This window comes from Pantherophis guttatus, chromosome 4 (genome assembly GCF_059756535.1).
Source record: "Pantherophis guttatus breed Tessera chromosome 4, ASM5975653v1, whole genome shotgun sequence".
NCBI lineage: Eukaryota > Metazoa > Chordata > Lepidosauria > Squamata > Colubridae > Pantherophis > Pantherophis guttatus.
Window position 1 is genome coordinate 37,378,672 of NC_142066.1, and position 144,179 is coordinate 37,522,850.

The 144,179-nt window shown below is 35.6% G+C and overlaps 13 protein-coding genes and 2 pseudogenes across 13 annotated transcripts; 3 read left to right on the forward strand and 12 right to left on the reverse strand.

Annotated features, from left to right (window-relative positions):
• Positions 1–3,731: 3,731 nt before the first annotated feature.
• LOC117669021 (olfactory receptor 14A16-like) lies at positions 3,732–9,920 on the reverse strand (annotated as a pseudogene).
• A 6,826-nt stretch (positions 9,921–16,746) lies between these two features.
• Positions 16,747–17,818, reverse strand: LOC117668889 (olfactory receptor 14A16-like). Its single transcript, XM_034422943.1, has one exon. The coding sequence runs from the start codon at positions 17,816–17,818 to the stop codon at positions 16,901–16,903; it is 918 nt and encodes a 305-aa protein (XP_034278834.1). The 3' UTR covers positions 16,747–16,900.
• A 7,020-nt stretch (positions 17,819–24,838) lies between these two features.
• On the reverse strand, positions 24,839–27,595 carry LOC117668757 (olfactory receptor 14A16-like). Its single transcript, XM_034422819.2, has 2 exons — positions 26,679–27,595; positions 24,839–24,905 (listed from the first exon to the last, which is right to left on the reverse strand). The coding sequence occupies exons 1-2, from the start codon at positions 27,593–27,595 to the stop codon at positions 24,839–24,841; spliced, it is 984 nt and encodes a 327-aa protein (XP_034278710.2).
• A 10,694-nt stretch (positions 27,596–38,289) lies between these two features.
• On the forward strand, positions 38,290–39,207 carry LOC117668890 (olfactory receptor 14A16-like). Its single transcript, XM_034422944.2, has one exon. The coding sequence runs from the start codon at positions 38,290–38,292 to the stop codon at positions 39,205–39,207; it is 918 nt and encodes a 305-aa protein (XP_034278835.1).
• Positions 39,208–53,190: 13,983 nt separating this feature from the next.
• LOC117668891 (olfactory receptor 14A16-like) lies at positions 53,191–54,108 on the forward strand. The gene has a single exon (XM_034422945.1). The coding sequence runs from the start codon at positions 53,191–53,193 to the stop codon at positions 54,106–54,108; it is 918 nt and encodes a 305-aa protein (XP_034278836.1).
• A 5,356-nt stretch (positions 54,109–59,464) lies between these two features.
• LOC117668892 (olfactory receptor 14A16-like) lies at positions 59,465–60,447 on the reverse strand. Its single transcript, XM_034422946.3, has one exon. The coding sequence runs from the start codon at positions 60,433–60,435 to the stop codon at positions 59,491–59,493; it is 945 nt and encodes a 314-aa protein (XP_034278837.3). The 5' UTR covers positions 60,436–60,447; the 3' UTR covers positions 59,465–59,490.
• Positions 60,448–66,692: 6,245 nt separating this feature from the next.
• On the reverse strand, positions 66,693–67,531 carry LOC117668963 (olfactory receptor 14A16-like; annotated as a pseudogene).
• Positions 67,532–70,313: 2,782 nt separating this feature from the next.
• On the reverse strand, positions 70,314–72,180 carry LOC117668893 (olfactory receptor 6M1-like). Its single transcript, XM_034422947.2, has one exon. It carries the CDS (start codon positions 72,178–72,180, stop codon positions 71,185–71,187), a length of 996 nt encoding a protein of 331 aa, XP_034278838.2. The 3' UTR covers positions 70,314–71,184.
• A 5,518-nt stretch (positions 72,181–77,698) lies between these two features.
• On the reverse strand, positions 77,699–78,625 carry LOC117668758 (olfactory receptor 4D1-like). The gene has a single exon (XM_034422820.1). It carries the CDS (start codon positions 78,623–78,625, stop codon positions 77,699–77,701), a length of 927 nt encoding a protein of 308 aa, XP_034278711.1.
• Positions 78,626–85,497: 6,872 nt separating this feature from the next.
• On the reverse strand, positions 85,498–86,448 carry LOC117668759 (olfactory receptor 4D1-like). Its single transcript, XM_034422821.1, has one exon. The coding sequence runs from the start codon at positions 86,446–86,448 to the stop codon at positions 85,498–85,500; it is 951 nt and encodes a 316-aa protein (XP_034278712.1).
• Positions 86,449–98,318: 11,870 nt separating this feature from the next.
• Positions 98,319–99,830, reverse strand: LOC117668760 (olfactory receptor 6M1-like). Its single transcript, XM_034422822.3, has one exon. The coding sequence runs from the start codon at positions 99,291–99,293 to the stop codon at positions 98,319–98,321; it is 975 nt and encodes a 324-aa protein (XP_034278713.2). The 5' UTR covers positions 99,294–99,830.
• A 9,209-nt stretch (positions 99,831–109,039) lies between these two features.
• Positions 109,040–110,014, reverse strand: LOC117668761 (olfactory receptor 2G3-like). The gene has a single exon (XM_034422823.1). It carries the CDS (start codon positions 109,979–109,981, stop codon positions 109,040–109,042), a length of 942 nt encoding a protein of 313 aa, XP_034278714.1. The 5' UTR covers positions 109,982–110,014.
• Positions 110,015–120,638: 10,624 nt separating this feature from the next.
• Positions 120,639–121,592, reverse strand: LOC117668762 (olfactory receptor 6M1-like). The gene has a single exon (XM_034422824.2). It carries the CDS (start codon positions 121,590–121,592, stop codon positions 120,639–120,641), a length of 954 nt encoding a protein of 317 aa, XP_034278715.2.
• An 11,631-nt stretch (positions 121,593–133,223) lies between these two features.
• Positions 133,224–134,195, forward strand: LOC117668763 (olfactory receptor 6M1-like). Its single transcript, XM_034422826.2, has one exon. The coding sequence runs from the start codon at positions 133,224–133,226 to the stop codon at positions 134,193–134,195; it is 972 nt and encodes a 323-aa protein (XP_034278717.1).
• Positions 134,196–141,533: 7,338 nt separating this feature from the next.
• LOC117668764 (olfactory receptor 11L1-like) lies at positions 141,534–142,484 on the reverse strand. Its single transcript, XM_034422827.2, has one exon. The coding sequence runs from the start codon at positions 142,470–142,472 to the stop codon at positions 141,534–141,536; it is 939 nt and encodes a 312-aa protein (XP_034278718.1). The 5' UTR covers positions 142,473–142,484.
• Between the last annotated feature and the right edge of the window lie 1,695 nt (positions 142,485–144,179).

Below are 144,179 nucleotides of genomic sequence, written 5' to 3' on the forward strand. Positions count from 1 at the left end.
CAGAAGTTAAAGCCATTGAGCTTCTCAGTTGGAAAGCTGACATTCCAGGTTTGAAACCTGAGTGCTACATCATACGGTGAGCTCCCATTACTCGCCACAGCTCCTACCCATACATACACTTCAGTGGGAAGGTAACAGCATTCTATATGCCTTGGCATATGTCATGCTGGCTACATGACCACAGAGGTGTCTTCGGACAATGCTGGCTCCCTCAGCCAAGAAACAGAGATGAGCATCATCCCCTAAAGTCAGAAACCGTTACCTTATTTATATTTCTTATTTCTTAACTGCCCATATCCCTCAGATTTACCTGAACTTGAATCCAGAAAAGCTATTCGGCAATGTTTTAACAGATGGAATGGATGAACTTTCAACTCTGTTATTCTATGTTTTATGTTCAAACAAAGAGAGCTCCACTTACCTCTGAATTTTTTGAGAAGAAAGCTTTGCCAGTCTTTTTAAATATAAATGCTCTATTGTAGAATGTTTTGCTTTGTTGAGAGAAATTATGTCATCTGTTTTCTGTTCCATTTTAAGGAATCTCTCTGATGGGAATCTCAATTCCCAATGTAATAAAGAAAGTTTAACTTCTTTATACCTTCTGACCTGCCATTATGTAGTACATTTTAATGTCTCAATTAGCCCTCTCTTCTTCTGTCTCTTTTTTTAAAATACTGATCTTGTCCTGAATTTGAGAGACTGACTAAAGGAGCTTCCTGCGAACTCTCCTATCAGCAGGAAGACTTCAGTTGATAGTTTCCACCCCACTTCCATTGTGAGTCTATTAAAAATAATATAAATATGAACTTATGAAAAGCTTTATGTTATTTCTTGCATACAAAATCCATAGCTATACAGGTACACAAATACACAGAAATACAAATACAATAAAACTTAAAACATGTTTCTTAAATCCATTGGGTACAAATCATTCAGCCTTCATTATCTCTGAAATAACAATTTTTCTTCTCTCTTATCTAAGAGCTAGGAAGGCTCCCTAAAAGGTCAGAATGATTGAAAAGAAAAGCACATATTGTCAGTCCTGCAAAAAAAGTCAGCCCAGAAAAAAGATAGTACAAGGATTATTGCAATTTTGTGTTACTATTGTACATTATATTAAAAGAATTTTGAAAGTTTAACAGGATTCCCTTATTTAAATTTTATTAAACCAGTATAACTTGAGATCAATACCACCTATGAAATAGGATTACAATCCTGGTCAAATTATTAATATGTTGCTCAATACATGGGTACATGTTTATGGAATGAATGTTATTTTCATTTGATATTTATATAAATGTCAAAATCAGACTTTGCAAGTAGAAAGCAAACTGTCTTTTAGGATTGAATAACCTTGTCACTGAGAGCTTGTCCCTGAATTAAGAGCCATTTTTTTATAGTAGTGAAAATGTTATGCTAGAAATTAGGAAACTATGGATTCTAGACCTCCTTAGGTATGAAAGCCACCTGGGGGACAATGGGTAATCCCATGCAGAACTTAGTTTACGTACCCTGACAGAATTTATGATTTCCTGACCATTTTTCAGAGAATATAAATGATAACACAAAAACCTTTCTTTCACTCATGGTTAGTGTTTGGCTGAAGCCATTTATTATCAATCAACTGTGTTTACTCTTTTTCAATCATAATGACAACAGAAACTACCCAAATGACCCTGATCAAAAGTTTACATACCCTGGTGATTGTGGCCTGATAACATGCACACAGGCTGACACAAAGGGGTGTGAATGGCTATTAAAGGTAATCATTCTCACCTGTGATTTGTTTGCATGTAATTAGTGTGTGTGTATAAAAGGTCAATGAGTTTCTGGCCTCCTGACAGACCCTTGAATCCTTCATCCAGTACTGCATGACGTTTCTGGATTCTGAGTCATAGGGAAAACAAAAGAATTATCAAAGGATCTGCGGGAAAAGGTAGTTGAACTGTATAAAACAGGAAAGGGATATAAAAAGATATCCAAGGAATTGAGAATGCCAATCAGTAGTGTTCAAACTCTAATCAAGAAGTCGAAAATGAGGGGTTCTGTTGAAACCAAACCATGGTCATGTAGACCAACTAAACTTTCAGCCACAACTACCAGAAAAATTGTTCGGGATGCAAAGAAAAACCCACAAATAACTTCAGGTGAAATACAGGACTCTCTGAAAACATGTGGTGTGGCTGTTGCAAGATGCACAATAAGGAGGCACTGGAAGAAAGATGGGCTGCATGGTCGAGTCTCCAGAAGAAAACCACTACTACGCAAATGCCACAAAGTATCCCACTTGCAATACCCCAAACAGCACAGAGACAAGCCTCAAACCTTCTGGCACAAAGTCATTTAGAGTGATGAGACCAAAATTGAGCTTTTTGGCCACAACCATAAACACTACATTTGGAGAGGAGTCAACAAGGCCTATTATGAAAAATACACCATTCCTACTGTGAAACATGGAGGTGGCTCGCTGATGTTTTGGGGATGTGTGAGCTACAAAGGCATAGGAAATTTAGTCAGAATTGATGGTATGATGAATGCAGTATGTTATCAAAAGATACTGGAGGACAATTTGCATTCATCAGCCCGGAAGCTGTGCATGGGACATACTTGGATATTCCAACATGACAATGATTTTAAACACAAGGCCAAGTCGACCTGTCATTGGCTACAGCACAATAAAGTGAAGGTTCTGGAGTGGTCGTCTCAGTCTCCTGACCTCAATATCATTGAGCCATTTTGGGGAGATCTCAAATGTGCAGTTCATGCAAGACAGCCCAAGAATTTACCTGGAGGCTTTTTGCCAGGAAGAATGGGCAGCTTTACCATCTGAGACATCCACACATACCACAAAAAACTTCAACTCATTGATGTTAAAGGGGGCAATACACAGTATTAAGAACTGGTGTATGTAAATTTGTGATCAGGGTCATTTGGGTACTTTCTTTTGTCATTATGATTGAAAAAGAGTAAACACAGCTGATTGATAATAAATGGCTTCAGCCAAACACTAACCATGAGTGAAAGAAAAGTTTTTGTGTTATCATTCATATTCTCTGAAAAATGACCAAGAAATCATAAATTCTGCCAGGGTATGTAAGCTTATGAGCACAACTGTATCCTGTTGCAAACCAGTAGTAAAGGGAAGTAGAACCCACCCCTGAATAGCCAGCAACCTAAATCATTTCCTCTTTTTTTAAAAAAATAAATAAATATTTTGGTCGCTTTAAAAGAAAAAATAAAAAAGCGATAAAATCCTATCCTCTCAGAAAAGGAATAATAAAAATCAAACAAAAAAGCAGATTAGCTTTTAGTACAACATTTAATCTTGGTGACCTAGAAAAAATATTGATCAGTCTTTGCATTAGGTCAATACAGAATCAATTCAGAAGTAGAGAACAAACATACTATCACTGAAAATTCATGATGGAACATAGTTATTAACACCAGTGTAATATTTCAAGCCAGAATGATAAAGTCTTTTCATTGAAACAGAATCTATTTCAAAATATGATAGTTACAATGCATCCAAAATTTTTCATTTCTTGATAAAGTCTACATTTTTATTATTGAATCCAGTATGAATCCCACATTTAAGCCCAATGCATCTTCCCAAAAGTACATTGAACAAATGTTTTATAATTGGGACAATTCTATATAATACATTTAATTGATTCTTCTCTCATTTTGATGGTGATTACAATTTCTAAGTATCTGGAAGACCCAAGATTGTTCTAATGTAAAGGTATTGTATTGCAACATTCTCTCCTATTCAAATAATGCTTATAAACAAAGACTAAAGACCTATCTGGATAAAACTTGTACTTCTATGTTTTTAGCATTCTCCAAACAGCCTTTTGGATGTCCTTATTCCTGAAGCTATAAATGAGGGGGTTGAGGACTGGGGGCAAAACTGTGTAGAGAACAGCAGAGAGCAAATCCAAAGTCTGGGAGGAAAGACTTTGGGGCCGCATATATGCAAAAAGAGTAGAGATTAAAAATAAAGAAAAGACAGTCAGGTGGGGAGTACATGTGGAGAAAGCTTTAGATCTGCCTTGAACTGAAGGGATTTTTACCACAGCCAAGAAAATGTAGCCATAGGAGATAAAGATGAGTCCACTACAAAATGAATCTACAATGATTGCTACAACCAAAATTAGAATTTGATTAATTCTTGTATCAGTACAAGAAATCTTTTGTAAATGAGGAACGTCACAGAAAAATTGTTCAATTCTATTGGATTTGCAGAAATTTAACCTGAATGTAAGAATGGTGTGTAACAGAGCATGGATCAAATTGCTTATCCAGGAAGCAGCTGACATTTGTAAACAGGCATCCCAGTTCATCATTAGTGTATATTGCAGAGGATGGCAAATGGCCACGTAACGGTCATAAGCCATGACAGTCAGCAAAGAAAGCTCAGAACCTCCAAAGGTGAAAACTGAGAAGACCTGAGCAGCACATCCAACATAGGAGATCTGCCTGTTATTTGTCAAAGAAGCAGCCATGGCCTTAGGAATCATAGTTGAGATGAAGCAAACATCAGAGAATGACAAATTGACCAAAAAGAAATACATGGGAGCATGAAGGTGGTGATTCAGGATCACAACAACAAGTAGAAGGACATTTCCCATTAAGGATAATAAGTAAATGATGAGAAAGATTACAAAATACAAAATCTGCATATCATGTTCTTCAGAAAATCCCATCAGAAGGAATTCTGTTATAATGGATTCATTGGCCATTTAGTTTCTCTGACTTCTTCTGGATAGAAAGAATATCATAGGAAATTAGTAGAGAAACTGAAGGTACAGAAATACTCATATTGTAGTAATAATGATATATGCATACTAATAAATTCTAATTTTCTTAATGTTTGGTATCAGGGTCACTCATTCTTCAAAAGTAAAATAGCCCATTATATATCTAAAAATATTTAGTTTTTTTTCTCTGCATCATATATGACAAAGTATATCAATTTCCTGTTTGTTAGAGTGGATTACGTTGAACAAAAAGAGGCACTTAGGGAAAGAGACTATAATAATACTAAAAAAGAAAGAAGGAAACAAAGAAAAAAACTGAAACAATGAAAAGATTGATATATTATAGCTGGTTTGTTAAAAGGATTTTTTGTTCCTAGGGACAATACTATGTATATAGCAAAAATGTATATATATTACTCTTTCTTTCTCTACTTTCCCCAGGACAATGAATAATATTGATTTGTATGTTAATTTTTAAAAAGCTGCTAACAAGATAGAAAATGAATATATAAGTTTTACCATTCAACATTTTTCTGAATGTATTTTCAATTTCATTTATATAATTAAGGAATTCAATATTTATTTAAGTAACTATTATTCAACAGGAAACATTTACAGTTTCATACAGGGTGGGGGAGGTGAAATATTGCACATTTCTACTGAAAGTTATATTTTCTTAAGTTAAACTGTGCCTCCTTCTCTCTCTCTCTCTCTCTCTCTCTCTCTCTCTCTCTCTCTCTCTCTCTCTCTCTCTCTCTCTCTCACACACACACACACACACACACACACACACACACACACCAATTTTATTGGATAGTATGATATAGTCCTCCTGGATTTCATGCATATGTCTGATATCTGAATTCAGTGAAGCCAACCGTGATGTAAATAGGCATACAATTGCAGAATAAAGAATTTAATGACTTACTAGAGCAATATAACAAGTGCCACATTAAATAAATATTGATACAATAATCTGTTCATTGTTATGTGATCATTTTTAAACAAAAGTTTTGTAAAAAGTGAAAAATGGAACTACCTTAGAATACTTACAAATAGTTTCTTTCATGATATTATAAGTGGTGATAAAGCTGATATATTTTTCTTAATAAATCTATATTTATTTCAATTTATTCTTGGCAGTCCTTGAGACCAAACAAATACATTTCAGATCATGTATATTTTTAACAGGGATAAATAACTTCTTTATTTGAATCATTTTGAATCATATCTCAGGTTGTAAAGCTGATTGTTAGATCTGTGAAAAGTAGAAAGATTACTGTATCACCCTAGACAAAAATTGTGGCCAGTCCAAAAATAGATTTTTATGGCATTATACATTATAGTCTTCCTAAAAGCAACATTTCCTAGCTAAAAAATCTGCACATGAAAATTGTTCTCTTAAGTGTTCTACTTACCACTGTTTTTTACTGTCTTGAAATATGATTGAAAAGTGATAATGCAAATACATCTGTGTTTTGCTAACATTTTATAGATTCTAACTCTGCTTTAAAGAATTTTAAAAAGTACTATTATGTCACCTTTGTTTTGTCCTTATGAAATCACTCCCTGGGGAATGCTCATAATTGTCATGCTGAAGTGAATGTATATATTACATAACAAAAAAAGAATTGATTTCATTTGCTATCTATCTATTCTCCCTCATCGTACTTTAAGAAAAAAGCTGAATTAAATGAGCATCTTGTCTGGCCTCCTTCTGAAAGACCCAATGATTGATATTTTCTCCTGGCCTCAAATTAAAATTCTGCAATGAAAGCAAAATATTTCTGTATGCAAGAATAATTAAGCTTGTAGTCCATGTTTCTTCCTTCTGTTCCTGAGTAAACAGACCCCCCCCCAGAGAATTGATGGAATGCAGTTGTTTTATAAGCTTTGAAATATATCTTCGTGAAATACTATATCTCTGTGAAGTATACCACAAACATCATGTGGTAAAGTAAAATGGCTTTGTTTCTTCTTTGGAGGTCTATCTTGGAAGTTCTCGTAAACACTTCCAGTTACTAGAATAGGAAGATGAGGTTTTTGAAAAGACCCACAGTGTACTGGTCCCCTACTCAACTTCACAAAAAAATCTACATCAATTCACCTAGCCATAGGGATTCCTAATTAGAATCCACATTCCCATAGGAAGCTCTAACATATTTTAAACGTGTATAATTTGCCACATCATCTATGGAAGGGGAGACTAAGTAATATAATGGTTTGGTATAGCAGAAATGCCATGAAAAAGGCTTCAATGTTTAAGCCTAATGCTTGAAAATAAAATAGAAATATCTTACTAAGAGGCTAAAACTGCAAACTCGGGGCTATGTACCAGAGAATAGGAATTTGATGCTTTGATGGCCCAGTTATTGAAGGCTTGCTGTTTAAACAAATCAAAAACTAAAAATGCTAGCTTGGTATGGATGTGGGTTGGGTCAGGGGTAAAATGCTCCCGGTTCGGACCAGCTCGGGCAAGTAGGTAACGATGGCGGCGGGCAGTTCGGAGAACCGGTAGCAAAAATCCCTTCCCCCCACCAGCCTCCACCTTTGCTCTTCAGACTGAATCCTGAGCCACTGGTTGCAACGCCTGCCTTGCTTCGCTTGCTGTAATCCCTGCAATCCATTGCATCAGCAAGCAACTGAATCTTCCTGCCTGCAATCAAGCTCATCGGTGAGCAGCTCTATCTGTCTGCCTGCCTGCCTGTAAGTTTTTTTTCCCTTTTGGGAGCTTTAAAGAAAATAGTTAATTGGGGGTTTTTTTATTTGTTCTTTTTTTAGACCTACCCATTTAAAGTTTAGGAAGTTTTAAATTTAGCTGCTTTTACATAAAAATAAAATAAAATAAAATAATATTTGTGCAGCTTTCTGAGATTTTGTATGTTTCTGTAGTGTTTTACTCTAACTACACAAACACACAAAATCTCACAAAGCTGTATGTGGAATTTTGTGTGTGTAAAGTGTGAAAGTTGGTTTTTTGGCCTTTTTGTGGCTGTGTGAGGTTCACGCTTGTTGCAGGGGCCATTTTGGGTCTAGCACAGCTGCTTTTACATTATGGGTGAGCCAGTTGTGTTGTGTTGTGTTTTGTAGACTAAAAAAGGGCAATGAAGTGATGTCGACTTGGCCACGCCCACCCAGTAACCTGACCACCAAGCCATGCCTACTAATTAAGCCACGCCCACAGAACCGGTAGTGAACATTTTTAGATTTCACTCCTGGTTTGGGTCCTCCTGTCCATTTTCTATAAGAAAGACCACTATATAAGCTTAGTCTTGCCACTCTCTCAATGAATAGGATGTTGTATTCTGTCCCCACTGCAATTCAATAAAATTGGCTCAAGCTTATGATTGCCACTTATCAATTGGATTATGGGGTTTCATTGGGATCCCATTGGGGTCTCATCTGAGATAGAGGGAAAAAGTAGCAAAAATACATGAAAGAACAATTTTAAACATTTGTAATTTTGTAATATTCTAAAAAGAAAATCTTAACTTTAAAGTTAACAGAGCCTGTTCCATGTTTTCCCAAAGAAAGAAAAATATGAGGAGTTGAACAATAACAGCAGAGCAAGTCTGCTGCTGTCATGTCCATGACTGAAGGCTTCCTGAAAGACTATTGTGATGTAACATAGGATTCTAGATCTGACAGATTGATGAATGGATCATTCAGGTATTTTACGTATGTGTGTATGTATGTATGTGTGTATGTATGTATGTATGTATGTGTGTATGTATGTATGTGTGTATGTATGTATGTATGTATGTATGTATGTATATGTGTATATATATATATATATATATATATATATATATATATATATATATATATATATGCATATATATATGCATATTCTTTCTAGCCAGGTTTTACCTACGTAAACTAGGTTGTTCTGCAGCCCTGGTTCTGTGACGACGCCTTAAAAGGCAGAAATAGCTATCTGAGTCTCCCAGAGAGCAACACAGAGTTGCAGTTTGTCAACAGAAAAAAAGCCCAGAAGTTTGTGAATGAGATTTCACAGAACCAGGGCTGCAGAACAACCTAGTTTACGTAGGTAAAACCTGGCTAGAAAGAATATGCACATAAAAGCTTACGAAAAAGAAAAAGACACATTGTACCTTTACAGAGGGAATATCTGAGAAGTGGGTGTGGCTCACTGACGACGCCTTAAAAGGCAGAAATAGCTATCTGAGTCTCCCAGAGAGCAACACAGAGTTGCAGTTTGTCAACGGAAAAAAAGCCCAGAAGCTTGTGAATGAGATTTCACAGAACCAGGGCTGCAGAACAACCTTGTTTACGTAGGTAAAACCTGGCTAGAAAGAATATGCACATAAAAGCCTACGAAAAAGAAAAAGACACATTGTACCTTTACAGGGGGAATATCTGAGAAGTGGGTGTGGCTCACTGACGACGCCTTAAAAGGCAGAAATAGCTATCTGAGTCTCCCAGAGAGCAACACAGAGTTGCAGTTTGTCAACGGAAAAAAAGCCCAGAAGCTTGTGAATGAGATTTCACAGAACCAGGGCTGCAGAACAACCTTGTTTACGTAGGTAAAACCTGGCTAGAAAGAATATGCACATAAAAGCCTACGAAAAAGAAAAAGACACATTGTACCTTTACAGGGGGAATATCTGAGAAGTGGGTGTGGCTCACTGACGACGCCTTAAAAGGCAGAAATAGCTATCTGAGTCTCCCAGAGAGCAACACAGAGTTGCAGTTTGTCAACGGAAAAAAAGCCCAGAAGCTTGTGAATGAGATTTCACAGAACCAGGGCTGCAGAACAACCTAGTTTACGTAGGTAAAACCTGGCTAGAAAGAATATGCACATAAAAGCCTACGGAAAATATATATATATATATATATATATATATATATATATATATATATATATATATATATATATATATATATTCTATTGAAGCTACTGTATATATGGGTGTATTTGACAGCAGCCATTTTCAAGGACATTATCCTTGATACAGTTGGTGATAGTTATAATGCATCCAGAGTTCTTCATTTCTTGATAAATTCTATATTTTCAATGTGGAATTCAGTACGAATCCAACACCTTTAAGCCTACTTCCTCTTTCAAAACTATATTAAACAAGACATTACAGAAATAGGATAATTCTGTGCCATATATTTAACTGTTCCTTCCAGCATTTAAATAATTATCATTTCAAGCATTTGAAAGACCCATTTAAAAATAATTACTATAATGTGAAGATTTTGCATTACAAAGTTGTATACTATATTAATAACGGTTATAAATAAAGGGGAAAAACCCTGGATAGATATATATTTTAATTTATTTTTAGCAAATCCATATTTATCTCAGTTTATTTGTCTTAGGCATAAGAAATGGCAACACTTGTGAATAAATACATTTCAGTTCAGATATGTTGCTGTCTTGAAATATGATTAAAAAGTGGCAATGCAAATACACCTGCACTTTTCTACCATTCATAGATTCTAACTTTCTGCTATGAAGAACTAAGAGAAATAACAGTTATATTGCCCTTGTTTTCTATTATGCTTCAAGTCACTGCCTGGGGAATGATCATAATGATCATGCTGAACTGAATACCTAAATTACAAAACAATAAAATAATTGATTTTATCTGTATCATTATGTTCTCATCATACACACCAGGGGCAGGTTCCAAATCCTGTCGCTACAATTTGCTCGTGCGTTTGGGTGGGCGGAGCCTCCCGCCACTACCGGTTCACCTGATCCAGTATGAACTGGTAGCAACCCACAACTGATACACACCATACATTATGCATCATACATGTTCTTCCTGCATCAGTTTAGGAAGTTTAGACTGCCCCAGGAACTGTTGATACAATTCTACAGAGGAATTACTGAGTGTGTCATGTGAACTTTGATAAGTGTCTGGTTTGGTACAGCAACTAAACAGAACAGGTTTCATCACAGGAGGCTTTCAAGAAGAGGTTGGACTTCCAGAAATGGTGTAGGGTCTCCTGTTTGGGTGGGGAGTTGGACTAGATGACCTACAAGGTCCTTCCAACTCTGATAATCTAAACTTTCTTCCAGGTACAGAGTCCAACAGATAGTTAGAACTGTAGAGAAAACAATTGAAACCAGCCTTTTTTTCCATTGAAGACCTATATATTTATTGGGTCAGAAAGGGGGCTGAGAAAATATCTACAGACTCCTTATATCCTGGAAGTAAACTGTTTCAAATCCACACCTCAATGCCACTATAGGGCATTGCGTGCCAAACAATTAGACATAGGGACAGTTTTTTCCTCTCATGCCATCATTCTGCTGAACACCAATCTTCATTGTATTGTTTTTGTCTAAGTATATTTACCAATGTTGTATGGTTATATTATTATTATTATTATCTTTCTCATCCTCTATACTATCACCTATTATTGGTATCACATTAGGATTATTATTACTTAGAGATTATTACTAGGATTTTATCAGTCAGAAAAAAATACCAAATATTTAGTTTTTTAAAAAAAGTGAAAACTTCTGGATGGGGGTGGGCAACCTGATGCTATCCAGAAAGCTTGGACTATGTTTCCCTTTGCTTTTAGGGAAGGCAAATAGGAATTGCCTTTTTAAGTACTTAGAGCCTGACTACCTAAGTGAAGGCATTTCAATAGATGTTGAAATCTGTAGGAGAAACCCAGAATTTGCACTATTTTTTGAGACTGATGCAGAGGGAGGATCTTCCTGCATATTTCCCAAAGTTTAGAAGTCACTTATTAAGCATTTGCATTTGGCTACCACTCTGCCTTTATAAAATAAATTTAAAAATTCACTTCTTTTTAGTTTGGTCTTTAGGGGCCAATAGTTGGATTGTTTGGATTTTAATTTGCTAATCATCTTTTTCTTTATTGTAACTATTCCACTAGTTTCTTTGGGGCAGGAACAATACTTATTTGCTTATTTTTTTAATTATAAAACTAATTTAAATTATAAAATGCCCTGGCTGTTCAACAGTTGTTCTAAAGGATCATTCAAATTACAGGAATTGGTAGGCAAGCAAGTTCAGCACATGGGAGACATACTAGTTTCCCCATGTGATTTCCATCAATTAAATGGTCTCTAGAAGCTACAACCTACATTTCCCATTAGAACAAAAATGTATCTGAATCCTACAGAAATTGACTTTGTTTGTTTAACTTATATGCCATCCATCTCCCCTAGAGGTAACTTTAGGTGGCTTATAATCAATAAAAACATAAAACTTTAACATATTTAAACAATAAATATTAATCCTTAAATTATTTCAAAAATGTAAATCCTACTAAATAAGAGGTACAACAATGGATGTATTGAACTCTCCAAAATAATCAATTTATTTAGCCATAAATGTTCCCTATGAAGAGTCTTTCAAACTTTTTCTCTCTTTGATACCACAACAGACACAAACATTTCAAAACAATTTCAAGACATAGGTTTTGATGCAGTGTGTGGGAAACATTTTCACTTTGTTCCCAAATGCCAAACTGTAAAGTAAACCAACGAGTTGCTCTCTTCACCATTTATATAGCACCTTGTTTGTGAAGTCATATGAAATCACAACTGTATTAATAAAATTTACAAATAATGAAAAGCTTCATATAAAAAAGAAATTCAACTATTGATATCTCAGATCCTCCCCTCCCATGTTTTATCAGAACCGAGGTCTTCTTAGTATTCTCCATTCATTCTACAATTTATCTGCCTTTCAGTTAGGGATTGGTAACCAGAGTTTTACAAACATCCACCAAGCTGTCTGCCACCTGATTTAGATGCCAAAAATAATACTAAAAGTGAAAATGTAATATAAGCTTGGTGAGCTTCAAAGAAGAATGCCAGTTTTTGTCACCCTTATTTCCATGAATACTTCTATGGCCTACAGGAGGAGAATACAGGGTGGGTGATGACATCACAATACTTTATGTAGACGTGAAATTCCTGCTGCCCTCCTCTTTCCCACTAAGAAGGCAAAGGACCAATGGTATAAGAGAAGACATTCTGAGCAAATAAGAATAGACCTGGACCACTGCTGTTATTAAACTTAATTTTAAATGTCTAGGAGATAAACTGTGACCCACTATGTCATCTTTTCAGAGCTGTTTCCCTACCAGAATCCTCAACATCTTCAACAAGGATGAAGCTCCCAATGTTATGCCTTCACTTGAAAACCTGGGCATATACTCAGAGATAGCATTTGCTGAGTGATAATATATAACACAGTCAAATGACAGAACAGGAAATGATTCATGACAGTTTGTATTATGTCATAATCTAGTATCTAGCTGTGGATAGATGCTAGGTGTGCATCTTCATATACCCCAGAACAACTGTGTAGTTTTGTATATGGTTGTAAGCTAAACAGTGTTTTCATAAGTCTCAGACAAAATCTTTTGATTAAAAGAGGATAAAAAAAATGGGAGGTGAAAGTTTCAGTGAAGACTTTAAATCTTTCAATGAGAACTGAGCATATAGAAAGACCTTAAACTGTTAAATGAATTGGGAGGGGGGGAGGGAAAAGAGAAAAGAAAAGAAAAGAAACCAATGGAAGAGAATGGAAGCGATGTTTAATTGGTTTCCTATCCCTTTTATGAATAACCAGGTTGGAGAACAGTGGGAGGGATGATGTTGAATTGAGAGGCAGTTCAGTGACCTATTTGATCCCTCCAAACATATCAGAGATGTCACAGGATGATTTGTATCATAGAAAAACTGGTTATGTTCATACATGTTGGGGAAAAGACCAAGTTTCACACCACATGCTAAGTGTAGTTAGGGACTTTTGGGGAGGGGAGGGGACTGTGTTGCTACACATCTGATACTGACTTTATCTGATTTTGGTGCTTATTCAAGAATTGGCTATTTGCATTTGAGGCTTAGTGGATCCAATCTCTCCTACTACCTTCCTGTCCATGCTCCTATGATTAGATTTTGTCTTGTATCTACAAGTAGTACTTGACCTATGATCAAAATTGAGACCAGAATTTCCATTGCTGAGCAAGGCAACTGTTAAGTAAGTGGCATCCAATTTTACAACCTTACCTAGCTCTATACTTCCTTATCCATAACAAGTGTCAGGTTTGAAGGTACACTGTAGTATATGACCATTTTTACAAGGATGGGAAAGTTCTTCCTTAATTTCAGCTCCTGGGTTGGTGGATTCTGGTTGAAGAACTTGCTGTCTCAAGAATTCTGGGAGTTGAAATCCACAATCTTAAATATGGTAAGGTTGATCAACATTGTTCAATGCAAATTTGTTCTATTCAATCAATCTCTGGTTTTTGATTGAGGCACTTTGCTCCTACCTCCAAAATACAGATAGAGCCAGGAAATGGAAGTTCCTTCACAATATTTGAATTTGGGAGTCTGATTAATATTAATTTCAGGAGATCTGTGTCTGAGCTAATTTTTTACAGAATACATATTTGAAGGATGAAATTGGTTATAAAATGAGATTATGGCCAATATTTTGAAAGATGATTGGGCAACTTCATGGAGTATTGGTCTATCAATAGCCATTAACCTTGCTGGCCATTCATCACCTCTAAAATCATAGAGACTATTGTCTTAATTCCAGTTTCCAACTACATTTTTCCTACAGTACTATAAATGTCAAATGTGTTTAGTTTTCAATACAATTCATCTTGACTTTGATAGCAACTCAAACCAGCAAGAATTGCAAGAGAAGGGAGAAAGACCTCTCTCTGTTTTTCTATTTGTATTGATGGTTTTAATTTTAGGCAGGTTTTTGACATAATTTCCAGGCTTAGAAGGGGCTGTGTAGAGCTGATTTTCAAATATTAACATCTTAGAATTACAGAATAATAGGGCTGGAAGGGACTTTGGAGGTCTTCTATTCCACCTCCTGCCTCCTGCTTCCTAATCATCTTTGTTGTTTTTTTCTGCACTTTTTCTAGAGTCTCAACACCATTTTTTTTTTGTATTCTGATAACCAAAAACTGGATACAGTATTCCAAATGTATTCTTACCAAAACAGTGTAAAGCGGGGTGTGTCCAATTAAACTTGGCCAATAAAGAATTCTATTCTATTCTATTCTATTCTATTCTATTCTATTCTATTCTATTCTATTCTATTCTATTCTATTCTATTCTAATTCTAATTCTAATTCTAATTCTAATTCTAATTCTAATTCTACTCTACTCTACTCTGCTCTATTTTATAAATACTTCATATGACCTGAATACTGTCCCTCAGTTGATGCATCTTAAGTCTAATAATAAGAGTTATAAGCTGAATAAACAGTGGTTAGCTGCTGCAAGAAGATTGCACAAACTGACTACAAACAACAGCATGACGAAGTAACAACAAAATTTCATTGGAAGAGCAAGGAATGCCATTTGTCTGCAAGGCAACTTTATTCAGAACAGCTTACATCCTGCAACAATACCTATAATGCCATAAAACATCCACATCTGCCTATGTCAGGTCCTTCGGAAAAATTCAATAGCTGGATGAAAATGCAAATTCCTGTCTGAACATTTAGATGATTGTGTTACAAACAAAAGTAATAGTTCATTTTTAATGGCAAAGTTAGCAAGGTCTTATATTCCAAACATGGACTGTCAAAAGTAATGAATAGAAATATTGAAAATGGCACTCTAAATTAGTATAATTCAACTAGGATCTTGACTTTTATATTCAATGACTAATTTAATAAATCAATAGGAACAAAAAGAAAAAGAAGGCTCAATATATTTTACTGAAATGCTAATTAAAAAGATGTGAGTAGGTGACCAATTGATTTAGTAAACAAATAGTTCTGATTAAAGGTCAAGGTCAAGGTTCCTCTCGCACCTATGTGCTAGTCGTTCCTGACTCTAGGGGGCGGTGCTCATCTCAGTTTCAAAGCCGAAGAGCCAGCACTGTCCAAAGACATCTCCATGGTCATGTGGCCGGCATGACTAATGCCAAAGGCAGACGGAATGCTGTTACCTTCCCACCAAAGGTGGTCCCTATTTTTCTACTTGCATTTTTTATGTGCTTTTGAACTGCTAGGTTGGCAGAAGCTGGGACAAGTAACAAGACCACACCCTGTTACCCGGCACTAGGGATTTGAACTGCCAAATTGCCAACCTTTCGATCAGCAAGCTCAGCATCTCAACCACTGAGCCACCACATCCCTCTTAGTCCTTATTAGTGTAGCATATATTTGAAAATACCAATCATTTTGATAGGATTTCTTTCAGAACCAAAAGAATCACTAAGAAAAATTCTCCAGGTTCTAAAATATGCTTCTTTTAAAAAGCAGTGTATCAGTGAAGTCTACAGAATGCTTTAGTTTAGAAATAAATTAAAATGTAGGGCTTACTGAACTCTAAATAAGGGCTTTGGTTAGAAATAAACTAAGCATCCTTCAAAAACCTTGGCAGTCAAAGAACCTGAATATAGATTATCTTTCTTTTGAGGTTTAAAAGCTAATGGGAAATCAGCATATAAACATGAAAAGCTACTAGAAAATTTAACTTCAACTGCCACAACCTAAAGCATTTCCTTTTTTTAAAAAAAAATGTTTAATTTGCTTTAATACCATTAAAAATTATAAAAATCCCACTCTTCAAAACAGAATAAAAATAAACAAATATAACATAGCTTTTAATATAACATTTAATCTTGATGACATAAACAATTTTGATCAGTCTTTGCATTATGTCAATAGAGAATCAATTCAGAAGCAGAGAAGGAACACATATCATCAGTGCAATCTTGAAAAGTCAAGATTGAACAAAATTATTAACCCCAGTGAAACTTTTCCAGATAACAATGATATTGTCTTTTCATTGGAACAGAATACTTTATTTCAAAGTATGATAGTTACAATAAATCCAAAGTTCTTTGTTTTTTGATAGATTCTACATTTTCAGTATAAAATTCAGTACAAATCTAGCACATTTAAGCCCACTTTCTTTTTCCAAAACTATATTAAACAAAATGGGATAATTCTATGCCATACCTTTAGTATTTTAGCATCTTCAGCATTTAGATAGTAATTAACATTCAAGTGTTTCAAAGACCCATTTTAAAATGATCACTTTAATGTGGAGATTTTGCATTGCAAAATTGTATGCTATATGAATCATGCTTATAAATAAAGATAAGAGACCTATCTACAGAAAACTTGTACTTCTATATTTTTAGCATTTTCCACACAGCCTTTTGAATATCCTTGTTCCTGAAGCTATAAATGAAGGGATTGAGGAGTGGGGGCAAAACTGTATAAAAAACAGCAGAAAGCAAGTCCAAAGTATGGGAGGAAAGACTTTGGGGCCTCATATATGCAAACAAAGCAGAGATCAAAAACAAAGAAAAGACAGTTAGGTGAGGAGTACATGTGGAGAAAGCTTTGTATCTGCCTTGAACTGAAGGGATTTTCATCACTGCGGAGAAAATGTAGCCATATGAAATAAAAATGAGTCCACTACAAACTGAAGCTATAATAATCGCTAAAACCAATATCAGAATTTGATTAATAATGGTATCAGTACAAGAAATCTTTTGTAAATTAGGAACATCACAGAAGAATTGCTCAATTCTATTGAATTTGCAGAAATTTAACCTGAATGTAAGAATGGTGTGTAGCGAAGCATAGATCAAATTGCCTATCCAAGAAGCAGCTGCCATTTGTAAACAGGCACCCCAGTTCATCATTAGTGTATATTGCAGAGGGTGGCAGATGGCCACGTAACGGTCGTAAGCCATGACAGTCAACAAGGAAAGCTCAGAACTTCCAAAGGTGAAAACTGAGAAGACCTGAGCAGCACATCCAACATAGGAGATCTGCCTGTTATTTGTCAAAGAAGCAGCCATGGCTTTAGGGGTCATAGTTGAGATAAAGCAAACATCAGAGAATGACAAATTGACCAAAAAGAAATACATGGGAGCATGAAGGTGGTGATTCAGGATCACAACAACACCAAGAAGTAAATTTCCAACTAAGGCTAATAAGTAAATGACAAGAAATATTACAAAATACAAAATCTGCATGTCATGATCATCAGAAAATCCCATCAGAATGAATTCTGTCACAGTGGATTGGTTAGCCATTTAATTTATCTGACTCCTTCCAGGTAGAAAGAAAGTATAATAGCAAATTAGTAGAGAAAACAAATTGGTTACAGAATTATTCATACTATATGTAATAATGCACACTATTAAATTATAATTTGTAATATTTGTAAGAGGATATTACTCATTTTTCAAATGCAAAATAGCATCTCATATTTCTAAAACACACACGCACACACACACACACACACATTCTCATATATGACAAAGTTTATCAATCCCTATCTGTTGGAGTGGATTCCATTGACAAGAAGAGGAATTCTATAGAAAGAGACCATAGTGATAATGAGAAAGTGGGAGAGAGGAGAGAAGAAAGAGAGAGAGAGAGAGAGAGAGAGAGAGAGAGAGAGAGAGAGAGAGAGAGAGAGAGAGAGAGAGAGAAAAGAAAAGAAAAGAAAAGAAAAGAAAAGAAAAGAAAAGAAAAGAAAAGAAAAGTTAAGTTTCTTTTTGGTTCTGAGTAAAGTATTAAATATACATATGAAAATGTACATATATTACTCTTTATGTCTCTATTTTCCCCAGGAATATTAATACTGTGGGTTTTTATTTTGATTTTTAAAAGTTACAAATAAAATAGAAAATGAATACATATGTTTTATCACACAATATTTTTCTGTAAGCATTTTCAGTTTCATCAAAATAATTATGGAATTCAATATTTATTTAAGAAACATAATTCAACAGGAACCATTACAACTACATATGTGGTGGTGAGGTAAGATTATAATATTAAACATTTCTGTTGAAAGATATTTCTTCTTAAATTACATATACAATTGCCATCCTATGCGGGTTTCTTTCTCCCCCTCACACACAAAACTATATACCCACATACCCACATACCCACACACACACACACACACACACACACACACAGAGTAACAGTCATAATTTTATTGGATATTACTGTACTGTCCTCCTGGATTTTATGTATATGTCTGTTAACATACAGTTCCTGAATTCTTTGAAACTAATAGTGTTGAAAGTTTATTCTGCAACTTTCATTGCTATTGGTTTCAAAGAATTCAGGAACTGTATGTTAAGAGATATATACATAAAATCCAGGAGGACAGTACAGTAATATTCAATAAAATTATGACTGTTACTCTGTGTGTGTGTGTGTGTGTGTGTGTGTTTGTGTGTTTGTTAATGATAATAAATCCATATAAGATATGGCAAATTAAATAAATATTTATACTATATTCAGTTCATTCTTAAGTTTTTATTGTTATTTTTTTTTTAAAAAAATAAAGTTTTGTAATAAATAAAAACTTTGGAATACTTACAAAAAATTTCTTGTGACATTATGAGTGATGATATAGCTAATATGTTTTTCTTGATAAATCCATATTTATCTCAATTTATTCTTCTTAGCATCGAGAACCAACACATCCATGTCAGATCATATATATTTTTAACTAGGATGAAGAACTTCTCCCCTTGGACCATATCCTAGGCTTTAAAGTTAAAGATCTGTGAAAAGTAGCAGGATTATAATACCCTAAATAAAAATTGTGTTCAGTTCAAAAGGGGATTTTTTGTGGCATAATACATTAAGGTCTTCCTATAAGCTTCATAGCTAAAATTCTGTGCACATAGGAATTGTCTTTAGAATTCCCCTTAAGTGTTCTACTTACCCCTATATTTCTTGCTGTCTTGAAATATAATTTAAAGGTGACTATGTAAATACATGTGTGTTTTTCTACTATTTTATACATTCTAATTCTCTGCTATGAAAAATTGAAGGAGAGAAGAATTATATCACTCTTGTTTTCTATTGTGCTTCAAGGTCACTCCCTGGGAAATGTTTAAATTACAAAACAAAAAAAGAATTACTTAACCTTTGTGAAATACTACAAGTTTCTGAAGTGTAATACATACATCATACTCAGGGGTGAAATCTACTTATCTTCCCTACCGGATTTTGGACCCTCTGTGCATGCTCAAAGTCTTCTGCACATGCACGGAGAGTAAAAAAAGGTAATGACGTCTGGGCAGCTGGGTGGAGCCTCGTGCTGCTACCGCTACCAGTTCACCAAACCATATGCCACCACTGCTACAGTTCGCCCAAAACTGGTGTGAACCAGTAGCATTTCACCCCGATCATACTTCACTGATACCAAAATAAAATGGCTTTGTTGTTTCCTTTTGAGATCTGTCTTGGCAGTTCTCGTAAACACTTCCAGTTACTGGAATAGGTACATGAGGTTTTGAAAATACCCAAGTGCACTGCTCCCCTTCTCAACCATGTAAAGATACCTACCTCAATTCACCCAGCCATAGGGATTCCTGATTAGAATCCATCTTCCCATAGGAAATTCTAACATATTTTAAAACTATGAGAGGGGAGAACAAGTAATAAATCAGTTTGGTCTGGCAGAAATGGCATAAGAAAGGATTCAATGCTTAGGCTAATGCTTGAAATAAAATACAAATAGCTTGCTTGCTAAGCTTGCTAAGAGCTGCAGTAGTGCAATGGTTAGAGTGCAGTACTGCAAGCTATGTCTGCTGATCACCGGCTGCCAGCATTTTGCAGATTGAATCTCACCAGGCTCAAGGTTGACTCAGCTTTGCATCCTTCCAAAATCAGCAAAATGAGGACCCAGATTATTGGGGGCAATATGGTGACTCTCTAAACTGTTTAGAGAGGGCTGTGAAGCATTGTGAAGTGGTATATACCATATTTTTTGGAGTATAAGATGCACTTTCCCCCCCTAAAAGTGGCCGAAAATTTGGGTGCATCTTATACTCCGAATGTAGTCCTGTCCACCCACTGGCACCCACCCTTCGGCCTCTGTGCATCCTCTTCCTGCCTGCAGAGATTGCCACCAACAATGGCTTCTGTTTTTGGGCTCCACACGTCAAGTTTTCAGGCTCCAAACAATTGCCAAAGCACATCACCGCTGATCACCACCTGAAAATGCGATGCATTTGGAGGCTTAAAATGTGACCCATTGTGCCCAAAATGGCTACCCGGAACAGCTGCTGTCTTCTCTTACCCCTTCCAAGCTTCACTGGAGCTCCCTCCGATGATCAGCTGTGCTTTCAAAGCTTTTTTTCAGCCCTAACGAGGCAGTAGTCAGTGAAGCGATCTTCCGTGCTTCACCTGCTTTTCTCATTGCTTCTCTCTCCAATGATCAGCTGTGCTTTAGAAGCTGTTTTTTATCTCTAACCTGGCATGTGCGAGCGTAGTGAGTGGGTGGGTGTGCTCAAAACCAGCAAACTAATGTGCTGAAACTTACCAGACTAAGGACGCTAGCCAGATGAATACCTGGTAGGCAGATTTTTTTCCCAATTTTCCTCCCCAAAAACTAAGATGCGTTTTATACTCTGGTGCATCTTATACTCTAAAAAATATGGTAAGTCTAAGTCAGGGGCGAAATGTAAAATTTGTTACTACCTGTTCTGTGGGTGTGGCTTGGTGAGGGGGTTAATGTGACTGGGTGGGTGTGGCCAACTTTTTTTTTTTTAACTTTTCAAAGCATTTTTTCTAATGCTTTGAAAAGCCTCTGCCAATCAGGCAACTCAGCTGGGATTGTCAGAGAGGCATTTTAAAAATACCTCTCTGCCGATCAGGCAACTCAGCTGGGATCGTCAGAGAGGCATTTTTAAAAATAGCTATTGCTATTGCTATTGCTATTGCTATTAAGGAGATGAAACTGGAAACTCATGTTCTATGTACCAGAGAATAGGAACTTGATGCTTTAATGAACCAGTTACTGAAGGCTTGTTGTCTGAACAAATCAAAAACTAAAAATGATAGCTTGGTATAGATATGGGTTTGGATCCTCCTGTCCGTTTTCTTTAAGAAAGACCACTATATAAGCTTAGTCTTGCCACTCTCTAATTGGATAGGATGTTATATTCTATTCCTTCTGCAGTTCGATAAACTTGGCTCAAGGAGATCATATGGCTTCCACTTGTCAATTGGATTATGAGGAATTTTTCCATTGAAGTCTCATCTGGGATAGAGTAAGACCAGGAAGAATATTAACTTAATTCAAGAATTGTGTGGTCCCTACTCATCAATATGGTTGTAAAAGATTTTTCCACCTTCCATTTCCCTTTTGTTTGACCATATAATTACGTTTTTTTTCACTTTATTCTCCGGTTCATACAATTTCATTAAATCTAAATAAGATTACAAAGCTTAATGTGTTTCCTACATTTCAATCAAGTTAAAACAATGTTATCTAGGATAAATATACCTAAGGAACATGATTCAAATCCTGACCAAAGAATTAATGTGTTGCTGAATAGAAATGCCTCATAAATATGAATTCCTATATGGATATGTGTTTATAGAATATTATTTACCTAGGATTTATATACAAATATCAAGATCAAACATCACAAGTGAAAGGCAAAGCATCCTTCAAGATCAAATGGGCTTCTTACTGAAAGCTTATCTCTGGAGAGGAAGACAGTTTATTGCTGTCTTGCTCTAAGTGACTCTGAGTGCTATGCCTCCCTTAGGCATGAAGAAAAACATATTTTAAAAAAATAGCAAAAATGGATAGAAACAAGTTTTAAAAAATTATAATTTTGTAATATTTTAAAATGAAAATCTGTGCTTTAAAGTTGACCCAGTATATTCCAATTTTTTTTTTTACTAAAGAAAAAAATATGATGAGTTAAACAGTAACAGTAGAACAAGGCCACTGCTGTCATGTCCATGACTGAAAGCTTTCTGAATGACTATTGTGTCTGTGATGTGACATAGGATCCTAGACTTGACAGATTAATGAATGGATCCAGCAGGTATTTTTATGGGTATATAAATATTTAAGGTTTGTTTTGGCAAGGGCTTTTGACTACAGCAAAGAATAGCATAATTTTATTGCAGCTTCTGGGTGTCTGTTTGACAGCATGTCACTACCAAGGATACTAACCCTGGAAGGCTACAATTGGTTTGCACTGAGAAATATTATTCCTTGTTCTATTGCCCAGCCCAGCCTGACTCTTCCTCTTCATCCCTTTGCCACTTCATCCCTTTGCCACTGATGTAGACAATTCCATTCTCCAGAAGTTCCAAGGAAATGGAAAGGGCCCCTCAGAGACCCTTACTGAGGATATGAGTGGTAAACTAATAGTTCATTTGATAGTAACATCTTTTATTCTAAATCTATGCTATCCAAAAGACACAAATGTGTTTCTCCGAAAACACAACCCAATAATAAGCCCAACCCTATTTTTGGGGGGTGGACTCTACCTTGAAAATAAGCATGGGGGGATGGGTGTGGCCAGCATGAGTGGTGGTGTGGGTGTGGGTGGGTGTGTGCAACTGTCTGGCTGCAGCAGCAGCCCTTTAAAACATGTAAGAATAGTTAAGATTGTAGATTCTGCTTCTGTCCATAAGTATACAGGAAAAGACAGAGAATGATGAAACACAGTTGTTTTTCAAGCTTTGAAACATCCTTGTGAAATACATCATAGTTGCTTGATGAAGTATACTTCATTCTTCATGCCTTCTCCAGTATTGTGAAGTAAGTAAAATGTTTTTCTTGCTTCCCCTTGATATTTTCCTTGGCAGTTCTCATAAATAGTTATAGTACTTGGAACAGGTAGATGAGGATTTTGAAAGTGCACTGCTCATCTTTTCAATCTGATGAAAAGTACTATACCAATTCTACCCATACGGATTCCTGATTCAACTCCATTTTTCCATAGGGACCTCAGCTATTTCTACTACATTTTAAAGCTGAACAATTTACCAGATCAATTATTGAATGAGGACATAATTTATAAAACAATTTTGTCTAATTAAAAATGGCTGAAGAGAACCATCAGTGGTCAGTCTAATGACTGAAAATAAAAAACAAATAGCTTACGAAGGGGCTAAAACTGCAAAATCTGGCTTGTGTGTAGAACAAATGAAACCTGTCCACTGAGAACCATGAGAGATACTCAAGTAAGTTCAGTGAAGACTTCCTGATTGAACAAATTAAACTTAAAACTGCTAGGTTGTTAGGGTGAGGATTTGGAATCTATTGTTCATTTTCCTGTAGACAAGACCTTACATAAGCTTTGTCTTGACACTCTCTATATTCCCTATGTAATTCACTTGACTAAAGCAGATCATGTGGTCTCCATTTGTCAACTGGGTCATAGGGAATTTTCCCCTTTCCATTGGGATTGAATAGAATATTGGATTAAGGCCAGAAAAAATATTAAATTTTATTTAAGGATCTTGTGTGGTCATGGGAGTTTTTATTCTTCTATTTGTCTGACCATTTGGTCTTACATTGTTTTCCTCTGCACTCTCTAATTCATACAAATCCATCTAATTTCAATTTTAATACTTACTTGTACCTGCTATTGTGCAGCTTGGCTAGTATATTTTAGATACAGTCTATTATAGATCCATACAGTTGCTTATTTAAAACAACTTTAGAAATGGATCTGTATTTATTTGATATTTAATTTTAAATAATCAGTAAATAGTTGCTCCTTTGGATATAGATGAGATTAAAAAGAAATTTATTAGAAATAATAGCTAAGTGCAGGACTTCATTGATATTTGATAGAATGATATAAAATCTATGTTGAATTTTTCCTCCCCAATCTCTAAAAACTATATAATGAAAATTTTGACAGTTATATCTTACCTTCTTCATTCAATGAAATCTATATCACAATTATATCAAAATCTGGTAGAGGTCATTTGTTTTGCATTCATTGATCAATATAGATATTAAAATTTTAATTGACTTTTTTTAGCCAAGAGACTTTAGCAAATAAATTTTAGCAGTAAAATGCAGAACATGGATCTGATTCAATTTGACTAGTATAGTATTGTTTAATTTGAATAAAGATATTAAAGACAAAACCACAATTCTATTGTTTGAGATGGAAAAGTTTTATTCATGAGTCAGTTAGATAAAACTCTGCCAACCAAATTTCCTAAAAAATATTTGCATGTTTCAGAAAATAAGGTCCTGTAATATATTGGACTATTAATAAAAATAACTGTATAGTTACTCAATTGCCTTGTTTTGCCTATATATGAAACAAGGAATCATATATCACATATAAATTTAAAGATTTGTAAACCTTTTTGATTTTCAATAGGTCTGTAAAAAATATGGACTAAAACATGATCTATTCCCCATACAAGTCATAAAATGAGATAAAGAGAAAACTATTTAAATTAATGATTAAAAATGTTATACATGTACATTTGAAGAAAATGAATTGAATAATAAATGCTATATTAATGTAAACATTGTAACGATTAAGATAATACCTAGTCCATTGTTTGTGTTGCCAATCGCTTGTATATAGTGTAAAAAATTTCATCCTTCACATTTATATATCCTCCTTTATATATTGGACTATGATAATGGAGTAAAATGCATGTGAGAAAAAGCACTCATGGTTTTACAATATTCTGCTAACAGAATATTATATTTATCATGCTAAAGACAATCCAATCAAGTTAGGAAATTATTTTTGATTGTTGTTGTTAATATCCACATGGCTGCTTGAATGTGATTGTTCCAAAGACTTTACGTCAAGAGTGAAACTTTTGGCAGCTACTTGCCTCTTCATTTTTATCAACTTGCCATTAGAGTGTGGGGGGGAGGTGTTGCTTTAGAACAGGTTAGTTGGAGAAACGAAACCTGTACGATTCCACTGAAGACCATGAGAGGCTGAAACATTTTCAAGGTCATCATAAGAGGTGTGGATTGAAATAGATGGTTCCCATAACAAAGTGAATTTGTTTATATGGACTATGTGAGAAGCTGGGAATTTGGCTGTGGAAATTATTGTTTAATTCTATGAACGGATGTTTGGGAATTTCAGTTTTGTTTTGACATTACCATGCAGTGATAATAAACAGTAAGATTTTTGGAAACGTAATGAATCTGAAGTTTTATTTGGATTCTTGAGCTGGATGTTGACACTATAAATGATGAGATTCAGAAAGGGAGGCAAAAATGAATATGAAATGGCAGAAAGTAAGTCTACAGTGAGAAAAGAAAAGAGATTTGGGCCTAATGTATGAAAATAAACTTGTAGAGAAACAACTGTCAAGTGTGGACTGCAAATTGAGAAGACTTTGTATTTGGCTCAACTGATGGAATCCAATACAAAATGAAGTCATTTTGTTAGAATTTTTTAATTTTTTTTTGAATTTTTAATACTTCTGCATAAATAGGAACTAAAACATGATCCATTATCCAAACAAATCATAAAGTTGGGCTCTTTTTATTTATTTTTTACTATAACCATATTATTTCATAATTAAAGTACTGAGATCTAGTCAAGTTGATCAATTACCTTGTTCTGCCTCTATATGAAGTAAGGAACCACATTATGTATCACATAACTTGAAAATAAATACAGTGATGGTTTAAGGTTTGTGGACCTTTTTGAATTGTTAATACTTATAAATAGGAACAACTAAAACATGATTCATTCTCCATACAAGTAATAAAAGTAGACAAAGAGAAAACCAAGTAAATGAATTATTTAAAAAAATGTTATACTTGTTCATTTATTTACTGAGGAAAATGATGCAAATAATAAATAATATATTAGTGTAAGAATGATAATTAGGAGCAAAACACCCAGTCTAGTGTTTGTGTTGCCAGTTACTTGTGCAGAGTTATGTCCTACATAATTTTCACCTCCTCTCCATTACATCCAAATACTTTGCAATATAGGGAGGTTGACCTATATGTTAGAGTATAATAGAGGAAGAGACATCCAAGGGAGATCTCTCATCCTTTCACAAGGACATGTTATATTTGTTAGACTGAAGACAATCAAATTAGGTTAGGATTTATTATTTGTTTGTTTGTTTGCTTGCTTGCTTGTTTTTGATGTTAATTTCCACAGAGCTGCTTGAATGTTCTTGTTCCGGAGGCTGTAAATGATAGGATTCATAACAGGAGGCATAATTGTATATGAAACAGCAGAAAGCAAGTCTATAATGGGAAAAGAAAGAGATTTTGGCCTCATGTATGAAAACAAACATGTAGAGATGAATAAAGAAAAAACTGTCAAGTGTGGAATACAAGTCGAGAATGCTTTGCATCTGCCTTCAACAGATTGAATTTTCAGCACAGCAGAAATAATATAGACATAAGAAGCAAAAACCAATCCTGAACAAAATGAAGACACAATGAATCCAATTATCCAGATCACAATTTGGTTCACTTTTGTATCTGTGCAAGAAATCTTTTGTAACTGAGGAATGTCACAAAAAAATTGCCCAATTGTGTTTGGTCCACAGAAGCTTAATTGGAAAGTGATGACCGTTTGTACAGATGCATATAGCAGGGAGCTGACCCAGGACGTAACTGCTATTTGATTGCTTGCATCCCAGTTCAGGATGAGGCTATATTGTAGAGGATGACAAATAGCTATGTAACGGTCATAAGCCATGATGGTTAGCAAGGAAACTTCAGAACATGTAGAACTAACAATTAAAAAAACTTGAGCAACACAGCCAGGAACAGTAATTATTTTGTCATCTGTCAATGAAACTGCCATGGATTTGGGGACTGTGGTCGTGATTAAACAAATATCAGTTAGGGACAGGTTAGCCAAAAAGAAATACATAGGTGTGTGCAGGTGGTGATTCAGGAACACAACAAAAATTATAAGTAAATTCCCAGTTAAGGCTAAAAAGTAAATAAATAGAAACATGACAAAATGTAGACGTTGTACATCACAGTCATCAGAAAATCCCATCAGAATGAATTCCAGCACAGTGGATTGGTTGGCCATTCCAGTTCTTTCAATCATTCTGTAAAAAAACCAGATTTTGATTGGAGACTATTAAACAAAACAAATTTATTTATTTATTTATTTATTTAATTAATTAATTAATTAATTAATTAATTAATTAATTAATATACTGCCCTTCTCCCAGAAGGACTCAGGGCGGTGTACAGCCAAAATAAAATACACAGATATAAAATTTAAAAAACAATTTAAGAAATATTAAATAGTTTGGCCCATATCGAATTAAAATAAAACTACCCATTTTGGATATTTTAAAATTAAGAGTTAATGATTAAAAAATTTAAAAATTAGGCCAGCCCGGCTTGTTGGAATAAAAGCGTCTTGAGGGCCTGGTGGAAGGTGCGTAGGTTGGGAATCCTCCGCATCTCGGGGGGCAGTTCGTTCCAGAGGGCAGGAGCCCCCACAGAGAAGGCTCTCCCCCTGGAGGTCGCGAGCCGACATTGCTTGGCCGACGGCACCCGGAGAAGCCCCTCTCTGTGGGAGTGAATTGGCCAGTGAGAGGCTATTGGTAGCAAGAGGTGGTCTTGTAAATACCCAGGTCCTAAGCCATGGAGTGCTCTGAAGGTGGTAACCAATACCTTGAATCGCACCCAGAGGACCATCGGAAGCCAGTGCAGCTCGCGCAGGAGAGGTGTTACATGGGAGCACCATGATGCTCCCATAATCACCTGCGCGGCCACATTCTGGACCAGTTGGAGCCTCCGGGTGCTCTTCAAGGAGAGCCCCATGTAGAGAGCATTACAGTAGTCCAGGTGGGAAGTGACGAGGGCATGAGTGACCATGCGTAGGGAGTCCCAATCCAGAAAGAGACGCAACTGGTGGATCAGGCGAACCTGATATAAAGCCCCCCTGGCCACGGCCGTCACATGTTCTTCTAAGGACAGCCATGCATCCAGGAGGACACCTAAGTTCTGAGCCCTCTCCGTGGGGGCCAATGACTCGCCCCCAATAGTCAGAGATGGCACGAACTGACTATATTGGGACGCTGGAAGCCACAGTCACTCGGTCTTGGATGGGTTGAACTTGAGCCTGTTTCTCCCCATCCAGATCTGCATAGCCTCCAGACACCGGGACATCATGTCAAGGGTATCATTGGGGTGGTCTGGGGTGGATGATAATTACTCTTATCAATTTACTGACAGAGCATAGTTAAAATTCATTGTCAAAATGGTTTTTCCCAAAAGTTAAATGGACACAATTAGTGCATTTGGGCAGTAACATGCGTACTCATTCCCTGTATTATTATTATTATTATTATTATTATTATTATTATTATTATTATTATTATTATTATTGTTGTTGTTGTTGTTATTGTTATTGTTATTGTTATTGTTGTTATTATTATTATTATTATTATTATTATTATTATTATTATTATTATTATATAATGCAAGATTCACTGGCGCATAAATTTGCAGAAACCCACAGTTTCTGTCTAAGAATTCTGAAGAAAATAAAATGCACTCCGCAATGCCAGGATGTTAATGAAAGAAAATAATGGGCTGAAGGTAAGTAAGGGAACAGGAATCTATATACAAGATTTAAAATAATACATTATTGAAATTACCTTAAAATATTTTTAAAATCATTTTTATGTCAGTTTGCCTATATAAAAAGTGAAGTGTGTGTGTGTGTATCAGAAAATGCAGGTTAAATAACATTAATCAGAATATCCCAAAATTCTGTCGTGGTGACAGAATTGGTTGCCTATTATGTATCTTTGAATCATTGTGTACAAAAGATAATATAGATTCTAAAAAATGGTTATGCAAGAAACATATACAGAGAGGGTTTATAGCTATAATTCGTTGCTAATATCTATTTAGTACTTAACTGTAATTAAATACTTATCTGGATTCAAAACAGAATAGTGCATGTTTATTCACTAACATATATGTTATTTTTTATATAATTAGGTAGATATAAAGAGATAATTCTGAAAATCTCTGCTCCACTTAGGATTCCAAGAAAATCCAAAGTTTACTAGAGTGAACTGATCTTTCAAATACTATTTTATAGTAGTTCATTAAATCCAATAAATAATTCAGAGCCTGCCTTATTCTTTTATTTTATTTTTTGGTAGTAGAAATTAATATCTGTTTCTATGTATTATAATTTAATATTAGGGAGATTTTATTTGATTTAATAGTTACAGAATTGCTTGGTGATGTATTTTGCACAGAGATATAGGGTTACAGATAGTCATAGCTTTAGATACATATATAAGATCTAAAACTTTGTCCAACTTATCAGGCTCATTGTGTTCAGTGTAATAGCTGCTAGACACATGGGCATAGTATTACAGATCAATTAGCTCAAATTGGATCAAATTTACTATATTACTAGGTAATATTAATCTAGTAAATTTAGTATATTTAGTAAATTTAGTGAATTTAGTATGTTTAGTAAATTTAGTGAATGTACTAAAAATTTACTAAATATAGTAAAACTATATAGTAAATATAGTAAAAATATAGTAAAATATAGTAAAACTACGTAATATTTCTAATATATTTATTCAAGAAAAAAGAAAAACCAGCAGATTGATTATATATTGTATCACTACAAACAAAATATAAATTCCTACCAAGAGGTTGCATCAAGCACTTTCATTAAGTATTATATGATTTAAAATGAAAATATAATTTATTTATTTTTATCACAAATTTTTGAGTCTGTCATCTGCACCTTTATAACTGTCTGGTTTGGTTCTGCAACCCAACAAGACAGACACAGACTTCAGAGGATAATTAGAACTGCAGAAAAACCAATTACTATCAACCTGCCTTCCATTGAGGACCTGTATACTGCACGAGTCAAAAAGAGGGCTGTGAAAATATTTACAGACCACTCATATCCTGGACATAAACTGTTTCAACTACTCTCAAAATGACTCTATAGAGCACTGCACACCAGAACAACTAGACAGAAGAACAGTTTTTTCCCGAACACCATCACTCCGCTAAACAAATAATTACCTCAACACTGTCAAACTATTTACTAAGTCTGCACTACTATTAATCTTCTCATCATTCCCATCACCCATCTCCTTCCATTTATGACTGTTTGACTGTAACTTTGTTGCTTGTATCCTTGTGGTTTATATTGATATTGATTGTTTCCTGACTGCTTATTTGTACCTATGACTATCATTAAGTGTTGTACCTTATGATTCTTCATGAACATATCTTTTCTTTTATGTACATTGAGAGTATATGCACCAAGACAAATTCCTTGTGTGTCCAACAAACACTTGGCCAATAAAAAATTCTATTCTATCGTAATTTGTAACTGATCAAGAAATGCTCTATTTCATATAAAATGATGTAAACCAATATAATCTATGTACAAATTATAAATATCCAACATTAAACAATATTTTCATAAATGACTTCCTAAGCACTTTAATAAAGAGATTCTCTTACCTTGAAGTTTATTTGCTGAAAAGATGACTCTTCCAATCTATTTAAATATAGAAGTTCTGTAAATGTTTTTATTGTGCAGAAAGAAATTTTGTCATCTTGCTTACTGTTCATTCCTTTGGGATCACCACAATTCCCATATCAATATACAAAGTTTATTGAGAGACTTGTAATTAACTTATTATATTTAGACTATGGTGGCTCTGTGTAGTATTTTTATTTTTAATTCAGAACACATCCTGAGTTTGAAAAGCTGATGAGATTACTTAAAGGAGAATCTTTAATTTTTATAAGATCACTTGAAGAAACTTACTGTAAACACTACAAGAGGATTTGGCAATGTTCCCGAATTTCTTTTATGGTTATTACAAATAACATAAATTTCTGGTTATGAACAAACAGAATTGTTTTATTTTATTAGTCACATACAGCACACACAGAGAAAAAACAAATATTCATTTATGCACATATGCATATACACAATACAGGTGCACATTCAGTGTAGCTTAGGAACACATTTTCAAGAATTTCTTAAACAACAGTTGCTCCTAAATTCATTAGTAGTGAATCTCTCTGTCCAGCAGTTTATCTCTTAGACAGCAATTCTAAGAGATTCCCACTCCTCCAATGGCTAGAAAAGCTTCTTAAAAGAGAAGAATGGTAGAAAAGGTGATATGTATTGTCATCTCTTCAAAGCCGGTCAGGCCAGGAACATGAAACTGCAAAAATTAATACAACTTTATGTTGTTGTATCTATAATTATGAATTTTGAAACAAAATTTTGAAAACCTAACACACGTTTCAACTGGGATTATGCATTATTATTTATAATCAGTGATGCTTATTATACACTCCTCTTGGGAGCTTAATCACCACCTGGAATAGAAGAGATTTTAGAGAGGATTGTGTCTAAGTGACATATTTTGATCCTTTGGATCTCATAATATATGAAGGAACTAGGGGAGATAAAGTGGATCATGCAATATCTAAAGTGCCACTGGTGGAAGACTAAGAATGAACTAAATTGAACAAAGATAAGATTTCCCATTAAAGCCAATCATGTGCCAATTCATGTAGCAAAAGGGAGATACTTCACACAAATTGCATCTGAAGATAATAATTCAGCCATCTTCTTCAGGTTGAACCAATTCCTTCTAGAAAAGAAGAACTTGGGGATCTACTTTTACGGGCAGACAAAGGCAATTTGCTGATTTTCTGGCAGCTAAAGTCATTTGAATGTATTCCGATTTGGATGTTGGGGAGGAGGGATACTTGCCCAGTTTCCAGGGAATGGTTTGACTCAGTTGCTCCTGAGGAAATGGACAGAATTAAAGACTTTCTGGAAGTTGACATGTATTTTATTGGTATGGTGGTAATTATGTATTTCTAGAGACGGGAATGGTGCCCTTCTTTTTTTTTTTTATTGAAAAAGTATTTCAAATACAATTTTTCCCCTTTCCCCCCCAACCCCCTCCCCCTCCCCTCCCCCCATGGCTTCTGCAAGATGAAATCCAAATTAATGTCACATTATATAATACTTTACCATCCTTTTACACCACCCCCTATGTGCTAAACATTTATTTCTAACATTATTATTATGTCCCCGATATACTATACATTTCAAAACAGCATTCAGCTATAAAACTATATAATAGATCCTAATTTGGCATTTATTCCATAATCTACCCATTTCCTCCACCCCCATACGTATATCTCTTAATTCAAATCTTTTAAGTATATTAATATCTAAACATAACATCCCTTTTCCTAAACTAAGCAATCAGTAACGTTACCTATCACCTTGTACCATATCAATTTTGTTTCACCCACTTTCCTACAGGTCTACCATACATAATATATTTAATATCTTTATTCTTCTGCCCATATCACTAAGAGATATTTCCATATATAAATAAAACCCTCAAGTGACTTTAAATTTGTATTCCATATAGTATCTTCTGTAATGTCTTTCAACTAGATTGTTAATTCCATCGACCATGTTAGGGTAACATCAAGTCCTGCTTCTAACAGCATATTCAGTATCTTCAATTACCATCTGCCCCCATCATTAATAAGTATTTCTGTATATATAAAAAAAACCCCGAGTGACTTTATATTTATATTCCATATGGTATCTTCTGTAATGTCTTTTGTCTAGATTATTAATTCCAACAACCACGTTAGGGTAACAGCCAGATCATCTGCATGCCCCAATTTCATAGTTCTCTTGCCTTATAGCTCAACATATACATAATCCATTTTTCAGAGAGTCCAAAATAGAAAGTTCCAATCTGCTCAATCTCAAGCCATCTTCCACATCCCAAAAACACCAGCACTGCAGAGATCTGTTATTCTTCTCAAAATAGTATAAGTCTATAATTTGCCTCAGCTATATTTTCATGTATCAGCCTTCTATGAATCCCGCTTATTATATTTACTCATCTCTTAAATAACTGGCATTAATCTGTTGGCTAAAAAAGAATTGTAATTTAATTTTTTTTACTTTTGTAGAACCTGCTTCTTCTTTTCTTAACTTGTTGTGGTTTAGATCTCCACCCTGGTTGCGTTTCTAGGACTTGTATATCAGCTGATTGAATTACATGCTGGTCTTTAACTTGATGAGTCATCAAATCGAGATCCAAAGCCGCCTCTCTTGTATTTATAGGTGATCCAGCTATAGCCTCTGAAGGAGAATCCAAAAGCGGCTCATCCAAAAAGCCCTCTATAACTTGTCGTTTTTCCATTACCTCCATCTCCATCTGCTTGGCCTGAGTTTCAATCTCTTGTTCATTTTGCTTTTCTTTATCCCCCTCCTGTATTCCTGACACTGATGACATACGTGGAGATGTTGGGTCCATTTTAAAAACCTTGTAGTAAAATTCTTCCGCTTTTTCAACAGTGTTTAATTGATATCTTTCTCCTTGATATCTCAATATTATATCAACTGGAGCATCCCACCTAAATGGGATGTTTTGTTTCTTTAGCTCAGTCACCAAAAATCCAAAGTCCTTTCTATCTTTTAACATCTTGGACGGCAGCTCTTTATATATCCAGATCTTCATTCCATTCATTTCTAGAGTGGAGTTAAAAGACTTTTGCACAATATCATTTCTTATTCCTTTATCAGTAAAATAAATCACCACATCTCTAAGCAATTGTCTTTGCTTTGCCACCCAAGAATTTACTCTGTAGACCTTATCAATCTTACAGAATATTTCTTCAGAGCTGACCTTTAAAATCACAGCCAGAACTTCAGCAGACATCTTTCTCAAGTCCTCTCTGTTATTTTCCTGTATTCCTCTCATTCTGATCGCAAATTCCATGTATCTGAATTGCATCATTGTAACTTCATTTTCAATCCTTTGCTTTATATTATCTACATTATAAATATTGTGATCAGCTTCCTTCATTTTAGACTCTGCTTCTGAGCTATTTTCTTGAATCATTGTCAAATCATTTTCAATTCTTTGTATTTTATTATCCAGATTATGAATCTTATAATCAGCTTCCTTCATTTTAGACTCTATTGATGTCTTTATCCATCTTTATAATTACTTCTGAAAAACTTTTCAAAGCTGTTACAATATAGCGCTTCAGGTTATCATACTTTTGTTGAACCAACTCTTTAATTTCCTGTCTAAATTTTTTAAGATTCTGGTTCATAATCTCATCATGTCTTGCCAACTCCTCCACAACAAATTCCTTTAAATCTTTAAAACCATTCTTCTGCATCTGCAAGCTCAAAAATTGCTCTTGTGATTTATAATTGGGGGACCCCCCACAGCTTGGTTGTCTGGCTTTGTCAGTTTTAACGCCATCCTGCCATGCAAACAGACTCTTTTTAAAGAAAAAATCTTCTCTCCACACAATATCAATATCAAGTCTCTAAGAAGGAAGAAGCATGAAACAGAAATTTTTCTCTTCTCTTGTAGCCAGCGCTACTGCTTCAAATATTTTGTAACATATTAAGCCATTCAAACGGAAAGACTTTCACTTTCAGCTTTCTTCTCAAGCCTCAGCCAGCCGCCATTTTAAACCTTTTTTTTCCCTTTTCACTCTCTCTTCATTCTTAAAATCAATCATAGGGTTGTTACAAATACTTGTGATTTAAAGTCCCAAATCCAGATTTCATCCTGCTTATTCAAGCAATCTGTTAGTTTTCGCTGATTAGGTTGGTCACATCGTCTAGCTCTGCAAAGCGCAGAGTTCTCCCGAAGCCCAGAGCAGCGGTGAGCTGGATAGGGAACCTCATCCTGCTTCCTCCCCAAGAGTAAAAAAAAAAAAAAACTCTGGGGACTTTGCAGAGGGCTCTACCTGCTCTCGCCGGCTCTCCTCACATTTCTTTAAGGAAATGGAGTTTTTCGAGCCGCCTCCTAGCTGTAAAACAGCTCTTTATGGGCGGCAGGGGTGGCGGCCCCAAAAGACCATCTGGCGACGACGGAAGCCGAACCGTGGAATGGTGCCCTCCTTAAGAAACCATTACTATATCAGTTTTCTTCCCATCTCCAATCTCAAGAACTCCAAAGGATCCTGGAAAAACAAATTATCTGGACCCTTTACAATCAGGATTCAAATGGATATGAGATAGAAATGGCATTGGTTGTGTGTTTTTTTCTCTCTACTTGACCTCTCAGTGATTTTAGATGTCATTGGCAATAATATTCTGGAGTGACTTTGGGGAGTGGGAGTTGGGTATCATGTTGTCCTCATTTGCCTCCTTTCTTTGAGGATATTTTTCAGTCAGTGTTTATTGGTCTGATCCTCGGCCTCTGCTTTGGGAGGTCCTCAAGGGTTGATACTTTGTCCACTTCTATTTAACATGTACATGAAACTGCAGGATGAGATTGTCTGTCACTGTGGGATGAAATATCAACAATATCCTGATGATACTCAGTGTAAGTCTCTGCCTAAGGTAAATTAAGCCATGTTGTGACTGTGCTTTCTTCGTGCCTGGAGACTATTGAGGTCTGGATGAGGAGCAACAGGTTAAAATTGATGGTGGGGTTTTATGTCAAGGGCTCCTTGGTTCTTGGAGTATTAGTGTTGTTTTAATGTGAATAGTATTGTACTACCCAGACCAACCCAGGGCACAATCTGGGGTTCTCTTGGACTTGTTTGAGGAGCAAGTGCAGTCTTTCTTCCCAAATACATCTACTTGGTCCACCAAAGTGGGAATGAAAGGCATTTTTCAACTCCAATGACCTAGGAAAAGAGGCTTATCTTTGGTGATTCCCACCCTTTGAATATCATTCCCCTAGATATAAAATTGACTTCCACCTTGTTGCTTTTTTGCAATGCCTTGAAGACATAGTTTTCACTGACATAGTGAATTTTGGGACCCCCATTTGGAGCCAGTTAAGTGGCTTGTCTGATTCTGTTGTTACTCCCACAAGGTGGGGTGGGGTTAAACAGTGGATTTTCTATGTTGTGCATCACCCAGAATCGCTGTGTGTGCATTGGGTGGCTGTATAAATCTGTTCAATAAATAAACCAGTGGGTGCTGTTTGGATCATTATATAGCTACATAGAAAAGACATAAATTAATAAATAAGACACATGCTCCTTAATTAGAGATGTCTCATGCATAGTGCATTATGGACCACTATGTGACTACATGGAATAAATATTATTTAAGTTAAAGATTTAATAAATAAATAAATTAGTACTAACTGAAACACAGGATACTAATCCAGATTAAAGGATTGATATGTTCCTTAATTAGGGATGTCGCATGCATACTACATTATGGACCACTGTGTGAATACATGGAATAAATATTATTTAAGTTAGAGGTATATATAAGAAACAAGACTAAACATGGCAAGTGTCAAGCAACCATCCTTTAAGGTGGAATATCTTGTTACTAGTAGCTTGTCTCTAAATACAGAAATAAATGTCACTACATTTATTTTTACAGTAAATAGAGCAGGTATATGCAACACAAGGAATAAAACTCAGCTACCTCTACACATTTACTATCAGAAAATAACTTAGAAGGTCAAATGAATAAGTCATATTGCACAGCTTCATTGGTAATGAACACTCACAAACAATTACTACATATTTTGATATAATATCTATTTATCCAAATGCAAAACAATAATAAAAGAAATTGGGTATAAGATAACTGCACCTTTTCTTGTTTTGTAATTTAGGCTTTCAAATCAACATGAAAATTGGACTTAGCCTCCAGGGAATTATATAGAAACACAATAGAAAACAATGAGTGGCATACAGTAACTGCTGTTCTTTTTCATTCTTTGTAGCACATAAGAAGGAGCAACATATAGTAGGTTGTCTTCCAGGCAAAAATTAAGACCACAAAAACAGTGGTAAGTAAAGACTAAGAACTCAGGATTTCAGTTAGGAAATAATTGAGAAATACTACACATAGGAAGAACATAATGCATAGTGTGACAGAAATAAGTCTTTCCTCTGTATCATTGATTTTTATATTGTATAACACTATTTTTTTCAAAATATGGTTATTAGCCTTAAGGTCTGAAATATGGCAAAAGTAAGCTAATGCTTTAGCCTGTTTGAAATATATGACTTGACTTGTACTTGTTTTAAAATATTCACACAGGCAAAATAACTGAATATTACACCAATCGTATATCATGTAAGCAGGAAACATGTTTCATAAATCATGTTTCATATTTACCAGTAAGCTGGTAAATAACAAAATATTAGACATAAAACTATGTTAATACATTTAATAAGAATTTTTTTCGTCTTATAAATGTTAAAGTCAAGTCCTTTCTATGAAGAGTTTTCTGGGTGATAATTAGTATCTTTAACTGTATTTGCTAAACAGTGCAGCTCATGGAACTATGGAGTCATGTGAACATAATTGGCTTCATCATTGACTGCACCACAGTGTTTGGTGTATAAGTCTTCTTACAAATTATTTCTAAAGAATCAAATATACAATATATGCCAGATTTCTATAGCCTTATTTACTTTATTCAGTACTATATCGTCATTTGTTTAAAGGTCTTTTAGGTAGCAGAATCACAAAATGGGTTTGTTATAAATTGGCATCTATATTGCAGAAGGAAAATAATATCATTTTTGTTTTAGATTTTGAAATGTATGAACTCCCTTTTACATTTTGAAAACAGGTAAAATATTTTATTTTAAACATGATAATTATAACATATTGGTTTTCATATGTTACTATTGCAGTGAATAATTCCATACCTATATTTATTTCCTAGACTATTTTCCTATGATACTCTCTTTCTGTCCAGAAGAAGTCAGAGAAAATAAATGGCCAACCAATCCATTGTGACAGAATTCCTTCTGATGGGATTTTCTGATGATCGTGATTTGCAAATTATGTATTTTGTGATGTTCCTTGTCATTTACTTACTAGCTTTAATTGGGAATTTACTTCTTGGTGTTGCTGTGATCTTTAACCACCATCTTCATGCTCCCATGTATTTCTTTTTGGTTAATTTGTCATTCTCTGATGTTTGCTTTATCTCAACTACAATTCCTAAAGCCATGGTCGCTTCTTTGACAAATAACAAGCGGATCTCCTATGCTGGATGTGCTGCTCAGGTCTTCTCAGTTTTCACCTTTGCAGGTTCTGAACTTGCCTTGCTGACTGTTATGGCTTATGACCGTTATGTGGCCATCTGCCACCCTTTGCAATATATGATAATGATGAATTGGGGTGCCTGTTTACAAATGGCAACTGCTTCCTGGATAAGCACTTTGATCCATGCGTTGCTGCACACCATTCTTACTTTCAGGTTAAATTTCTGCAAATTCAATAGAATTGAGCAATTTTTCTGTGATGTTCCTAACCTATTAATGATTTCTTGTACTGATAAAACAATTAACCAAATTCTGATTCTTGTTATAGGAATTACTGTAGACTCATTATGTAGTGGGTTCATTTTTATTTCCTATGGCTACATCTTTTCTGCTGTTCTGAAAATTCCTTCAGTTCAAGGCAGATATAAAGCTTTCTCCACATGTACTCCCCACCTGACTGTCTTTTGTTTATTTTTGATATCTGCTGTTTTTGCTTATATGCGTCCCCAAAGTCTTTCCTCCCGTACTTTGGACTTGCTCTCTGCTGTTCTCTACACAGTTTTGCCCCCACTCCTCAACCCCCTCATTTATAGCTTCAGGAACAAGGACATCCAAAAGGCTGTGTGGAAAATGCTTAAAAAATAAAATTAGAAGTTGTATTTTCTTCAGACACTTGGTTGCAGGAATTTGGTTTAAATTTGCCACGTTAGACATAAATAAAAGAAAAAAAATATTGACATTTTTCCATCTATAAAATCTGTGAAGGATTTTGGCTTTTTCACTTTACGGGGTCTGTTCTTCATGTTATTTTTTAACCACCAACCTCTTGGAATTTATACAGAATGGAACAGTGTATACCCGTTATCTACTGGAATGGAAGAGGAGGTAGAAAAGATGTTAGGAAGCCAGTTTTATGTATACTACTCTACACACATGAAAGTTACCCATCATAAAACAATAAAACAACTTTGCTGTCAGCTCCAAATAGATTTTGATCCTGAATCCAGTTTTTGCATTTCTGAAGAGGAAGGATAATCATGGGCAAAATAAATGTAACAAAAAGATCTGAAAATGACTTTTATGGACTTTTTTATAATCTGTGTCATTTAGAAAAAAAATATTTCTAGTGATAAGAACCTGCAGTTAATTCTGTGTTTGCATGATCCCAGGTGGAAAAGCAGCAGACTCTTCTTTTGATCAATTCATCTTGCATCCATGTCTAAATGTAGCCAAAATTATTGAATCAAAATTGGAAAAAGGTTATGATTTATTCCAGTTATAATATTTTTTCCCAGTTTGTTGAATTTAAGGGTGATACAACGATTTTTATCAGACTGAGCTTTTTATTATTAATCTTCTCATCATTCCTATCACCCATCAGGAGACCACTAATGACTGTATGAGTGTAACTTTGTTGCTTGTATCCTTACAATTTATATTGACTGTTTCCTAATATGATTTGATTGCTTATTTGTACCCTATGGCTATCATTAAGTGTTGTACCTTGTGATTCTTGATGAATGTATCTTTTCTTTTATGTACACTGAGAGCATATGCATCAAGAGAAATTCCTTGTGTGTCCAATCATGCTTGGCCAATAAAATTCTATTCTATTCTGTTCTGTTCTGTTCCGTTCCCTTCCCTTCCCTTCCCTTCCCTTCCCTTCCCTTCCCTTCCATTCCATTCCATTCCATTCCATCCCATGCTTACTGAGTTCAATAACAACACTCTTGGGACTTCCGGTTGGCATCGTGGCGACCCAGACGGTGGAATAGCGGGGCTCTTAGGAGCCCCGCAAAAACCCCATCTGATATGCCGCCGCTGGCAGGTCTATGGACTTTCCCTGTCCTGGAGGGACAGGGGGAAAGAGAGGGACCCCTTGGTCTGCCGAGAGGAATGATTTTATTGTTTTAAATGTGGTTTTATATTCTGTAAGCTGTCTGGAGTCGCCGTGGGTGAATAGGTGGCAAAAATAAATAAATAAATAAATAAATAAATAAATAAATAAATAAATAAATAAATAAATAAACAAATAAAATGTTTGAGTCCAAGAATGGTTTCTTGAGGTAGTGGTAGAACAATCCCTAATTGAGTCAAGAATTCATTATTTAAAATTCATCAAATTATGCTAACAATTGAGTATAAGCAATTGAACTAACAAGCAAGATAATTTTAGTATTATTATCATTTGAGAAAAAATATGTAGAGCTTCGAACTGAAAATGAATAGATCCAAGTACAAACCAATATTCAATCAAGAAATGCAATTTTCTATATTCCTCAACATCTAGCAAATTGAAAAGATTTCTTTGTCTTGCTAAAAATGGCAGGGATATTGAAATATATTGTATTGAGCTATTTATGGTGCAGACAATATAAATAGACATATATCAGTAAAGATAAATTCCAATATAATCAGCACAATAGATATAGTCTCTAGTTCAGTACTTTCTAGAATATGAACAGATTGAGCAAATAATTAGGCTGTATGATATTCAAACTTATATAAGGGACAAATAAAGATAAAGTGCATCACTTTAGAATACTAAAAGAATTAGGCAACAACTTTAATACTATGGCTAGTAAACTTGTAAAGCACAAGCGCTTAGAGAAAAAAAGGATAGAAACTGGTCGCCTCTTAGAAATTGTTCCTGAGCACCAATGTCTATGGAATTTTTCAATCATCCAGGTCATGGTTATCCCAAAAGTGCTTTTTGAAGAAGCAACTGGACTTCCTTTGTATTTCCTTGAAGACATTTTACTTCTTATCCTAAAAGCCATTTCAGTTCTGAACTGAAGAAGCTGCTTGGATGAGAAGTGAAATGTCTTTAAGAAAAAACAAAGAAAGCCCAGTTGCTACTTGAAAAAGCAATTTCGCAACTTCTGAACACCAGCACATGTACACAGTAATGTTCCTTATAAAAGCCTGGAATATTACTGAAAATATTATTGGGGACATGAGAAGAAGATACAGTGGGATATATGAAATAATTCTAAATACGTCACAAGAAACACAAGCATTTTTATAACTAGATGTTATAACTTATTTATTTATTTATTTATTTGTTAAATTTATTTGTTGCCCACCTCATTCTGGGTGGCTCATAGCACTAAAATGGGAATAAAATGATAAAAAGTAAGCATAGTAAAGCAATGAAGTGATAAAAATAAACAATGAAATTACAATAGTACAAATAAATAGAAGGTTGGGAGGAGCAGAAAGTACAAGAGGGAGTTGATCAGTTAATTAGACCAGTAGCCACTTCTGATATGGCCTCTCCCCCACACCTGGATCCTCAGGTCAACCAGCACAGCCGGGTCCTCAGGCCCTTGAAAAGGATAGAAGGATAGGAGTAGACCTCACCCTGGGGTGGGGGATTCCACCAGTTCCTTGATTGATTCAATTTATAGCAGGTCTCTTTTGCCAACAAATCATATTTGTAAAATATAGCTTATGTAATCATAAATTCCTACCAAGAGGTTGCATCAAGCACTTTCATTAAGTATTATATGATTTAGAATGAAAATATAACTAATTTATTTTTATTACAAATTTGTAACTGAGCCAGAAATGCTTGATTTCACATAAAAGGATGTAAGCAAATGTAATCTCTGTACAAATTATAAATATCCAACAGCTAGAAAAGCTTCTTAAAATTGAAGAATGGTAGAAAAGGTAATACATATTGTCATTTCTTCAAAGCTGGTCAGGCCAGGAACATGAAACTGCAAAAATTACTACAACTTCATGTTGTTGTGTCTATAATTATGAATTTTGAAACAGAATTTTGAAAACCTAACACAACCTAATACTGTATGTCTAAACTGAGATTATGCATTATTATTTATAATAAGTAATGCTTTTCTACACACTCCTCTTGAGAGCTTAATCACCACTTGGAATAGAAGAGGTTTTAGAGAGGATTGTGTCTAAGTGGCCTCTTTTGATCCATGAATCTCTTTGGATCTCATGATATATGAACGTGTTTTAAATTTCATTTTCCGGGCCAATTATTTAATTGTATTTTAATGTTTTTTTAGCATTTGTATTATATGTATTTTATTTGGCTGCTCACCGCCCTGAGTCCTTCGGGAGAAGGGCGGTATACAAATTTAATAATAAATAAATAAAAAAAATAAAATGAAGGAACTAGAGGAGATAAAGTGGATCAAGCAATATCTAAAGTGCCACTGATGGAAGACTAAGAATGAACTAAATTGAACAAAGATAAGATTTCCTATTAAAGCCTATCATGTGGCAATTCATGTGGCAAAAGGGAAATACTTCACATAAATTGCATCTGAAGATAATCATCCAGCCACCTTCTTCAGGTTGACCCTATTCCTTCTAGAAAAGAAGAACTTGGGGATCTACTTTTAGGGGCAGACAAAGGTGATTTGCTGATTTTCTGGCACCTAAAGTCACTTGAATGTATTCCGATTTGGATGTTGGGGTGGGGGGATACTTGCCCAGTTTCCAGAGAATGGTTTGACTTAGTTGCTGTTGAGGAAATGGACAGGATTTCTGGAAGTTGACATGTATTTTATTGGTATGGTGGTAATTATGTATTTCTAGAGATGGGAATAGTGCCCTTCTTAAGAAACATTACTATATCAGTTTTCTTCCCATCTCCAATCTCAAGAATTCCAAAGGATCCTGGAAAAACAAATTATCTAGACCCTTTACAATCAGATTTGTTGCGTCCAGACACCACGCACATGACGAGGACGGAGCAGCAGATTGGCTCAATTGACATCTGCCAGCTGGCGAGAAATGGGCGCATCCTGATTGGCCCAGCCGCTGACAGCTCTACATATTTAAGAGCTGTCAGTGCCTCAGAAGCCGCCCGCTCTCCGATGTCCTCAGCACCGAGCGGGTCTGATGTTAACTGTTGTTGTTAATGAAACATTATACTTACCTTGCCTCACCTCCGTTCTCATACCTTATTCTCAGAACAGAACAAATTGGTGACAAGGATGGGATTTTTGTGAAGAGGCAGGTTGAGTGGCAGCCATTAAAAGGGCTGAGGTATTGAGCTGGTCACAACTATGAGAAGTTGACATAATCTGACAGACAGATGAGGGATCACCAAACATGGCTACCCTCTTGACATTCGCACCCTTTAATCAAGCAACAGAAACCTGGGACTCATTCTTAGATCATTTCCACTGTTTCCTGACTGCCAATGACTATAAAGATTTGCCAGGGGACAGGAAATTAGCTGTGTTCTTAAGTGTCTGCAGAATGATATGTCTGAGACAGCCTGGGCACTCTTGACACCTCAGACGGTCCACAACGTGCCATGGAAAACTTTGTTAGCCACTTTGAAGGGGCACTACACGCCCTTACCATCTAGAGTTTCCAGACACTATGTGTTCAGGCAACGAATCCAGGCTGAGGGGGAAACTATCAATACATGGCAGCATTAAGAGCCGCTGCCTTGTATTATGACTTTAGGGACTACTTAGAAGATTTCCTCCTGGACCAGCTAATTTGTGGGATCAAGAATATCTGATTGCAGCGTAGATTATTAGCTAGAATGGATATTATGCTGCAAACTGCAATAGATGAGGCTAGAGCCTCTGAATTATCTTCGAAATCAGCCACTGAGATAAGAAAGAACCTTAGCAGCAGCCCGTCTGGTAACCGGGAAGTATCCTCGGTGCACCAGGATGAGGTCGACCCAGATCAGTTGTCAGAAGATGAGGAGGAGTGAGTTGCCTCCAAACATCTCAAAAGAAAAGCTGCAGAAAAGCACAGAAAAGAAAAAGATACAAGCCTCGTGCATAGGTTGTGGAGGGAATCATCTCCGTTCTGCATGCAGGTTTAAGAACGCAGACTGCAGGAGATGTGAGAGAAAAGGCCACTTCGCACGGGTCCGTAAGGCAAGCCAGCCGGCTCATAATAATTTAGTTAGACCCAATCTAGAATACCACCCCCGAAACAGACAGAATAGAATAGAGGAAGAATGTTTCACTATTTACAGGGGGTTTGGTCACCCTGAAACAATCATAGGTCAGGCCAATGTGAACTTGAGGGGAAAAAAAATTCCTCACAGTTCTCATTGAAGGTCAACCCTGTAAAATGGAATTGGACATGGGCTCCTTCATGTCTCTTGTTTCGTGGAGCACTATTAAACGATTAGTATCCTCCATGTCAAAGAGGTGTTTATCCTCTTGTCGTTTTCGCCTGCATGATTACCAGGGTAATCACATTCCAGTTGTGGGCTCTGGAAATTTCAAATCAAATACCATGATAATTTGATCTGCGGCCACCTCAAACTAATTATTGTTGATGGCGCACTACCCAGTTTACTGGGATTGGACTGGTTTGACGCCTTGAGATTAAATGTGACAGGAATTCACACTACTAAGTCTGTAGGATTCCCTGGCTTCTTCCACAAATTCTCAGATGTTTTTAGTGAAGGGCTAGTGAAGGGCTAGGCAAATACATTGGCACACCGATTTCTTTTAATTTGGATCCTACAGTCACTCCTGTGCAGACTATTGTCACCCATCTGTTGCCGCTGATTGCAGTTTGGGGTCTGCATAGTCCCTCATGGAAAGACTTCTGCATGATTTGCCATGTGCCCTATTTCGATGACATACTTGTCTCTGCCAATGACGAATCTGAACTGACCAGCCACCTCCGTACAGTTCTCCACCGTTTCCATCAAACTGGACTCAAATTCAAGCCTTCCAAGTGCAAATTAGGAGTCCCATAGGTAGAGTTCCTTGGCTACCTCATTGACGCTGCTGGCCTTCACCCTGCTCCGGCTAAGGTACAAGCTATACAAAATGCCCCTACACCAACTAACAAATCCAACCTGCAGGCCTTCCTAGAACTCTTGAACTTTTACAATTTATTCCTGCACCACAAGGCAATGGTTGCTGAGCCTCTTCACTGTCTCCTTGACAAACAGGCCGCTTGGAAGTGGGGACGTCGGGAAGCTGCCGCTTTTCAGGCAGTCAAAGACCTGCTCATCTCAGACTCTGTTTTGGTGCAGTACGATAACAATGTCCCCTTAACTCTGACTTGTGATTCGTCTTCATATGGGGTAGAGGCTGTTCTAAGCCATTGGCTGCCTAATGGAACCGAAGCCCCTATCGCCTATTTCTCAAGGACCCTGTCTGCCACTGAATGGAATTACGGCCACATAGATAAAGAAGCACTGGTCATAGTGGCCAGCGTTAAACGTTTCAATGATTACTTATATGGCCATTTTTTTCACATCTTTACAGATCACAAGCCACTTTTAGGAATCTCAGCCGGCGATCGCCAGACCCCATCAATCCTATCCCCGAGGATGACCAGATGGCTTGTGTTCCTGAATGCCTACAACTACCAGCTAGCTTATCACCTGGGTAAAGATTTGGGGAATGCCGATGCACTAAGCAGATGTCCCCTGCCTGCTCAGGTAGACCACTCTGCCCCGTTTCCATCGATCGTCCAGATAGATGACCAGCTAAGCCCAGTGTCGGCTTTAAATGTTGCCAGATACACTGCTAGAGATACAACCCTGCACCAGGTGCTGGACTGGGTGAGGAGGGGATGGACCCTGCGGCAAGTGACTGCTGAATTCCAACCATACAAACTCAGGCAGCAGGAACTTTCCAGTCTGAAAGGCTGTCTTTTGTGGGGTTCCAGAGTGATAATCCCTACAGCTCTGAGGCACCAGGTACTGGACACCTTGCATACTGGCCATCCAGGCATTGCCTGAATGAAGGCCTTGGCCTGAAGTTACTAATGGTGGCCCAAGTTAGATGAAGCCATCACCATATGGGTCTCAGAGTGCCAACAGTGCCAGCTTAATAGTGCAGCTCCCCCCCTGAGCACCAGTGAGAGAGTGGGAGGAGCCAAGGGTTCCTGGTCACGATTACATGTAGATTTTGCGGGGCCATTCCAAGGACATACTTTCACAGTCACTGTAGACGCCTACTCTAAGTGGGTTGAGGTGACATCAATGGTCTCAACCACGGCTGACACTGTAGTTCAGGCCCTGCAGCAGCTATTTGCAACCCACAATTTGCCTGATATGGTGGTAATGGACAATGGCCCTCAGCTAATGTCAGCCACCTTCCAAACATATTTGGCAAGGCATGGAATTAGGCATGTCACGGTGGCTCCTTACCATCTGGCCAGTAATGACCTTGTTGAACACGCAGTGAGGTCAGTCAAGGAAGTCCTCACCAAACTAGGGCCAGGGGACTGGCGAGCTAAACTAGTCACCTATTTGTTAACCCAACATGCAAACCCATGCCTAACGATGAACAGAAGCCCAGCCAAACTGTTAATGGGATGTCGGCTGTGGACAGACCTGGACTGTCTGCACCCTGACTACTGTCCTGAGAAGCCCCCTGATTCCAGTGCCTGGGCCTGCATTTTTACAGAAGGAGACTGGGTGTATGCACAAAATTACAGGGGGGAGGGGATTGTCGTTGGCTGCCAGGCCAAGTAATTGCAATAACAGGGCCTCACTCTTACAAGGTCCTGCTGGAGGATGGTTGCACATGGTGTAAGCATGTGGACCAACTCCGACGCTGTCAATTGCCTCCATTAGACACAGGCACCAGCGAGGCTCAACTCGGCCCCGTCACTTCCGAGGCTACTATACACCCATCAACTCCTAGCCCTCAAACCGGGATGCAGCAGGCAGTAGACTTACCAGTCGTTCCTGGGCCCACACCATCAGATGAACCTCTTGTCAGAGTTGCAGAACAGTCGTAAGGAGTTGCAGAGGTTCCGAATATAGGTCCACCTACCCCGACTGAAACTATTGGTCTGCGCAGATATGGGAGGAGCCGGAGACACCCACCTTACATCGCTGACTACGCATGCACCATCCAAGGAGGAAGGGGTGTTGCTCCAGACATCGCACATGTGACGAGGATGGAGCAGCAGATTGGCTCGATCAACGTCTGCCAGCCAGGGGGAAATGGGCACGTCCTGATTGGCCCAGCCACTGACAGCTCTGCATATTTAAGAGCTGTCAGTGCCTCAGAAGCTGTCCACTCTCCGAGGTCCTCAGCACTGAGCGGGTCTGTTGTTAATAAATGTTGTTATTAATAAAACATTATACTTACCTCGCCTTGCCTCCGTTCTCATATCTTGTTCTCAGAACAGAATAGGATTCAAATGGATATGAGATAGAAATGGCATTGGTTGTGTGTTTTTTTCTCTCTACTTGACCTCTCAGTGATTTTAGATGCCATTGGCAATAATATTCTGGAGTGACTTTGGGGAGTGGGAGTTGGGTATCATGTTGTCCTCATTTGCCTCCTTTCTTTGAGGATATTTTTCAGTCAGTGTTTATTGGTCTGATCCTCGGCCTCTGCTTTGGGAGGTCCTCAAGGGTTGATACTTTGTCCACTTCTATTTAACATGTACATGAAACTGCAGGATGAGATTGTCTGTCACTGTGGGGTGAAATATCAACAATATCCTGATGATACTCAGTGTAAGTCTCTGCCTAAGGTAAATTAAGCCATGTTGTGACTGTGCTTTCTTCATGCCTGGAGACTATTGAGGTCTGGATGAGGAGCAACAGGTTAAAATTGATGGTGGGTTTTATGTCAAGGGCTCCTTGGTTCTTGGAGTATTAGTGTTGTTTTAATGTGAATAGTATTGTACTACCCAGACCAACCCAGGGCATAATCTGGGGGTTCTCTTGGACTTGCTTGACTGAATATGTAGCAGTCATATTCAGAAGGGCTTTTACACAAATGTTATGTGCCAATAAGCCTTTCACAATCACCCTCATCCTGATCACCTCTCATTTGGACTAATGTGCTCTACCCTTGAACAGCATCCAGAAGCAGCCCACTTGGTTTTGTGCAAGTCCATTTTTGCATCTCATTTGCAGGAGTGGTTACTGGTTACTGATTTGCTTCTGGGTGCAATTCAGGTGCTGGTTATTACCTTAAAAACCTACTTGGATTGAGATCAGGTTATTTGACAGACTGTTTCTTCCCAAATACATATACTTGGTCCACCAAAGTGGGAAGGAAAGGCATTTGTCAACTCCAATGACCTAGGAAAAGAGGCTTCTCTTTGGTGATTCCCACCCTTTGAACATCATTCCCCTAGATGTAAAATTGATTCCCATCTTGTTGCTTTTTTGCAAGGCCTTGAAGACATAGTTTTGTCAATGGACTTGGGGACCCCTATTTGGAGCCAATTAAGTGGCTTGTCTGATTCTGTTGTTACTGCCACAGGGTGGGGTGGGGTTAAACAGTGGATTTTCTATGTTGTGCATCACCCAGAATCGCTGTGTGTCCATTGGGTGGCTGTATAAATATGTTCAATAAATAAACCAGTGGGTTCTAATTGGATTGTTATATAGCTACATAGAATATATATTATTTAAATTAGAGATTTAATAAATAAATAAAGTAGTACTATCTAAGGCACAGGATCCTAATCCAGATTAAAGGATTGATATGTTCCTTAATTAGGGATGTCTCATGCATACTGCATTATGGAATAAATATTATTTAAGTTAGAGCTATATACAAGAAACAAGACCAAACACGGCAAGTTTCAAGCAACCATCCTTTAAGGTGGAATATCTTGTTACTAGTAGCTTGTCTCTAAATATAGAAATCAATATCACTACATTTATTTTTACAGTAAATAGAGCAGGTATATGGAACACACAAGGAATAAAACTCAGCTACCTCTACACATTTACTATCAGAAAATAATTTAGAAGGTCAAATGAGTAAGTCATATTGCACAGCTTCATTGGTAATGAACACTCACAAACAATTCCTAGATATTTTTATGTAATATCTATTTCTCCAAAGCAAAACAATAATAAAAGAAATGGGTATATACACCTTTTCTTGTTTTGTAATTTAGACTTTCAAATTAACGTGAAAATTGGACTATCAAAAAAGATAGGGATCAATTTGGTATAGAGATGAAGTACAACAATTTGGATAAAATTATGTTGGGGACTGAAAAGAAAATGCTAGCGAGATTTTACAACTTCTTTTTAGGCGAGGACAGAGCAGAAGGAATAGCTAGGAATCAACTAAGCATTTGGGAAAAAAATATTGGCTATAGACTAAATTTCAACGACTGGGAGGAGGCTTGGAATAGAAATTATAATCTCACTAAATCAGCAATTTACAGGGAGAACCACTATAAAATATTTCATAGATGGTATCTAGCCCCAGCTAGACTAGCAAAAATATTTCCCAGTGCCTCAGCAATATGTTGGAAGTGTGGAAAGGAGGTTGGCACCTTCTTTCATATGTGGTGGTCCTGCCCAGAGACAAAAAAGTTTTGGATAAAAATATGAATCTGGCTACGAGAAATACTGGAAGAAGATATAAAACTTTCCCCTGAAATCTTTTTATTAGGAATGATGGGAGATGGACTCTCTAAGGACAAGATACAATTAATTATACATGTTATAACAGCGGCCAGATTAACCTTTGCAAAATATTGGAAGGACAAACAAACCCCTCCAGAGATGACAATAATAAATAAAATCCTAGAATGCGCAGAAATGGCAAAATTAACAAGTGTTCTTAAAGACGATGAGAACTCAAAATTTAAGGCAGTATGGGAAAGGTGGTACAAATGGTGGAATAATAGAACGAGACTATAAGGATATGTCTATTTCAAATAATGGTAGATTTGAAGATACTTGATATGTACATAATGTAAATATGTAACCGCACGACACCTCAGATGTTAATGGAGATTTGATGTTTTCTTTTTTAATTTTTTTTTTAAATCAATAAAGTATTAAAAAAAAAATTGGACTTAGTCTCCAAGGAATTATATAGAAACACAATAGAAAACAAAAGGTGACATAACTGCTGTTCTTTTTCATTCCTCATAGCACACGAGAAGAGGCAACATATAGTAGGTTGACTTCCAGGAAAAATTAAGACCACAAAAACAGTGGTAAGGAAAGACAATCATGACTAAGTACTCCATATTTCAGTTAGGAAATAATTGAGAAATGCTACATATAGGAAGAACGTAATGCATAGTGCAATAGAAATAAGTCTTTGCTCTGTATCACTGATTTTTATACTGTATAACACTGTTTTTTCTCACAATGAGCCACGGTGGCGCAATAATTAGAGTGCAGTATTGCAGGCTATTTCTGCTGACTGCCACCTCTCTGGAATCTGGCAGTTCAAATCTCACCAGGCTCAAGGTTGACTCAGTCTTCCATACTTCTGAGGTGGGTAAAATGACGAAGCCAAATTTTTGGGGGCAATATGCTGACTCTGTAAACCCCTTAGAGAGGCCTGTAAAGCACTGTAAAGCAGTATATAAGTCTAAGTGCTATTGCTATTGCTATTTTGTCAAAATCTGTTTATTAGCCTTAAGGTCTGAAATATGGCAAAAGTAAGTTAATGCTCCAACCTGTTGAAAATATATGACTTGACACGTATGTACTTTTTTCAAATATTCACATAAGCAAAATAATTGAATTTTACACCAATTGTATATCATGTAAGCAGGAATCAAGTTTCATAAATCAGATTATCAGAAGAAATATGTCAGGTATGTCAATGCTTAATGATCTCACAATAACAGAGAAGAACCTTATAAACATTCAAAGGTATTATTTATTTATTTATTTACAACTTAGCAGAAAAGAAATCTAATTTTGCTTTCCTCAGATAATAAATAATGATTTGATTATATTGTTTAATATTTATTTAATTTAACACAGATCTAACACAGGTTAAATTGCAATTACTTGCCCATTTACATAGCTGTGGGTTTCATTGAACTCAAGGAACATAGTCTACACAACCATGTATATGAAAGATGAGATTGTACTGGAGTGCTTTATAAAATGTTGGCATTTGCATATTAATGTCAAGCATTGGGTGATAATTTTATATCCAGTTTAAATCAAAAGAAGTTATTGTTGAACAGGAATGTATAAGATTGTCCTGTTTCTCTGTTTCTCTGCCTCTAACTCTGCCTGTCCTTACCCCCATTTCCAAGGTTTTCTAGACCAACACCCTGCTCAGGCATGAAAACCTATACCATTTCAGACAAATGATTGTCCAATCTCTTCTTTAAAAACTTGGAGTGTTGGAGCATTCACAACTTTTGGAGGCAAGTTGTTCCATTGTTTAGTTCTTCTAAATGTTAGGAAATTTCTCCTTAGTTCGAGGTTGCTTCTCTTTTTGATTTCCAATCATTACTTCTTGACCTGCCTTCAGGTGCTTTGGAGAATAGATTGATACCCTATTCTTTATGACAACCCTTAGATATCGGAATGCTACTATCATATCATCCCTAGTTCTTCTTTTCATTAATCTAGATATATCCAATTCCAGCAACTCTCCTTTATATATTTTATTCTCCAGGTTCCTAATAATCTTTGTTGCTCTTCTCTGCATTTTTCTAGAGTCTCAATATCTTTTTTATATTATGGTGACCAAAAGTATTCCAAGTGTGGTCTTACCAAGACATTATAAAGTAGTATGAACACTTAATGTGATCTTGATTCTATCCATCTGTTAATGCAGCATAAAATGGTGTTGCTTTTTTGGCAGCTGCAGCACACTGCTGGCTCATATTTAAGTGATTGTCCACTAAGACTCCAACTCTCTCACACAGTTACTGCTATTGAACCAGGTATCAACTGTATTATACCTATGCATTTTGTTTTTCTTGCCTAAATGTAGAGCCTTACTTTTTTACCATCAAATTTCATTTTATTAGATAGGACCCAATGTTGAAGTCTGTCAAGACCTTTCTGTCTCTTAAGCCTAAGTGTTGGGTATTTCTGCCAGCTTGGTGTCATCTGCAAATTTGATGAGTTCCCCATCTATCCCCTCATCTAAATCATTGATAAAAATATTGAAGAGTACTAGGTCTAAGATGGAACCTTCACTGACTCTCCAAGATAACATTTCCTGCTTACATTCCATTCTTGGAACTATCCATATGTTGGATATCATATTGTTTTATGACAAATATAATAATCTTAATTGATTTCTTTATCTGATAACTTGTGAACACCAAAATATAAATAAATATTTTGATAAATAACAAAATATTAGACATAAAGCTATGCTAGTACATTTAGTAAGAAAAAAGGTTCATGTTATAAATGTTAAAGTCAAGTGCTTTCTATGAAGAGTTTTCTGGGTGAAAATTAGCATCTTTAGCTGTATCTGCTAATCAGTGCAGCTCATGGAACTATGGAGTCATGTGAACATTATTGGATCCCTTCATCATCAAGTCCACCTCAATGTTTGGGGTATAAGTCTTCCTATAAATTACCTATAAAGAATCAAATATACAGTTTTATTTAGCCTTGTTTACTTTATTCAGTACTATATCATCATTTTTTAAAAATGTCCTTGAGGTAGCAGAATCTACACAAAATGGGTTGTTATAAATTGGCATGTATAACACAGACGGAAAATAATATCATATTTGTTTTAGATTTTGAAATGTATGAACTCCCTTTTACATTTTGAAAACAGGTAAAATATTTTATTTTAAACATGATAATTATAACATATTGGTTTTCATATGTTACTATTGCAGTGAATAATTCCATACCTATATTTATTTCCTAGACTATTTTCCTATGATACTCTCTTTCTGTCCAGAAGAAGTCAGAGAAAATAAATGGCCAACCAATCCATTGTGACAGAATTCCTTTTGATGGGATTTTCTGATGATCATGATTTGCAAATTATGTATTTTGTGATGTTCCTTGTCATTTACTTACTAGCTTTAATTGGGAATTTACTTCTTGGTGTTGCTGTGATCTTGAACCACCATCTTCACACTCCTATGTATTTCTTTTTGGTCAATTTGTCATTCTCTGATGTTTGCTTTATCTCAACTACAATTCCTAAAGCCATGGTCGCTTCTTTGACAAATAACAAGCGGATCTCCTATGCTGGATGTGCTGCTCAGGTCTTCTCAGTTTTCACCTTTGCAGGTTCTGAACTTGCCTTGCTGACTGTTATGGCTTATGACCGTTATGTGGCCATCTGCCACCCTTTGCAATATATGCTTGTGATGAACTGGGGTGCCTGTTTACAAATGGCAATTGCTTCCTGGATAAGCACTTTGATCCATGCTTTGCTACACACCATTCTCAGTTTCAGGTTAAATTTCTGCAAATTCAATAGAATTGAGCAATTTTTCTGTGATGTTCCTAACCTATTAATGATTTCTTGTACTGATAAAACAATTAACCAAATTCTGATTTTGGTTGTAGCGATCATTGTAGACTCATTATGTAGTGGGTTCATTTTTATTTCCTATGGCTATATCTTCTCTGCTGTTCTGAAAATTCCTTCAGTTCAAGGCAGATATAAAGCTTTCTCCACATGTACTCCCCATCTGACTGTCTTTTGTTTATTTTTGATATCTGCTGTTTTTGCTTATATGCGTCCCCAAAGTCTTTCCTCCCGTACTTTGGACTTGCTCTCTGCTGTTCTCTACACAGTTTTGCCCCCACTCCTCAAGCCCCTCATTTATAGCTTCAGGAACAAGGACATCCAAAAGGCTGTGTGGAAAATGCTTAAAAAATAAATCAGAACTTGTATTTTCTTCAGACACTTTTGGTTGCAGGAATTTGGTATAAATTTCCCACATTAGAAGTAAATAAAAGAAAGAAAATATTGACATGTTTCCATCTATAAAATCTGTGAAGGATTTTGGCTTTTTCACTTTACGGGGTCTGTTTTTCATGTTATTTTTTAACCACCAATCTCTTGGAATTTATACAAAATGGAACACTGTATACCAGTTGTCTATTGAAATGGAAGAGGAGGTAGAAAAGATGTTAGGAAGCCAGTTTCACATATACTACCCTACACACATGAAACTAACCCAGCATAAAACAATAAAACAACTGTTGCTGTCAGCTCCAACTATCTTTTTATCCTGAATCAAGTTTTTGCATTTCTAAAGAGGAGGGAAAATCAGGATGTAATAAAAACTACTGAAAACTACCTTTATGGACATTTTTTATATTCTGTGTCATTTAGAAAAAAAATATTTCTAGTGGTAAGAACCTGCAGTTAATTGTGTGACCCCAGGTGGAAAAGCAGCAGACACTCCTTTTGATCAAGTCATCTTGCATCCATGTCTAAATGAAGCCAAAATTATTGAATCAGAATGTGAGAAAGGTTATGATTTATTCCAGTTATAATAATATTTCCCCAGTTCCTTGAATTTGAGGATGATACAACGATTCTTGCCTGGATTCTGGATTTTAAGAACAATCTCATATGGTATATTCTTCTATAAGTCTGAAACAACATAGTGTGTTTTTTTCACATAGGATGGGTTTACTTATTGTTCAAAATTAAGAAAAAATATGCAATTTTAAATAATGGTCTTGGAAATTATCTGGCCTATGTAAATATCAGTTTAAACAACATGGCTTCTTTATTCTGTGATAGATTCTTGTTACTAGGAGGAGTTAAAGCAGTTAAAGAATTGGGCCATTTTCTTTAGATTGCAAGTGACAGAAATCCCAATCCAACTTTATATTAACACAACTGAGAATTCATTTTTATGCTAATTGGGTCCAATAACAACACTCTTTCTCATCTCCCCCCCTCCAATTGTAAGTATCTAATTTTTCAGAAGTGTCTCATGTGGTTATTAAAAGTTGTATATTATTAACTCATTTTCAATTTGCAATCTGTTGCATATGAAACTAATGTATTTATCACACAGTAGACTTCATGAAGATAGATCACAATTTGAACATGATTTTTAAAGTGGTGGTGAAGATCTTTTTAAAAAAGAAATTTGAGGTTTTGCTAAAGATATTTATATTGTCTGTGAAAAGGAAACTAGTAAATAGGAAGTACACAAACAACCAAGTAAATATCAAAATTAATTGGCTTGGCAATGTTTGTAACAGTCTCTTTTTCAACCTCATTCTTACCCTCACTAGTTTACAAAGAAAAGTAATTCCTTGATAATAAAAATATAACAGCGAACTAAATTTACTTTAAGAAACATAGTGTATGCTGATGGAGTTTCAAATGTTTTGAAGAACTGAGAACTATATATGATATGCACAATGCATATATTTTATTAGAAACAAAAGGAGTACTCTATAATAAGGCACTGTTGTTATTGTTGTTGTTATTGTTGTTGCTGTTGTTGCTGCTGCCGTCATTGCAGCATGTCACCCCTTGGCAGCAATGAATGTAATAAAGACTGTATTTATAAAACATTTGTAAAACTTTCTAAAACTTTTTAATCAAAAAAGAAAGAAAGAAAACCTCTAAAACTGTATTTCAACACTTTTCAAATTATCCTTTCTGATTTGCTCTCACTTCTGTCTCTCACAAAAAAATAAAAATAATATTTAGATATCTTGCATATATCTAACTAATCAGTTACAAGGGTAATTAATTTCCATCTTATTTACTTATGTTAAATGGATATAAATTCTTCTTGGAATTTATTTTATAAACATACATTTAAAAAAACTAATATTGTATCAATATTGGAATGTGGAATCAATACTAGTAATTTTTTCCTTTGTTATCAAGCAATTAAGATAAGAAAGTTAACTTACTGATAACCATAATATTGTTATTATTTGCAACACTAGCAGTAAAAATGGGGAAACTGAATACTTAGATGTGGTTAAATTATGAAATGGCACTGAAATCACAACTTAAGGAAAGTTATACATATGTTGGTATTTTAGAAGCAAACAGTATCTGTATGTCCATGTGAGAAAGATAATGTTTCAAAATTGAATGTGGGTTGTGGTAATATAATTAAAGTCATTAATACTTAAGTTATTCATATAGTATTATTCAATATATATGAATATATTGCCTGAATACATATAAAACTAGATGCTTTACAATGCAGGACACATTTATGGCAATACATCATCCACTATACCCCCAAAATAACACAAGCTGTTTGTATTTACCAAGGAAAATGATGGTTGTGATTTGTTGCAACTGATGCAGGCAAGAATGAAAAACCAGATGTTTAACTGATTTCCTAACAACAAGCAAAAAAAGAGGGTAACAAAAGTTTGCAATAAAAAAAACATTGTGAACATTATAGAATCAAAGAGGCATACAAAACTGATCACCTACAATGGCAGATAGAAAATAGGAATTGTTGATACCTGAAAGAAATTGAAGGCAGGATAAAAAGAGCAAAACTAGGTCCAATTGCACCATCAATAATGAAAGGAAAGGCTGAATTTGCAGGACAAGAATAAGCACTAGCAACAAATTCTATAAAAAATTAAAAACTGGGAACAACCTCCTACATACCTTACATAGAGAAAAATGAGGTTATTGATTACCTAATCAAGGCCTGTAGTAAACCTCTTGCCTTATTATGAAAGCAGTCAAGCAAACATATATGTATTTTTTCCATCAATTCTATTCCTATACCACAATTTTTTATATTTAATCTTAAATTTTAGCTGTCAAGGCTGTGGAAGTATATTACTTTCCTCTCCTTTTTCCTTGAAAAAATTGATATGCTTGAATATGTATCATCTTTAATATAATGGGGAAAGCTGGTAGAGGTTGAAATATTGTCATCTCTGTTTTCTATTATACTTCTGGGAATCAGCCCTTGGAGAAGATTTCAGATTGCATAATGATGTCCAAATAAGTGGAATGATTACCTATGTTTTTACAAAACCTTCCTATCTTGAAGGTCTTGACTGAGTCTTCATTTCAGCCTCAGAGAAGTATTCTGCTTAGTCAGCACAACTCAAAATAATAAGATGATCTGAGACAAAAACAAAATTCTTAGAGCAAAACATTTCATTTCACTTTTATAAATCATGATAACAGTTTTCTTTCTGAATTTGTAATCATTATTTTTCCTTTTGCTTTTTATGGGAATAGAAATGATTTTAGTTAAGCTAAACTTCATTGGTTTGTGTTTAAGTTAGTTTCTTTATAGGAAACCAAGAATATGAGAAGCAAGCACTTGTCCAAAACAATGACTCTTTCCAGGAACTTGATTTGTTTACTGAAAAATGTTAGTATTTTGCTCATAATACAAGACCTTGCCCAAATAGTAGACCACAGAAATATTTATTAAAGGATCTGTTGATTTATATCTATCTTTGGATCTCTTTGCTTACTAAAAGCAGTAACCATCAGAGTACTTAAAACCAATTTTAGATTGCTTTCTAAAAGTGTAGGTTAAGCAAGCCATGGTTCCATGGTAGACTGGTGCTGGAAAATATGTCTATAATGATGTTGAATTAATCCAGACAAGCACAAGTAAGAACCCATACAAAGAATTCCATGATAGTGATAAGGACAGTAAAACATTCATTTTTCCCCATCTTTATTGTGTCAGGTGGCAGTCACCTGAAAGTCCTATTTAGTAGGACTTTGGAAGACACACAACTAACTGGAGAGTTTCTATCTAGCAGTTAAATTCACTTGGATCCACTTAGAGATAGATTTTGACTTGAATCAATGCTTGGGCAAGGCCTTGCATTATCTGGAATGAATTTAATTTTATGACTGCCTAATTCCCCAATCAACTGCCCCTGATCTAATTTCTAGCGGTTTTTGGAGCCAGTTTGTGTAACTGTACTACAATCTTTGCACAAGAACTGGAGGTCATCCATGACTTTGTGTACCTCAGCTCAACTATCTCTGACACTCTCTCTTTAGATACTAAGATGAATAAACATATTGGTAAAGAGGCCACCACATTTTCCAGACTTACAAAGAGAGTATGGCTTAATAAGAAGCTGACGGAACATACAAAGTTCCAGGTCTATAGAGCTTGCATCCTGAGCACACTCTTGTACTGCAGTGAGTCTTGGACCCTTTAGCATGGCAGGAGAGAAAGTTGAATACCTTTCATATGCGCTGTCTCCAATGTATTCTTGGCATCACCTGGCAGGACAAAGTTCCAAATAGTGCAGTCTTGGAACATGCTGGAATTTCTAGCATGTATACACTATTGAAACAGCGACATCTACACTGGCTTAGGCATGTCGTGAGAATGGCTGATGGTCAGATTCCAAAAGATCTCCTGCTGTTTTAGGACCTCTTTCCAGAGCACGATACCATTGTCTTTTGAGACTGAGGATGCCAATGATGATGGTCTAACAACACAATACACTTTAGCAATCTCCTCCTCCTCGTCCTCTTTGGAAGCATGGTTGTAGATAAAGTGCTAGACTGGAGCAGGACAGGTTTAAGTACCTAGTACCTATCCTCTCACAAACAACTAATTCATTAGTAAATTTTCTCAATTTATTGCAGTTCTGAATTTTGATTTTCTTAGAAAAAACAAGGTGTTTGGGTAACAAAGTGAAATATTTTGAAATAAAAATGAGTGTATAAATAAAAATAGTAATATTTACAAATAACATCTACATAATGGATATATCTTTAATAATCCATAGACCATGCACAGATTGTTCAAGTCAACAGCTAGACAACCAGAAAGTTTATTCAAAGTTTGTCATTCATGACCAAATATATTTGACTATCCACTTATTAAACAAAAGTGAGTACAGAGAACTGAAAACAGTAAGTTACATACAAATATCCATAACAATTGGGAATGTGAATGTCAATTATATGATCAGAAGCAAATTTTCCAAAGGGAGAAAAAAAAACAACTCCTGAAAATATAATCACTACCTGAATTGCTCTGTGTGAAGAGCTCAAAGAACATTCTGAAATATTAGTGAGAAGGGGCATTGGTCCTACCTGATACACCCCTTCTTGTTGAGTGGAGACAGCAGCCAGACAGCAGCTTTTTGCTCAGTTGCTCATTCTGACCAATGAGCACAACCCACATCTGGCTGCTGTCTCCACCTTTAATGGAGAAAGAAAGAACTTGCAATTGAAGAATGAAAATCATTGAAAACCTTTCACAAGACATTTGCATTGGTAGCTATGACTGCAAGATGTATTTTAAATAAGTACATTAATTTTCTTTTTTAAAAAGTGAAAACACTTTCACTGCTGTTTTTAACATGGCTTCTTTCATGTTCTTATTCCTGAAGCTATAAATGATAGGATTAAGTAATGGTGGCAAAACTGTGTAAAAAACAGCAGAAAGCAATTCTACATTATGAGAAGAATGGCTTTTTGGGGTCATGTAAGAAAATAAAGCAGTGCTGAGAAACAAAAAGAAGACAATCAGATGGGGAGTACAGGTAGAGAAGGCTTTGTGTCTGCCTTGTATTGATTGAATCTTTAGCACAGCTGAGAAGATGTAACCATAAGAAATAAAAATAATACCACAACACACTAAACTAACAATGATTGCTGTCACAAAAATCAGTGTTTGACTAGGTCTTGTATCAGTGCAAGAAATCTTCTGTAATTGAGGGATATCACAGAACAATTGTTCAATCCTACGTGATCTGCAGTATTCCCACTGAAATACAATTACAGTTTCTAGCAAAGCATGGATCATACAGGTGATCCAGGAAGAAGCTGCCATTTGCATACAAGCATCCCAATTCAGGATAAGGTTATATTGCAGAGGATGGCAAATGGCCACATAACGATCATAAGCCATGATGGTAAGCAAAGCAATTTCAGAACCTGCAAAAGTGAAAATTGAGAAAACTTGGGTGGCACATCCAGTAAAGGTGATCGCTCTGTTATCTGTCAAAAAAGTGAGCATAGATTTTGGAATGGTGGTTGAGATGAAGCAAATGTCTGAAAAGGACAGGTTGACTAAAAAGAAGTACATTGGCGTATGAAGGGAGCAGTTCAGGGCCACAGTAATAACTAGGAGGACATTCCCCATTATGGCTATTAAGTACATGAAGAGAAATATCACAAAATACATAATTTGTACATCATAGTTATCAGAAAATCCCATCAGAAGAAATTCTATCAGAGTGGATCCATTGCTCATTTCATGTTTTTCATTTATTTGAGACATTCTGAGAAAAAGAGAGAAATGTAGTTAGTAGATAATATCAAATCATTTAAATTACTAAATTTCAGTATTCTCCCTATGAAAGAAATATGGGAATTTAAAATAACAGATTGCCTTTGCAATGGTAGAAATAAATTATTATATATTTCAGATTGCATTCTAGAGTTATTTTCATGAAAGCGAAATAGAGATATCTAATGCACAGCAGAGGAAAAAAAGGAAGGGTTTTTTGATTCGCCAATGGAAAAGTCAAACTATTACTTTGGAGCATCGGGGTATGAAAACAGAAGAGCGAAATAATATAAGTTTCAAAATAATAATGATCTTTAATGGAATGGCAAATGGTTTGAAAAATTAAGAGCTATGGTGTAGCATACTATATTTATTTTGATTTTTTTTAAGTTCTCTATTAATTATTATTGTTATTACCCTTATTGCTTTTGTAAGTTCTCCTCCCTCTATTCAAAGTGAATAGTAACTAAAACTGAGGATGTACAGAATAGATTGAACAAAAAGAAAACATCTCTTTCAGTCTCTTTCAGTCTTTTCTGTTTTTTTCACTTGTCCACATTTTTGTTTCTCACTAACAGTACAAAAAATCATACCATGCATATATTAATGCATAATTTGAATGTATCTGCCTAAAAAAAAAAAGAAAGTAATTATGTTTTGTGCTTATTTCAAATGAGTGGCTATACTTTTAAATGAATGGGGTAATTTCTTCCTATAGCTTATTTCGTAAACCCATATTTTTTAAAAAATACAACTGATAATTCCAGGAAGAATTTAGTGCATATTCATTTGTAATATTGGAAATAATTAATTTAGTAATTAATAAAGTGTCCTTAACCTAATTATAATTGAATGAAATTGAATCATGGGATGGCTATAAGATCAAAGCACTGAAAATGGACAAAAGTTTTTAGAGTTTGGGTATTTTAGAAACAAACAATATTTGAATAAGCATGTGAAAGAGAAAGAAGCAGTAAATAAGTAACATGCATTAGATTTAAAAAAAATAAAATCATAGGCAGTGGTTTATATAATGAAAGCCAACAATACTTGCACTATTCTAATACATTGCATGGCAGATATTGTTGACTGGAAAAAGTTGGAAGTAGATGCTTTACAATGTAAGATCCAAAACTTACGACAATAGATCATGAACTACACTCCAAAAGCAATAAAGATTGTTTGTATTTACCAAGTAAAATTGGTGGATGTGGTTTGTTGCAACTGAAGCAGGCTGCGGAAGATGAAATCAGAGGTCTAAATGATTCCACAAAAGCAAACAAAGAGACAAGGCTAACAAATATCTGAAAGGAAAATATTTTGAGTGTTACAGAATCAAAGGTGGCATATAAAACTGAATGGTTACAATGGCTAATTAAGCATTACACAGACAGATGAACCTCTACACAATTACTACCAAGAAACAAATTAAAGGTAAGAAGAATAAGAAAATGACTTGGCAGTGGCTTCAGATTAGATATACGAAGTAGGAAACAGAACATGTTAAGGCTTAACATTTACATCACAAGGACATTTACCAACAAATGTTACAAAAATGTTAAACAAAAAAACACCCTGAAAACAACCCCAAGTGAAGATTATGCAGAGAAAGATAATTCTAGCAAATGAAGAAAAACAAATGTTATTTTAAAATGTAAATATAGACGCTAACATTAAAGAAACTTACAAAGTATCAATATTTAAAAAGGGAAAGAAGAGATTATGGAATAAAGAAACATTTTTTTCATAACTCTTGGAACTATCGAGATTTATAACTACTAAATTACAAAAACAGTTGGCAAGTTTAGAATTATTTTATCTCACCACGTTTCCTTGGAAATACATGTATATTATGACAGAATTTGGAAAATTCTTGGGCTTTTGAATGAAGTTTGAATTGACTCTAAAACACTAACATTTGTTGGGGATTCTTCAGAAGAAAAATAACAATAACAACCTGACATAAATGTATTTTCTGTATTCATTCTTTTCCTGTACTACAGCCTTTTATATTAACTAAAACTGTAGGTGCCCATAACCTTACATTTTATATGTTGGTGCTATGGAAGGGTGTTATCTCTATTTTTTTCCCCTTGAAATATTGGTAATGCCAGTATATTTGATCATGTATCATCTTTAATATAAGAAATCTATGCTATGGGGAGCTAGTAGAAGTAGAAATAATCATGTTTTCCACTATACCTCTGAGAGTCCATCCTTTGAAAAGATTCCAGATTGCATGATGATGACTGGATTGTAAATTACCAGACAACAACACTGTTTTCCATATTTTCTGCAAATTAAATGTTTTCAATCTAATTTCAAAGCCCTGTTGTAAATTTTGGCCCATCCGTTAAGTAAATAATTTTCTCAGAGCTGAACAGGTTATGGTATACCATAAATGCAGTCTTTGATTTCTATAGTACACAAAGACTACATTTATGGTATACCATAACCATTGAAGTTTTAGTTCAACTCTGAGAAAATTATTTACTTAAAAGATGGGCCAAAATAGCCAAATGGAAGCTATGATTGCATGTCACATTATCACATAATATCACCTTGTTTTTCTGAAGAATGGATCAGTTTCTAAAATACAAGTAGGAAAAATATATTTAAGATAACAAAGAATTCACAATTAACTTCAGGGATGGAAACTAATTAAACTTTTCATAACATTACTTATATTCACCGCCAATCAGAAAAGGTATTTATAAAGATGGGAAGCCTATTTAATATATTTGTTATTAAATTGAAAGGTCCCAGTTGAAGAACTATCAAACACTTGGTTTGATCAATTCACCAGATACCCATGTCTAAATGGAACTTTATCATTTCAAATTAGAATTTTAGATGGATAGATTATTTTTTCCAGTTATGATATTTTCTTGAACTTGAAGAGCAAGCTGCTGAAATAATGTGTACAACAACAGTTGCCTTTATCTGAAGAATTATTCACATACTCTTTTTCTGACCATGCAGTAACGTGCCTTTGAAAGAGCTTTTTCTTCTTTTCTTTTAGTCCAAATAGAACTTTCTGGTTCTTATTATAAATTTCAACTCATTTATACGACTCATATTACTAAGGATCCTTGAGGTTAAGCCATATTCTAGAATATGGAATATTCTTTCCATATTCTAGAAAGTGGATATTCTCCACTTTCTTTTCCAACCTTTCTTTTCCACTTGATCTTTTGACAGAACACCCTTTAGGCTTATCCAGGCGTTAGTCTGCAGGCACTTACATTCAGAAACTGTGGCTTACCTACTAGGAGGCTGGAGTATTTCTTCCTTCAATCTAATTACAGTCCCTAAAATTGCTTTCCCTTGCTTACATTAGTTAGCCTGGAAGTTTAAAATTTAAGTCTAAATTTTAAGGGAGTAAGGAAGTTCCTTGCTTCTCAACCTTTCTGGATTTCTTCACTTGATGCCAGAGGCTTCTAAAATGAAAAGGAAAATACAAACCCTTCCTTCCTTCCTTCCTCCCTCCCTCCCTCCCTTCCTTCATTTTAAGATTTATAGACCAACATCCTCACAAGTAAGGAGTTCCTTTTTTGTGTGGTTCATCCCTACTCTATCATTTCTGTAGCCCATCTTCCCACATATGAGAGGGGATTCTGGAAGATTATTTGCATTTATTTTGGTTTGAATATCTGAAATTTTTGCAGATTGATGCTTACTTTCTTCTATGTAACCACTAATTTCTTAGTTAAAAAAAAAGATTATAGTTAATTATCAAAAACATGCCAAGGCTCCATGACTCATCTTTAGCATTTCAGAAATAGTAATAATAAAAAATGGAAGTAGTAGGCAACACAAAATCAAAGAAGCTGGAAAGAGTATAGGTTGGAGCTGGGAAAGCCAGGTGATACTCTCATTCATTGCTGGGAAGGATGAGGCAGGAACTCTGCATATTTTTAGAAAACTTGTTTAAATATCCATATAGAATTAGATGATCTTGTTCAGTATGTATGTGGCTAAAAACCATTATTCCATACCTGAAATAAATGTAAATAGGTTATGATAAAGTTTTGTTTTGAAAATTGTAGAATGTTCATTTAATTGTAGAATAATCATTTGTCTCCTCTTCTTAAGGCTAAAAAACTGAACTTCCTTCAATCTTTTGTTGTAGGACTTAAGTCTCTGATCATTGCTGGTGCTTCTTTTAATTTAATTTAATTTAATTTAAGTTATTTGAATCCTACTTAAAGTCTGTTAGCAGAACTGGACGTCACAATGAAGACTTTGGTTAACAATTGCAAAACTATATAAATGTATTACTTATCAAGATTTAGCAATGCTAAATTTGCCCCCTGCCCAATCTTTTCATAAAGGTCTGAAGACCTGACTTTGCCAGTTGGCCTGAAGACCCAATACATCACTGGAGGTGACAGCTGTACTATCTAGTTGACTTTACCTCAGGGGTGAAATCCAGCAGGTTCTGACAGGTTCTGGAGAACTGGTAGCAGAAATTTTGAGTAGTTCAGAGAACTGGCAAATACCCTGTCTGGGTGGCCCCAGAGTGGGGTGGAAATGGAGATTTTGCAATATCCTTCTCCCAGGAGTGGAGAGGGAATGGGGATTTTGCAGTATCCTTCCCCTGGTGTGGAATGGGAATGGAGATTTTGCAGTATCCTTCCCCTGCCACGCCCACCAAGCCATGTCCACCAAGCCATACCATGCCCACCAAGCCACGCCCACAGAACCAGTAGTAAAAAAAATTGGATTTCACCACTGCCTCACCTTCCCCTGCACATCTGTTTCCCTTCCTCTCGTCCTTTTAATTTCATATTATTGTACTTCCACTGTTCGTATTTTATTATTTTATTCATTTGCTATTGTTATTTTTACATTTTTAATAATTTTTCCTGTTTTATTGTTGTAAGATGCCTACAGTGTCCCCACAGGCAAATCGGTAGCAAATAAATTTAACAAATAAATAAAACTTTTATTGATGCATCTTAAAATTACATTTCCTTTTTGATATTGATATTTATTAATGCAGGTTATTTCATGGCTGGAAGGCAAAAAAAAAAAAGAACATCATAATCCAGCTTCTCTAATTGTAGGCAGGCGTTTCTAGAGTATATGGATAGCAAAATTTAGAGAAAGTGCACAGCATTTTCAAGATTGACAGCAGTACTAGATTTGGTGGCATATTCACACTTGGTAGGTTTGGTGGGAGAGGAGATCAGGTTCCAAAAATTGACAAAAAAAAAAAAAAACCTCCTTCAAGAATTTTCCAAACAGACACTAGAAGCCAACAATGTTTTGAAGACACATCCATCAATAAACTTCCATTTAGAAATATGAAATTGAGAGACAGAACACAAGGTAAAAAGTCAGTCTTTCTTTTCCAGTTTTGGATAGGGGTGAGGGTGAAAGCCAAACACAGGAATTTGAATGCACATTTCTCCCAGTACAGAGACATGGAAGAAGAAGAAAAAATAGCTGCAAATCAGTTTGGACTGCTTCACAACTGATAGTACTGGCGGCACTGTAAGTGTATTGGGAACGTCCTTTTTGGATGTAGTGTGCTCTCTGTGGCTGATACAGCTCTTAAAGATGCTTCAAAATTTCTTCAAAAAGCTACAGCAATGTGCAACAACCATAACTTGGATAACTGAAAATCTCCATAGACATCCTTCCTGTAATGACATATAGATTTAACCTGTCCTATATGTTAAAATGCAGAATTTGGATGCCTTGATTCATTTCAGGTGCCTGACATATAGAAGCTGACTATTATCTTGTGAATTTTCACCTTTAAGTAATACAAGACTAGGTCATGACAGTTAATTTATTTATACACTTCAAGTGTGTATCTTACAGAAAGGGAAAACACTGCAATTTATTGAGTTTTTATTATTCTGTAAATTGTTCTAAGAAGAACAAAATTAAATGTCTATCATCTAACTATTGGTTTTCCATATACAGTTAGTTTTAAAAATAAAAATCAAAGCTTTGCTTTGCTTTGCTTTGCTTTGCTTTGCTTTGCTTTGCTTTGCTTTGCTTTGCTTTGCTTTGCTTTGCTTTGCTTTGCTTTGCTTTGGAAACCCTACATTTATGTGGAAAACATTATGTTTGTATTATTTCCATCAATCATTTCAGTTGTTTTCTCTACCAATTTCATAAACGTCTCTAGAAAAGCTTTTGAGATGATTATCCAAACTTTACCATTTTAATATTTTTATCAGGCATTTTTTTTATATCTTTGTTTCTCAGGGTGGAAAAACTGTATATAAAATGGCAACTATCATATCCATAGGAAAAGAGGACCAGGCTTTTGGTCTCAAGTAAGAGAATGAAGTAGTGCTAACAAAGAATGAAAAAACAGTAAAGTATGGAATGCAAGTGGGAAAGACCTTGTACCTGGCCTGAGTAGGCTGAATCTTGAACACTGCAGAAAAAATGTAAGTGTAGGAAATAAAAAGCAAAAGCAAAATGAACCCACAAAGACAACAACCAAAAGGAGCCATTGGTTTGCTGTTGTATCAGTGCAGGGCGACACCAATAACTCTGGAATATTGCAGAAAAAAATTTCAAGCATATTTGAGGAACAAAAATGTAGGCCCCATGTATTTGCAGTATGTACTATGCCATTGATTGTACTGCAAATCCAAGAAGTAGCTGCTATCTGAAAACAGGCATTCCAGTTCATGATGAGCCTGTATTGCAATGGGTAGCAAATTGCTACATAGCAGTCATATGCCATGACTGTGAGACTAAACAGTTCAGTACCTGTAAATGTGAGAATCCAGAAAGCTAGGGTGATACATTCAGAAAAAGAAATCTGTCTCTTGTTTAAGAAAGAATAAAAAATGGATTTGGGAACAATGGTAGAAATATAACTGAAATCCAGAAAGGATAAATTGACCAGAAAGAAATATATAGGGCTATGAAACTTTGGGTGCTGGGCAACAGTTACAATGAGGAGAATGTTCCCTGTTATGGTTACAAGGTAAATGAGAAGGAACACTATGAAATGTAAAATTTGTCATTCTCGGACATCAGAAAATCCATGAAGTAAGAATTCTGTTATAGCTGTTTGATTGATCATTTTCTTTCTTAATCAAAAATTCTGAAAGGAAAAAAAAATATTAGGAAAATAATGTTTTCCTAATGTTTTAATTCTTAATTCCTTTGTTTTAGTTCTTTTTTCCTCCCAATTTATAATCAGTTTTGTAACTCTTAAACCTAAATATAAAGACTAATAGCTAATAAATTTAATAATAAATTTAAATTTAATAGTTAATAAATTTGACAGGAATTCAAAAATGGAGTAGTTCAATCATCCTTACAATCTTTAATTCAACCTGAATTATTTTTATGAGATTACACTGTTTATGAAATTATTTTTATTTGAATAAAATCAAATATTATATTTTTTATAATAAAAGAATAATTAATACTTGTTATTTAATATAATGCGATTGAGCCTATCTGGAATTTCTATAAGGTAGAATCTAGCGTTTAATCAAAAACATATGTCTAAAGATAACCGTAACCCCATTTTTTTTCAAAATAGATTATTTTATCATTGTTTTATTCTGTTATCAAACAAATAAAATACAATTAAAATACATTGATTTTACTGATTCAAAGATCCAGGCCCCTTATCATATTTGTTGCTATGCACTTTCCAGGGTCACAACTTTTTTTCTTCTTTTTTGTATTATGTTCTTATAAGTGCAGTTAAAGTGTAGTATCATCTTGCCCCTATCCTCTTTTATGCAGTTTAGGAATGTATTGGCCTTTTTGGCAGCTGCAGAACACTGCTGGCTCATACTTCTGTGATTGACCACTAGAACTCCTAGATCCTTTTCACAGTTATTGCTGTTGACCCACGTACCATCTATTCTATATCTGTGAATTTAGTTCTCCACCCCCCCCCACCAACTGTAAGACTTTACTTTTCTCACAACTGAATTTCATTTTATTGAATAGGGCCAAGTGTTCAAAACTGTCAAAATTCTTTTGGATCTTGAACCTATCTTCTAAAATGTTGGCTATAACCACCAGCATGTGTCATCTGCAAATTTGATGAATTCCCCTTTTATATCTTTATAAAGATCATTGAAGAGTTCTGGGCCTAAGACAAAACTTTGTGCCACCCTACTGCATGCTTCTCTCCACAAACTGAATGTGGCTGGTCAGCCAATTACAAATCCCTTCGGTGGTGATGCTGACTACTCCACATTTTTTCTATCTTACCAAGATGTAGGCTGTGGTCTTTTTTGTCAAATATACTTCTGATGTACTTTTTTGATTTGACAAATATATTTGCATTCTATAACAGGCCATTATTTTCAAACTGGTATGGCAAAAATAGAGAAAATGAAGTTAACTATTAATATAGTTATCACACAATTTTCAATTGTAAATGTAAATAATTAAAAGTAAAATCTTAAATCCTTAAATGTAATTCTATATTACTAAGTTTTGTTCAAATAAAAAAAACCCAAATAATTAGATTTTAGAATAATTAGAATTTGAAACACTTTAATTTTGATCCCATAATATGAAAATATTTTCTTTCTCTATAAAACCTATATATTAGTATACAGTTAAATTTTCAATGCTTGTCCAAGTATCATACAAGTGTATTTTCCCATCTCTGTTCTTTTCAAAAAAATCGTCTGGATGTGTTAAGGAAAAAAACAAAATAAAATCTTTCTTCCTTTAATAAACTACTCACCCACATTATGTACAAAAAGTTTATTTGCAGCATTAGCCATTAATACTTTTAATACATTGTACGCGCATGTGCAAAGTTTCTACGCATGCGCAGAACTTAAAATTGTCTCAAAAAAGCAATGTCATGATGTCCACGCAGATGGGTGGAACCTTCCGCAGCTGCCGCTATCAGTTCGCCCTAGCCAGATAGAACCGGCTGAATTTCACCCCTGGGTAGTTCTTGAGAAGATCTGACTGTTTTCCACAAATAAGAAAGAAAGTCCAGTTGCCTCCTGAAAAAGCACCTTTGGGACCACCATGACTTGGATGACTGAGAATATCTACAGACTTTTAACTCTACAATCTGTGATGATCACCCTTTGAATGGTGTGGGAGTAGGAATAAATTTCCAGAGAAAAAATTGCAGGAACTACAGGAACCAGCACTACTCAGGTGACCCTGAGGACACAGATAAATCTCCAAGTACTTCAATAACCCTCTAAAAGGATGTTGATTACCAGCTGTCTGCAAGGAATATAAATCCTTCCATTCCCCACTATCCTATCAGAGCTGAAAAAGCTTCTTGGATGAGAAGCGAAATGTCTTCAAAAGGAAAAAACAAGAAAGTCCAGTTGCCTCCTGAAAAGGCACCTTTGGGACCTCGCAATCCTGCTAACTATTGATCATGTTGCCAATACTCAATCAAAATATCTCAACAACTAACAGAATAATGTTACTTTATATTATTAACAAGTCTAGAAAATGAATCAATTAACTCAACAGGTGGGCAGAATTTGTCAAAATTGGTCCTAAAATGTTATCCATTACAAGTATGGAAAATAATTCATTTATCTGTAGTGTGAAGAGATCACCCTTGACTTTAAAATATCTTTCTTTGTCTTTTTTCCATTCCTAACAAACAATTATGTTTCTTTGGTCATCATGAAATTCATAGAACCATAATTCTGTACTTCAATATATATATATATATATATATATATATATATATATATATATATATATATATATATATATATATATATTTCAATTCAATTTGTATGCAATAGCAGGTCATCCAGATTTCTTTTTAAAATAAATTTTACAAAGGTCACCTGAAGAAGAATATTATACATCAATAAACAATTATGTACGATAGGCTCGTTGTATTTTATTTTATTTTATTTTTTGCAAAAAAATGGTCTTCCAGTGTTCTCAGGGTATGAAAATGGTCTGACAGTAGGAAATGGATGAAGTCTTCAGCTATTTTATCATATTGTTAAATATGAACTATGTACTGCAATGTTGCTATAAATGTTACCATATTTGTATTTGTGTCACATAGAAAGATAAGAATTTTATAATTTCTGATACTGCAATAGACATTTTGTCATTTTGATGAAAAATTTAGTTTCTCCAAAAATCTGGGTATAAATATGTAAATGTATAAATCAAATACTATGTGTACACTTGTAAATGGCCTAAATTTGTATAATTTACTTGAAATATAATTTTTGGATCACATAAAAATGGATAAATATGTAATTATATGGTATAGTCATTGAAAATAATGGGCTTAATGAAGACTAACTCATATGAAATAATCGTACCATTTGATTGAGGATTAACAGAAAAAAAGTATTTTTTTTCCTATTCATAATTTTTAAAGTTTTTTATATCTACTCCAAGAATGATGTTACTTTCTTCCCATACACAAAGATTAATTGAGTTGGGAATATTGAACATCCTTCCCTTGCCATTCCTTTTTTGGACCCCACCCCCTTCGATGTCAGAACTTTGAGTCATCACAACTTGTAGGATGCTATTGGTAGAGTGGAAAGGATTTTCAGTGTCATGTAATTCCCTCCAATCATCATTGATGGAGGTAAATATGAAAGTTAACTTGCTCCTGGACAGTGAATAGTTGCACAGGAATAGGCACTTCTGAATTAAATGGAGTCAGCTTCTAGATAACCTTTACAGAATTGTAACCTTAAATGCATGAGGACATTGAAACCAACTCTCTTTGGGCATATCCTTTCATTTGGTTTCTACTCTCATGCAATGTAAAGACGCATTCCCCCTTTTTAGAACTTTGATGTTAAGCAGTGGGGATATTTTCTTGCTGGTAAAGTGTGTCAAGGCTTCCTTAACTTGCTTGTTTCTCAAGCTATAAATGAAAGGATTCAATAGGGGGGTTATTACTGTATTCAGAATGCTGGCCACTTTGTTGAGGTCTAATGAGTGGCTGTTTTGTGGCTGAACATAAATGAAAATAGAACTTCCATAGAAAAGAATCACTACAATTAGGTGTGATGCACATGTTGAAAATGCTTTCTGGCGGCCTTTGGCTGAGGGGATGTGAATTACTGTTGCAATAATAAAAATATAGGAGATCCCTGTTACCAGCAATGATCCTAAAAGGAGCAAGGCTGAATTTACAAAATTAATAATCTCAATAGTTCTTGTATCAGAGCAAGCCAACTTTAGAAGAGGATCAACATCACAAAAGAAATGGTTGATGGTGTTAGGACCACAGAATTTCAACTGGCCTAACAAGGTAGTTGGTGTGATCACGACAAAATAACCCCACATCCAAGAAGCAGCTAAGAGTTTGATGCAAAATGATGTGTTCATGATAGCGGTATACCTCAGTGGATTGCAAATGGCAATGTAACGATCAAATGACATGACTGCTAAGAGGAAGAACTCTGAGGAACCTGCTGAAAAGTAGAAGTAAGCTTGCAAAATGCAATTTTGAGAGGAAATTGATTTTCTTTGATTCATGAAGTTGACTAGCATTTTAGGAATAACTGTGGTGGTGTAAAGAGTCTCTAAAAAAGATAAATTGGCAATAAAGATGTACATTGGGCTATGGAGGCTGTGATCACACCATACCAATGTAATAATAACAAGGTTGCCCAGCAAAGCAATAGTATATGTAATGCAAAAAGAAGCGAAGATCAGAGGTTCCAGTCTCTTAGTTGCAGGGAATCCAAGTAGAATGAATTCTGTCACAGTTGTCTGGTTCTTCATTATATTGTCAGCTGATGGAATCAACTATGAATGGCTCCTTCAGTTGTGAAACTTCTAGATAACATCAAGAAGACATATTCATTATGAGCAAAAGAATCATAGATGTATATTATAAAAAAACAAGGACTAAATTTCTAAGGAAACTATTTACAAACATCTACCTTAGACTTCCTTAAGTATATATTTTCCCATGTATTATGTCTTATTATACCATTTAACAATAAATAGAAGTCACATTTCTGTTCACATTTCTGTTTCCACAAAACCTAATCCATCCAGAATTATAGGAACTTTATTTTATATTAATTATACATACATATACATAATATTTCAAAGCCTGCATATTTTAAATATCATGTAGATTAAATTGTGTTGACACCTAGGTAAGTGAATCTTTGCTAATTATCATAACTATTGAATATTGTGGGATCAAAAAGAAAATGCGAAAAAAATCATATTTCATTTATTATAGATACCATCCATTCAAAAACAAGCCACACTCCCTTTTTTGTTTCTGGTCCTTGTGACTACTTTGATTATCCTGTGATTAAAGATGTCCTACAAGAAAAAAAGGAAGTTGCATCAGCTGAAATTCTATTTTCAATGCAAATATTAAAGAACAGAAAATTTGATGTTTCTTACATCCCACTATGTTATGTAAGATGTGTTTCAGAAAAAAAAATGGTCCTATTACTGCATTTATAGAAAAGAACATTTTTATATGCATTTGATAAGAAATCAATTGATCTATTTTGCTGAATAACTATGGAATGTTTATTAAATATAAATATTCATATTGATTTGACAAATATAAATAAAGCCAGTTAATTGTAATATTTAAGACACCAAGTTAGAACCTAAGACACTGTCAATTTTAGACCCTTAAGCACAAAGTCAGCTGAGTGACCTTGGTCCAGTCAATCTCTTTCAGCCCTTGGAAGAAAGCAATGACAAGCCACTTCTGAAATCTTGCCAGAAAAACTGGAATGATTTTTGTTCCAAAACCCAGGAAGTTGCCAAAGGTCAACTACGACTTGAACACAGAATAAGCAAAAAGCAAGCAAGCAAACAAACAAATAAATAAATAAAATCTATCTTATAAATTGGTTGACAAAAATCTTTATATAAGGTAACATGTGCAGGAAAGCATGAATATTAGTAATAAAAGTTTTCTACAGCAACCTGCTTTAGGAAAAACAAGTCTACGATCCAAAATTATATAAAAATTGTGTATAAAAATGTGTACAAGTCCTTTATCTATGTTCTTAAAATGACAACTGATGTGGACACCAGACAGAACAAATTTAAGATAGGGGTGTGCATGGGGAGAAACTAAAGAAAAGTAAGTGTGTTAATTTCATTTTCCTCTATATTTCACTTTGCTATGCATAAATTATATACAGTTATATTGCATTCAAATGCAATACAGAAAAACTTAACATAAATTATTGTATGGATTTTTACACATATATTTGTCATATATGCATATGCGTTCCATATTGATCTTATATTCAAATTCAGATCTAACATCTTTGATTAAACTGACATCTAAAGTATTGAGTCTTTTGTGAGAAATTTAATGGCTGTTGTCACTAAATAAACTTATCCATTGATTAAACAATGTTTTTGTTTATTGTTTAAACAATAATAGTTGGTCAATAAATCCAATTTTCTTTCTTACATAATTTACTGAACTATGAAATAACCAATCATTGACTGGATTAATTTAATATATTAGTCTAAAAAGTGGTTTGCTGATCTGTGGCACAATAATTTTTTATGAAAAAGTTTAAATTGCAATAAACTGAGACACAAAATGATTTTTTCTAAAAATCTATCCATCACACAGTTTCTCCTTCTTTTCTTACACATGCCTGCACCCACATAGACATATATTTATTGTTCTTTGCTCAATTGACTATTTTTTACAGTAGTGCAAATCTTACATAGCAGCATTGTTTTTCGGTAATAAAACTTAAATACAATATAAATAACATTTGATTATTACTTAGCGCTCAGAAGTAGAACATTTTCAATGTTTCACAAGGAAGATATGATGTATTACGTTTTAATGACAATTTGTAGAGGAATTAATATTTTTGAAATTGTGCTGTTAGATTTCTTATTTGTAAAATTTGAAGTTCAATATTTACCTGTGAGTTGATGAAATTAAATCTTCAGTCATAATTTATTTCTATAATCAATAGTAAAAATGCTAAAACATATCTAAATACCAAAGCAAGAATAACCAAAAACTTAAAGAAGATCAATTAGATATCAATAGATCAAACAGATAATGTAAAGAAAGGGGGGGGGAAATAATTTTTTAAAAAGCAAAAAAAAAAAAAAATCCCCTTTCATCAAGTGATTGAAATAATATTTCACAAAAGTCTCATTTTTTAAAAAAAAAGTTAGTTGAAATAATAAATAACTTACAATATTATTGATGCTAATATGATAATTTCCCATTCTTCATCTTTGTTGTCTCCCTTTATGAGGATTGCAGGAACTGGGAGATACAAACATCCTTTTATTGGTTCAAATAACTTATCATAGTATGTTGTAAGTTACTACTTTTCAAACTTCTTTCATTGTACTTCCCTGTGTACAGGGAACACTATGAACAGAACATTTTGTTTTGTTCTATGTACAGAACATAGAAATATTTATCTCTCCATGTGTATATTTCTGTATAAGAGAGAATTTGGAATATCTTGAAAAGTTTTGAATTATTGATTGAAACAATTACAAAACTGCTATCCTAATGTGGCTATATTTGTGTGTTTTTTAATGATAGACATTGAACTCATATCTACTAGTTAAAAATATATGGAAAAAGTTCTTAACTGAATGATTCCCCCAAGAATAAATTAGATCACCTCTGCAATTATTCATACCAAGTTGAATCAAGATCACCACATACACAGTAACAAAGAAAATATGGCATTGTTGACTTTAAGAGTTGAGAATTGAGTTTTTGCCCAGTGTAACTTTTTCCCCAAGATATAATAATAATACATTTAGAATTACCATCCAATAAAATCCCAACCTTCTGACATGTTCTGATGCTGCTACTCTGTATTTTATTTCACACCAGATTATCTGGGGTTATACATACTATGAGGCCACAGCTCATAGTGATTGTTGTTGCATGTGAAACATTGTTTTTACATGCATCATAGTTACTTAAAATCTGAAGAAAAGGATAAAAACCACTAAAACTGCAGCAAATTGTGGCAAGAGTCACTAGTTAAATTCTGTTTTAAATTCTTTAATTTATGTGATTTATGACAAACAAAAAACAAAAAAGCAATGTATTACTGAAGAATAATACATTCCGGGGATGAATGAATATAGACTAAAGTTTGTTCTTAAACAACCAACTTTGTGGACAAATTTATTGGGTGCATGTAAAATTAATCTTGCTTGGACAAGGAATTTTGGACTGATCTTCATAAAATAGTGACAAAATGATTTATTTCATTATATCTTGCCTCCTTCTGTTGATATCTCTCTCTCCCTCCCTCCCTCTCTCTCTCTCCTCCCTCCCCCTTCCCTCCTCCCTTCTCTCCTCTCTCTCTTCGGTTGATCTCTCTTGCCTTTGCTGTAAATTCTAAAAAGAATGTTGCCACATAGGCAAAGCAAATCTGGTCACATTTGAAAAGCATCTTCTCTCTTCTCCATTAGTTTGTGAAAAAAATTGTGGAGTAGTTTAAAATTGTAGCACAATGTAGAACCCATTATCAATAGTTTGTTTCAGGAAATACGGAAAACTACATGAGCTATTGTTAATATTATTATTCCTATTTTATTTAGTTATATAGTCTGGAATTTACTGTAAACTTCAATTTTCTGTTCTAATATTCAGGGCAACTTACAATATTGAAATAAAATAATTAAAACCAGTAAAGGCAGTGGTGGGATTCAGCCAGTTTGCACCACTTTGGAAGAACTGGTTGTTAACTTTCTGAGCAGTTTAGTGAACTGGTTGTTGGAAGAAATCATTAGGGCAGAGAACCAGTTGTTAAACTATTTGAATTCCACCACTGAGTAAAGGAAATAATTAACCATTGCCAAAAGAGATGTATGTCTACAATCTTCATAAATATTGGGAGAATGGGAGCCAAACAAGCCTTTTTAGGGAATACATTCCACAGCCTAGGATCCAACAGGAGATCATATTAGGTTATTTATCTAAAAGTATCTTCAGGAGGGTCTCTCACACTGGTTCATAGATGGAAAGGAGGTTCCACAGATAATAGGACTTTAGGCTTTAAGAATCAACCTTAGCATCTACATTTTTAACAACTGATATTTTACCAGCTGGTATTCTAGTACCATGCAGCTCTTTAAGTAAAGACATCCTCTAATCTGTGTATTTTGAACCAGCCAGTCGCCTAGCCACTACTTTTTATTCAAATAACAACTTCAAAGCACTATCCAAAGGTTACAACTCCTTGAGTCATAACACAATAATCTAATTAGTTGTAGCCAGCTTGGAAAGGGTCACTGTTGGCATACTTTTTATAATTGCACAAATACGCTATTCACTACAGACTCCATATTTAAATCCAGTTGCCCTCAACACATTTACATCCTGATCTTTCTGAAGGAGTATGGCCCTATTCAGGACATACTTCATCTGGTCCCAGAATCTAGTCATTCTTTATCAACAACAGCTCTGGCATATCAAAATAACATTACAGCAGGGTGTAATAAATTTGAAAACTGGAAATAATGACTATGCCAGTATCTCAAGATTTAAGCTATCATGTTTTCAGAAAAAAATAAATAAGAAAAAGTATAAAAATAGCATCTTGTATCTGTTAGGACATTTTTGTCTGAGTATTGATAATGGAGAGGGTTCTCTGGTACCCTTCTTAAATTGGAATGGAGTTTCTCTTTTACCCATCAGGCTATCTTTAGAAAAAAAATATGTAGGACTTTCTTAACAATTATAATTTATTAGTTTGCTATCAACAGAAATTGTTTTCCCCCACTGAACTTGTAAGATTCTTCTAGGGGGTAAAGTAGGGATGGAGAAGAATCTAGATATCAAATTTAAGTTGGAGAAGGGATAAAGATTACATGATAAATGAAGACCCAGAGGGTAGGGCAAAATCATACAATTTTTAAATGCCAATAACTAACTTTATTTCAATCTTGCACTATATTTTCTAATGTAAAATTTCAGGAGACTCAGAATGGATTCACAATTCTTATGCAATCCTAATAGTAGGTGATAGTAAACTCATAGGGATAAATTTGGACTGGGAAAATGAACTAGATTTGACTTACTACATTCTTTCCAGTGTCCCAACATCATTTTATATTGTGATGATGAAAATCGAATGCAGTATTCCAATTGTCCAATTCAAGCATTTGTCCAGGAATATAGCAAAATGAGTCAGCATGTTTTCACCTTCTCCTTCTTATATATTACTAATTTAAAGAGATTAGCCACAGAGTGTGGGATTGAACTTTAAATTGTCCTGCACGCTCAATGTGGTGCTTCTATCTATTTAAACAGATATAATTTTTTAATGAGCTTCTTAATGGTGATTTTAATCTCCTTATTCCGAAGGGTGAAGATCATGGAATTCAGCATTGGGGTCAAAAGAGTGTAGAGGACTGAAACAATCTTGTCTGCTGGAAATACCTTGAAAGGGCGATCATAAATAAACATCCCTGGAACAAAATTCAAACTCATAACTATGATCTGGGAAGCACAGGTGGAAAGGGCCTTGTGTTTGCCTTCTATTATATGCCTCCTAATCTTTACTAAGATGGCCGTATACGACATAAGCAAAATGAAGAAAACTAATGTGAGGAGAAGTCCACTATTACAGACCATTAGAAGCTCAGTTGTGTATGTATCAGCACATGCCAGCTTGATGAGTTGAGGAATGTCACAGTAGAAATTGTCCAAAATGTTGGATTTGCAGAAAGGGAGCTGAAGGAGAATTCCAACCTGGACAATGGAGTGAGCAAAGCCACCTAACCATGCTCCTGCTACCAATCCTATGCAAATTTCTTTCTTCATGATAATTAAATATTGCAGAGGCTTGTAAATAGCAATATATCTGTCAACAGCCATTGCAATTAGTAAGAAAATCACTGTGCCCCCTGTTAAGTGAAAGAAGAAAATCTGTATAATGCACCAATTGTAGGAGATGGTGTGAGTGTGAGAGAAGAGATCCCACAACATTTTGGGTGATGTGACAGAAGATTCACTGATATCAACAACAGCCAAGTTAGCAAGCAGGAAGTACATGGGTGTATGCAGAACAGGTGTGAAGAACACGGTGATTATAATGGTGAAATTTCCAAGCCAAGTTGTAATATAGATGAAAACAAAAAGCAGAAAGAGAAGCGACTGCACCCTAGGATTCTGGGAGAAGCCTAGGAGAATAAACTCCACTACAGCTGTTTCGTTGTTCTCCATTTAAAATCTTCTTAATGAGTTTAAGTATTTTGCCCCTGAAATAGTTAAGAAACATTGTGAATTATGTCAATTTTCCCTGAAACAATTCACCAACAATGTCCATTACAATACATATTATATGTTAAAAATATTTTCTTCTCATATCAAGTCAAATACTATCAAATTTTCTTTGCTATGCATATTTCAAGGGTGTAGAAATCATACTTTGTAACTAAAACAAATCTTTTTTCCAGAGAAAAAACAAACAAGACATATTATTTTAGCTTATAAAAGCTAATAATCTACCTTTAATGTAATTTATATTATTCATTTATTTGGCTTCATTTTTGGCTTTCTTTTCGTAAAATAAATCATGACATGGTATCATATGTCATGTATTGTTATTCATCTGAGGTGATATTTACCTGCTTCTAAGAACATCTAAGGACCAGATTGTTTTTACTATGTCTTTATACATAAAACAATAGAACTCAAAGAGGATGTAATTTACTTTTTCACATGACTGTATATTTATGTTTTTTTCCAAAAATAAAAAAAAATCTAATTATTTATAGGATTTACAGGCCATTCCAATGTAATTGTTTATGCTTGCTATACCACATTCCAAATCTATAAATTCATTGAAAAACAAATATTGAGAAATATGTTAGCAATATTAAAGTCTAATCAGCAATTAAATACATGTTAAATAAAAAATAATAAATGACATATGCCTTATACTACATAACCAGAATTCAATCTTGAACTTAATAAAATTCTTGGAAGTCATTTCATACTTACAGGTGATGATTAAAGTAGTTATAATTTCAACATGATGTTCATTTTATTTTGTATTTCAAGTTTTATTTAAAAAAACCACACACACATGCAACTTCATCCTGAAACTACTATATTCATCTAACAAGAGAAGATACAATTTCATTTTGGGGACAACTATTGACAGGAAGAATGAAGCAAAAGCCTTTTCACCAAATTTCATTCAGCATTTTTTACCTTCTCAAATAGGTAAAAAGTAAATATTGAAAACAAAAAAAAAAAAAAAAAAAACCAAAAAAACATCATCTCAACCCCTCCACAATTCTTATTGTTCTAACTTTAATAATCAGATCTATTACTAAAGTTCTGAATGTGCAATTCTGGGATTTACTAATACTTTTTTTTCTTTTAGTGATACTTTTTCTCAAACCTTGGAAATGTTAATAGACAAAATGTACAATCTTTGGTATCAGGATTAGTTGTATCATAACATTTTTAAAAAAGTGGCAAAGGACTCATATCCAAAGGGACTCTGGAATCATCCTCAGATTAATTTAATTTAATTAATTCAATTTATATGTCACCCCTCTCCAAAGACTCAGGGAGGCTCACAATAAATTTTTAAAAATCATTATAAAAAACATATAAAAATTAAAAACATTAAAAACTCATTCACACCATTCATGGCCGGATCTCGCCAGATCACAAGAGCAAGATAAATGGCCCCAGGCCTGCTGGAAAAGCCAGGTCTTCACCTGCATATTCCTACATCTACCAATCTTCATGAGGTTATGTGTAAAGTATGAACATGTTAACTCCAGGGTCTCAAAACACAAGAGAGGTTATTAAAATGCTGTGGAAGTAGACAAATAGAAATACACTTGTTATTCTTATATGAACCCATTAGAGTAATTAGTCTATAGGTAGTCCTTGATCTATGACCATATTTGGGCCCAAAGTGTCTCTCACTAAGTGAGGCAGTTGTTAATTTCACAACCTTTTTTGCTTGGGTGTTAAGTGAATCACAATAGTCATTAAGAGTAACTTATGCATTTGTTAAGCAAAATCAGTTTCCTCCACTTACTGTACTTGTCCAAAGCCACTAATGGGGGTTGCAAATGGTGATCACATGACCACCATACTACAATTGTAATAAATATATGCAGGTTGCCAAGTGCCAAAATTTTGATTACATGACCGTAGGGATGCTGAAACAGTTATAACTATGAGGAGCCATTACATGTGAAACTCGAAAAATTAGAATATCGTGCAAAAGTTCATTTATTTCAGTAATGCAACTTTAAAAGGTGAAACTAATATATGAGATAGACTTATTACATGCAAAGCGAGATAGTTCAAGCCTTGATTTGTCATAATTTTGATGATTATGGCTTACAGCTCATGAAAACCCCAAATTCACAATCTCAGAAAATTAGAATATTACATGAAATCAATAAAACAAGGATTGTACATAGAAGAATATCAGACCTCTGAAAAGTATAAGCTTGCATATGTACTCAGTACTTGTTTGGGCCCCTTTTGCATCAATTACTGCCTCAATACGGCGTGGCATGGATGCTATAAGCCTGTGGCACTGCTGAGGTGTTATGGAAGACCAGGATGCTTCAATAGCGGTCTCTCATCTTTCTCTTGGCAATGCCCCATAGATTCTCTATGGGGTTCAGGTCAGGCGAGTTTGCTGGCCAATCAAGCACAGTAATTCCATGGTCATTGAACCAGGTTTTGGTACTTTTGGCAATGTGGGCAGGTGCCAAGTCCTGCTGGAAAATGAAGTCAGCATCCCCATAAAGCTCATCTGCGGAAGGAAGCATGAAGTGCTCCAAAATCTCCTGGTTGATGGCTGTGTTGACCCTGGATTTAATGAAGCACAGTGGACCAACACCAGCAGATGACATGGCTCCCCAAATCAACACAGACTGTGGAAACTTCACACTGGACTTCAAGCATCTTGCAGTGTGTGCCTCTCCATTCTTCCTCCAGACTCTGGATCCTTGGTTTCCAAATGAAATGCAAAAGTTGCTCTCATCAGAAAAGAGAACTTTGGACCACTGAGTAACAGACCAGTTCTTTTTTTCTTTAGCCCAGGTAAGAGGCTTCTGACATTGTTTGTTGTTCAGGAGTGGCTTGACAAGAGGAATACGACATTTGAAGCCCATGTCCAGGATCCGTCTGTGTGTGGTGGTTCTTGATGCACTGACTCCAGCCTCTGTCCACTCCTTGTGAAAGTCCCCAACACTTTTGAATGGCCTTTTCCTGACAATCCTCTCCAGGCTGTGGTCATCCCTGCTGCTTGTGCACCTTTTACTTCCACACTTTTCCCTTCCACATAACTTTCTATTAATATGCTTTAATACAGCACTTTGGGAACATCCAACTTCTTTTGCAATTACCTTTTGAGGCTTTCCCTCCTTATGGAGGGTGTCAATGATGGTTTTCTGCACAACTGTCAGGTCAGCAGTCTTTCCCATGATTGTGATTCCTACTGAACCAGACTGAGAGACCATTTAAAGGTTCAGGAACCCTTTGCAGGTGTTATGGCTTAATTAGCTGATTAGAGTGGGACACTTTGAGCCTAGAATATGGAACCTTTTCACAATATTCTAATTTTCTGAGATTGTGAATTTGGGGTTTTCATGAGCTGTAAGCCATAATCATCAAAATTATGACAAATCAAGGCTTGAACTATCTCGCTTTGCATGTAATGAGTCTATCTTATATATTAGTTTCACCTTTTAAGTTGCATTACTGAAATAAATGAACTTTTGCACAATATTCTAATTTTTCGAGTTTTACCTGTATAAGTCATCTTTTTCAGCACTGAAGAACTTTGAACAGTTGCTAAATGATTGCTTGTAACTCAAGGACCACCTGTTTTTGCAAGATTCATAATTGATATATGAAAGTCCACATACAATCACGTAACATAACTATTCATAAAAGAGACATCAATCACATTAGTTGATTGATTTAAGAGGTTGTGTTCCACAATTTTGGCATAATCAGATTTTTGTCAGTAGGAATTTCTTTAGAAGACCTGTACCAAAGAATTTAATGTGTAAATGAATTCATCATGGAAAGGAATTCCATCAGATACAATGTGGTAGAAACCTTAAATCTGGCCAAGAAAGCAATTTGCAACTAGTAAAGATATTTGAATAATTTGATTTCAGATTAGAAATGAATTGGATTTTCTAACGGGATTTTCTTGAATTATTCTAATTTGATCAAATTAAACAGCATACCACCAAAGCTTACCCAAGTAGTCCCAAGTAGTCTATAAGAAAGACCAAAAGAAAAATGGAAAAAAACTCATGGCAAGACAAAAAATTACAGGGCTAATACATTAAAAAAAGAAAGAAAACTACAGACAAAGCAAATAACAAGACCTGGCAATGGCTTAGAGCAGAAAAGTTAAAGAAATTGACAGATGAAGCTAATTCTGGCTGAAGAAGACCAAGTCTTAAGAACAAATACATTGAAAGCCAGAATTGAGAACATAGTTGTAGACAACATTTGCCATTTCTGCAAGGAAGCTGAAGAAATAGTGTACCACCTAGCTAACTGCTGCAAGAAGATCACACAGATTGACTACAAATAACAGCATGACAAAGTAGCAACAATGGAGCACTGGGATATCTGCACGAAATGCACTTTGCCTGCAAGCAAGAATTGATAATACCACAAAATAGACAAAGTATTCAATTGAAAATGACGATGCTAAACTGCTCTGGAACTTTAGCATTCAAACAAACATCTGCCACACTTCCCAGACTTAATTGTTGATAAAGAAGTTTAAAAGGTATGAATAATGAATATTACAATATTTGGAGATATTAGAATAGACGAGAAAGAATTGGAGAGTAATAGTACTCCTGTTTCTCTTCTCTTCATTTTCTTATAAGATGGATCAACTTCAAACAGAATTAGGAGGGGGTCAATTTTATAGTATAAGCAGAACCATTGCCGGTTGTGTAAGTTCCCCAGCACATATCACTGGTCACTTCTTCCCTTGAGCACTTATCATGCATTGGTAAACAGCATAGTAGAGATGAATTGGCCATGTGACTTGGCTTCTTTTTCTCCTGCTTAGCTTTTAATATTGCAGTCTGATGTGTCTGAACATTTGATCTCTTTTCAATATTTTTATGAGACTCAATAATATACCTCCATCCCAGGGGTGGGTTCTACTTACCTTTACTACCGGTTCGCAACGGGGCCACGCACATGCTTCTACACATCTGCAGAAACTGCCTGATGATGTCAGGGTTGGTGGGTGGAGATTCTATAGAACCAGTCTGAACTGGGGGCGACCCACCACTGCTCTACCCTATACTTGACCAAATATATTATATATTGTAAGTCTTAATTTGGTGTTTGGAGATTGTGAGAAATTGAATGGGAAGAAACAAGCTGAAATTCAGTTGCTGCAAGTTGGAATTGCTATTATATAGGAACCATCTAGTTTTTTGTTAGCTCTGGTGGTGATGAGATTGTACTCTCCTGAAGAATTAGGTATGTTATTTGACAACTCTCCTAGATGTATGATACTGATTTCTTCCTTGAAGTCACATACTTCCTTTTATACAACAAGTAGAGACTGTGTCTAGGACAGTCTTTGCTTACTTTTGGTTGATGCTTCACTTGTTCCCCTTCCTGGAGTAGGAGATTCTGGCAACAATAACTAATGTCTTCATCACCTCTTTGATAAATTATTTCAATGTGCTTTTTCATTAGGCTACTGATTAGTAGCCACAGTTGTTTTGAAGAGTTAGTGCTCTTCCATGGCGAGTAGATTTGCACATTTGGAGTCTTAAAGGTCACAGTACATTAATTGTAATATTTAAATGCACTCTTCATCACAACCATCACCTTCAAGTCCAATTGCAAGTGAAGTTTGATAAAACTCACAAATTATTCTTTCTGGGCAGTACAAGCCCATTCAGAACTTACTTAATCTTATTACATTATGTAGCTTGTATGTGCGTGTATGTATAAGTCTCTCTCTCTCTCTCAATTTCTCTCAGAGAGAGAGGGGGGAGGGAGAGAGAGAGAGAGAGAGAGAGGGAGAGGGAGAGAGGGAGAGAGATGTTCACTTAGTGACCATTTCATTTAGGAACCATTTCACTGAATGCATTGTGGTCTCTATAGGAGGAGATATTGTATTTAACTATTGTGCAATAATATAGTAATTAATATACAATAATAGCTCTCAAACACTTTATGCTACTTAAAATCCAGGAGGTACTGATTAAACCAAAATATATTGGCAGTTGAATGTTAAATGTTAATGGTTCTGTGTTTCTTTTCCTTGTAAGACATTGTTGCTCTTTATTTTCTATTTATTTTCAAATTTTATTGATAAAGTGTATGTGTGTTTATGTGTGTGTTTATTAGTTTGTCACCATTCTGGCATAAATTTTGCATTTGTTACGTATGGTTGGGGTGGGTTTCAGCAGGTTCTGATCAGTTCTGGAGAACCGGTAGCAGAAATTTTAAGTAGTTTGGAGAACCTGTAGTAAAAATTCTGACTGGCCCTGCCCCCATCTATTCTCTGCCTCCCAAGTCCCAGCTGATTGGGAGGAAAGGGGATTTTGCAGTAACCTTCCCCTGGATTAGGGAGGGAATGGAGGTTTTACAGTATCCTTCCCCTGCCATGCCCACCAAACCACACCCACCAAGCCATGCCACGCCCACCAAGTCATGCCCACAGAACCGGTAGTAAAAATTTTTTAAACCCACCACTGGAGTAAACCATACGTAACAAATGCAAAATTTATGCCAGAATGGTGACTAATAACTAATAAACACACACACATAAAAACACATACACTTTATCAATAAAATTTGAAAATAAAGAGAAAATAAAGAGCAACAATGTCTTACAGGGAAAAGAAACACAGAACCATTAACATTTAACATTAACTGCCAATATATTTTGAAGAAAACCACAGGTGTGTTCTGAGTTGTTAAACTTGCCTAAAAGTTAGTCATTTTTTCACTGAGCTCAGCAAGTTTTCAGATTTTCACATTTTATGATTTCAAGAGGGGTGCTACATAGTGGGAGGCTCAACTTTAAGTTATTCCGCATGTTAACCTCAAGTAGAATGTGGTCCTTCTGTTTTTTCAGACAGATATAATTTTCTCATGAACTTCTTAATGGTGACTTTAATCTCTTTATTCCGAAGAGTGAAGATCATGGAATTCAGCATTGGGGTCAAAAGAGTGTAGAGGACTGAAACAACCTTGTCTGCTGGAAATACCTTGAAAGGGCGATCATAAATAAACATCCCTGGAACAAAATTCAAACTTATAACTATGATCTGGGAAGCACAGGTGGAAAGGGCCTTGTGTTTGCCTTCTGTTATATGCCTCCTAATCTTTACTAAAATGGCCGTATACGACATAAGCAAAGTGAGGAAAATTAATGTGAGGAGAAGTCCACTATTACAGACCATCAGAAGCTCAGTTGTGTATGTATCAGCACATGCCAGCTTGATGAGTTGAGGAATGTCACAGTAGAAATTGTCCAAAATGTTGGATTTGCAGAAAGGGAGCTGAAGGAGAATTCCAACCTGGACAATGGAGTGAGCAAAGCCACCTAACCATGCTCCTGCTACCAATCCTATGCAAATTTCTTTCTTCATGATAATTAAATATTGCAGAGGCTTGTAAATAGCAATATATCTGTCAACAGCCATTGCAATTAGTAAGAAGACCACTGTCCCCCCTGTTAAATGAATGAAAAAAATCTGTGCAATGCACCAATTGTAAGAAATGGTGTGAGTATGAGAGAAGAGATCCCACAGCATTTTGAGTGATGTGACAGAAGATTCACTAATGTCTACAACAGCCAAGTTAGCAAGCAGGAAATACATGGGTGTATGCAGAACAGGTGTGAGGAACACGGTGATTATAATGGTGAGATTTCCAAGCAAAGTTGTGGTATAAATAGCAAGGAAAAGGAGGAAGAGAAGTGACTGCACTTTATGATTTTGGGAGAAGCCTAGCAAAATAAAATCTACTACAGTTGTCAGGTTGTTCTCCATTTAAAATCCTGTTAATGGCTTTAAGTATTTCCTCCTGAAATAATTGAGAAACATTGTAAGTTATGTCATTGAATTTTTCCTAGAACAATTTACCAACAATATCAATTACAATCAATATTACATGTTAAAGGTGGTGGGTTTTTTTTTTTTTTGGTTTTTTTTTTTGGTTTTTTTTTTTGCAATTAAGCCAAATAATATCAAATGTATTTACTTCACACATTTCAAGGATGTAAAACCCATACTTTTAAATTATATGTGTAAATGATTTGAATCTTTTTTATTTTAACCAAAGAAATCACAGACAAGGGGTATAATTTTGAGATCTAGGAGTTAATAAGCTAATATAAATTAAATTTAGATATTTATCTATTTTAATGTATTTCCAGGACAGGACTTATAGTACACTTCGAGTAAATGCAAGTATAGTACACTTTAAGCAAATCTTAGAAAACCATTTCCAAATCTATAACTTGAATGAGAAAAAAACATAATAAAGGGACAAGGTATATATAATAAAAGTTATTAAATAACCAAAATAAAAAAAGAATTCATAAATTGAAGCAGAATTGTATCAACATTTGGAATAATAATAATATTAATAATGAAACCTGATTGTGCAGAAGAAGAGTCACAACAATCCTACTTTTAAGCCTTAATGAAACAATCTTTGCAAACTTTTATAATATCAGGAGGAGAAAAATCAGTCAATTGTCTATGAGAGATACTGTATTATTACATTTTCTAAATGTTCCAAAATTTTAACATCTATGACTTTTGTTGCTGTGATAATCATTCTTTTACATTACAACAAATTTTGGTTATTTGATTAGAACAGAATCCCCCTCTCTTGAAATATGAATATATGCAGTGTCATATCATGGTTATTTATAAATATATAGTATATTGTGCCTTAATTTTTTTTGCCGGAATGTATGAAAGAGCTTCACTCACTTGTATATTCCTTATTCAATGAAGAATAAACCTCTTTCTTGTATGCTTCATATATTATTTAAATAGGTTGACTCAAAATTGACAGTCACTTTCCTAGTATTATATTTCTATTTCTCTGTTGTCAAAGAGAAATGTTGCTGTAGCTGACTATAAGTAGTCAGTACTCAAAAACTATCAGACATGCCAATAGTCATAAACAAACTCATTGGCCATATATTGATTATTCGAAATTCAATTTTGAATTTATTAAATTTATAAAATAATAAAACGGGCTGTGTAAGAGATTTTTTTTTTCATACCAGAAGATGTCTTATTCAACAGATATTGAATGACTTAAGCAGCTCTAATTATAACATGCTTTTTTTTTTTTTTTACAGTTGTGAGCCATCCCAATCAAACTTTACTCTCAATGGTATAAATTCCTGAGATCCATGCCTTGGGTTAAGAATAGAAAATAAAAATAGGCAAAATTAAAATAACATAATCAAAACACAACCAAGAGCAAAAATCATACATCATATAGTTCCATATATAAGTTAGCAATCTTTATATACGAGAAAGCGAACTTGCTCAGAGAAATAATCAAACTGTCCTTTTTCTTTGTCATAATGACCAAATCAGTCTTGAAGTTTTACATATTTTCTGAATGTAAGGGGAAAAAAAACTGGCATTCAGACATAGAGCTATGACTATTACTGCTGTAATGATCAATATTGTTATTATTTCTAAATTATCATTAACACATTGGATTACTAGGTAAGAAATCATTATTGTCAAAATCCTAAACTGGTCCATTGCAGGGTGAAGGCATCTTTACTGAAGATTATGAACTGTTAATATTTACCATAAAGATCCAGTGTAAGTTATTTTATAGTTATTCTTTTGAGTTCCCAATCTAGAATTGAGAGAGTGACACCCCACCTCACCTCAAAATACACTGGCTTCCACCTCAAAAGGATGAGAGTATGTTGGACATCTCCCAGTCACCTTATCCACAATACCACACTTGCTCTCATTATACCCATTATATCCAATTACTTTTTCCCTCTCTCATTATTTAAGAAATAAGGTATTTGTAAACTATTCAGAGTTGTCTCGAAGTGAGATGGGTGACAAACAAATCTAATAAATAATTGTATATGATCATTATATGGGAGTGAATAATTACAAATTGTTTCAAAATGGCTAAATATGAATTGATAAATATTGTAAAATGCATCTTTGATCAAACTCTACTTACCAATACATACAGTACTTGTAGCAATTGTAAAATGATTTGTATTACTTACATGTTTTGAAATTTAGATAAGTCAGCCTGATAGCATTTAAATTTGTCAGTCCTCTGTTTCTCAACTGTCAAGTAGACTTATACTGGTATTAAATAAATAAAATCTTAAACCACTTAATTTGAATTCAGTATTGAAATTATTTAAATTATTACAGAAAATGTTCCATGAAAGCCTTTTTGTTCTATAGGTGAATGTTTGAAGGAGAAGCCTGTATTTCACAGAGTTCTATTTTATTTCAAAAACAGAATTTAATCCAAAGAATATTCCTTTCATCCAAAAAGTGCAAGTATATTTTTGTTTGAGAAAAGAATTGTAGTTATGAAAAATAAGATATAATGCCAGCCAAACTAAAACCTATGTATTAAATTGCATTGATCATCTATTAACCTCACAAATAAGTAGAATTGAACATTAACTATTGTTATTCATTTCAGTTCTCACTTAAGAAGCAGATCTATTGCTAAAGTTGGAAATTCTGAGATTTATTGATGGATTCTTTATTTTCTTCGAATGAACTCACTTTTATGATATTTTGCCTCAAACTTAACAGAGAAAATGTACAATTTGCATTCAAAAAGATATGCATGTTATTATGGTGACTGTACAACTGAACAATTAAAATTACTGATTAATTACTGATTAATTACTGATTAATGATGGAAAATAATTCCATGATAATTAGCATTAAAATAAGGACTTGATGTATCAAAACATTTTTTAAAAAATCACAAAGGACCCACATCCAAGGGGACAACTTAAATTTCACCCAGAATAACTTGAATCTGCCAATCATCAGAGTGTTACAAGTAAACGGTGAAAATATTAATTCAATAATTAGGAACTCAAAACACAAGAGATGTCGTTAAAATGCTGGATAGGTAGGTAGATACAAATATGCTTAATATTCCTATATCAGTCTCATTAGAGAAATATTATAGTCAAAAGTTATTTACAATTTGTCATACAGTCATGTATCATATCTATTAATAAGTGTAGTCAACCTAATTAGTTGGTGGATTCAATAGACTGTGTTACACAATTGTTATTGTGATTCAGACCTGATGACCAGTTTCTGACAATATGGAGCCCTTTGAAAGGGCTATTCCTAAGAACTTAATGTCTTAATGAGGTCATAGTAGGACAAAGGATTCCTTAAAAACATGTTTAAATTTGGCCAGGAAATAGTAGTAAACAACTGCTAAAGGTATCTGCATCACCTGGTCTCAGTATAATGTAAAGATTGGAAAAATCTGGAAGTCATTTTCTAAGACATTTGCCTGAAGTCTACAGAATGCTGATTACCATTTTGGCTGACCTCATTAACCTTCTTAATACTTCTATTCTGCCTAGCTGCATTGGTTAAATACTGTACCATTGGATTTTGGTAGTGATTAATTGGTCACAAGGGAGACAGTGGTAAATTGCCACTTTAAAAGAGGTTCATTGACAAAGTAGTAGCAGTGCCGTAGTGTGGAAATATATTATCTAAGTCCCTTTCACTCAGACTTCAGGCCCAAAATCAGTGTAAAAAGGCTCTTGTGAAGGTTAGGAGTGGGGACATTATTTTATAGCATTTTAACTCCTTACTGAGTAGTCTCACATTGGGTAGAACTACTATTTTGTGGTGTACTCGTGAGTTTGACACAGGTGTTAAAATCACAGCATCACGTTGCCATCATGTGATGTTTCATAATGTTTTTTTCCCTTCATGGAGCAGGGCTGGGTATGGCCTGTACATGATACATCTGGCCTGCGGGCCACCAGTTTGACACCTCTGGAGTAGAGGGATAAATTATTTCCATATGGGAATTGACTCTTCAATCTTTTCTTTTTCTTTCTCTGTTCCCTCTGTTCCTCATTTGCATAAAACCACTGGGAGTGGTCATAAATTAGGAATTGAATTTCTTCAATAGTTTGATAGTATTCAGAGATATACCCAGTGGTGGGATTCTGCCGGTTCTAGGGGGTTCGGCCGAACCCTTTGTTAAATTGCTGGCTCACCCCGCCCCTTGCCCCATCCCTCCGCACTACTATTTATTCCAATAAATGGGGTGAGCGAGCCAGCAATTTAACAAACGGTTCAGTGTTTTTTTGTAATTTATTGGCCCCGCAGCACACCGAACCATTTGTTAAATTGCTGGCTCACCCGCCCCTCACCTCCCATCCGCGCGGCGCCAGCCTGCTCTAGCCAGGGGTAGGCAATTGTGGCTCTTTTACAACCTGTGGCCTTCAACTTCCAGAATTCCTGAGACAGCTTGGCTGTCTCAGGAATTCTGGGAGTTGAAAGCCACAGATTGTAAAAGAGCCACAATTGCCCACCCCTTCCCTAGCCTGAGTTCTGCTGCCTGGGATCCACGTGGGCTGCCACGTGGTTCCCCACCGGCTCCGGATGCAAGAGAGCAGGATGGAGAAAGCAGCTTGCCGGAGAACACGTGAACGGCTCCATGTGGTCTGCAAGTCAGTGGCTGCTGCTTCTGTCTCCTGCTGCTTTTTGCCTGGGAGAGAAAACCTTCCAGAGCATTAAACCAGCAGTTCTCAACATGGGGGTTGCGACCCCTTTGGGGGTCGAACGGCCATTTCACAAGGGTTGCCAAAGCCCTCTCTCGCCCCCCCCCATGCCTTCACTCACCCTCACTCTCTGCTCTGTTGGATCGCCGGCCGTTCGCTTACCCCACCCACTCCCAACCTATTGCTGCCTCCGGAGTCCCAGCTGATGGCTAGAGGAAAAAAAACTGTTCAAATTCTTGCCACGGGGCTTCAAAGGGCTGCCCTATAGCCAATGGTGGGATTGTGCCGGTTCTAGGAGCCGAACCATTTGTTAAATTGCTGGCTTGCCCTGCCCCTCCGCACCACTATTTATTGCCAATAAACAGTGGTGGGCGAGAGGCGGGCGAGCCAGCAATTTAACAAATGGTTCGGTGTTTTTTTGTAATTTTATTGGCCCAAAGAGCTTCAGCATAGGTTAATTAGCCCTTGATTAGATCGGCTCCCGACTCTCAGCTGATTTGTCTCAGCTGTTTTGCTCAGGGCTCTGCTACTTCCTTGCAAAGAGTCCTGAGCAGATTTTTTTCCCCTAGCTTTGCTGAAAAATGAAACTGAAACTGCTTTGCTGTTGCTGCAAGGTTGGAAAATTAGGTAGGCAGATTCTTTTCTTTTTCCTCACCAAAAAAGGTAGGTGCAAACAATGGGAAATTTAGGGAAAAAGAGGAGAGTTCAAGATTTTAAAACACAAAAGAAAAAAACATCTATTTAACTAGGGAATTGTAATAATTGAGATACTATTAATTGTATATTTCTGAAAGCAGAAATGGTTAAGTTGTGATTTGGAGGAATATATGGGGGAAATTATTTGGTTTATTATTATTGGTAAATATAATTATTTGATTTGGAAGAAATTGGATTGCATGGAAATAATTGGAATATTCATGTTCATATTGATTAATATACAAAAAAGGTAGTTATATAACTAATTGATTTATATTGTCAAAATGTTGAATTTATATTAAACAACTAATATTACATAATTAACCAATGTGAGGAAGGATATAAAAATATATGACAATGGGAAGGGGTATAATATAGAATAGAAGGGAAAAATTGAATTTGATTAAGATTAGAGATGAGGATGAAGGGTAATATTGGTTTTTTAAAAAATAGATGAGGAATAAATATGGCAAAAAGGAAATTTAGAAATTGTAAATTTAATTGAAATGACTAAACACTGTTTAAATTTGTGAACCAGCCAAATACTCTGTTCAAAGAAAATACATTGTATGTTTGTATGTGTGTTTCTAATTATTGTTATTTATTCATATTTGTTCTCTTTTATTCTTTAAAGTTTAACAATTCATTCTTTATCTTAATATCTTTATATTTGTTTGGGGTTGGCTTTCTTCCCTTTCATCTTTTTTATTGTACAGCAATCTTTCTCCTCAAACCTACCACCTCTCTCTTTTCTTTCCTTCTTACTTTCTCTTCCTCCCCCTCTTCTTCTCCTCCCTACTTTCTCTTCCTTTCTCCTTCTCCTCCTCTCTTCCTCCCTCTCTTACCCTCCCTCCTACTCTAATTTCCCTTGCCTTCCTTCATCCCTCTCTATTGCTGTATCCTTTTATGCATATGGACTACTCAGAGGGCTGAAAAAATTATTTCTGACTGGTCCTCGCACTTTTGACCAGTCCTCGAACTTACGACTGTCCTCACATTTTACGTTTTTGCCCTATCTTGTCACCATGGTGAAGAGAAGCAGTTGTGAAACGAGTGACATGGTTGTTAAGAATGCTACAATGGGCATAAATGATGACTAGTCATAAGTGCGAAGACCGGTCAAAAGTGCGAGGACCTGTCAGAAATCACTTTTTTCAGCCCTCTGGGTAGTCCTTTTGTGCATATGGACTACTCAGAGGCTGAAAAAGTTATTTTTAACTGGTCCTCGCACTTTTGACCAGTCCTCGAACTTACGACTGTCCTCACATTTTACGTTTTTGCCCTATCTTGTCACCATGGTGAAGAGAAGCAGTTGTGAAATGAGTGACATGTTTGTTAAGAAACCTGCACGGGCATAAATGTGAGGATGGTCATAAGTGTGAGGACCGGTCAAAAGTGCGAGGCCCAGTCAGAAATGACTTTTTTCAGCCCTCTGGGTAGTCCCTATGCACATAGCCACGCCCACCCGGTCACATGACCAGCTAGTCACGCCTACACAGTCACGTGACCAGCTAGCCACGCCTACACAGTCATGTGACCAGCTAGCCACGCCCACCCAGTCACATGATTGCCAAGCCACACCCCCAAGTAAGCCACGCCCACAGAATCTGTTGTTAAAAAAATTGAATCCCACCACTGGATATACCTCTATTCTGTACTGGACCAGATATGCTGTAGAATTCCTGATCTGGTATCTGGAAGCTGTAAGGTACTGGATAGGAAGAAACCAGCTGAAATGGAATCCCTGCATGTTGAAATTGCTGCTTATTTGGAAATCATGTGTTTCCCTATTAGCTCTGGTAGTTACTTTGGTTGGATTAGCATGTGGTTCTATTAGATAGATAGGCAAGGGAGCCCTTGCTCAATTTTGGTTTATATTCTAGTTGTCGCCCTTCCTGGAACAGAAATCCCTAGCAGCATCACATTTTGGCTAGACTAGTGCAATATGTCTTTTTTATTTAGATTTATGGAGAATTTTACATAAAAATAAATAGGAAAAAAAAGAAAAACTAAAGTTATCAAATGTAACTACTTCCAAATATTTCTTCAACTGACAATTGCAGTCTTACAATTATTCCTTCCTCTTGGATGTTTTATAAATCTCTTTGATCCTTCATTTGATCTGGATCTTTTTTAATCGTCAAATTCCTAAATCATCATATCATTACTTTTCTTTTTTCATCAAAAAGTCCACATAAGATTTCCGGTCTTTTTGCTTTGATTAGGTAAGTTAGCTTTGCCATCTTAGCAACTTCTGTAATTTTCACAATCCATTCCTCCACTTTGGGAATTTCATTGTTCCCTCTATCTTTGAGCATACTATAATTTTCTACATTCAAGAACATGGCTAAAATTGGATTCCAAGTATTACATATGTCTTCTAATAATAAAAAAACCCCACAGATGCATCCTTTAATTTCCTTTCTTTTTTATGTAATTGGCACTCTTCAGAACAAGGAATCCCATGGCTGCTCAGTATAATAATTGAAAACAAACAAAAACCATAACAGATTCTTGGGCCTCACATAACAAGGGATAATTATAGAGAGAACTGCCAATGTTTTGAAAATATTTTTTTTAATGAAAATCTAAGTTTAAATAATTTGAAAATAAAAGGAATTCTTTTTTTTATTATTATTTAAAAGATTTAATGAATGGTTAATTTTGTTTTCATTTTTGCTAAAGAAAATCCCTCCCATACTTCTTTTTATTTTGGTCCTATATATAATATCCAGTTGTGGATTTTGTATTATATGATCTTCTTTTCTTAAAACATATTACCATGTTTCCCCAAAAATAAGACCCTGTCTTATATTTTTTTGAACTGTGAAATAAGTGCTTGGCCTTATTGCCATGCACACAAAAGCCCAATTGGGCTTATTATCAGGGGATATCTTATTTTGGATAAAACAGGGTATTAACCAATATAATGTAAATGCTGGATTAATGCTCAGTTCCTTTATTTTAACTTTGGCAATTTCAACCCAATCTATAGAATGGATTATATGTCCTTTTTTTTTTTTTCCTTAACAGTATATCTGCATGATTCACTTTACGGTTCAAAATCCATGGTGTATTGTTCCAATACTTGGATTTATTACCTACATAAAATGTTAAATTAATAATTAGGGTTCCTGTATCTATTCTACTATCTCAATAGAAAACACTGTGATGGCTCTTGATTTTATAATAGCTGAGTTTAAAATTCAACAGGATTTTACAGATGATGCAGTTCTTCTATTTAGGATAACTTAAAATACTCTGCTAAAACCTGATATATATTTTCAGCATCTTTGTTATTTATAAAATTATTTAGTCAATTTTATCATAAGCCTTTTACAATATAATATTTTACAATTGTTATTATTTAGAAATACTGCAAATGCTTTACAGAAGTTGTCAGACAAAATACAAAGAAGTAGGAAGCAACTGCAAGTGTAATACCAAATCAGTTTGAATACTCTCCATTTGTAATTATATTAAATTTTAGCATTTAATCTAACTTTCAATCTACAAAGAAAAATAAACTGAAGTAATACTTTTTATTTTACAACGGCATTTTTAAAATATCACTTCATTTATAACAACAGGCTAAAAGGATTGCTGTGCAGACAAATTTATACAAATACTCTGATTTTTAAGAGGTCTAGGATTCTTCTCAAATGATGCTTTGAAAATCAGAACAGGCATGAAGTTTCTAGGTCCTGCCAGATTACCAATTTCTTGGTTGAATTAAATGCCTTCTTCCCAAATTCTTGTTTATTCCAGTATATGATTTTATGATGGCCACACAGTTTCTTATGCTGTCTCTTAAGGCAAAGTTAGTAACCATCCTCTTCAACATATATACAAAAAGTAAAGGAACATCTGTTTTCAAATGGCATTGTGAAAGCAAATATTGAAAGCCTGGATCCTTCCTTCCTTCCTTCCTTCCTTCCTTCCTTCCTTCCTTCCATCCATCCATCCATCCATCCATCCATCCATCCATCCATCCATCTATACAATATAGATCTCTATAATAAGCAATCAAATACTTGATGTAATAAATGTAAATTGACTGGTTGGTCATAAACAACATTATTAAGAAATGCACATAATGTATACATTAGGGTTATCTTTCCTTAGTGCAATGTACAGATATCCTCAAGTGTCCAAAAAACCAACTAATTGTCAAATCTCCAAAGTTTTTCTGCATGGAAATTTTGTAGAAATTAATTCATTACCCTTTTTTCTTCCCAAACTCATGGATTCATTAAAGTAATCATAATTGCTTTTGAAATTCATTAAAAATTAGACTATGACTGTGGATAGGTTGGAAAATCTCCTTGGTACATATTAGAGAATTAAAACTTATGAAGTAAAATTTCCTATCCATTAAAGTTGTTGCTTTTCTTTCCTAAAGAAGGACACCATTTTAGAACATGCCACCATGCAAAATTATACTATTATAAATCTTTTTGTGTTAAGACATGACACAAGTCTTAAGAGAGTTTTAGAAGATTGAAATTTATTATTAAGTAGATTTTTTACCAAATTGAGATTAGACCAACTTCAAACAAACATGCTTTGGGGTAGGTATAAGGGTATCCCTGTAAGAGCCTGGATAGCTCAACAGACTAAGCACTGTAATTTAACACCAGCTGTCTGCAATTAAAGTAAGATCAAATCCCGCCAGGCTCAAGGTTGACTCAGCCTTCCATCCTTTCTAAGGTAGGTAAATTGAGGACCCAGTTTGTGGGGGCAATAAGCTGACTTTGTATAAATATACAAAAGTATGAAGGCTATTGCTTAACACACTGTAAGCCACCCTGAGTCTACGGAGAAGGGCGGCATATAAATTGAATAAATAAATAAATAAATAAATAAATAAATAAATAAATAAATAAATAAATAAGAGAAAGTGTCTGTTTATGTGGGACGGGGGAAGTTGAAACAATGTCCCATGTAATTTTTGATTGCCCCCTATACTCAGATTTGAGGGAACATCAACTGGGCAGGATCTTTTATACCAGCACCCCTAAGTCTAAAGAGCACTTCTTGCAACATTGTATGTTAGTACTAACTTGCAGTTGGTGAAATGGATTGCTAAATTTGTGGTAAAGTTGATGGGAAAAAGGACAAAGTTGGAGCAGCAGAATGTGGTAGATTGTAGGAAAGACCATTTGATCTAATAATGTAATTTTAATAGTAGTTTTAAGACTGATTGGGTAGATGCAGAGGTGACATTATAATATAATTTTAATCATATTTAAATTGTATCTCAAATGATTGTATTTTATTCTTATTTCATTTTAGATCGTATTTTATTCTAATTGCATTTTTAATCGTGGGTTATTCCAATTTCATTTAAATTGTTTTACCAAACTTTTGTAATGATTTGTTTCTGGAACTCTGCACTTTGATATGGCCCAAGGGCTAATCAATAAATAAATTCATTCATATATACCCAAGTGCCTACTTAAATGATGGAATTCAGTGCCAGCTTTTGTGGTAATGACATCCTTCCTGGATGATTTAAAAGAGGATTGAACAGGTCCACAGAGGTCAGGCTACCAGACTCATTGATTTAATGGCTGTTTTTTGTTTTTGTTTTTTTTACTATCTTCTGAATTATAGAAGTGGGACTTAAATGAACTGAAAGGGGGCTGCAACTCTTCGATCAAGGACTGTGGGCTTTCCAAGTGACCATTACTGTATATGCATTATTACTGTTCAGTAATTGGGTCTATAGTATCATCCAGAAAATATTTTAATATGCCCTTATAAAATGAAGTATTAGCTTAAGAAACCCACCCCACCTCCAACTCCGTGGTTAACTAGTAGCAGCAAGAGTGTGGACTGATTGACAATAGTTAGTTTTGAAAAAGGACACCTCATGTCAGATATTATGCTCAAGAGATACTCTATTGTTGGATAGAATTCTGTTACCTCATGACTTCTGTTCAATTCTTCATTAAAAAGATCTTTGTAAGAGGAAGGCACATACTCTAACACAGGACAAAGTTAATCAAAGCAGGTCCCAATTCTCTTATTTTGTCAAAAAATCCTTTAAAAGAAGACATTGGACCCATTCTTGACTACCAATTATTTTCGATCAGTGACATTTTGCATTACTGAAAAAATGGCCAGAATAACATTTTAGAATGAAGTTGATGTTCAAAATGAGGAATTGAGTATAGTTGACCTCAGAACTTCTAGTAAACAGATGGCAGTGACAGCCACTGCTTGCCAGAAAAGTGAGTCAAATGATATTAACTTTCTCCTGATTTATATCAGCTCTCTATGATCTCATGTAACAAAACAAAACAGATGAAATTGAATGAATAAGTAAATAAATAAAAGCTATACCTCCCAATATGTGTTATTAAGTTCATTTGAAATAGACTGTTCATTATGCTACTGTACTGTGCTGGATTATTTAAATTGCTATTTCTTGATTCTGTCTATATTTTTTAAGTTTTTTGTTTCATTGTTTAAGAATGATTTTAGGACATTTCTTAGTCCAACCTTCACTTTCTCATTCCTAAGGCTATAAATGAAAGGATTCAACATGGGAGTCACTATTGTGTTCAGCACAGTGCCCATTTTGTTAAAATTAAGCACATTTCCTTTAGTTGGGCGGACATAAATAAATATAGAACTCCCATAATATAGAGTTACCACAGTGATGTGAGATACACAGGTTGAGAAGGCTTTCTGACGACCTTGTGCTGAAGGTATTCTCAGTACAGCAATAATAATATACATGTAAGATACAGTGGTTACAAAAAGTGATCCCAAGAGTAATATACAAGAAGTCCCAAAATCAATATTTTCAGCCAGCAATGTGTCACTACAGACCAGTTTGAGTAAAGGTGCACTGTCACAGAAGAAGTGATTAACAATATTTGGGCCACAGAATGGTAATCCAGCTGTCACAATGCTGGGAATTAAAATAATCATGAAACCACCAACCCATGACCCCAATAAAAACTGGAAACAAGTCTTATTGTTCATAATCAAAGCATAGCGTAGTGGGTAACAAATTGCAATATAACGATCTATGGACATGACAGCTAATATGAAAAATTCAGTCGATCCCATCAGAAAATAGAAGAACGATTGGGTAAGACAGCCCACAAAGGAGATTGTCTTCTTCCCTGTGATCATATTTATTAGCATTTTAGGCACTACAGTTGATGTGATCATGAGTTCAAGAAATGAGAGGTTACCCAATAAAAAATACATGGGCAACTGAAGATGGCGATTGGCCACCACTAATATAATTAATGTGACATTTCCTGCAATGGTTAATGCATATGCAAAGAAGAAAACAACAAAGATGACAATCTCAACTGAACGAATGGTGTGAAATCCCAGGAGAATGAATTCAGATACAGCAGTTTTATTGATCAAATTCATACTTTGATGAATCTTATGGTATTCATTAACAAATAGTGCAGTAAAATAAGAGACAAAGAGAGGAAAAGAAGTGACAGAGGAGAGAGAAAATTGAACTGTTAGTCAGATCCACAACTGACCCATCTGTAAAAATGAATAATTAGGTAGATTAGTAGACAGTAAATGCATCAAGCAAAGTTATTTATAAGATTACATATTCAGATTAATTATATACTGTTTCTAGTTTCAATCTCATACACTCAAGCCATTCCCTGAGAAATTATCAGTTTTATTTTCAGGTAACAGGCATAACAATAAATTCATACTGTCTTATATGTTAAACAAAGCAAAGATTTGCCTGCAAATGTTTTTTTTAAAGAGGACCATGAAAAGGAGCCATTTAAAGTTTCTCCAGGTTCAAGAGCCAGATCAAAGTTGTCAGCAAGTCCAAATGTTTAAGATTCAAGACTGAAATGCATAAATAGGGATCACATCTGAGCTGCACATCGTTTTCAGAAATGAGAACAGACATGACCAACTCCTTTATATAGGCTACAGTCAACTGTCACTGCTTGGAATGTTGCTGCAGTGAACTGCTGCTAACTGGAATATTTACTCTGTTGCTTGGCAAATAACTTAATACAATCTCTGTTTGCTCTCCTTTCTATAGGAGACAAATTACACCACTGCATTAAGATAGATAGATAGATAGATAGATAGATAGATAGATAGATAGATAGATAGATAGATAGATAGATAGATAGATAGATGGGACAGGCAGGCAGATGGGTAATACAAAGTTCTCATGTTGATGATTTATCTTTTTTGTTGTTATTTATTTAGATATAGATATAGATATAGATATAGATATAGATATAGACACACACACACACACACACACACACACACACACATAAATAAATGTAGTGGTGTAATTAAAAAGCTTGAAAAAGATCTATAGTAGTCTCCCTTTATTTCTTTATCAACAAAATATAAATTTGGTATAAAATGGTTTGTCGTGAATGCACCTGCTTGAGGGCTCCTGGAGCTGAAAGGCGAAAGGGAACAGAATGCCCTCTCCCACATGTTGGGGTAGACTAGGTGTCTCGAAAGAAAAACACTTTATATAAATATAATTATATTTAGTGTGTGTGTGTGTGTGTGTGTGTGTGTGTGTGTGTAGATAGATAGATAGATAGATAGATAGATAGATAGATAGATAGATAGATAGATATAGATATAGATATAGATATAGACACACACACACACACACACACACACAAACACACACATATAAATAAATGTAGTGGTGTAATTAAAAAGCTTGAAAAAGATCTATAGTAGTCTCCCTTTATTTCTTTATCAACAAAATATAAATTTGGTATAAAATGGTTTGTCGTGAATGCACCTGCTTGAGGGCTCCTGGAGCTGAAAGGCGAAAGGGAACAGAATGCCCTCTCCCACATGTTGGGGTAGACTAGGTGTCTCAAAAGAAAAACACTTTATATAAATATAATTATATTTAGTGTGTGTGTGTGTGTGTGTGTGTGTGTGTGTGTGTGTGTGTGTAGATAGATAGATAGATAGATAGATAGATAGATAGATAGATAGATAGATAGATAGATAGATAGTGTGTGTGTGTGTGTGTGTGTGTGTGTGTGTGTGTGTAGTCTTCAAGGCTAAAACTTATACAAATTTTGTAATTCCATCAGTTTTTTTCATGATAAGTAATAGAAAAGAAGCATATCTTTATTTTCCATCCCGAACCAACCCAGCGATGCCCTCGATGTGATGGCCCGGTGCCTGGAAGCAGTATGGGTCTGGATGGGTAGAAACAGACTGCAACTCAACCCGGCCAAGACCGAGTGGCTGTGGGTACCAGCATCTTGGTTCAGGGGAGAGGTGTCATCGCTGACTATAGGGGGGGAAGTTTTGCCCCTTGTAGACAGGGTGCGCAACTTGGGGGTCCTCCTGGATTCATGGTTGAGCTTAGAAGATCATATAACGACCATGACCAGGGGGACATTTGCTCAGATACGTCTGGTGCACCACTTGTGTCCCTACTTGGACCGAGATGCCCTATGCACAGTTACTCATGTGCTGGTCACTTCACGGATTGACTACTGCAACACTCTCTACATGGGGCTGCCCTTGAGGACCACTCGGAGGCTTCAGCTGGTGCAAAATGCAGCCACGTGGGTTGTGATGGGAGAATCCTGATACTCCCATGCTACACCTCTCCTGCGTGGCTTGCATTGGTTACCGGTTGCCCTCCGGGTGAGATTCAAGCTGCTGGTGATGACCTATACAGCCCTACATGGCTTAGGACCAGGATATTTGGTGGACCACCTACAACCAGCAATGATATCCCATCGCCCGGTTTGTGCCCATAGAGAGGGCCTGCTCAAGGTGCCGTCAGCTAGACAGTGCCAGCTGGTGGCCCCCTTTCTCGGTGGGTGCACCCTCTGGAATCAACTTCCCTTGGAGCTCCGATTAGCCCCTGAACTTTGCACCTTCCATCGTGAATTAAAAACTTGGCTTTTTAAATCGCTTGACCTGGTCTGATGGGGTTTTTTTAAGGGTTAAATTTTAAATTTTTAGATTTTATTTTGCATTGTGGCTTGTGTTTTTATTATTGTGAGTTGCCCTGAGTCCATTGGGAGATAGGGCGGCATATAAGCCAAATAAAATAAATAAATAAATAAATAAATAAATAAATATCTTGTCAAGTACCACAGATCCATAGAATTAGTTGTAAAGTCCTTTAGATCCCAGCTCCGTGTTAATTTTTTATGTCTAGTTATTTTATCTTTTACATCTGTATTTATTGAAACCTAAATAAGATCATTCATATACAATTTACATTCCAGCCAGATTGTTCCTATTTTAAATATACACACATTCATAAATGCCACAGATTTTATATGTGGAAAATGAAATAGAGAAGATAGATAGTTTGCTTTTTAGACAGAAATCCATAAATGTTGTATAAAATAAGTAAATGTTGGCTCATGGATTCATAACTCTACAATTTAGAGTTTACTGAAAAGACTCACTTTATATTTAATGGGAGACCAATGAGCATGCTTCATTATTTGCTTTTGTTCAAAATTAAATTCCTGTGTATTAAAAATAAATTCTAGGAAATGACAGTTTGTATGACTGACCCTTATATACTTATATGTATATCAGATAGAGTATAATCTGATTGAGATATTATAGTGTATGTATGCTATAATAATTGATTATGGATATGAAATTATAAATGGCAAGTAAGTTAATAAGCTACTTGACTGCTTTATCCAAATTGTGATATTGAACGAAGAGATAATATTTGTGCAATATATACATTTACTACACACTAAACCTGAACACACATCACTTTCCCTCAATTAATTCTGCCTGTGTAGACTAATCCTAACCCTATGTGGACCAAGAACCTGTGAAACTGTTCAGAATAGTGGCTGCTGCATGAAATCCTAAATCTAAACAACACTTAAACTGAAAAGATTAAAATTAGTTATTAGCTGTCTGTAAAGAAACCTTAAGGTATAAGAAGATGAATTAAAATTGTAAAATTAATAGAGAATGATAGATTATATCAGCATAGTGGCAATTATTCATGCTTACCTTCAGTAATACAGCAAGGAAAAATAATAGTCAGCAGTGAAAATATTTTTTTTTTAATTTTGTGTCTTCAAAATCTTTAAGAGACCTAAATGAAACAGCATATTAACGGATCTTAATTCTAAAGATATGGAACAAATGAACAATCCATTGATTCTCATTATCTTTAGGTTAAAACTTTTTAAAGAAAATGCTTACTATTAATATGTATTGAATCTCTTCAGAAAAATAATTAAACTTTAAGCATTCTTACCAAGTGCTGAGTGTAATTAAGGAACAATTTAATACCATTCTGCAGTAACATATGCGTAGGAATATTTACAAGTGATATTCTTACTGCCTAAAACATTTTTCAAAAATAAGCTTCGGCACTGACAGCAAACCTATAATTATTGTTTCTTTCTTATATGCCTCATGTGCATTTGCCAAAAATATCAAACTATCCTTTGAGCATTAATTAGGATGCTGCTACCAGGAATTTAAGAGACTAAAAATATGGAAATACTTATTGTATTTCATAAATACTATGTGCTGCATAAAATTATTATTTTATTATTTTTATTTTTATTTCTTTTATATTGTGCTTTTATTCTTCGTAAGCTGCCTTCAGTCACCATGTATGAGTAAGCAGCAATACAAATTTTATAAATGAATGAATGAATGAATGAATGAATGAATAAGACAATTTATTCCAGTAGATGTCGATGCTTTTTAGAAGTCCAGTACAATATGTGTTCTGTGATCAATCAGAAGAACATTTAGACAAATTAATCCCAAAAGTCCCCCTGGCCACAACCGTCAGATGTTCCTCCAAGGACAACTGCGTATCCAGAAGGACTCCCAGATTGCGAGCCCTCTCCGAGGGGCCAAAGACTCACCCCCAATAGTCAGAGATGGAGTCATCTGACTATATCGGGATGCCGGGAACCACAGCCACTCAGTCTTGGAAGGGTTGAGTTTGAGCCGGTTTCTCCCCATCCAGATCTGCACAGCCTCCAGGCACCGGGACATTACTTCAAGGGCATTGTTGGGGTGGCCAGGGGTGGAGATGTACAGTTGGGTGTCATCAGCGTACTGGTGGTACTTCACCCCAAAGCCATGGATGATCTCACCCAGCAGCTTCATATAAATGTTGAACAGAAGGGGCGAGAGAACCGACCCCTGAGGCACTCCACATATGAGAGGCCTCGAGGTCGACCTCTGCCCCCTGCCAACACAAACTGCGACCGGTCAGGGAGAAAGGAGGAGAACCACCATAGCATGGTGCCCTCCATCCCCAACTCTTCCAACCGGTGCAGCATGATACCATGGTCGATGGTATCAAAAGCCGCTGAGAGGTCTAACGGGGCCAGAACAGAGGAGCAACCTCTGCCCCAAGCCCTCCAGAGATCATCTACCAACACGACCAATGCCATTTCTGTGCTGTGCCCGGGCCTGAAACCCGGCTGGAATGGATCTAGATAAGAATATTTTAATGGAATAGCAGATGAAAAATTGGACTATAAAACAACAAAAACAGGAAAGCATAATAGAAAAACACTGCCCAATTCTTTCTTTAAAATGATAGAGGAAATAAATTTGAAAGATATATGGAGAGTTAGAAGTGGGAAGAATAGACAATACACTTTCTAGTCAAACAGACACTCATCTTGGTCCAGGTTAAATATCATATGGACAACAATGGACTTGATTCTGAAAATTGAACAGGTGGAAATAGACACTAATTTATGGGCTGACTATAATCCAGTGATAGTAATTTGGAAAGGTCAAAAAAGGAAAGCTAATGGACTTCAAATAATACAATTTTAAAAGAAAAAGAATTTGTACAGAAAATGCAAAGAGAGCTGGAGTTTTTCTTTAAGGAGAATAAAAAGGAAGATACATAGATACAAAACCATTGGGATACAATGAAGGCCTACGCTAGAGGTATAATAATAGATTATATTAAAAAAAGGAATGTAAAAAAAAGATAGACTTTTACAATATTAAAGAATGAATAAAAGAGATTTGAAAAGGAACTTCAGAAAGATCCACATAAGAAAGATGTAAAAATGAAAATGGATATGTTAAAACATAAAATGGATTTACTGGAGAAGGAAGAGCTAGTCCAAAAAATAAGAAGTGCTAAACAGAATTATTTTGAAAATGCAAATAAACCAGGAAGGTGGCTAGCATATAAATTGAAAAAAGAAAAGGAATAAAAAAAAATAATGCAACTGATTGATGACCAAGGACAAAGTAAATTTGGAAACAAAGAGATGGGGAAAATAATACAAGAATATTATAGGCAACTTTATAAAAGAGAGCAGGTTGAAGAGGGGAAAGTTAAAAAATACCTACAGAACGCAAAACTACCTTTGATCCCCAAGACATTGAAGAAATGCTAGATGGGCATATAACAATGATGGAACTAACAGAAGCAATTAAGAAACAAAAAAATGGAAAGACACCAGGACCAGACAGTTTGCCTGTTGAATATTATAAGACATTACAAGAATCCTATGTCTCCAACTTTTTGACGTTATGAATGAAGTAATGATAAATAAAACAATACCCCAATGGACTGAGGCCTATATCACACTGATTCAGAAAGAAGACACAGACCCACAGCAAGTTAAAAATTATAGGCCTATATCTCTGCTAAATTCGGATTATAAAATCTTTGCTTCAATACTGGCAGAAAGACTTAAGAGATACTTGAATAACTTTATATATCCAGATCAAAATGGATTTCTTCCAAAAATACAAATTAGAGACAATATAAGAATAATTTTGAATACCGTAGAATATTATGAAGCGCGCCCTGAAAAACAAATTGTATTCTTAGACGCACAAAAAGCATTTGACAATGTGAATTGGAGATTTACGATGTTACAAATGGAAGAGATGGGCTTTGGAAGGAAATTTATTCAGGCAATTGAAGCTATATATATGAAACAGATGGCAAAGGTAATGATTAATGGAAAATTGACTGATGCTATTGAAATAGAAAAAGGTACTTGACAAGGATATCCCTTATCCCCATTGCTATTTATATTGACGTTGAAAGTGCTGAATAGAAATGTTAGAGAAGAAAAAGAGATAAAAGGAATAAAAATTAGAAAGGAAGAATATAAATTACAAGCTTTTGCTGATGACCTGGTTTTTATTATTGAAGAACCATTAACATCAATAAATAAATTGATAGAAAAAATAGGTGAATTTGGGGAGGTTGCTGGTTTGAAAATTAATAAAGAGAAGACGAAGATAATGACCAAAAATATGTTAAAAAAACAAAAAGAAGAACTGAGGGAGATCTCTAAGATGCAGGTCACAAATAAGGTAAAATACTTGGGGATTCAATTAACAGCAATGTAGTTCTCTTAAAGAAAATAATTATAATAAGCTCAAGCAACAGATAGGACAGGATTTGGTGAAATGGGGAAACTTGCAGCTATCTTTGATGGGTAGAATTACAACTATTAATATAAATATTTTACCTAGAATCTTGTATCTTTTTCAGACAATTCCTGTAAAGCTGGGTAAGGAATTTTTTTCAGACTTAAATAAAATGATTTTGAAATATGTTTGTCAGGGAAAGAAGGCAAGGATAAACTCAAACTGTTACAAGATGCTAAGATGAGGGGTGGTTTTAGATTACCGAATTTTGAACTATACTATCAAGTGGTTTGTTTAATGTGGATTAAAGAATGGGTAACATTGAAAAACACTAGATTATTAAATTTGGAGGGACATTATTTGCTGATGGGATGGCATGCTTTCTTATGGTATAAAGGAACTAAAATTCAGGGGTATTTTAGAAGACATCAGATACGTGAAGCTTTGTTTTTGACATGGGAGAAGATCGAAAACTACCGTTATTTGAAGATTCCAGTCTGGGTATCTACAATTGAAGCTTTTTCTTATCCAGTGGTATTTAGAGGGGAGCAAATTGTTAGATATAATGAATTATTGGATGAAAAGAGTGAACTTAAATTGAAACAAAATTTAGAAGATCAGGGAATTAAGATAGATTGGTTTTCATACATGCAAATACTTTCCAGATATCGAGAAGACTTTAAACAAGAAGGTATTTATAGTGTTTTGACTGGTTTAGACAAGATATTAATGGGTTCGGATGACCATGTAATTAAAAAGTTATATGGATATTTACTTGAAGTAAAATTGGAAGAAGAACAAATCAAAGAATCAATGATAGCATGGGGGAAAAAAATTTGGTTATAGTATTGATTTAGAGAAATGGCAAAAATTGTGGTCACATAATTATAAAATGACAATGTCGACAGCATATAAAGAGAATTTGTATAAGATGTTTTACAGGTGGCATTTACCCCCGACGAGGATAGCCAGAATGTTTAAGAATAAATCGGAGAAATGTTGGAAGTGTCATCAAACTCCAGGATCGTACTACCATATGTGGTGGACATGCGTGGAAGCAAGGAGATTTTAGACTAAAATACATACATGGTTAGAAAAAATGACAAAGAGACATATTGACTTTAAACCAGAAATATTTTTATTAGGAATTTTACCAGAGACATTTAATAAAGAATTACAATACTTAATTGTGAACCTTTTAACAGCGGCCAGAATTGTATTTGCCAAAAACTGGAAAGGAGAGAAGATAATTACTGATGAAGAAATTATTATGAAAATGTTGGACTGTGCTGAAATGAGTAGATTGACATTTGAAATAAGAGAACAGGAAGATAAACAATATTATTTGATATGGGAGATATTTTATCAATGGTTTGACAAAAAAGTATGGAGATGAGATAGCATATATGAAATGTTTAATTTTTTTTTTTTTAAATTTGATTTATACGCCGCCCTTCTCCGGAGACTCAGGGCGGCTTACAATGCATTAAACAAATATTTATCTTCAGTTTAAGTAAAGAATAATTGTTATATTATGAGATCTGGAAAATTGTAAGCACAAAATGATTTTAACCGATTGAGATGCTGTCTATAATTGTTTGTAAGGATAATATTTTTATGCTGCTGTTTTTTTTATTTTAATCTAAAATAAAACTTTTTTCAAAAAAAAACACAGTCAAACTGAGTCAGAACATCTGATGGCAGTTTTTAATCTTTAAAAAAATATGGGTAATGGATCAAACACATATTTAGCTGTTGAGACACTTATAACAATGCTATGAATCAAGAGAAGACAATAATAAAATATATTACAAATAATAATTTTCTTATAATGCACACAATATATTTTGTTCTTAGTTTAGAACAAGGATTCCTAAACTTTTTGTCATCACATCTTCCTTTAATATAATTTTAATGTTTACAATTCGGCCAAAACTCCAAACTCCAAAATGAACCCAAATGAACAATGCAAATAATAGAATGAAACTTTAGAAAAGATGGACTTATTAAAACAATTTAGAATTTTAGTCATTTAAAATTATTATATGAGAGTCATAAGATTTTAATTAATCAATTTTCTATTAATACACCCTTTCTTAAAGATACCCCAATTTTAAGAGATTGGACAACCATTTGTCTGAAATAGTAATAGGGTTTCCTGCCTGAGCAGTGGATTGAACTAGAAGACCTCCAATGTTCCCTCCAGCTATTTATTTTATTTTATTTTATTTTATTTTATTTTGTTTTGTTTTGTTTTGTTTTGTTTTGTTGTGTTGTGTTGTGTTGTGTTGTGTTGTGTTGTGCTGTGCTGTGCTGTGCTGTGCTGTGCTGTGCTGTGCTGTGATGTGCTGTGCTGTGCTGTGCTGTGATATCAGAGGCGGGTTTCAAAACTCGTTGCTATTGGTTCACTCGTGGGTGCGTGCAACATTTCTGGCACAGAAGTGTCCAATCTGGGGCAAACCGGTAGCAATCCACCACTGTATGCTATGCTATGCTGTGCTGTGCTGTGCTGTGCTGTGCTGTGCTGTGCTGTGCTATGCTATATCTTGTGTCAATGATTTTGCCTGGTTAATTGTACATTGCATGAATAATGATTTTGTTTTGTCTCTTTTTGATCTTCTTCCAGTACTGTACCAATCTGATATTCATATTTATTTATTTTTGCTAATAATTGCTAATAATTTTATTTATTTTAGTTTATATAATGTTTATATAATTTGGAAAACATATTGTGATTTATATTTTTTTTCTTAACTCTGTCTTTAGTATGGCTTGTCCAATGTATTTATTCCAAAGACTCTCCTTAATGATTCTTTGACTTCCTTATTTCTAAAGCTATATATTATAGGGTTCAGCAGTGGATTGATAACAGAATAAAATATAGAAATTAGCTTATCATGCTCTGCTGAGTAACTGGATTTTGGCTTCATATACATGAACATTCCTGTTCCATAATAGATTATCACCACTGTCAAATGAGAAGAGCATGTTGAAAAGGTTTTCCATCTGCCACTAGTGCTGTGGATCCTTATTATTGCACCAATAATATAACCATATGAAATCAGAATCAAGATAAAGGGCAGCATTAGTGTCCCTAGGCTACCAACTAACATTAATAATTCATTTAAAGAGGTATCAGTGCAAATCATATGCAGTAAAACAGGAGCCTCACAGAAAACATGGTTAATGACATATGGGGCACAAAGTGGGGGCAAAGAAAGGTAGAGTGGGACAACAGAAACTAGAAAGCTAACAATCCAAGAAGCAGCTGAAATTCTAATGCAGGTTTGGAAATTCATTATTATGGTGTAACGCAGGGGGTGACACACTGCTAAAAAGCGGTCAAAAGCCATCACAGCCAGGAGGATACATTCTGCTGCTCCCATGAAGAGAGAGATATATGTTTGTGCCATGCACATGTGATAGGATATGACTTTCTTGGTCAATATCATGTTGGACAACATTTTCGGGATCACAGCAGTGGTATAGCAAAGATTAAGAAATGCCAGATTTTGAAGGAAAAAGTACATGGGAGTCTGCAAATGTGGATCTGTAGCAGCCAGGATAATGATACCAATATTGCCAAGCAGGATAAGGAGATAAATGAAGAGGAAGATGGAAAAAAGCACTGGCTCCAATGTGGGGTGATCCGAAAACCCCAAAAGGACAAATTCCCAGACTTCAGTTTCATTCATTTGGTTCATTGTATTCCATTGAATGCAGTTATTGAGGAAACTTGGAAAATAACAAGAAAAAAAAAGTCAGCATGAAAAATAAAGGATTTGGTATGATTGGGGAAGAGTGGGTGGAAAGCAGGGGAGCTACCATTATCGATCCTAAATTTAAGACCAAAGGATTGATTAACGAAACTATTTTCTTCAGTGCATGGTTATACAAATTGAATGTGCCTTTGAACCCTATAGAGTCATTCAATATCCTAATTGTTTGCATTCTAATTTACAAAAGTGGCATTGATTTCTATGCTGCAAAGCATAGCACAGAATGTCATAATAACAGAGAAACAGCAAAGAGAGAAAGAGACAAAAATGCAGAGAAGGAGGGAAGCTGAAGTATTCATTTCATTTGTATATGTTTTCTGATACATCATTAATTCATAACTGACACATTCCATGAATTTCAGTAAGGGCTACAAACTTAATCTAGATCCAAAACAACAACTTTGTTGAATCAAGAAAGATAAAAGCAGAGGCTTTGTTACTTTAATATATTTACTTACCTACAGGCTGATCCTGCATTGTATTTTTATTTTCTTTCTTGGCATGTTTACCCGGAAATAAGTCTAACTATATTTAGAGGCTTTCCCCCCAAGAAACTGTATGTAGGATTACAGTCTTCTTTCCTTGTGACAATAAAACTATTTTTCTAAATTTGTTCATGAACAGCAATTTTAAAAAAAATCTACAATTAAAAAAAAAAAAAACCAGCATGAACAATTAGATTGCAATACTCTCAGTGGTAATTAAAATAGCATCAATTTAGGCATTTTTCCTTTTTTCGACTTCCCTGTACAAATTGCAACTGACAGTTTATTTAGGTCCTCTTGTTGTTTAATATTACTAAATTGTTACTTCTTTTCCTATTCATAGACCACACCTTTTGTAAAAAGAGACTAAGTAAGACATTAATAGTCCTTTATTTTTTCCTCATTTACTCCTTTTATATACTTTTATACTTTTATAATTATATATTTATATTACTTATACTTTTACATATTTTATTGAAAAAAATGTTCATATGCATTTGTCTCTGAGTGTTAAACTATTAAAAATCTATCCATGACATAAAACTAAAGCATTTTTCTGAAAGTTCAATTTATGATTAAATATTAGTTCAACTTATGTATTATTATTGGGGGAGGGGAGAATTGTTTCAAATAGTTTATGTAGTGGGGATGAGAAATTAATCCTTCTCCAATTGTTGCTGGATTAAAGTTACAGAATGTTTTCATTATTTTTATTTACCTCTTTCAATGGTATTAGTTGAAGATAGATGACAAATGAACAATTATGATGATTGTGGCTACTGATAGTTAAGTTCTTTACCATAGATATTTGGAGATTTCATGTTGTCAGAGTTATTGCTATGATGTTTCAAAATAAGACAAGTTGCAAAAATCAGCTGTATGTCAGCTTTCAAAAGCAAATTATATTATATTAGGATTTATTTTCTTCCTTTCAATCTTTTCCTTCCTTTCACCTTTATGTGTATTCATTCAAAGCATTAACTTTAGTACAGTATATGTAAATCAAAGCATTAACTATATTAGTTATTTACAATAAAGGACACATATTATACTTATGGATACAATACTATGGGACAATTTCACTAATAAGTTAATTTCATAATTTTAAGATGAAAAGTTACTTATATATTTTAATAAAAACTGAGAGAGAGAAGAGGAAAGGGAAGACAAGGAAAAGGGACAGTCTAGCATACTTCATATACTTAAGATCTCCTAAAAATCAATTAACCTTATACCATCTACTAAGAATCCTTAGATGTGACTGACTTCTAGCATTCTATTTATTTAAGTATCTAAGGAAAAAAATTGAACTGGATTAAATAATGCAATTTACCCATATATTATCCATATCAGTAGTATATGAATTCAGAAGATGTTACTAAAAACTCTTGCATATGGCAACTTTATTATTAATGTAAGAAACTCTCAAGTGTCCAATTAATTTTATCCAAACTCAAAGGAGATTCAGCAAAACTCTCTCTGATACTTTGTCCCCCCTCTCCACTGCCCAAATTCATAGGGTTAAGAAAATAGGGATTAAGAATACCAATAGATTGTTTCTCTTTTTAAATTGTTTCAAGGTTTCACTATTCAAAATAAATTCTATGTCTATCAAAGATCCTTTCTGAATAGGTGGAAGAGCAGAGCAGAAAATATAGTATGAAAAATACCCAAATGAAGGGCTGCATTTTGAAACAAATTACTTTATTTTTTGAAAAGCAACATTGCTCATGAAATCTCATAATGCTTCTTTTTGAATATTGAGGGTTATCAGATGTACAAACAGAGAATATGTCATGGTCAATGCAATAGAAAATATAATATTTTAATTGCATTTAATAACTATAAGAGATGATCCAACTGAGCCCAAGGGTTGAATCAAATACATTATCAGTTTGGAATCTTTAAGCCCTCATAAGAGACCTAAATACACACATACACACATACACATCCTTTGAAGTCCATTAACTCTTACTTGGGACCAATTTACCTTGATTATTAGTAGTTCATATTCTTGTGTATAGGTAGCATGAAATAACCTTGTAATACTTTTAAACTGTACCCTGGTTCCTGACTTCTTGAACCTGACAGCAACTTCTCAAAGATCTCCCAAATATAAATTTATCAAAGAAAAGGATGTTCTATTTTGTACAAAAAGTCAGTACAAAAATAAGCAGAAATTATTAATGTGAATATTGACAAATTATAAAGAGGGAGAACGAAAATGATGTTTGGTAAAAATAAGTCTGTACAAAAGAGCATAGTGGTGTAGTGGCAGTGGTGGGATTCAATTTTTTTAACCACCTGTTCTGTGGGCGTGGCTTATTTGGGTGGGTGTGGCTTGGTAGTCATGTGACTGGGTGGGCATGGCTAGCTGATCATGTGACCGGGTGGCCATGGCTATGTGTATAGGGACTGCAAAGAGGGCTGAAAAAAGTCATTTCTGACCAGTCCTCGCACTTTTGACTGGTCCTCATAATTATGACCATCCTCACATTTATGTCTGTTGCAGCATTCTTAACAACCATGTCACTCATTTCACAACTGCTTGTCTTCATCATGGTGACAAGATAGGGCACAAAACTTAAAATGTGAGAACAGTCGTAAGTAAGGACCTGTCAGAAATAACTTTTTCAGCCTTCTGAGTAGTCCATATGCACAAAATGGACTAATCAGAAGAGGGCTGAAAAAAGTGATTTCTGACAGGTCCTAGCACTTTTGACCGGTCCTTGCACTTATGTCTGGTCATCATTTATGCCCGTTGCAGCATTCTTAACAACCGTGTCACTCATTTCACAACTGTGGTGCTTCATGTGACTGGGTGGCCATGGCCAGGTGGTCATGTGGCATCGCTTCTTTGCCCTAATGACAGTTTGCTGCAATGGTCATAAGTGTGAAAAACATTCATAAGTCACTTTTTCCAGTGCCATTGTAACTGTTGTAAATCAAGGATTATCTGGACAAAAATACAAAAAGCTTCTTTGCTTGCAAAAAGCTGTCCTAAATACCAATCATTAGATTAAAAATACATGCAAACTGGAGTTACAAATCAGGGAGGGTACCAGAGCACCTTGAGGAATTAAAATAGTTAAAATGCAATAATAACTATCAGCAGCCAACTCTTGCTCATAAAGTGAAACCCTTTAGCAGAGAGGTCATTTAAGCTCTCCAGAATGAAGCAAAGAAGCAAACAGAATATCTGTTGCTTGTTAAATCAAATACCACAACAAATAGACACGGAACTAGTCAGATTTCCAAAGCTGCTTCGTTTCAGGAACAGAGATTGACATTTTTCCTTCCAGACAAAGCTGAATAGGGAAAATTATCTCATCACTAAACACAGGATTAAACATCACCAAGCACAGAATTAAACTTCACCAAAAACCATTTTTAAACCAAAAGTCAGAAAGGGTATGTAAACTCATGTTTGAATGTCAATCTTTCTAGCTAGCCAAGAAGCCTTGCTGAATATCACTCATCTTGGTTCCTTGTCATTAAAAGCTTCTGCTTCGTTATTCAATTATTTCTTCAAAGTACTGATCATTGCACCCTGGCTGGAAAAATTTCAACAGGGGACTTTTTCCTCCCAACAGTGGTGTAAAAAGCTTAAAACAACCCTTCCTCTTTAAGGTTTAGGTTTAGGTTTATTAAATTTGTATATTGCCCTTCTCCCGAAGGACTCAGGGTGGTGAACAGCCAAAATTAAAATATATACAGTATAAAAATTAAAATAAATTAAAACAGAATTAGATCAGTTTGGCTTCCCCAAATTTTAAAACCCTTTACCCATAAAATAGCCCATTAAAATTTTAAGCCAGCCTGGCTTGCTGAAATAAGAAGGTCTTCAACGCTCAGCGGAAAGTACAGAAGTCCGGGATCAGTTGTATTCCTGGGGGTAGCTTGTTCCAGAGTGCAGGTGCCCCCACAGAGAAGGCTCTCCCCCTGGGGGTCATCAGTCAACATTGCTTGGCCGACGGCACCCTGAGGAGACCCTCTCTGTGGGAGCGGATTGGCTGGTGGGAGGTTATCTGTGGCAAAAGGTGGTCTCGTAAATACCCGGGCCCTAAGCCATGGAGCACTTCAAAGATAAGAATCAATACCTTGAAGCGCACCCGGAAGATCACCGGGAGCCATTGCAGCTTGCGCAGGAGAGGTGTTACATGGGAGCGCCATGTCGCCCCCATAATTACCTGCGCAACTGCATTCTGGACCAGCTGGAGCCTCTGGGTGCTCCTCAAGGGGAGCCCCATGTAGAGAGCATTGCAGTAGTCCAGGCAAGAGGTGATGAGGGCGTGAGTGACCATGCATAAGGAGTCCCGATCCAGAAAGGGACGCAACTGGCGTATCAGGCGAACCTGATAAAAAGCCCCTCTGGCCACAGCCGTCATATGCTCTTCTAAAGACAGCCATGCATCCAGGAGGACAGCCACTCGGTCTTGGAGGGGTTGAGTCGGAGCCTGTTCCTCCCCATCCAGACCTGCATGGCCTCCAGGCACCGGGACATCACTTCAAGGGCATCGTTCGGGTGGTCTGGGATGGAGATGTACAGCTGAGTGTCATCAGCGTACAGATGGCACCACACCCCAAATCCACGGATTATCTCACCCAGCGGCTTCACATAAACGTTGAACAGAAGAGGCAAGAGGACCAACCCTTGTGGCACCCCACAAACAAGGTGCTTCGAGGTCGACCTCTGCCCCCCAGCCAACACGGACTGTGACTGGTTGGAGAGATAGGAGGAAAACCACCGTAAGACGGTGCCTCCCACTCCCAACCCCTCCAGCCGGCGCAGCATGATACCATGGTCGATGGTATCAAAAGCCACTGAGAGATCTAATAGAACCAGAACAGAGGAACATCCCCTGTCCCGAGCCCTCCAGAGATCATCAACCAACGCAACCAATGCCGTTTCCATGCTGTACCCAGACCTGAAGCCGGACTGGAACGGATCCAGATAGACAGTTTCATCCAGGTTCTGTGGGAGCTGTCGCGCAACTGCACTCTCAACAACCTTCGCCCCACAAAGCGAAGGTTGGAGACAGGACGGTAATTTGCCAAAGCAGCTGGATCCAGAGAAGGCTTCTTGAGGAGGTGCCTCACCACCGCCTCTTTCAAGGTGGGAGGTAAGAACCCTCACTCAAAGAAGCATTTATAATCCTCTGGAGCCAGCCTCGTGTAACCTCCCAGGTAGCCAGCACCACCAGGAGGGACATGGGTCCAATAAACATGTGGTTGCGTTCAACCCTCCCCAGCATCCTGTCCATGTCCTTGGGAGTCACAGGATCAAACTCCTCCCAGATAACATTCTCAAGACTCACCTCGGACACCTCACCTGAACCCACCCAGTCAGAGTCCAGGCCGTCCCAAATTTGAGTGATTTTATCGTGCAGATAATGCACAAAATCCTCAGCACACCCTTGCAAGGGGTCTTCCCATGTTCCCAGGTGGAGAAGGGAGCGTGTCACCCTAAACAGGGCAGCTGGGTGATTATCTGCCGATGCGATAAGAGCGGAAAAGTAGTTACACTTTGCCACTTTTATCGCCACTAAGTAGGTCTTGATATAAGATCTCACTAGTGCTCGGTCAGTTCCAGAATGACTAGCCCTCCAACTACTCTCTAGGCATCTTTTCCGGTGCTCCATCTCCCTCAGCTCCTCGGAGAACCAAGGAACTGGGCCGATTTGGCGCCGGGTCAGAGGCCGCAAAAGCACGACCCGATCTAAAGCACCAGTGGCTGCCCTGTCCCAGGCGGCCACCAGGTCTTCCGTCGAGTCATGAGCCAGAGTCTTAGGGAATGGCCCAAGCTCCATTTGGAACCTATCAGGGTCCATCAGGCACCTGGGGTGGAATCCACCTAGTCGGTTCCGCCTCCCTGCAGCAGGGTGTAGCGGTCAGGAAGTCAAGTCTAAGGAGAGAATTGTCTGACCATGACAAGGGTTCGATGACTATATCCCCTATATCTAGACCATTCAACCACTGACCAGAGACAAAAACAAGTCCAGAGTGTGTCCTCCTGTGTGAGTAGGGCCATGAATTAACTGTGTCAGGTCCATGGCTGTCATGAAAGCCATGAACTCCCAAACCACCTCCAACGTTTCACCGATGGACGGCAGATTGAAATCTCCCATGACCAATAGCCTGGGGGTATCAACCGCCAACCCAGCTATGACATTGAGGAGCTCAGGCAGGGCCGCTGCCATGCAGCAGGAAGCTAGGTACGCAATCAGCAAGCCCACCTGCATCCCATGGCCCCACTTCACAAGGAGAGACTCACATCTGGCTATCTGAGGTACAGTGGCCTCCCTAGGATCGAGGCCTTCCTTTACAATAACCGCCACTCCCCCAACCCTATCCTGGGCCCTCAGCTGATGAAATGTGTGGAAACCCGGTGGGCACATCTCAACAAGGGGGACCCTCCCCTCCTGGCCCAACCAGGTCTCTGTAATACCCACCAGGTCCACTCCCCTCTCCTGAATCAGCTCACAGATGAGGGGGGCTTTGTTGACCACGGACCTGGCGTTGCACAGCATCAGCCTAAGACCGGGGCTCTGAGACTCTGGACAACCCAAGGAACAAGGTGAGCATTGGGGGCCAGATCATGTCACCGCTTGGAGACAGTGGGCACGTGCCCCCATAACACAATGTGGCCCCCTGCTCCCACCATATCTGCCCCTCCCACCGACAGTCCTGATGGAATCGCCCTCCTCCACTAATCGCCTCCAGTCCCCACTCCACACCTCCCCTAACACAACCCTGTGCCGGGCCTGCCCCCCAACAAATCACCCTCCCTCTCCTTCACCAAACAACCCTTCCCCCCAAAACCCGTTAAAAGATTAGCTAGTGACAATTTTAAAAAAACCCTCAGCCCCCTCTTCGCCGCATGCCACCTCTCGGGGTTCCAAAACCCATCATCAAGGTAGGCCTTCGATAGAGTGGAGGGCCAATCCTACGAGAGGGGGAATCTCGCAGAACAAGAAGCTCAGCTGCCGAGTACATTTTGCTACAAGAGGATGAGTGACCATGCCCCAAAGATCCAGATGGAGAAATAAAGGTTCAGGGGAAAGCAAATAAAATGGGAGCATCCAAAATCCAAGGTCCAAAGTCCACTGTCCCCTCACAACAATGGGCAAAGTCTCCTGCCAAATCAACACAGTTCAAGGGGAATACGATCCAACCACCCTCTCACGGTGATTGGTCTGATGGTCAGTCCCCTCTACTGGTGAGATGGAAGTAATGAACCAATAAAATATCAAACACAGTCCAAGGGGTTAAAGTCCACACCACCTTCTCACGGTGGTTGGTCTGATGGTCAGCCCCCTCTGCTGGTGAAATGTAGATAATGGGCTAATACCAAATCGACTAAGCCTGAGGGGCACAAGCCACCCTCTCACGGTGGTTGGTCTGATGGTCAGTCCCCTCTGCTGGTGAGATGAAAGAAATACACTGGCTCCATAGCATCCCACCATATTTGACAGTCCCCCCAAATGGCCAGGGGGAAAGGGCTCAGATGGAAATAAGCCAGATATCAATTTCAATAAGTCAGTGAGTCAGTGAATCAGTGATGGTGGCAGCCAGTCCGAGATAGCCATAATGCGTAGGGGAAATGATGGAAAATCCCCAGCCCCCAAAGGAGGGTCCCAGTTTGTGCGGGCAATAAGCTGACTTTGTATAAATATACAAAAGTATGAAGGCTATTGCTTAACGCATTGTAAGCCGCCCTGAGTCTCCAGAGAAGGGCGGCATATAAATCAATTTAAAAAAAAAAATCCAACAGAGGCCTCCCAATGTCTGCAAGGAGCTAACCTGTCCACTGGGCAGCCCTCATACAGAACCTAGCCAATCCTGGATGATAGGTGTTTATCTGCCACATTGACCCTATCGATCGTCTCAGTAGGTCTCAGAGCGGATCCCTCTTCTCTGCCATCGTCTCCGCCATTGTCACACAGGTGCCATTCCAGCGGCAGCCAATACCGCCACTGCCACTGCCGCTGCCAGACAAAAAGACCTGGCAGCGTCCCAGAACTCAACAGGGAGCCCAGCGGTCCCCAAGATGCCCAGAAGAAACCCCGGGGCTCAGGAACATTGTTGAGCCTCAGACGATGCCAGCGAGCCACTCGCCGCCGCTGCTCCAACCCCAAAAGACTCCAGCACAGAAAAACACCGCTGCCGCCCAGCTGATGTAATTCGCTGCACCAGACCTCGCCGGCTGCATCGGAGACAGAGACGCCAACGCTGTTATCTTCATCCAGCCTCGATATTCTGAGGGGGCAAAGCCCCCAATTAGCTGGTGAAGAACTCCCCTAACCGGGCCAGGGGTTGTAGCTTTTCAAAATGACCCCCAAAAGGACCTATAGGGTAAGCAAGCCCATTCTCAGCCGTAGTTCAGGCAGGCACCACCATCTTGGACATGTGCTGTAGAATGTGCCTGGCAGGATCTTAAGAAAGTCAAGCAAAAAAAAAAACCTCCGAGAACCTCTGGAACCGGAAGCGATAGTAAATCTAGGCATACTGCCGGAGAGGTGGTTCTGTAAGCAGGGCAATAAAGATTAGGCTAGGAAACAACACCGAATGTTGTAATTCCTTACAGGATTAACCCTGTAAAGTGGAAAAAATCAAAAGGAGATTTCTTTTAACAACAGCTTCTCCAAACTGTTTAACTACTTAACTACTTAACAACCAGTTCTACCGAACCAGTGCAAACCAGTAGAATCCCACCACCGTGTAGTGGTGAAGATGCTCACCTCCTACTCAGAAGGTTAAGAGTTCAGTCCTAGATAGCAGCAGATGTTTTTCTCCTAGGCGCAGAGAAAAAAAATAGGTTGTGAAGTCTGAATGGCATCAGGAAGGGCATCTGGCCAGTAAATACTCAGGTCCATCCAGTCATCTTGACTCTATCCCAAATTTAAAGATTACAAGGTTGTAAAAAGGGAGTGTAAAATAAATCTGTATGTTTTTTAAAAAAATCTCAGAAACTAAATGTCTTTCTGTCAGAATCAAAGTATTTTTAAAGTGCAGTATAGAACCACATATTATACATACAGGATATGGCATTAATTCATTTAAAAGAAATACATTTTAATAAAATAGATCAACAACATCACATCAAATATATAGCAATTATATACATGTAATTGGTATAGTATGTTGCATCTGTGCAGTATAAAATTAAGGCAAGATAAATATGTTGTTTTCACAACTACAATTCTATGTATTTTACATGTTAATCAGTTGATTTTTAATCAATTATTACACTTAGAGAATTAGTTTAGATGCCATGTTTATTTTTGATATTTTTGTAAGATGTACTGCAAAAATTGTACCCCACAAGTTGTATTGCTTAAACTCATTTTTATTTCAGAAAGCTAGTTAACATGAATAAATGTCATCTCTATTAATTTCCATGAAATTAGAAGAAAGTAGAAATTTCAGAAATGGTAGAAATGGACAGAATTTGTGAAAGGACTAAATGGAGTTTCAAATAGATGCTTTGAAACAATGAAGTTTTGATTAATATGATTATTCAGAAAAACTGGTCTAGGAACACCATACACTGAGTTTATGAATCCAAGAAACAACTTTTCTTGATTACAGATTTTAAAAGAAGCTTCTGTACAATTATAACATCCCATTTTCAGACAAAAGAGCAAGCAACATTGAATCAACCCATGCTGATGATCTGATCTAAGGGGTCAAAATGGACCACCTTATTTCACTTGAATTAAAGAGTTTAGGCATGGATTAAATTTGTGAAAGGGCTGAGTAGAGTTTCATAATGGTACCTTACTTCAATAAAATTTGTGAAGTAGAAAGCTAAACCAACTCAGCCATCATTGGTGCTTTTATCAGCAGTGTTGACATGGCAAATTCAGTTTTCTAGACAGGATTAGAATTAATCCCAATTCTACTCACGAATCAGAAAGTTTAGAAAAAGAAAATGACTTTTTATCCTTCTGAAAACATTTGATGTAAAGGAGGAAGACTTCCATGGGGTATATTCTACTGCCAAGTGCTGTAATTGATAACAGTCCCTCCTTTGCCACATGTGCAATGGAATCAGATCCCCTCATAATATTAAAATTGTCATTTAAATCATAAATTTAAGAGTAATAAATTGACTTTATTTTGAAAGACATTTTCTTTAGAACATCTCTCAACACCTCTTTCATCTGCTCATTCCTTAGACTGAAAATGAAAGGATTCAAGAAGGGTGTTAGGATGCCAGAGAAAATGGCTAAGGCTTTGTTTAGGCTCATACTATCACTCTGAGATGGCCTCACATAAACAAAAATGGAGATTCCATAGCCCATGGAGACAACAGTGAAATGGGAGGCACAGGTACCAAAGGCCTTCTTCCTGCCCTCCACAGATTGAATCTTGACAATGGTGCTAATTATGTAGATGTAAGATGTAGCCGTGAATGAGAGAGAACCAAGCAGTAGAATCAAGGATACCAGGAAGTCCACCAGCTCAATCATGGTTACATCCTGACAGGCAAGATGCAATAAGGGAGCACTGTCACAGAAAAAGTGATTTATAACATGTCTACAATACGTTAGCCTGGCTTTTAACACAGTAGACAAGAATACTGACAAGAATCCACCAATCCAAGATCCAATCACTATCTTAACACTAACTTTTCCAGTCACAAGGATGGGATATCTAAGGGGATAGCAGATGGCCATGTAGCGGTCAAAGGACATGGCAGCAAAAAGGATGAACTCCGTAGAACCCATGAAAAAATAGAAATATGATTGAGTGAAACAGCCAGCAAAGGAAATAGTTTTTCTTTCAGACAGAAGATTAGCTAGCATTTTAGGCATCACAGATGTTGTCATGAATATCTCAATGGCAGATAGATTGCTGAGGAAAAAATACATTGGGGTTTGTAGACGATGATTAGTGCAAAACAGTGCAATTATGAGTGCATTCCCGAGAACTGTCACTAGATAAATAAGCAGGAAAACCATGAAGAGGATAATTTCCAAAATTGGTTCAAAGATAAATCCAATCAAAATGATTTCTCTGATAATGGTCACATTCTGTACTTCCATGGTACAGTTTCTAAAGGAAACAAAGAATGAACATTTTGAAACAGTCTATCATAAAAGAAAGTCTATCAAGGTGCCAGACAAAATATTAATTCTTTGTTTATGCTCATACTGTCACTATAAATTGATCATAGTGAATCTACCACAATGTGAAATGTAATAAAAGTGGATTCTGAATTATTAATAAATGTTACATCTTTTTCTTTAAAAAGGTTTACAATTTCTGTAGGTTTATATTTGTAATAGAGTTTCATATGAAGTCCATTTATAAATTTCAGAAATATATCAGTATTGAAACATTTTTAATTCCACAGTCACTTGAATTAGAGAATAGGATTGTCAGAATGTGAATATGAATTATTCATGCAATGATTTGAAACAATGTTTTATTATTCCCTTATCAGAAATTGGCAGTAAGTATTTTCTGAAGGGTTATATAGCCAGGAAATCAGTTAAAAATATTATTTCAGTTAACATTTTGACTTCTGCCATATTTCCTAAGTGACAATCTGGCATTCTGACAAAATCTGGTTAAAACAATTGCCACAAGTTTTATTGACAAATTATGCATTAGTGGTAAAAACCAACAACCAACAAATTTACCTTTATTATGCAGGAGCTCTTTTTGAGATGAGAGAGAGAGAGAGAGAGACAGAGACAGAGACAGACAGAGAAAGACAGAGACAGACAGAGACAGACAGACAGGCAGACAGAGCGAGCGAGCGAGCGAGCGAGAGAGCTTATCTCTGACTTGGAAGATTGAGAGTTCAATCCTAGGTAGTGACAGAGTTTCTCTTCTAGAGGGAAAAGAAAAAGTATCTGTTGCAAATTCTGCATGGGTGTCAGGAAGTGCATTCAGCCAGTGTGTTTTGTTACAATAGGAATATACATGACCTGCCATTTAGTTTAAATGGATAATCACAGATTCTAAAATTCTAAAAAGAACCAATTCCTCCACCTGTATATTTCATTATAATAGATTTGACTTTACATAGCTGTTTTAAGTTTTTTTTTTACCTACCTCTTACTTTAAGTTGCAAATAATATAATTACACATAGAGATCCTTTGTAAAGTTTAGCTGAGTTATTATTCAATGGTTAGTTGGTTTACCTTAAACCTTACTTACAAGAAAAAAAAATCATTTGATTATCACAAAAGTCTTTCTGAAATAAATTTATTTGGCAATTTTAAATATACATATTGGATTCTGGAGCAGTAAATTTCTAGTGTATGTGCTTATGTATGTATTTATGTATTCTATTTATATGGCACCCAACATATGGCAATTTTGAGTGGTGTATAAAATGAAAGAGAATTGAAGTAATTCACATAACAAATCTTTCTGCTACAATAACTATACACATTAACATTTAGCAGTTCCTCAAAACCTGTTCCATTTACATGTCAATCTCATAGGATGCTTGGATTATTTTTTTAAAAATTTGTCCCTGTCTCATGTCCATGACCCTGAGAAGTTCACAACACTGGATGCTCTCTCCTGAATGGTATTATTGGGTAGATATAATATTATTCCTTACCAAGAACATTCCTGTATCAGCTCAGACTTTGAAACTAAGATAGCAGTACATGTGTTTCTCAAATTTATCACTTTTGAAAAGCACAGCTAATCTGCTCTGTAACTACAAGCTATTCAGAGCATTCTCAGATAGCAGTTGTTTACTGTTTGTTAAGAAACCAGGAGTTTTTTATTTCATTGCTTCATTTTGTATATATAGTGCAGGCAAGAATAGGTTTTTATTGGATGCTGTGTAATTTTTTTTTAGCATATGCATGTTTTGTCTATAACTATATATTTTAATAAACTAAGTTAAATCTCTGAGATCACAGATGATTCCAACATTATAAAACTATATTAAAACAACATGCTTTAAACTCCTGGCCAAAACACGTGAGAAAACAGCTGAGGTTTTATTGTCTAATAAAAAGATAACAATTCCTACAGAACTAATGTTGTTTCCAAATATTTAATTCTCTTCCATACCTAAATAGCAATAGCAATAGCACTTAGACTTATATACCTCTTCATAGTGCTTTACAACCCTCTCTAAATGGTTTACAGAATCAGCATATTGTCCCCAACAATATGCGTCCTATTCTAGCCACCTCAGAAGGATGGAAGCCTGAGTCAACCTTGAGCCTGTTGAGATTCAATCTGTTGAACTGCACCAGCTAGCAGTCAGCTGAAGTAGCCTGCAGTATTGCATTCTAACCACTGCGCCACCTTGGCTCTTATTATTATTAAAGAGAACTGAGCCAACAGTAATTTAATAATTAACATTTTAGCTGTAGAATTTAAGGAATGGAGAAAAAGCAAACTTCTAAAAAAAATAATGCACACTTAGTATTACCTGTTGTTGGTAAGTCATAGAATAACAGAGTTGGAAGGAACCTTGAAGGTCATCTAGTCCAATTGCCTGCATGAGCAGGAAAGTCTATCAGCCAGTCCAGGATGAAAAGCACAGAGTTTCTATGGGCATAGGTTCAGGGTATAATAGCCAGAGATTTTGCAAACAGAGTGGTTGTTCCCAATGAAGGAAGCCAAATTAGCAATTGTTCCTGAATAGAACACAGACTAGTGCAGGTAATCAAAATTGAGAATGCTCCTGAAGTACAAGAAGATATGCTGAGCCTATTCCTCTGCTCTCCAGTGCACATGATACATTTTGGGTCTGGTGGTCCTTCCAACTCCAATTCCTTATTCTCTGGGAATTGAGGCAATTGCTCCTGGTGATTGCCAGGTGGAACAACCTCAATTAATTGAATGCATAGAATTTCCTCAGACTGAGATTCAACTGGATCTTCTGGAGCAGGTTCTTGTCTCAGACATACTTTTTCTGTGTCAGAACTGATAATAACTCAACCCAAACAAGTCAGACTGGCTGTTAATTCAGAGACTATTGGTTCCAGAATTGTACCATATTTGATTCTAGATAGGATTATACTCCTTCTGAGCTCATTTATTCACTGAAAGACAAACAGAAACAATGATCAGGATAAATTTTTCCCAGCTAATATGCCAGTTTCAACTGCATTTGGAACATAATTTATTAAAAATGTTCATACTTTTATAATTTCTTTATTTGATTACTATAATTTATTCAAATTAGACTGCCCTGAAGACAGTGGTATACATGTTTTGTCGTTGTGTTTGATATTATTATGTTACACCTATGCTGCATAAGGTACATTAACTATCATTACATTCCTGAGCACACTTCAAGATGCTGATGGCTACCTAATGTAAAAAGCCCTATGTGGATCAGGCATGAAATGCTGCCGGCTCTACCCGGCTCGCAGGAGCCGGTAGCACCGGTGGCGGGTAGTTCGGAGAACCAGTAGCACTGGTGGCGGGAGGCTCTGCCCCCCCAAACTGGGACATCATCATGTCCCGGTTTTGATCATCTGCGCATGCACAGATGATGGCATGTGTGGTGATTGCACATTAGCAAACCAGTAGGAAAAGTAAGTAAATTTCACTCCTGGGGTCAGGGCTTGGATTTCTTAGAGATTGCCTTTCCCCAATAATTTCTTTGTCAAGAATTAAGGAAGATTGGTTGAGGGTCCCCACCTAGCTTAATGGTGAACATTCTCTATATCAGGCCTCTTCTTTAGAACAGCTTCCCTGAAGCACATATAGGCTCATTTTCATGGCCCTAGGGAATTGGTGAAAAACATGGCTCTTCCATGGCCTCTGAGGATTTCTCTTTGTTCATTTTTTTGAATGTATAAGACTGCCCCTCTTGCAAAAACTACTCTGTATAAATGATGCCATTTCTTCATTTCACAATGTTTAGTATTGTATATTGATCATAATTTTTATTTGTATCTTTATTTTAGCCTATAGCCTATAAACTGTCTACAGTCCAGTTCCAGAAGATCAGACATTTTCAGATAAAATACATACAACAAAATAATCTATTTTGGAATAGTTTGAACAGTTTAAAAAAAAAATTAGAGAAATGTTCATACAAAACATGGAGAATTTAATGCAAAGGGGCCTAAAAAGGAAATATGTATAACACTGACATGGACACAGACTAAGATTCTATTATAACTGCTTTCCCAGAATAATTATTTAGGTCTTCAATAATAGAACACAAAACAAGTTTCATTTCAAAAGTGCTATGCTTCTAATTCTCAGAATTATTCCATAGGGAGACATATTTTTTCTTAACAATATATATATTAAACTACAGATACTTTTGCAAAACTTTATTGCCAAGAGATAAATTAGCTGCCCTGAGTCTTTGGAGAAAGGCAGCATATAAATTGAACTAATAAATAAATAAATAAATAAATATATTTCCTTTGGGAGTCACTGAGTCAGAAAATATGCTGTACATTTCTTTTCTCTGGAATCAAGATTGCTAGATTTTATTTTTCTGTTTGTTTTACACAACTGGATGTATTGCAAGGACTGTTACTTTTTTTTTTTTTGCTTTTCATTAATTAAAAACTAGATTCAAATAGGCTTAGGGAATAACTTGTGATATGTCAAAGAATATAATTTAAAAATCTATAATCTTTCAATTAATTAGAACACAGAAATTTTTGAAAAGTTTTGCTGCTAATGAACTCTAATGTTTTGAGATGTCTCTGGGAAGGCTTTTTTGATCATACAATGAAGCAAACATTTCAGTATAATTAATTATCCTGCAAATCTTTAACTCTAAATTTATGATGAGGAAAAAGGCCATTATGTCATATATCTAATAATGTGTTCATACTGTATATCCCTCCAAAATTATATGATCTTGGGATAAATCTATTACTTCTAAAGTAATTTATAAAATAACAATAATAATTTTACAATGTATTTGAAGATTCATTCTTGGTTGTATAAGAAACACATAAATTTTAATTATCAACATAACATAACAAAACATGTTTGCCTTGCCTTGCCTTGCCTTGCCCTGCCTTGCCTTGCCCTGCCCTGCCCTGCCCTTTCCAACTTATCCAACATATTTCTTACCTTGAAAAATTGAACCACCAAACTTATTTAATTAGGCCTAATGTACACTCAAAGAAAAGCAGTATTTGGAGAAAGAAGTTTGCAAGTAAAGAATCATTGTATATATAATCTAATGTTACATTGTACATATAATGTTCAATCAATGTTCAAATAGGATTTTTTAAAATGAAATTTACCTAGTTGGCTGTTTGGAAAGGATACAAGATTATTACTATATGGAATTCAATGTTTTGGAGCAGCTGCTGCTTCTAAAAAGTCTACAGGATAGCTCTTTTATTATTTGTTTGTTTATTCCTGACTTTTATATAATCATCCCAGCCAGTGGTGGGATTCAAATAATTTAACAACTGGTTCTCTGCCCTAATGACCAGCTGGGTGGTCACGTGACTGGTGGGCATGGTCAACTTGATTGGTCTCATCCTTAGGAAATTTCTCCTTAGTCCAACTCACAATAAAATAGCACAATAAAATAACACTGTTCCAACATTTAGAATAGAATAGAGTAGAATAGAGTAGAGTAGGATAGGATAGGATAGGATAGGATAGGATAGGATAGGATAGGATAGGATAGGATAGGATAGGATAACAGAGTTGGAAAGGACCTTGGAAGTCTTCTAGTCCAACCCCTGCTTAGGCAGGAAACTTTACACCACTTCAAACAAATAGTTATCTAATCTCTTCTTAAAAACTTTCAGTTTTAGAGCATTTACAAATTCTGGAGACAAGTTGTTCCACTGATTAATTTTTTTATCAAGAAATTTGAGGGGTCCTTAAAAAATGAGGGGGTCAATCTATTTTCCAAAGCACCTGAAGGTATGACAAGAAACAGTGGATGGAAAGTAACCAAAGAGAGAAGCAACCTAGGACTAAGAAGAAATTTCCTAAGGGTGAGACCAATCAATCAATGGAATAGCTTGCCTTCAGAAGTTGTGGATGTTCCATCGCACACAAGCCACACAATTACAAGATAATTTGAAATCTTTACAGTCTAATACTGTAAGCTCTTAAATGATGAAAATGCAGGATCGAAATACATTAACATAGTAACAGCATTGCAACCCTATTCCAAATTAATAAAATCAATTCTGTTAATTAGAACGTGTATTTAAAAAGACATAAGAACTCTGACAAGAAACTCCTGCTCTGATTTAACATCTTAAAAACTTCTTCCCTGGCCTAATCCTGTCAAGAACAAGGAAAGATTCAACCTAGAAATAAGGAGGAATTTTCTGACAGTGAGTGAGAACAATCAACCAATGGAATAGCTTGCCTTCGGAAGTTGTGGGAGCTTCATCACTGGAGGTTTTCAAGAAGAGATTGGATTGCCATTTGTCAGAAATGGTGTAGGGTCTCCTGCATGGGCAGGTGGTTGACTAGATGATCTATAAAGTCCCTTCCAACTCTGTTAATCTGTATGATCTATAAATTTCTATTGTTTCTGTGCTGATGGCATTCCTGCGGTTTTATTATTGCAACTAAGTATTTGCCTTTTAAATGGTTCTTGGCTGTCTGCCTGGAGCTATTAACTGAAGGGAGAGAGAAGGAAAAAAAAAAACCCTCTCTTTCACTTTATTCCCCCTCCCCCTGAGTTTTAAAGGGGCTAGAATTTTTCTAGTCCATTTCCTGAGGAAATGGCTATTTGGTTATTTCTTCTTTTTCTTTTCCCTACCTTTGGTTAATTACAAACGACCAGGAACATCTGAGCTACTGGAATCATTAGGCAGGCAGACAGGCAGGCTTGATTATTTAGCTGGTTCACAGAACTCCACAAAGAGTTAACAAATGGTTCTCCCAAACTGGTGCAAACTGGCTGAATCCCACTACTGCATCCATCTCTTAAACATGACTCTGTTGTGATGCACTATTTAAAAAAAATGTCTCGTAGAACAAACTGCAACAATCCAGATGATAAGGGTATGAGTAACTAGCAGCAGTGCTTTCCAATTCAGGAACGGCAACAGTTGACACACCAGAGGGAACTGTACAGAATTCTTCCTGTCTATGATTTCTACTAACAGAAACCATAAATTTGGGAGGATCCCCAGACTATGGGCCTGTTATGCACAAATGTGACTTTTTTTCTCTTGTCTGAGTGTTGTCTGCACAACACTGCTGAGACCAAAATGTTATCATGTGATGATCAGACTCCATGAATGTAGGTGAACATTAAAATCCTTTTAGGATTCTTATTCAACATTTCTTACACTCAGTTATCATTAGGTCAAAAATGTATCTGAAACTTCTAACTTCCTTTTGATCTCATAGGAAAAATATATTAGGTAGGTAGATAATTATGAATTTTCTGCTCAAAAAGCTCCCTGGTTCCCTTTATATGAACATACTTTGGAGGTCCACGCTCAGGGAAGAAAAGTATGCAGGCACTGATGATGTTATCTAGTTTGGATAATGAAACCTCTGCAAGAAAATAGCCAAGGTCAGAGAGCACCAAGAACCTCTTAGGTATGTTATCTATTTGGAAATGCTGAAAGTGGGCAAAATAAAAGTTGTCATTTATTTATCATTGGGAAGTTGGTATAATAATGTTCATTAAAAGTTCATTTCATTTCAGAAAGGAAGCTAATAATGTTGCAACTATATGGAGATATGAAGAAGAATTGACCGGTGGATCAGTTAGCTTAGAGGAATTTAGAACCACAAGCCAATAGCTTATCCAATAGCTTTACCCAGCAGGTTGGCTATTAGCAAGATTCCAGAGGTTGCAAAGAATTTGGCTGACAAGGTGATGAGTGGAGAGATGACAGAGAAAAAGAGATAAGCTACTAGCAAGTCCCCTCAATATGTTCAGCAAGTGTGATGTAAGAAAAACTAAGCAGAATCCCAGCAAGAAACATAGCAAGGTTGAGCTGGGGAAGCGGAAATGTTAAGCAAAAAGCCAATTTGTTCTAGCCAGGGCCAGGATAATTCAAATCAGAGAAAGGCAGTCAACCAAGTATTCAAAGCTACTCTATCCAAGCCAGAACAAGTTGAACTAAAGTGTCAATCATTCTGTACAAGCACCACCTTATTGAAATCAGCCCCATGTTGGTCCAAACCAAAAGCAGCCAAGTCAAGTAAATATGAGGTCAGTCAGAATAATAATAATAATAATAATAATAATAATAATAATAATAATAATAATAATAAGAAGAAGTAGTTAATCTTTAGTGAGATTCACAGCCTTTGAGGCTGGTTAATAGCTCAGCAGCTCGAGTCCTAACCAAGGACCTAGGAACTGTTAAGGTATCGTCGGAGGATGTAAGCTGTTCCGAGTAAGGTGGTTTTTTGTAGAGTCAAAATGTTCAAGTCCGGCAATTTTAGAATTTCTAAATAGCGGAATAGCCCTTTGGGTATTGCTCCAAGGGCTCCAATTACAATCGGGACAACACACGATTTCTTTTTCCACAGTCGCTCAACTTCAATTTGTAAGTCCCGGTACTTGGTGATTTTTTCTTGCTGCTTATCTTCAATTCGTACATCACCAGGTATTGCAATGTCAATGAACCATACTTTTTTCTTTTCAACTATTGTTATGTCAGGTGTGTTGTGGACCAAGTGCCTGTCAGTCTGAATCCTAAAGTCCCATAAGATCTTGAGTTTCTCATTCTCTAAAACTTTCTCAATCTGATGTTCCCAGTGGTTTTTGCTGTACTCAAATCCAAACTTCTGGCACAATTTCCAGTGAATGATCTTAGCAACATGGTCATGGCGTTGTAGCTAGTCAGTTTGTGAAATTTTGCTGCACCCACTGATCAGGTGGTCGACTGTCTCATCTTTCTCATTGCATAGGCGGCATTTGCTGTTGGTGGTAACATTATTATTATTATTATTATTATTATTATTATTATTATTATTATTATTATTATTTTATTTCTATACCGCCCTTCTCCCGAAGGACTCAGGGCGGTGTACAGCCTATTTAAAAACACAAGACAAACATCAATTTAAAATTTAAAATTATTAAATAAATTTGGCTCCATTTAAAACCCCAGAAATTTAAAATACCCCAATTTAAAATTATCATGTCGATAGCCCGGCCTGGTGGAACAACAGGGTCTTCAGTGCACAGCGAAATACCCGGAGGTCGGAGATCTTACGTATTTCAGGGGGCAGTTCATTCCATAGGGCTGGGGCTCACACAGAGAAGGCCCTCCCCCTGGGTGTCGCCAGCTGACATAACTTGGCCGATGGCACCCTGAGGAGACCCTCTCTGTGGGAGCGAACTGGCCGGTGGGAGGCTATTGGTGGCAGAAGTCGGTCTCGAAGGTACCCGGATCCTATGCCATGGAGCACTTTAAAAGTGGTAACCAGCATCTTGAATCGCACCCGGAAGACCACTGGGAGCCAGTGCAGCTCGCGCAGGAGAGGTGTCACATGGGCACAACGAGTTGCACCCATAACCACCCGTGCGGCTGCATTCTGGACCAGTTGGAGCCTCCGAGTGCTCTTCAAGAGGAGCCCCATGTAGAGAGCATTACAATAGTCCAGCTGGGAGGTGACAAGGACGTGACTGACCGTGCGCAAGGCATCCTGGTCCAGAAAGGGCTGCAACTGGCGAATCGGGTGAACCTGATAAAAGGCCCCCCTGGCCACGGCCGTCATATGCTCTTCTAAAGACAGATGTGCATCCAGGAGGACACCCAGATTGTGAGCCCTCTCTGTGGGGGGCAAAGATTCACCCCCAATAGTCAGCGATGGCACCTGCTGACTATATTGGGACGCCGGAAGCCACAGCCATTCAGTCTTGGAGGGGTTGAGTCTGAGCCTGTTCCTCCCCATCCAGACCCGCACGGCCTCCAGGCAGCAAGACATCACATCAAGGGCATCGTTGGGGTGGTCTGGGGTGGAGATGTACAGCTGAGTATCATCAGCGTACAGATGACACTTCACCCCAAAACCATGGATGATCTTCACATAAATGTTGAACAGAAGGGGCGAGAGGACCGACCCTTGCGGCACTCCCCATGTGAGGTGCCTCGAGGTCGACCTCTGCCCTCCTGCCAACACAAACTGTGAGCGGTCGGAGAGGAAGGAGGAGAACCACCGCAAAACGGTGCCCCCTATTCCTAACCCCCTCAACCGCTGCAGCATGATACCATGGTCGATGGTATCAAAAGCCGCTGAGAGATCTAATAGGACTAGGACAGAGGAGCAACCCCTGTCCTGAGCCCTCCAGAGATCATCCACCAACGCGACCAATGCCGTTTCTGTGCTGTACCCCTGCCTGAAGTCCGACTGGCATGGGTCAGATAGATAGCTTCATCCAGGTGTCAGGGAAGCTGTCGTGCCACCAAATAAATAAAGGGAATAAAGGGAACCATCAGATATAAGGTTGAGGGGAGGAGAAATTCCAAAATCGTGGACTATGCAGGTTCAGCCTGATCACAAGTTGTAATCATGAGAGTTGTTAGGGAAAATAAAGTGTGGCTATCTCTAGTTTTCCACCCTTAATATTTGGAACATATCAAAATCAGCCTAGTTATGCTACAAATATGCTAGCACCATCATGATAGCTTTTAGAAGCTAGCTTTAAAAAAAAGTTGGAATCAAAAATCCCTGAAACCATGAAACCGTGAGTTCTAGCCCTGTTTTAGCCATGAAAACCAGCTAAGTGACTTTGGGTCAGTCACTGTCTCTCAGGCTGAACCACCACACAGAGTTGTTGTTGTGGGAAAAATAGGAGGAGGAAGGAATATTAGATATATTCTTTGCTTTGAGTTATTTATAAAATAATAAAGGCAAGATTTTAAAAAATCTAAAAAAACAAAAGAGAAGAATAAAGCAGAAAACATCTCTTACTATAATAGACCACATGGGAATACACTGAAAAAGTAAATATATTCTATTGCATCTCATCTGTATTGCTCTAATAATGAAAAAGGTAAAATATTTTTTCCATGAGGAATTGATCTGCCATTTGCTTGCTTTTGTGATATCCCAAATATATAACAAACAGAATTTTCTCAGTAGAGCTGTGAAATATAAAAATATTTAAGGGATCTCTGAAACTTCACATGTAACTTCTATTGACTCTTTCCTTAGATCATTCTTACAAATCTAAATTTTAATAAAATGCTTGCTGTTCCAGTTTCAGAATCTTTCCTGACTATTTTGAAGAAAGTATTGTGCTTACCCCGGAGGAGGATCTATAATTTCTGACAAAAGAAACCTCAAAGTATTGGAGATGGGGAAGGGAAAAATCACATTAAAAATATTCAGATGTTTAGGAAGTCAGCTCATGTATTTTTTAAAGTGTCTTTATTTTTGCTGTTGATGAGTCTCAATATATTATTATTATTCAAGCCTACGATAATGTTACTATGCTGTTATTATAATAGATATATATCAGAGGGTATTTGATTCTAACCCAGGTAAATTACTTAATACTTGGGATGTTAGATTAATCACTATTGTGGAAATTAGTATTGAATCCAAATTATCTTGATCACTTGGTCCATATGGATTCATATATGTAGCTAAACATATTTAAAAATAAAACCAGTTTCTTCTTAGATATACAATTGTTTTATAATATTATAAAATATTAAAATAATCAGATGATAGATTGAACTTTAAGTAACAATTTCAAGAAAACTTTTTTCATTTTCAACTTTCATTATTCTTCCTGTTGTTCTAGGTGGACATGTGGAAAGATTTAGAGAGAAGACACATAGAAAGAGGAAATGCAACAAGTATAACAGAATTTATCTTAATTGGATTTCCCAATCCTTGGGAAATAGAGATTATCCTTTTTCTGTTGTTTTTCCTCATTTTGGTTGCAACAATGATTGGGAATACCCTAATTATAATTCTGATATCATCAGATTACCGCCTCCAGTCACCAATGTATTTCTTCCTGTGTAACTTATCCATAATTGAAATCCTGATAACCCTAACGGTGGTTCCAAAGATGTTGCAAAACTTCTTATTGGAGTGGAAGAATATTTCCTTCTCTGGGTGTTTCATTCAGTCATACTTTTATTTTCTGTTTGGTACATCTGAATATGTCCTATTGGCAATGATGTCTTATGATCGGTATGTAGCCATATGTTATCCACTTCATTATACTACCAAGATGAATGGGAAGGTCTGTATTTCTCTGGTATTAGCTTCTTGGATGAGTGGCTTCTTTTCTATTCTTACTCCCACTGTCATGAAGTTGAGTTTGCCCTACTGTGGACCCAATGTGATCAATCATTTTTTCTGTGACAGTGCCCCTTTGCTTCACTTAGCTTGTGCTGACATCCGCCTACTAGAGTTTATTGATTTTCTTGTCTCGCTTCCTATTATTCTGGGTTCCCTTTTACTGACATTGATCTCTTACATTTACATACTAAGTACTGTTCTGCAAATTCCTTCTGCCACAGGAAGGCAAAAGGCCTTTTCAACTTGTGCTTCTCACTTTACAGTTGTTTCAATTGGCTATGGCACCTCAATCTTCATTTATGTCAGGCCTTCTCAAACTAGCTCCATAAATCTCAACAAAATTGCCTCTTTGATCACCACTGCAATAACGCCTCTGCTAAACCCCATCATATTCACTTTTAGAAATCAGAAAGTCCAAGAGGTTTTTAGGGACTTTATTAAAAAGCTCACAGACGTGACAAAACAATGAGAGTGAAATAGTGAAAACACACTCTTCTCTTTTAGACTTATAGCTTTGTTAAGATTGAGAAATGGTGTTGAGCCCAAACCATCAAAGGGGCTCTGCAACTTGAGAAAGGATATTACTCCTATGTGTCATATTGTATCAACACCTTCTTAATACTGGTAGTGAATTCAAACATTCAGAAATTTTACTCACTCACTGACTTTTTATGTTTGTATAAAATTTATATCTAGAGAGTTTACAAATAATGAAGCCTTCCATCATTTATAATATAACCTCTGAGGAAATGTAGTTAGTGCAGAATATATAATTATATTGTTATTTATGACTAGAGATAAAGGAATGCTTACAGAGGTAAACTATTTTATCATAAAACTCACATAATAAAAATAAATATAACATTGTTTTTTTACAAATAAATTGTTTAATGTTTTACTGTCTTGGATAGTTGGATGGATAGATGACCGATGATAGAAAGATAACATTTTTAATTTACCTGTATGGTAATCAGAAAGCTTAAGTTTTTTCTTTGGAAAGTCCTGAAAAAAGTAAAAGCAGATCTGGACTAGTGAATCCAACTAAATATTTGCATTATTTAAATGTGCACTATTCAAAGCTATATTTCTATGGAAAATATGGTAATTGGCTCTACTTCAGTGGAAATAGGCAACACAAATTTTTGAACATAATTTTTGTTTTATATTAATGGAATATAAAGGATAGAAAGTTGTACTAATTTAAATGTAAAGTAGATACAACAACAGAATTGTTATAGAAAGCAAAATAATAATTTTAAAAAATCTATCTTGTTTTTCTGTAAACTTTTCCCCATTTTTTTTTAAACACACCGATTAGCAACATCTAAAGCCTCAATTGCTTGTGTCCTGGCTTTACATTAATTGAATTTCAGGTCACAGTAATGTTGACTTTGTATCAGTTTATAATTTGCCCTTGTTCAAATATCACAGTATTTGAACTTGCACTAATTGTGACCTATTTGTATACAAATTTGTATACATATATATATAGATGCATAACCAACTAAATTACCTGGTTTTGTGTTGATAAGAAGTAAACACATGTTAAGATTTAAATGGTACATGCAACAAAATCTATGAATTAATCAAGCTTCTCACCAATTTAATATAAAATCTAAAATTTTAGATAATTGAATATTTGTACTATTACACAGCACATAAAAAATAAGTAAAAACAAAACAAAATAAAAGTAAAGCATTGCTGAAGGAGATACTTTCTGAATCTCCTAGGAATGATAGATTCTATAAGGATTGGTTTAAAAGCTGATATTTATGGAAACATTACTTACAACAATATTAATCTGGATGCATTTTTTTCTTATATGGAAACATTAGTAAATTGTTTACTAATGAATATCAGATTAGATATAATCTGATGTTCATTAACTGGAATCTATGTCAAGCTCCAATGGATGTATTCAAATATAATAATAAAAAAATTCATATATGTATATATATGATCTTATGAATGATCTTCCTATCTCCAGGATGCTTGCCAGCAACTTCTTTATTCACTTTTTTAAGCTATTAAAAATTTTGATTTCAACTTTGGCTATTTAATGTTGATTCAGTATGGTAGTAATATACTTCAGTGCAATATTAGAATTAAGATCTTCTCTTCCAAGAAAAAAAAAAAGACTTCCTTGAGCTGAGCTCACTTCCTGGCGATTACAATGATATTCTCATGTATAGTAGGCAATGATAGAGAAATAGTTTGTTTTGGCCCTTTTCATGTATATAGATAATAAAATTAGAGATGATACAGATCTGCTGATGGTAGAGCTATAGATCCATCTAATATTAATCAGGTCTGCTCTATTTTTCAAGATTAGCTAAAATCATCTACATTCTCCTATAATCTACATATTGCATATAGATTATGTGCTACTCCTTGTTAAATGCCTTGATTACAATTGATTACTTGATTACAATTTGTAATCAAGATTTAATAAGTTATATTATGAAAGAAAAATAATAAATATTATTAGATAAATTAAAATTAATACAACAGAAAGGATTGCAGCCTAGAAGCCTATAGAATGCAACACTCATCGACTTTTAGATTTTAACAACATTGAAGAAGCACATTATATTGTATCCTCAAAAAATTGTCCTAAGAGAATCATTTTAATAAATGATCCATCAGGGTAATGTAAACAGAAGAATAATTCACTTCACATGTAACTGGAAGTAACAAGACAACAACATTAGGTTGCAGACCATAAATAAAATCTACTCTGAATGCATTGACCATGCAACAATCATTTTTTAGAGTTATCCTGAAGCATTCAAGATAGCTGAATAGAGCATTTCATATAATTGAATGAAGAAATTTGTCCAATTTGTGAAGAAATGCAGATTCTTTAATCTTATACATATAGTTATTACTTGAAAATTTGCTATCATAGTAAAAGAAGTGCTAAGAAACCGAAAGACTGATATGTATGAATACATTTCCTTTTAACAAATTCAAAAAGATTGAATTGCACTGAAATGCACTGAAATGCACTGAATACAATATTCAATTGACTGGGGAGATTCTATAAACATCATTAGGAAAAGATGACTAGATTGGACAGTTTGATTTGGTTTTTTTGTGGTGTGGTAAGAATATTTAAAAACCTGAAATTATTTGAAAGGAATTTGCAATACTTTTTTAGAAACACTGGATCTTTGACCATTATTCCATGAGTTATACTTCCAAATATAGATGGAGATGAAGACAACATGAAGAAGTAGATAATGCTAAGAAAAAACTCAATTACATTAATTATGATTAATGAAATTTCATTATGATTAATGAAATTATTATATATTCAACTTGGAATCAGAGGAACAAGTTGTACATTTCCATCTTACTAGAAGATGAATGTTTGGATGGCACTTCAAAGAGCAATGTGTCTTAACTCCATGGTGGGACTTTTTGGGGTGGGTAGGTGGAGGAATCAAAACTTGGAATCATATTGGTTTGGTTTCTAACTAAACCATACCTTTATGTTATTTTACTGATTCTTATGTCTTTAAATTAATTTTACAGAGTCAACAGTAGCAAACAATTTAAGATAATAGATTCTGATGGGTTTAACTGTGATTTACTTAACACAATCTATGCCTTTTATCACCCATTCATCCTCTTCTTTTAACTTAACATACTTTCTATATATTTACACATTTTTCTTCTCTTTCCAAATGTTTAATATTATTCTTTATAAAAAATAAATAGCAAAATATAATGGCATTACTTTCCACAATATTTTTTTTAATATGACAACAAAATAAGAATATGTGCTGTCATCTGGATTGTTTTTTTTCTATCTTCTTTTCTGACCTATTACTAATTTAATAATATTTCTATTATTTCCCCGAGGAATTTCCAAATCATGATGGATAATCATTCTTTCATTGCCAGTTTTAAGCTACTAAATTTTCCTGAAGTACATCATCTTGAACATCTCATTGGATTCATTCTCCTTGCATCATATATGATTACTTTAGCTGGAAATATCATGATTTTCATCCTGGTTATTCATGATCCCCACTTACACATTCCCATATACTGCTTAGAAATTCTAATCACAACTTCCATTAAAAGAATCTTTTGCTGGGCAACAAATCTATTTCATACCCAGGTTGTCTTTTCCAATGCTATTTCTTCTTCTTCTTGGGAAGCAGTAATTTTGTCCTTTTAGCAGTCATGTCATATGATTGTTATACTGCCATTTGCAATCCTTTGCAATACCCAGTGATCATGAGACTTGAGTTCTGCCTGTGGCTAGTTATTGGCTATTATGCCGCACAGTTTTTTGGGAACAATTCTCCCCACCATCCTAGTTACAAATCTGTCTTTCTGTGACAGAAATCAGATTGATCACTTTTTCTGTGATAGCTTGGCCTTAATGAAACTGACCTGTACTGACACTAATCTTGTGGAGTTAATAAGTTTTTTCTCATCCTCAGTGATTATGGTAGGCTCTTTCATTAGCACCATTCTATCCTATGTTTATATAATCACAGTTATTGTTCAGATTCCATCTTCCTCCAGAAGACAAAAGGCATTCTCTACTTGTTCATCCTGCTTAACTATGGTTTGTCTTGGGTATAGCAGTTGCATTTTCATGTATGTAAGACCTTCAGGTAGCAATCAATCAACAAATAAAATTGTTCCTCTAATCAATACAGTATTAACTCCTTTGCTGAGCCCATTCATCTTCAGTTTGAGAAATAAGCATATGAAAGTTGCTGTAAAAACAATTTTTATAAAGTATGCAGTCTACTCAAGACAATTCACATACTCTCTATGAAGAACTGCTGAAAGTTGCAACAAATCTCTTCCTTCTGTGTGCTTTTGTATACCACTGATCAAGTTCAAGTTAAATAGACATGGATAAAAATAAACAACTCCCTTTTCTGAATGTCATATTAGCAGTTCATGAAAGAGTTGATCTCCTTGGCTATAGTATAATCTACACCTCAGAACTGCACCTTAAAAGAAAACTATGTATGAATATCAAGGGAAAAAAATGCTGGCAGGACTGGTTTTTCTGCAATATAATTATAAGGGATTGACAACCAAATATTCCTTCTGCTAGATAAGGAAAATCAGTGGAATCCTATCATTTTGCATTTAAAAGAATCAATTCTTAATAAAGATTGGTATTTTAATATTAAGAAGATATGGTAGTTATACAGAAATATTTAGTTTGAACCATTTTTTAAAATGCAAATATTGTTGTTCTTTTTTACAATTGTGTTCCAGTGCATTCCACTCTATGTATGCGTTTCTGATAGGAGACATTGAACTAAGTGTCTCTACTGTACTACACATTTAATAGATTTCAGGAGGAACATTGATTGAAAAAATGACATTGTTTCTGAAAACCAAAGCAAATGTATCTCTTGAAAATTGATTTCATATTCTTATTTTATTTAATTTCATTTTTTGAATGAAGTTACAAAAATGCTTGGACAATTATTAAAATAGAGAAAACATTCTGAAAAGATTTTGTTGTTGCTGCTGCTCTAGTAAACATAATAAAGTTGCTGATTTCAGGCTTTCCCTCACCATTGAATTTTATTCACAATGGTATTCAGTGATCCTTAGATAGCAGAAAACAAAAGTTGAATGAAATTTCTAGATTTCTTTCTCCTTCAGCTATCTCTGTTCATGTCCTGAAATCCTTGATTTCTTTCATGGGACACAGTAAGGGAAAAATTGTTGCTATGACATGTTTATTTCATAGTTAACTTGTTGAAAAGTAGTGGGGGGGGAACATTAATGAAAATGAAGTGATAGCTCAGACCACAGTTGTTAGAACCTAGCTCCTTTATTCTCATCCATTGCCAACTTGTGAATGACAAAGAGAAAACTATTATCTATCAAACATAAAGACATGAAAAAGAGGATATCCAATTCAAATGCAGTTGTTTAGGTCAGCATTTCCTTCTGTTCTTCAGAAAAGGATGGTTTAAAAAAACTCAGAGAAATTAGATATTTGGCACAAAAACTGTAGCATCTTTAATTATGCGGTTTTGAAGCCAGATAACTTTAAAGAATTTAATCTCCACACTATACTCCTGTATATATTAACTGAACATGTTTAGCTGCTGAATAAGATTTTGATGAATGACATGACCAGGTTATCAGGTTTACAAGAGCCTTTTCTGAATGATAGAGAAAACTGACAGAAAATGAGCATGTATGTATCAATATTTTGCATGTGACATAATATTATCTATAATTGGCTGTTCACGTAAAACAGATTTCCATTTCCTATGCTAGGGCGTAAAACCACTAAATTTGCACTGATTAATCTGCTAAAAATTCTTTCTAAATGCTGTAGCTCTAGCACCATTCCCATTGTTTGAAAATTTTTTTACAGTATTTTAGATAAAGTGAAAATGATGCCATAGATGGTAAATACCCTTTTCAGTTACTTGTAATGGAAGGCTGTTCCATTACAACAGCCGTTGTAATGAACAGCCTTTCCATTACTACTGGAACAGTAACAGCTGTTGCTATGTTACTTATCTGTGTTTATTCTTGCATAAATAATTAAGCATACATGTACAGAAATGAAATGCATGGCCTATGGATAACGTTAACCATAAAAATGTGTATTAATTTAAATGATGAAAAACTTACTTAAACCAGAAAGGCATTTGTAACACAAAGAAACTTTAAATCTGTTTCCTTAGTTCTTAATACAATTTCTGTGTGGTTTTAATCAAACTTTGCCAATATGAAGTAGAAACATTGTTATATCCTTTGGAGTTCCATTATGGCGTTTCTTTTCCATTTTTTAAATCAATTTTTCCTGATGCTAAGCTAGTGTAAGTTGACAATATTTGAACTCTGAAAATGTTTAGTTCCCAGCATATCTCCATATAAATATTATTACATAATCATATAATTTAAGGGTCCGTATTAGTTTTATTCTGAAAGCTTGTGACTGGAGCTTCCTAACAAGTTTAAAGTAAATAAAGACAATTGAAAGTCTGTACAACATACTTACTTCATGCAAATATAATCCTGAAGATTATTTTATACCTCGTAATAAGAAAGGTTCATCAAAGGTTATAATATGGAATTCATAGTTTGAAAAGCAGATTACAGATAGAGCTCAATTTACAACCACAGTTGAGCCCAAAATTTCTATTGCTACATGAAATAGTTGTTAGGTGAATTTTGCCACATTTTACGACATTTCTTACCATAGTTGTTAAATGAATCATTGCAGTTGTTAAGTTAGTAACATGGTTGTTAAGGGAATCTGGCTTCCCCCTTGACTTTGCTTGTAAGGAGGTCACAAAAGGTGATCGCATGACCCTTGGACATTGCAACCATCTTAAATACGAATCAGTTGCCAAGACTGAATTTTGATCACATGACTTTGCAATGGTCATAAGTGTGAAAAAGGGCCATAAGTCACTTTTTCCAGTTTTATTATAACTTCTAACAGTCACTAAATGAACTGTTATAACTTGAGCACTACGTGTCCACATTACATCAAAGACAATCCTCCATTATCTACATGAGAAGGAAAAGACAAGATAATAGTATTTTATGCATAGTTAGAAATATAATAAAGATCATTGTCTTAGACTCGGGTTACAATTGTGTATTTCAACACATCTGATTTGACTGTGGAATTGAGGTTTGAAAATATTGCGATAGGAACTATCTATGCCAGTACATTAGAAATTATACATTTAGTAAAGTTATGATATTTCAGTTTACTAATGTTTTAGAAACAAGTGCAATGTAGAAATAACAGTAAATTAAAATATATGGCCACATTTCATTGCTTTACAAACTATGTTGGGCATATCTCTTCTGAATTAATTTTTGAATGGCTTCTCTGAAATCATTGTTCTTCAGACTGTAAATTACAGGGTTCAGAAGGGGTGTTATGACTGTGTAGAAAATAGAAATCACCTTATTCAGCTCCGAGGAAAAGTTAATACTGGGGCGAACATACATTGAGATCATTGTGCCAAAATATATTATCACCACAGCTAAGTGGGAGCCACAGGTGGAATACGCCTTTTTCCTTCCAGAATCAGAGGGGATTTTTAGAATAGTAATAATGATGAAGGCATAAGACACCAACGTAAGCAAGAAACATGTAAAAAGGACCAACAAAGAGAGCACAAATATAGTAATCTCAGTGACTGAAGTATCAGAACAAGAGAGCTTCAGCAAAGGTGGGATATCACAAAAGAAATGATTGATTTGGTTAGATCTGCAGAAAGATAATTTGGAGATCAGCAAAGATGGCAACAGTCCTGTGATGAGACCAATCACCCAAGACCCAATTGCTAGTCGAGTACAGGACTGACTGTTCATGGTTACTGTGTAATGTAGTGGATCACATATGGCCAGGAATCTGTCATATGCCATCACAGATAAAAGAAAGCACTCTGTTGCCCCCAGGAAGACAAAAAAGTAGAGCTGGGTAATGCATCCTTTGTAAGAGATGGTGTTGGTCTCCCAGAGAAGACTGCGGAGCATTTTAGGCACAATTGTGCTGGTATACCAAATCTCTAGGAAAGAAAGATTTTGGAGAAAAGCATACATAGGAGAGTGAAGAAATGGCTCCAACTTGACCACTGCAATGATAATCACATTTCCCGTGACAGTTAATATATAAATAAGTAAGAACAGAGCAAAAAGGATGATCTCCCACTTTGCAAAGATCTGGAACCCTAGAAGCTGGAATTCAGATATGGTACTGTGGTTCTCCATTTGCTTCAATGTTCTTAAATTCTCTTACAAATGTAACTCAATTGTAATATATTACTTCTATGAGGTGTGAGGAGACTGATGTCTAACAGCATCTTCATGTTACCATTCTTTATTTGTCAAATTGTCTACGAAGCATAGGGAAGATGATCCATGCTTATCATGACCTGGAATACTAAAAACAAGGATCAAATATTCCTGGCTAGTCTCCAGGAGAGATGATGGAGAAATCCACAATGCTCTTGTCAATTTCACCATTACTTCTTTATGTAGGCTACAGGGAAATTTTAAGTGTTTCCTTTAAAATGCCTGAAACTCAGGAACAAGAAAGAATTGCTTGCTTAAATAGGAGAATGGAGCAATAGCATCACAAATCAAACCACAGCTTCTCTTATGATACAGCTGGACCTTAATTGTGATCAAAAAGTGCTGACAGTGCTCGAATCCAAACATTCCAAGCTGTTTGCAAAAGTCTAGTGTAGAAATATAGTGTGAATATGCTGAAAGAAAGAGACAGAGAAATAATGATAGCAACTGTAAATAAAATTATATGTTTTAAAAATAAAAATGATGAATGAAGTTATTTTACATATACTTATACCAGAGCAAATATCATAAGTGAAATTATCACTTGTGATAATTGGAATTCAATGTCCTGACAATTTGGATGAGAACATCAATGCTTATTCAATCTATAAATGGGATAGTAATCTGACTAAATCAAAATAAAAATTAGACAAATCTAAGCATTGATGGAAATTGATGGAGACTGATATTCCACACAAATAAATATAAACTTTATATTTAAATAGAATACAAGAATTAGAAATTATATTAGTTATTCACAGAATTATGAGTAACTTGCACATTATGTTTAATACATTGTATGAAATCATATTCCTGATAAATTGCAATTGAGAGAGTTATTTTGGTGATAAATTGTTTTATTCTCTCCGTTTCCATCTATGATGTGGTTATTAAAAAAAATTCATGGACTTCAATACTTTTATTTATTTTATTTATTATTATTAGTCATATTTCTATGCTGCCCACTCTCCGAGGACTCTGGGCGGCTTACACCAAAGACAGTATACTAAATAGCATATTGCCCCCTAACAATCTGGGTCCTCATTTTACCCACCTCAGAAGGATGGAAGGCTGAGTCAACCTTGAGCCGGTGAGATTTGATCCGCTGATCCGCTGAACTAGCAGTCAGCTGCAGTAGCTGCAGTACTGCTCTCTAACCACTGCGCCACCTCGGCTCTTTTATATACATAATACAGAATTTAAATAATTCTTTTATCAGTTTTATATGAATGGATCGTGATTATACCTGAGAAATCTTAGAATAAACTTCCCTTTCTCATGTGCTGTGATCAGGATAAAAGCTATATAAATATCAAAAAATAAAAAATAAAAAAAATAAGTAGCAACAGTTAATCAGTAACAAATTAAACTGAACTATAGGTTCATATATAGATTCATCTATAGATTCCTATATTATTTTGGAACTGATAAATTAAACATGTAGTCTCACCTAAAAGGCCAGAGAAAACAATAAACCTATGATCAACCTTTTTTTTTTTTTTTTTAATTTGATTTATATGCCGCCCTTCTCCGGAGACTCAGGGCGGCTTACAGTGCGTTAAGCAATAGCCTTCATACTTTTGTATATTTATACAAAGTCAGCTTATTGCCCCCACAAACTGG

Excerpts from the sequence above, each read along its gene's own strand:
- LOC117668890 (XM_034422944.2), top strand. The coding sequence starts at position 38,290 with ATGGCCAACCAATCCATTGTGACAGAATTCCTTCTGATGGGATTTTCT.
- LOC117668889 (XM_034422943.1), bottom strand. The coding sequence starts at position 17,818 with ATGGCTAACCAATCCACTGTGACAGAATTCATTCTGATGGGATTTTCT.
- LOC117668759 (XM_034422821.1), bottom strand. The coding sequence starts at position 86,448 with ATGGAGAACAACCTGACAACTGTAGTAGATTTTATTTTGCTAGGCTTC.
- LOC117668760 (XM_034422822.3), bottom strand. The coding sequence starts at position 99,293 with ATGAATTTGATCAATAAAACTGCTGTATCTGAATTCATTCTCCTGGGA.
- LOC117668761 (XM_034422823.1), bottom strand. The coding sequence starts at position 109,981 with ATGAACCAAATGAATGAAACTGAAGTCTGGGAATTTGTCCTTTTGGGG.
- LOC117668891 (XM_034422945.1), top strand. The coding sequence starts at position 53,191 with ATGGCCAACCAATCCATTGTGACAGAATTCCTTTTGATGGGATTTTCT.
- LOC117668758 (XM_034422820.1), bottom strand. The coding sequence starts at position 78,625 with ATGGAGAACAACGAAACAGCTGTAGTGGAGTTTATTCTCCTAGGCTTC.
- LOC117668757 (XM_034422819.2), bottom strand. The coding sequence starts at position 27,595 with ATGATTGAAAGAACTGGAATGGCCAACCAATCCACTGTGCTGGAATTC. Across the intron at positions 24,906-26,678 it reads AACATTCAAGCAGCTCTGTG|GAAAATCAAAAAGGTTTACA; the intron begins GAAATTAACATC and ends TACAGACCTATT.
- LOC117668763 (XM_034422826.2), top strand. The coding sequence starts at position 133,224 with ATGTGGAAAGATTTAGAGAGAAGACACATAGAAAGAGGAAATGCAACA.
- LOC117668762 (XM_034422824.2), bottom strand. The coding sequence starts at position 121,592 with ATGGAAGTACAGAATGTGACCATTATCAGAGAAATCATTTTGATTGGA.
- LOC117668764 (XM_034422827.2), bottom strand. The coding sequence starts at position 142,472 with ATGGAGAACCACAGTACCATATCTGAATTCCAGCTTCTAGGGTTCCAG.
- LOC117668892 (XM_034422946.3), bottom strand. The coding sequence starts at position 60,435 with ATGAGCAATGGATCCACTCTGATAGAATTTCTTCTGATGGGATTTTCT.
- LOC117668893 (XM_034422947.2), bottom strand. The coding sequence starts at position 72,180 with ATGAAGAACCAGACAACTGTGACAGAATTCATTCTACTTGGATTCCCT.